The sequence below is a fragment of the Balaenoptera ricei genome, chromosome 3 (genome assembly GCF_028023285.1).
Source record: "Balaenoptera ricei isolate mBalRic1 chromosome 3, mBalRic1.hap2, whole genome shotgun sequence".
Lineage (NCBI taxonomy): Eukaryota > Metazoa > Chordata > Mammalia > Artiodactyla > Balaenopteridae > Balaenoptera > Balaenoptera ricei.
The window spans coordinates 82,245,598-82,389,776 of NC_082641.1; the positions used below are offsets into that span (position 1 = coordinate 82,245,598).

At 36.0% G+C, this 144,179-nt stretch overlaps 1 protein-coding gene across 1 annotated transcript; it reads right to left on the reverse strand.

The window, feature by feature from the left end:
- Nucleotides 1-13,759: 13,759 nt before the first annotated feature.
- Nucleotides 13,760-114,684, reverse strand: ST8SIA4 (ST8 alpha-N-acetyl-neuraminide alpha-2,8-sialyltransferase 4). Its single transcript, XM_059919401.1, has 5 exons — nucleotides 114,290-114,684; nucleotides 107,895-108,026; nucleotides 99,011-99,268; nucleotides 76,028-76,321; nucleotides 13,760-15,302 (listed from the first exon to the last, which is right to left on the reverse strand). Exons 1-5 carry the CDS (start codon nucleotides 114,400-114,402, stop codon nucleotides 15,020-15,022), a joined length of 1,080 nt encoding a protein of 359 aa, XP_059775384.1. The 5' UTR covers nucleotides 114,403-114,684; the 3' UTR covers nucleotides 13,760-15,019.
- Nucleotides 114,685-144,179: the final 29,495 nt, after the last annotated feature.

The window sequence follows — 144,179 nt, forward strand, 5'->3', positions numbered from 1 at the left end:
CAGTGAGATGGGAAGATTGGTACTTTCACTCTAAGATTTCCACTACTTGGATATATACATTTTATTTTAGCTTCAAGATTCTTTTGGAACCTGAGTTCAAAACAAGGCTAATCCCCATGACTTCAGCTTGTCCCCTGATTTAGGAAGGAGGGTCTTACTGTATTTTTCACATAATTGTCCATATTGTCAAAACCTATAGGAGTATGAACATTTGATGCCGGGCACTGGGATTAATGCAATGTATTTTAGGTCTAAATTGGAACCAGATGACCTAGATGTATTTCTCATACTTCGGATCATCCTGCAAATCCCAAGACAGGCTAGGCTCCTTGGTGCAGGAGGCGCATCACAAGGGTGGGGTAGAGATGAGGGCAGGAGCTAATGTCCATGTGTCCAGGCCTTCTTCCCAGAGCTGGAATCAAGGTTGAACACCTGGTATCTGACTTTTCAGGAAAGTCTGGAGTCCAAGGGGAGGGAGCACTAGCTTAGCTGTGAAGGTGCAGAGCAAGGAGACCAGCATCCTCTCCCACCGAGCCCTGGAGGGCCGGGTTTTAGAATGAGACACTGCCAGGGACCCCTGTGTCCTGGTGCAGCTGCAGAGTCAATATGCACAAGCAGCTTCTGCCTTAAAAGGAGTCCACAACCCATTCCCTTCAGATGAAATGATATGCCTTCTGGGTCATCTGCAGGTTGTTTCTAGTGTTTTTCTTACTCAAAATTGCAAATAAAAGAATTTAGATTTAAATATATGGTGAAACATTTTTGGTCCAGACAGAAAGGACAGAGTGTTTATGGCCTGAGTGTTGTGGCCAATGCTAGATTACTCAGTATGAAAACAACCAGCCTCATGCGAACACAATTTTGTTTAAAGGATTTGATGATTGATTAAAAAAATGTTAACTCATCTTGGAGACTTATTTTGCTTTCTTACAATTTTTTACTACATAGTAGTGTTTCTATTTTTTATTGTATATGTAAGGACACTATACATTTTTAGGGGTAAGTTCTCTAAAGAATGTACTTCTTGCCTGGCTAGAGCTAACTTATGTTCCTCTCTCAAGCTACAAAGATTTTCTTTGTGGATAACCTGGTGATATTAACATATAACACCAGCAAAAAAATTTGAGATCTTGAGTTGATCCAATTTTGAGTTGCAGCAATTGGTGGTATGAGAACAAGCTAATGCTGCATGAAAGAAACAGTTAAGCAACTTCTCTTGAGAATCCCAAGATAACAGAAAGGATCTGGTCAGTACTAATTGATGGTTAATAATTAACTCATTTTCACATTATTAGTGTACTTACTATTTATTATTCATCAAACACTACAGTGAGAAAATAATTTCAAACTTCAAGCATTTCCATCATTAATTGCCATCTTTTTGTAGAATCAAATACATCCTCAATTGTAAAACTGTAATTTTAGGTGAAAGTAAAACAAAATAAACAAATCTTACAATTCATCTCTAAACACTACCAGTGCTAAAAAACACCCTGACTTTAGAGATTTAGAATATTAAAATGTGGGTGCCTTGGAATCAAGGAAACACAGTAATTAAATAATTCATCCAAGTAAAAGTATCACAGACCTACTATGTGCCAGGTACTGTGAGAGGCACTCTAGTCATAACACACAGAACTGATACAGAACTGATACAAAACAATCTCTGTCCCCAAGCTGTCAACAGTTTTGACAGCTTTCAATAAGTAATAATAATAAAGTTTGGACAGTGCTTTGATATGGGAAATATAGTTTGATGTTTGAGCTGAGGCCCAAATGAAAAACAGATGCTAGTCAGAGAATATGTAGTGGGTGCGGGGAAGGGGGTTCTAGATAAAAGTAATAGATGAGTGGAAATAGAAAAAAAGGATGGTGCTGAAAAAATGTAGTATGGCTAGAACATACTGTTTGGCCCATGAAGTTTAAGTGTCAAGAATGCAATTAAAAAGAGAAAAAGATACAAACTCCTGAAGGGTTGATAAGGAAAAAGTGATGGAAAACCACATGTCGATCTATAGTAGCTATCATTTCATGCATTCAGGCTCCTAGTCACTCTGAGGGCATCTCTTCCTTGAGATACCCCTTTTCCTTGGAGTGAATGGAATTAAATGTTTGTGGTAAGAGGAATGTTTACATGGAGGATCAACCTGCAGTTAAAAGAACTTTTTGACTTGAGACTTACAGATGGGCATGTGGAGTACATCTTTACACAGGCAGAGAAATTTCGGCTTTGCATCTAAAGCTGGAGGGAGGATGTCATCTGAAAATTATTCTTTCATTGGAGTATTCTAACAGATAGGATTTTTTAAATTTACATTCATACAATAGAACACTAAATAGTAGTGAAAATAACTCATAATAGTGCCTACATGCATCAACATAAATATAGCCCATACCTATCATGCTTAGAGAAAAATCCATTGGTAAATTGATAAAGTATGATTCTACTTTTACTCAGATTAAAACCATGCATAATAAACCATATATGATTTAGTGATATAAACATGCAGTAAAATTATCATGGGAAATCATGGGGTCTATATTCTATTTTGTTATGAACATACGTTAATATATATGTTAAGGTTTCTATTAATAAATAAGGTTATTTGTTATGAGAAACTAGTTCCTTGGCAACATTTCTAATATCCAGTGCCCTCAGTACACATTACATCACAAATTCTTCTCTCCAGTAAAATTATTTTCTATTAATTATCACATCTTAGCATATCTAGGTGTCTGACTATACGAGGGTCTGATTATTCTCTCTGGTTAACAGATAGTTTGAAAAGCAGAGATTTCACAGCAAGTGCAAGAGCCAGGCCAGGCCACGCCAGGCCTTTTGTCTATAGCCTTGGGATCTTTCCTGAATAGGCACAACCCGATTATTGACTGTGAAAGTCCCCCACAATTTATCAAAGAAGGACTGTTTGGAGCTGTGCTCTCCAAGTCAATAGTCATTAGCCCTGTGTTGCTATTGAACACTTTAAAAGTGGTTCAGGAAAATCTATGAGTTCAATATTTTGGGAGGCGTCAACCTATGTGTCCCTGATGTTTTTCCCAACCAGGGCCCTGATTTTGATAAAAACAAGCTTCCTTGGTTGAGAGTTTTACCTTCTTTGCAGCTGGGATAGTCAGATGATTAAGTTTTGGACCAGGTCCTCAGCTTTCTCTGACTTCAAAAGAAGAAGGCATCTGTGTGATCTCCCAGGGAGTCCCTTTCTTTATCTTTCGTATTACTTTTCAGTTGCCTGTCAATTAGCAATAGCTTTTTATTATGTTTTTCTAGGGCATCAGTTATGGTGCTTAACAATAGCCATTCAATCTCATTGTCCTTAAAAATGACCATTTCCCCTTTACCTGTTACTGGAGGTAGTATACCATCTGAATTCACTGGGTGGCCCAGAATTCCATATCAACTACTTTATTTTTATTTATTTATTTTTTGGCCTTGCCACTCGGTATATGGGATCTTAGTTCCCCAACCAGGGATGGAACTCAAGCCCCCTAAAGTGGGAGAGCAGAGTCTTAACCACTGGACCACCAGGGAAGTCCCATATCAACTACTTCTAATGAACTGTTGTTTATCCCTCAGCTCACATCTATGGCCTCTTAGGGAGTTCCCTATGACCAAGTGACAGGGGGGGAAAATTCTGGTCTGGTTCTCAGATGGGTCAGCTTAATAGCTTGATGTGAGCTGAAAATGTGCACCTGCTGTACTTCAGCCAGTCTAGTATGGTCCTACAGGACAGTGGTGAGAGAAAATCCTTCCAGTGAACAGAGTTGGGAGTAGTATCCTTGGTCATTCACTTTGTTGAATTGGGACCTAGACAAACAAAGATTGGAAGACAGAAAAAAGGAAGTCTGGAGTATTTTATGCAGATGGATTTGAGGAAGGCACAAAGTCTGTGGATTATTGTGCATCTCATATTAATGTCTGACAGAGACATAAAGTCTCTATCACAGAAGAGATGTTCAACTGCTAGGTGGAAAAGAGGGCCCATCCTGCTGATGTCAGTAAGCTCGTTTCTCAGCCAGCACAATGTTTGTGCAACGGGCCGACGAACAGATTGTCCATGGTGGCTGAGATGGAACTGTGCGTGGACCCAACAATGTGGGTTCCCTCTCCCTATGGCTGATTAGCTATTGCCACTGCTGGATGGATAACCTGTCAATGGCAGCAACTAGTGCAGGCCCTCAAGTTGAACAATTTGGAAGCATGTTGAAATTAGACCCTTTCAACCTTGGAGGAGGCAGCGATTTAATCCCACCAGAATTGACACAATTTTGGATATGAATTTGCTTTCCCACATACAGTACTTCTGCCAACCCTACCATCCAGGCTCTTACAAAATACCTAATTCATTGGGATGGGATCCTGCAAATTTCCTCAGATGAACAAGACGATTTTATGGCAAAAAAAGGTGAGGCAACGGGTGACTTACCATGGAATCTACTTGTCTCATTACATACCTTATCACCACAAAGTGCCAAACTAGTGTGATAATGGAACTACCTCTTAACTGTTCAGTAAAATGACAGCTCAGAGCCAGAGCAGGTTTGGTATGCTGTTCTTTAAGATGTGCAATATCCATTAAGCTAATGTCCAATATTTGGTGCTGTGTCCCTAATATCTAGAATATCAGTTTCATAACCAACTAATAAAGGTACCATTGGCTCCTCTTCCCATTACCCTTGTCAATCCATTTTGAAAATTGTGTTTCATGTTCTCACAGTTTAGACTCTTTTAGCTTATAAGCCTTGATTTCTACTGTGGGAATGTTTTTTCCAGGGGACACAGTAAAGATCTCAATGAACTGGAAGCTAGAATTACTGCCTTATCAAATTGGGCTGCTCATGCCAATGAACCAATAGGAAGGGAAGAGGTTCTGATGCTGGCAGGGTATTGACACTGATCATGACAAAGAGTTAGAGTGGGTGCTATTTGATGGGGAAGGGGGAGGGCATATCTGGGACCAGGAAGATTCACTGGGTGTGTCTTGGTGCTTCGGGGCCCAGAAATAAACCTGGGTGGATGATTGCAGCAATCAGGGTCTGCCACAGACAAGTCAACTAAGTGCTCAGACTCCTTGAAGATTTGGGTCACACCTTGGGCAAGAGACCCACACTAGCTGTAGTGAGGGAGCTCTGGGAAAGAAGATGATGAATACCAATTATGACATGGAATGATTTACAGATGATGGGACTATAGCTGCCAAACTAATCCTCACGTATAAATTCTTCTGTAAAGTTTACAGCCAACTAACAATTTGGAGAGTTGGTTATGGATTGGAATGAATGGAGGGCCCAAGCCCATGCAAATGGTGCCCTGGAAGGACTATAGTAAACACCTTGTGTAGTATCTCATTTCTTCTCTGCCTCACTTCTCATTTCAGTCACTAATTCAGCAAACAATATTGTGCAGACATGTCAAGTGTGCATTGTCCACCTTGCATGCTCCTTGGGTGCTTTTCTAGCATATACTTTGGGACACCTGTGGGAGCTAGCTTAGAATTCACATGTGCAACTCAGAAGTTCAGGGAATTTGTGACTCATAAAGAAACTCTCAATGGGAGGTAGGATCTGATGGGTAATTGGTTCCTCTTTACATCCCTTGAATCCTGAGATCTTTATCATAAATTTCCTCAGATAGTCCAAGTGGGATTGCACACTCAGTATTCACAGAAGCAGACAATCTGAAAACATATCTTTATATAGGCTTTCTCTCATTTACTGTTACGCTTTCCCCATGTCATAGCCCACTCAATATGCTATAACAAAATATAATAGACTAGGTGGCTTATAAACAACAGACATTTATTTCTCACAGTTCTGGAGACTGGAAAGTCCAAGTTTAAACCACCGGCAGATTGGTGTGTGGTTTGAGGGTCTGCTTCCTGGTTCAAAAACAGCCATCTTCTTGCTGTGTCCTCACATGATGTAGGAGGTGAGGGAGCTCTCTTGGGTCTCTTTTATTAGGACACTAATCTCATTCATGAGGACTCCACCCCCAGGACCTCATCACCTCCCAGAGGCCCTCCACATACCATGACATTGGGGATTGGGTTTCAACATAGGAATTTTGGAGGGACACATATATTCAGTCTATGGTACCCTGGTTGCACACTTCTGCTTCCTGGAAGCATTTGCCCAATAGCCTATTTACATTAAAACCCCTTTGAGTTGTGTTTTAAAAGGAACCTATACTGTGAATATGACATACATATGCACATTTTTCTATGAATAGATTCCTTAATTTTATTATCTCCACATGTCTATACATCTGCCACTTTACAAAGCATTGGAATTGATAAGATCTCTAGAGGTGTGGTGATAAAAGAAGATAAGAAAAATCTTACTGAAACACGTTTTAGGTAAGGACATAAAAAAAGGAGCCCACAGAGAAGAGAGAAGGCATGGTGGTTGAATGAGAAGTAGTATTAGAAGGCTCCCATTCCACATCTTGGAAAGTTTGGGCATATGGCTTTTCAAATTCTGGAATCATCACAAAATCAAACTTAAAAGTCATGGTGGACTTCCCTGGTGGCGCAGTGGTTGAGAGTCTGCCTGCCAATGCAGGGGACACGGGTTCGAGCCCTGGTCCGGGAAGATCCCACATGCCGCGGAGCAAATGGGCCCGTGAGCCACAACTGCTGAGCCTGCGCGTCTGGAGCTTGTGCTCCGCAACAAGAGAGGCCGCGATAGTGAGAGGCCCGCGCACCGCGATGAAGAGTGGCCCCCGCTTGCCGCAACTAGAGAAAGCCCTCGCACAGCAATGAAGACCCAACACAGCCAAAAATAAATAAATAATAATAAAAATAAAGGAATTCCTTTAAAAAAAAAAAAAAAAAAAGTAAATTTGTCTGACCGGGGAGAAAAAAGTGTATGCTTTAAAAAAAAAAAGTCATGGTAATTTGGAAACACGTATTGAAGTGACAGAAATAAATCACTTTAAAAAGTCATTACTTGGAAGCAAGCACAAGATGCTTTCTTTTATGTGCATTCCTTCAAGTTGGAAATACAAAGTAAATATTAAGACAAAGACATTTGGAAGTGGAGGGTTTTGTATAGTGGATAATTTCAATAGGTCTGCGGTTACTTGGTCTTGGTAGTAAGTGCTTGGTTTAGGGTGAATTTCGGCTTTATTAAAACTTGTAATTCAACAATGATTCTGGGGAAGTATGGTCAGGAGCGGGGTGGAAATTGTGTAAATTCCATAAGCAGGGATTGTTGAATATTTCAGTTTTTTAGGATAATAGTTTCTCAAACCCTACTCATTAGATTATAAAAACAAAAAAAGAAACAACAACAAAAAAACCCCACTGGGTCTTCTGTGTTAATGGAATATTGTTTGTCTTGATTTTACCACCTGACTACAAATCACCTTCAAAGTAGCCTGTGTTCTCTGCCTGGCCCCTTCTGTACTGACCTAACTCTCTGGGCACTCTAGGAATAGAACACTTGCCACCAAAGGATATGATTATTTATTTTCATGTTTGTCTCTTTCATCTAAAATTTGATAACCATTAGAAAAGGTATTGCTCATGTTTCATAGAATGCCTAATAGGTAGTATTACTTTGCAAATGTTGACTAAATGTAACCATTTTATAAGATAAATTATTTTTAGATTTTACATGCCATCAAGATTTGCACATACATATTAAAAGAGTTGATAAACTCACATAAGAAAACATGCCATCAGTGCCTATAGAATTAAATAAAATTACCCCATAAATGAATGCCCAGTATATTGATAAAGAGTAGGACTGTGAACCGTGAATACAGCTGATTATTCTAACAACTCACAAGAACACTAACAATTACAATGTCCGTAGAAAAGCAGAAAGTATTCGTACTTTTCTTTTACTAAGCCTATGTTTTACCTTTGAGAGCTCAGCACATACAGTCTTAAAATAAAAGCCCGTATTTTAAAGAAGAAAAACCTTGACTTATTAGGAGAGCCTTCAGAAACATTTCTTCATATATGTACATGGTAAATATTACACATTGGAGCCTGCATCTACCCTGCTATTGTTCTCTACCTGAGAGACAAACGATCTGTTTGAACACAATGACCGTCTGCCCAAATCACGGAGATAGACGAACGTAGAATCCAAAGCAGCACAGGTCTGGTGGTAGTGATCTTTCCTGGAAAACATCTGCTACCAGCTGGTAGTGATCTTTCCTGGAAAACATCTGCTACCAGCTGAGTGTGTTTACATTTTGGCAGCACTGGCAGATGTGCTCATAGACAGCCCATCTGTGTGGTGATGGAGGCTGGAGCGAAGGAAGCTGGGTTGGACAGACAGCAGAGACACAGCTTACTATAATACACTGAGTTGTTCCAGAAAATGCAAATTAGCACCTCATAGCATGTTTTTTCCTTCCTGTGCTATTAATGTTTTAAAGCTAACTAATTTGTGTATTGCCCAGTATAAGCAATAAAGTTTAGGTTTGGGACTGCTCTTAGGAATGTAGTCATGGTATGATTACTATTTTAGAAAAGGGAGTAATTGTTACTGTAAAAATTAATGTAAAAAGTTTAGAGAATAAATATATGTTTAAAATATTTTCCTCTTTGAAAATGTTATTCAAAAAATATTTTGGCCTGTGGGAAAAGAAAACAGTGAATAAAGTAAGCATCGACCTTTCTAAGTGAAGCTTCTTATCTGTTCTCTTCTTTTGTGTTGTTTGCTGTATTCAGAAGTGTTATCCAAAATCTGTTCTGAAGAACATAATTTCATACTTAATGGAAGTTATATACAAAATTATCCATCATGACTTTTTAAACAATAGAAATTTCTCTCTTTATCTCAAGATTTCTCTGATCTTTTTCTATGTTAATGTATTTTCTGAATCTCCAAGGAAGAGACATACAGACTTGTCATCCACTGAGCACATTTTTGTGGAGCATGTCCTGGACCAGTGTTCTCTTGTGTTCACTTGAGAAATTCCACTTTGGCGACTGAGTCAGAAATCAGCAATCTGGAAGCAAAAATATTTTAAAAAGAGATATTTATGTTAGCATTAGATTCTTTCACATAATTTGTTGATTGAGATTCCAGAAATTAAGTACCTAAGTGACGGAAAGCTATCTTTTAAGAATGGATTGAATAATACTTATAGTCTTCTATCTGAGATTATTTATCTATTTATTTGTTTTGCTTTCATGAACTCATGCATGATGAAGCCAGTATATAGGGGAAATCATTAAACTGCTCCTTAATTTGGAGATTAGGTTACTTCCATTCTCAGGAAAAGAAGGAAACTAGTAAAAAAAATCAATATAAAATGGATGAACTTAGTCATCTGCAGAATTTCAACCTTAAGATATTTCTGTAAATATCATCTAATGCTAAATTGCTAATGGAGATGAAACACCCAGATTCAATTAAAATGTTTGTATAGAAATCTCATAATTAGACTCTAAAATAACTGCAGTATGATCAATTTTGTGATACATAAAGTCACATTCTAACATAACAGTAATCCAGCTTGCATGAAAAAAATACAGGAAGAGTTTGGAGCAAGAATTATCAGTGTTTATGCAGCACCATCCAGGAGACACTGCCCTGGAAGGCACAGTTCTTCTTGTTATTAGAGATAATCATTTGTTTTTCACTTATTAGACTGCCCCAAAGTCTATATTATATACCCTGCCTATAGACTTACCTCAACTTTTAATCTGTGCTCCATAAATAGTGACTTATTTGCAAACTAAGTTTCCCAGGAAACTTCTTGCCAGTTAAAAAGTATTGGCATCAAAATCTGATCATTAAGAAGGTGGACGCTGAAGTCAGACAGACCACTTGGATTCAAATCCTTGTTTTCTCACTTCTGAGCTTCGTGACCTTCAGCAAATCACATAATCTCACATCTATAAAAATGGGATATTACAGCTCTCATCTCACAGGCTCATGATGAGGTCTGATTTTATCCCAAGAATACATAGGGATTCCCCACTGTATATGGATTTTTGAAAGTAAAAGTTAATTATGCAAATACAAATAAGATTGATATTCATCAACCATTGTTAATGGTTCATTGTTGGTCTCTAGCAAATGTTTCAAAATTACAAAAGGTTAAAAGTGACCTCATGAAAACAAAGTTAATTTCTGGAGAAAATAGTGCAGTCTGAAAACATAGACTAGTCAGTTCTAGAAAGCCACGGAAGATTTTTTTTTTAATTAATTAATTTATTTATTTTCGGCTGCATTGGGTCTTTGTTGCTGTGCGTGGGCTTTCTCTAGTTGCGGCGAGCGGGGGCTACTCTTCGTTGAAGTGCATGGGCTTCTCATTGCCGTGGCTTCTCTTGTTGCGGAGCACGGGCTCTAGAGCACAGGCTCAGTAGTTGTGGCGTGCAGGCTCAGCTGCTCCACGGCATGTGGGATCTTTCCGGACCAGGGCTCGAACCCGTGTCCCCTGCACTGGCAGACAGATTCTTAACCACTGCGCCACCAGGGAAGCCCCCACGGAAGATTTAAATATGCGGTTTTCAGAATCATCCCCTGGAAGGTGAACTGCAAAGAGCAGCAAGTGAGTGTAACAGCGGTCAACATCACAAGTCACAGGGCAGCCATAAGAACGTGCAGCGTGCAAGGAGCCACTGGCTTCTTCAGCCACGAAGCTGGAGTGACCCACTGACAAGTCAGTGGGAATACAAATTGGACATAAATGACTGTAACTTGTGTAACACTCCATTCCCTCAGCCACAAACAGAAGGCACTACACAGAAAACTGTCAAGGATCTCCTGATGTGCATGGGCTTTTGATATTGTTCATATTGCCAGGTATGCACTTTAAATAAATGACTTGCCAAATTGCCAGTGGGTGGGGCTGAGGGGGAGGGAAAACAGAAGCGCTAGCTAAAGCTTGTTAAAGCTTTACACTACCTTATGTTGACATGTAAAGTGGAACAGAGGTGTTAGATATAAGAGATAAGAGAAGAATTGAAAAACAAATGGGGGTTTAATTTATTTTACAGTTTCACAAATGATAAAACAGTAACACCCAATTGCTATACATAAACAAAAGGGAAACAGTGTTGAACAGAATGAACTTGACAGAATAACCCTCATCTTTCAATTCCACAAATGATGTAAGAAATACTCAGTAGCAATTATCCTGTGCAGCAATACTATCTCTGTAAACTCTTTTTTTTTCCCCCTGCTATATACATTTGAAACACTTGTGCTTTTGCCTACACAAAGAAACAGTATTTACTAAAAAGTGCTACTTAAATGGGGAGACACAGAGTCTGGAACCACAATCTGAAAACTGCAATTCGAATACATTGCCAGCTTGAAGACTTTTTTTTTAATTTTTAATTTTTTTTTTTTTTTTAAGATTTGGATACACTTATTGTAACTCTAGGTATGAACAGTGTAGAATTCAGTTATAAATAGATCCCTTTAAAGCAGGTTAGCAACTGAAGTTTCAAAAGAACTTCTTTATTCTAAAGTGGTCTTATCTCCAGAGTGCTTCACAGTGCAGGCCCCGAAGACATTAGCATAACACAAACCTAGCGTGTGTATATTACAGACTAAGTGTGTATACACACAGACACACATATATAACATTGTATATATGCATCACACATGTCTATTTGTACTATGTAGATATATCTATAACACATATATAATAAAATATCTATTTCTAGGTGGGCTTTATTTGGATTTTCTTCCATCAAATAGGAACAATAACCGTCTCTCGCTCAATCTGTCAAACGTTGGTATATTGATGTCTGATGGGGAAACTCTCAAATTTGCAGAGGTAACAACTAACTATACATAACTCTTCCTATACCCCTTCCACAATTATAGATACTCCAACAATAACCACATGAAAACAATTCTTTTATGGACCAAATACCACACTGTGTGCATTATGACTAACTGGCTCAATTAGAAATAAATTACTTTGTTCACCCTTTTCCTGTGTAGTAGCTTAATAACTAGTTGGTATGTACACTACCTATAGCATTATTTAAATAAATTGTTTCTGTAAGCATATATGTAGAAATTCCCATTAGCAACTGATATATATTTCATATGATATACAATACATAAAGACATTTGAATGCCCAGCACCTTCTTTCAGACAGAAAAACTTCCACAGTCATTTCATCAGTCTTGTGGGCTGAATCATTAGATTTGCCCAGAAAAGTCTGTTACTGATTTATTATTTTTATTCCAGCAACTTAATGTTAAGTATAGAACAGGCTGGGTAATAATGATGAAAATGTTTCCATGGCCTCTTCATGTCAACAGCACAGTAACAACCATGTTCTCTAAAGGACAGGAATATTTCACAATCAGCTGCCTGAGCATTGCCAGGTACAGGTGTAAATCGTGAAAAGGAAATAAAATATTAAAGAAGTGAACGTATGATAGTCTCAAAAGGAAAAAAAAACCCCAGATATTTCAAGTATGTATTTATAATTTGATTTCATCATTATCCCTTTTGCCCCCTGATCGGTTAAATCTCAATTCTTTTTCTTATTCTTGCTCTTAGCCTTCAGTGATTTCCTTGCCCTATCCCCATAAGAAGGCCACAGTGGATCGTGAAGGGGAAGGGGAGATGGAAAGGTATACAACAGGGAATGAATTGGTCTTGTACAGTTTGTCTTCTTTGAACACTAAATGCCTTTAATTGAATTCATTCTTGAGTATTGAAAGTTCCCTGAGATGAACAAAAGTAGTCTCAGTCGATACTGAAGCCCTTTTTATATGCTGAGCATTTTCAGAACTGGGCAATGTATTTAGAGAACACAAAGCATAGGGTAACAAAGCAATGTGAAGCTAAAAAGGCACTACTCAATGCATCTATGAGATAAACAATGCACAGAACAGTGAATGTCTGGGATGCTTTTGCTGTGGCCTTAAAATTGTTTAAACACATTTGTTGAAAATGCAGTAAAAATGGCAAGGTACCTTGCTGCTGCTTTTTAAGACATACTTTTAATGAGTTCTGACATGTATTTTATCTGCAAGAATTTACTTGTGACTTCAAAATTTTTATTGAATTCAAATTAAAGGCTACTCAAACAACTTGTCTGCAAATAGTCCAAATTAAGTAATTACCTACTTTTGATTCATTGGGTAAATCACTTTTCAACTTTACATTCAAAATATGTATCTAGTACTTTAAAAACTTCCAAGAGGTAAGAGGTTCAATGATAAAAGTACATCATATTCTATCCATTTTTAGCTATGTGTCTTTATGGATTCTATTTTATGGATTCTATCTTGTTTTCTTAGAGACACATAAATTCTCAGGAAATATAATCTTCTGTATCTCAAGGTTCTATCATATTTTTAAAAAGAATACCACATATTATTAATATATTGAGAACTGTAGTACTGTGAATATTCTTTTTCTTGATAACATATATATATATATATATATATTCTTTATGCTATTAATTCTTTTTCAGACCGTCTTCCCTAAGAAACAAAACATACATATTCCTCATGCTATTTCTTCTTTTCTCAGACTGCCTTCCCTAAGAAACAAGAAGTAATCTATGTTGTTTCAGGTCAAGAGGAGAAATGGGAACGCAGTATTTCTGCTTTTTAAAGAAACAATTTACCATCATAATTACCTATCAGCATAGTAATTACCAGAAATTGGCCTATTGGTCAATTCTGTTATGTGTTAAAATGTTTAAAAATCTCTTTATAAATAATTTCATGTGTTTCTCTGAAAACACATTAATGTGATAATGTGAATAAATTTAACTATAGAAAACATATTGGTCAATTTAATTAATCTGAAGTGCAAAATACTGATGTACAGTTTCATTGTTAAACCTCTTAAAATTAATCATCTCCGTGACGAAAACAATACTCCATTAATCATATTATTTCGGCACTAAGAAAATTTAACAATAATCTAGAGAGCATGCCAATCTTTCCATTTGAATAACAAGGGGGATATCAAAGAAAAGTCACATTTTAGCCCTATCAAACATTTATTCTAATGGGCAAAATGTTTCCACAAAATCATTATGAAGTGTAAAAGCTGTGGAACCTTCCTTCAAATAAAAATAAAGTTTGAATTTGGAAAATTTAAAATACCTAGAGACAACTTTCACTTTAGTAGCATAATAATATATTAATATGTTATTTTCATGAAAGGAAAATGGTTTGTTGTGTAGACACATCAGTATAATCTTTGGTACCAAAAGAACATTTTTTTTCCTGCTAATTTTACCATCTCAAATGACAGAGTTTATCTTTCCTTTAGAATGGCTCAAAATTACTGAGTGATACAGTTTATCTGGTACCTTCTACACGGTTGGGAAAAAATCTGGAGGTTTAGAGTTGTGCAAAATAAAACTTTTTTTACAAAGTCATTGTGTGATAACACTTTAAAAATAAAAGAACTTTAAAAATGATCACTTGAAGGTTATTTATCTCTTTCATTTTTATCTCAGAAGGATTTTCGAAGCACCCCAATACCCAAACCAAAAGAGATTCCAGAAGGCAAACAAGAACAGAAACAAAAACATAAAGTTCATGATCAGACTCAGAATCCTGACTGAAGGCATTTACTTGAGTTGTTTAATCTTATGGATTTCACTGCTCAAACTGTTTCCATCTTGATTTCTGCTGACAGGACGGTTCAGTTTCCCCAAGGGCTGAGTTGTGTTCCTGGGTTCCTCTTCTCATGTGCTTGGCGTTGCAGTGGCAGCCCAACAGTGATGAACATTTTTGATTCATTAACTAATGACGAGTGCATTGTTGGATCTTGTAAACACTACTGATTATACATTCAAACTGTGTTCTTAGTGGAAGTGGCACTTACTAGGACCCTTGAAGTCAAAATACTTAATTTTCAGAGCACTTTGCAGGTATTTCATCAGTTGGTAGTGCATTTCTCATGAACGTCCTTTATCACCTTTCAGATAAGTGGTGGATGCTGAAACCCAGTCTTGTTTTGGATCCTGTTTTCAAATCTTAGGAAGCATCTTCAGAAAAGAAGTGCATATTCAGTCTCTTTGTATGTTTCAGATGTGCTTTATTGCTTTATGCACTTTCCTGTTGTCAGTTTCAGAGCTCCTCTATTATGTAGCACATTTAATGTTTTGAATTCTAATGGCATTCTATGAGGGCTTGCATTGGAAAAGTACCTGTATTTTAAGTCATCATAGTAATGATATTTGACAGCTTTTCCATTCAAATCCTTAGGGAATGGCCAGAATCCATACAGGTGAATTTCATCACAGAATCTTGTGGCTAGGGTATACATGAGCAGACCTGTGCTGGGTCTTTTGATGGGAACTTTGTTTGTCAGCCAGTAACTGGGGAAAAAAACATACACACAAGAGAAGAATTTAGAGAAACGTTCAACATACCCTATAGCAAGTACACTATGTATAATTAAAGTAAATGAAATTTGAAAAGTAACTGTATGAATAACATTCAAAAGATTGCTGAAGAAATAATATATTTCTTAAGAATTTAGAAAGTTGAATACATTTATTTTATCTTTCTTATCCTTTATTTTCTTGCTTATTTTGTGGTCATATGAATAGCCAAGGGACCCGGAATGTGAGTAAATATTACTGTGGAATCTTGTATTCAAAAAGAACTAGAACAAAACATTTATATAACCTACAGAGTAGAATCTTCTCAGAAAGGGTTAAATATGACTGCAAAAGGCACAGTAATTGGGCAGTGATTAAGTAATTTTCCTAGAAAGAGAGGATTTGAAACTATGCCTATAGGTTTTCAAAATCTTTAATATTTCAATTAAAGATCCAAACAAATAAATGCTTTGCCTGTATTATACTAACTGATTTATTCAACCCCAATTTCTGTCACATTTTACTAAAGCTAATGAAGAATATTGCCTCAACCCACAGAACAACATAACACAAATAACAAATATTTGTAAATAGTTCACCACTTATGCCATTTAAAATTTTGTTAGATAGGCAAACATATTTCAATGCTGATAAGTATTTTATACTATTCATTAAAAAAGGCAATAAAATACTCCAAAATGTTTGATCCACCACTGTTGCCAAACTTTCTTCACCTGAAAAACATGCACACTCATAAGTTAATCATTTCCTCTGGCAGGGAAGGAGGTCGCCAATACTTCTTGGCACATTCATTATCTTATGTGGAATCAGCTAAAAGTTAAGGAAGAACGTGGATTTTCTCTGACATTCAAAGTTGTACAGTTATAAATAAAGTTAATAAATTGTTTGGGTTTTTTATTTTTGTTTTTATTATCTCCTATTCAGGGAAATATATACCTGGTCATCCAAATATGAGGGGAAGATTGTTCAATTCTGGTCGTTGCTGTGCTTAAACACTTGTCTCAGATTTTACATAATATTATTTTCTTTTTCTTTAAAAAAATTAATTTATGAAGCTTTCCAGGATGGATCAAATACATGTAGACTCCTGAATATGAAAAAAACCTAATTTTGTTTTATTTCATTTGGTTAAAGAAATATTGGTTAAAGAAATATTCAAACCTCACTACAAACATCCAAAAAAGGGAAAATATACTTAACCATTATTATCCCTGGTTTTTTTTCCCTTCTTTTTCACCCTTCCTTTGAACCAGGTTTGACCTTTCACATTTTTAATTTTTCTTGTTGGGTGAAGGCCATGTGCTGAATGTTGTGAGCAATGTGAAATGCATTATGAGCCTTTTGTTATCACAAGTGTTTTGAGAAAGCGTATTCTCAGTAAGGAGGATTCATAAGGAATTGTTAGAGAAGAACATCTAAGAATTTTCTCATAACCCAAAGGTATGAGCAAAAGCCATAGCACGTATATTGTTAACATCTTGAAGAAATCACAGACATAGATTTCATGCAAGAATAGTAAAACCACAGTCTGAAGGCTTTGAAGAAACTTTGATACAGCCTGAAGCTCTCTCAGCTCTGAGAAAGCAGGTGTTCTTAACATGAAATGGTTATTATAGGAAAGTTTTGTGAGCATGATTTGTGTGTGGTTACAAATGCCAGCTGAGGCAGTTGGTTAGTTTAAAAAAGTGCATTTATTTATATACTTTTAAAGTGAGTGAAGCAAATTCATAGTCAAAAAAATGATTATTTCCATCAGGGAATGTCAATTATTGGAAATAGTTTGGTAGTATGAAGGTCATGCTGAATTATCTTATTTCTAAAGTGGGGAAAAAATAGCTAGGAGAATATAACGTAATGCTATATCATTTGTATGGTACTCCAAGGTCACATTATATGTAATTACAAGATCACATTATAAATAAGCTTTGTGATATCTGGCTTATAACAGTTTGAAAAATTTTAAAGAAAAATGAACTACCCATTTGTCAGGATGTTTTTGGAGAAACAGTGCAAAATAAATGGCTCTTATTGATTTCTAAAAATAAATCAGAGGAAAATAGGCCTTAATAAATGGCATCAATATTTAACAGAAAAATTGAAATAAAACCTTAAAGCAGGTCAAGAACTACCGTCATAAGTAGTAACATTCTGTGAAATTAAAAAAACATAGGGAGAGAGGAGCTTCAAGATGGTGGAAGAGTAAGACGTGGAGATCACCTTCCTCTCCACAAATACATCAGAAATACATCTACATGTGGAGCAACTCCTACAGAACACCTACTGAACGCTGGCAGAAGACCTCAGACTTCCCAAAAGGCAAGAAACTCCCCACGTACCTGGGTAGGGCAAAAGAAAAAAGAAAAAACAGAGGCAAAAGAATAGGGACAGGACATGCACCAGTGGGAGGGAGCTGTGAAGGAGGAAAGGTTTCCACACACTAGGAAGCCCCTTCGCGGGGGGAGACTGTGGGTGGCGGAGGGGGGAAGCTTCGGAGCCACGGAGGAGAGCACAGCCACAGGGGTGCAGAGGGCAAAGCGGAGAGATTCCCGCACAGAGGCTCGGCGCCGAGCAGCACTCACCAGCCCGAGAGGCTTGTCTGCTCACCCGCCGTGGCGGGTGGGGGCTGGGAGCTGAGGCTCGGGCTGTGGTCAGATCACAGGGAGAGGACTGGGGTTGGCAGCGTGAACACAGCTTGAAGGGGCTAGTGCGCCACAGCTAGCCGGGAGGGAGTCCGGGAAAAAGTCTGGAATTGCCAAAGAGGCAAGAGACTTTTTCTTGCCTCTTTCTTTCCTGGTGCACGAGGAGAGGGGATTAAGAGCGCCACTTAAAGGAGCCCCAGAGATGGGCGCGAGCCGCGGCTATCAGTGCGGGCCCCAGAGACAGGCATGAGACGCTCAGGCTGCTGCTGCCGCCACCAAAAAGCCTGTGTGCAAGCACAGGTCACTATCCACACTGCCCCTCCCGGGAGCCTGTGCAGCCCACCACTGCCAGGGTCCCGTGATCCAGGCACAACTTCCCCGGGAAAACGTACGGCGTGCCTCATGCTGGTGCAACGTCATGCTGGCCTCTGCCGCCGCAGGCTCGCCCCACATCCATACCCCTCCCTCCCCCCGCCTGAGTGAACCAGAGCCCCCGAAGCAGCTGCTCCTTTAACCCCATCCTGTCTGAGCGAAAAACAGAAGCCCTCAGGCGACCAACACGCAGAGGCGGGTCCAAATCCAAAGCTGAACCCCAGGAGCTGTGCGAACAAAGAAGAGAAAGGGAAATTTCTCCCAGCAGCCTCAGAAGCAGCGGATTAAAGCTCCACAAACAACTTGATGTACCTGCATCTGTGGAATACCTGAATAGACAACAAATCATCCCAAATTGAGGAGGTAGACTTTGGGAGCAAAGAAATATATATATTTTTCCCTTTTTCTCTTTTTGTGAGTATGTGTATGCTTCTGTGTGTGATTTTGTCTTTATAGCTTTACTTTTACCATTTGTCCTAGGGTTCTGTCTGTCCGTTTATTGGGGGTTTTTTTAACTTAAAAAATTTTTTTCTTAATAATTATCTTTTATTTTAATGACTTTATTTTATTTTATTTTACTTTATTTTATTTTACCTTCTTTCTTTCTTTCTTTGTATTTTTTCTCCCTTTTAATCTGAGCCGTGTGGATGAAAGGCTCTTGGTGCTCCAGCCAGGCATCAGGGCTGTGCCTCTGAGGTGGGAGAGCTAAGTTCAGGACACTGGTCCACAAGAGACCTTCCAGCTCCATGTAATATCAAATGGTGAAAAATCTCCCAGAGATCTCCATCTCAAGGCCAAGACCCAGCTTCACTCAACGACCAGCAAGCTACAGTGCTGGACACCCTATGTCAAACAACTAGCAAGACAGGAACACAACCCCATCCATTAGCAGAGAGGCTGCCTAAAATCATAATAAGGCCACAGACACCCCAAAACACACCACCAGACATGGACCTGCCCACTAGAAAGACAAGATCCAGCCTCATCCACCGGAACACAGGCACTAGTCCCCTCCACCAGGAAGCCTACACAACCCACTGAACCAACCTTACCCACAGGGGACAGACACCAAAAACAATGGGAACTACGAATCTGCAGCCTGTGAAAAGGAGACCCCAAACACAGTAAGTTAAGTAAAATGAGAAGACAGAAAAACACACAGCAGATGAAGGAGCAAGGCAAAACCCCACCAGACCTAACAAATGAACAGGAAGTAGGCAGCCTACCTGAAAAAGAATTCAAAATAATTATAGTAAAGATGATCCGAAATCTTGGAAATAGAATAGAGAAAATACAAGAAACCTTTAACAAGGCCTAGAGGAACTAAAGAACAAACAAACAGTGATGAAAAACACAATAAATGAAATTAAAAATTCTCTGGAAGGAATCAATAGCAGAATAACTGAGGCAGAAGAAAGGATAAGTGACCTGGAAGATAAAATAGTGGAAATAATCACTGCAGAGCAGAATAAAGAAAAAAGAATGAAAAGAATTGAGGACAGTCTCAGAGACCACTGGGACAATATTAAATGCACCAACATTCGAATTATAGGGGTCCCAGAAGAAGAAGAGAAAAAGAAAGGGACTGAGAAAATATGTGAAGTGCTTATAGTTGAAAATTTCCCTAATATGGGAAAGGAAATAGTTAATCAGGTCCAGGAAGCACAGAGAGTAACATACAGGATAAATCCAAGGAGAAACACGCCAAGACACATACTAATCAAACTATCAAAAATTAAATGCAAAGAAAAAATATTAAAAGCAGCAAGGGAGGGCTTCCCTGGTGGCGCAGTGGTTGGGAATCTGCCTGCCAATGCAGGGGACACGGGTTCGAGACCTGGTCTGGGAAGATCCCACATGCCGCGGAGCAACTGGGCCCGTGAGCCACAATTGCTGAGCCTGCGCGTCTGGAGCCTGTGCTCCGCAACAAGAGAGGCCGCGCACCACAATGAAGAGTGGTCCCCACTTGCCGCAACTAGAGAAAGCCCTCGCACAGAAACGAAGACTCAACACAGTCATAAATAAATAAATAAATAAATAAAAGAACGTGAATTTCTTTAAAAAAAAAAAAAAGCAAACTGGGCTATTCATTTCAGTAACACTTAAGTGGTCTTAGTTTGCATTCAATAAAAAAAAAAAAAGCAAACTGGGCTATTCATTTCAATAACAGTCAAGTGGTCTTAGTTTGCATTCAATTAAAAAAAAAAAAAGCAGCAAGGGAAAAACAACAAGTAACACACAAGGGAATCCCCATAAGGTTAACAGCTGATCTTTCAGCAGAAACTCTGCAAGCCAGAAGGGAGTGGCAGGACATATTTAAAGTGATGAAGCAGAAAAACCTACAACCAAGATTACTCTACCCAGCAAGGATCTCATTCAGATGTGATGGAGAAATTAAAACCTTTACAGACAAGCAAAAGCTAAGAAAATTCAGCACCACCAAACCAGCTTTACAACAAATGCTAAAGGAACTTCTCTAGGCAGGAAACACAAGAGGAGGAAAAAACCTACAATAACAAACCCAAAACAATTAAGAAAATGGGCATAGGAACATACATATCGATAATTACCTTAAATGTAAATGGATTAAATGCTCCAACCAAAAGATGTAGACTGGCCGAATGGATACAAAAACAAGACCCGTATATATGCTGTCTACAAGAAACCCACTTCAGACCTAGGGACACATACAGACTGAAAGTGAGGGAATGGAAAAAGATATTCCATGCAAATGGAAATCAAAAGAAAGCTGGAGTAGCAATTCTTGTATCAGACAAAATAGACTTTAAAATAAAGACGATTACAGAGAAAAGAAGGACACTACATAATGATCAAGGGATCAATCGGAGAAGAAGATAAAACAATTGTAAATATTTATGCACCCAATATAGGAGCACCTCAATACATAAGGCAAATACTAACAGCCATAAAAGGGGAAATCGACAGTAACACAATCATAGTAGGGGACTTTAACACCCCACTTGCACCAATGGACAGATCATCCAAAATGAAAATAAATAAGGAAACACAAGCTTTAAATGATACATTAGACAAGATGGACTTAATTGATATTTATAGGACATTCCATCCAAAAACAACAGAATACACGTTCTTCTCAAGTGCTCATGGAACATTCTCCAGGATAGATCATATCTTGGGGCACAAATCAAGCCTTGGTAAATTTAAGAAAATTGAAATCGTAGCAAGTATCTTTTCTGAACACAATGCTATGAGACTAGATATCAATTACAGGGAAAAATCTGTAAAAAATACAAACACATGGAAGCTACACAATACACTACTTAATAACCAAGAGATCACTAAAGAAATCAAAGAGAAAATCAAAAACTACCTAGAAACAAATGACAATGAAAACATGATGACCCAAAACCTTTGGGATGCAGCAAAAGCAGTTCTAAGAGGGAAGTCTATAGTAATACAATCCTACCTTAAGAAACAAGAAACATCTCAAATCAACAACCTAACCTTATACCTAAAGCAATTAGAGAAAGAAGAACAAAAAAACCCCAAAGTCAGCAGAAGGAAAGAAATCATAAAGATCAGATCAGAAATAAATGAAAAAGAAATGAAGGGAACGATAGCAAAGATCAATAAAAGTAAAAGCTTGTTCTTTGAGAAGATAAACAAAATTGATAAACCATTAGCCAGACTCATCAAGAAAAAAAGGGAGAAGACTCACATCAATATAATTAGAAATGAAAAAGGAGAAGTAACAACTGACACTGCAGAAATACAATGGATCATGAGAGATTACTACAGGCAACTCTATGCCAATAAAATGGACAACCTGGAAGAAATGGACAAATACTTAGAAATGCACAACCTTCCAAGACTGAACCAGGAAGAAATAGAAAATATGAGCAATCCAATCACAAGCACTGAAATTGAAACTGTGATTAAAAATCTTCCAACAAACAAAAGCCCAGGACCAGATGGATTCACAGGCGAATTCTATCAAACATTCAGAGAAGACCTAACAGCTATCCTTCTCAAACTCTTCCAAAATATAGCAGAGGGAGGAACACTGCCAAACTCATTCTACGAGGCCACGATCACCCTGATACCAAAACCAGACAAAGATGTCACAAAGAAAGAAAACTACAGGCCAATATCGCTGATGAACATGGATGCAAAAACCCTGAACAAAATACTAGCAAACAGAATCCAACAACACATTAAAAGGATCATACACCATGATCAAGTGGGGTTTATCCCAGGAATGCAAGGATTCTTCTATATACGCAAATCAATCAATGTGATACACCATATTAACAAATTGAAGGAGAAAAACCATATGATCATCTCAATAGATGCAGAAAAGCTTTCGACAAAATTCAACACCCATTTGTGATAAAAACCCTCCAGAAAGTAGGCATAGAGGGAACTTTCCTCAACATAATAAAGGCCATATATGACAAATCCACAGCCAACATCGTCCTCAATAGTGAAAAACTGAAACCATTTCCACTAAGATCAGGAACAAGACAATGTTGCCCACTCTCACCACTATTATTCAACATAGTTTTGAAAGTTTTATCCATAGTAATCAGAGAAGAAAAAGAAATAAAAGGAATTCAAATCGGAAAAGAAGAAGTAAAGCTGTCACTGTTTGAAGATGACATGATACTATACATAGAGAATCCTAAAGATGCTACCAGAAAACTACTAGAGCTAATCAATGAATTTGGTAAAGTAGCAGGATACAAAATTAATGCACAGAAATCTCTAGCATTCCTATACACTAATGATGAAAAATCTGAAAGTGAAATTAAGAAAACACTCCCATTTACCACTGCAACGAAAAGAATAAAATATCTAGGAATAAACCTACCTAAGGAGACAAAAGACCTGTATGAAGAAAATTATAAGACACTGATGAAAGAAATTAAAGATGATACAAATAGATGGAGAGATATGCCATGTTCTTGGATTGGAAGAATCAACACTGTGAAAATGACAATACTACCCAAAGCAATCTACAGATTCAATGCAATCCCTATCAAACTACCACTGGCATTTTTCACAGAAGTAGAACAAAAAATTTCACAATTTGTATGGAAACACAAAAGACCCCGAATAGCCAAAGCAATCTTGAGAAAGAAAAATGGAGCTGGAGGAATCAGGCTCCCTGACTTCAGACTATACTACAAAGCTACAGTAATCAAGACAGTATGGTACTGGCACAAAAACACACATAGATCAATGGAACAGGATAGAAAGCCCAGAGATAAACCCACTCACATATGGTCACCTTATCTTTGATAAAGGAGGCAAGAATATACAGTGGAGAAAAGACAGCCTCTTCAATAAGTGGTGCTGGGAAAACTGGACAGGTACATGTAAAAGCATGAAATTAGAACACTCCCTAACACCATACACAAAAATAAACTCAAAATGGATTAAAGACCTAAATGTAAGGCCAGACACTATCAAACTCTTAGAGGAAAACATAGGCAGAACACTCTATGACATAAATAACAGCAAGATCCTTTTTGACCCACCTCCTAGAGCAATGGAAATAAAACCAAAAATAAACAAATGGGACCTAATGAAACTTAAAAGTTTTTGCACAGCAAAGGAAATCATAAACAAGACGAAAAGACAACCTTCAGAATGGGAGAGAATCTTTGCAAATGAAGCAACTGACAAAGGATTAATCTCCAAAATTTACAAGCAGCTCATGCAGCTCGATATCAAAAAAATAAAAAACCCAATCCAAAAATGGGCAGAAGAGCTAAATAGACATTTCTCCAAAGAAGATATACAGATTGCCAACAAACACATGAAAGGATGCTGAACATCATTAATCACTGGAGAAATGCAAATCAAAACTACAATGAGATATCATCTCACACCGGTCAGAATGGCCATCATCAAAAAATCTACAAACAATAAATGCTGGAGAGGGTGTGGAGAAAAGGGAACTCTCTTGCACTGTTGGTGGGAATGTAAATTGATATAGCCACTATGGAGAACAGTATGGAGGTTCCTTAAAAAACTAAAAATAGAACTACCATATGACCCAGCCATCCCACTACTGGGCATATACCCTGAGAAAACCATAATTCAAAAAGAGTCATGTACCAAAATGTTCATTGCAGCTGTATTTACAATAGCCAGGATATGGAAGCAACCTAAGTGTCCATCAACAGATGAATGGATAAAGAAGATGTGGCACATATATACAATGGAATATTACTCAGCCATAAAAAGAAACGAAATTGAGTTATTTGTAGTGAGGTGGATGGACCTAGAGTCTGTCACACAGAGTGAAGTAAGTCAGAAAGAGAAAAACAAATACCGTATGCTAACACATATATATGGAATCTAAGAAAAAAATAAGTTCATGAAGAATGTAGGGGTAAGATGGGAATAAAGACACAGACCTACTAGAGAATGGGCTTGAGGATATGGGGAGGGGGAAGGGTAAGCTGTGACAAAGTGAGAGAGTGGCATGGACATATATACACTACCAAACGTAAAATAGCTAGTGGGAAGCAGCCGCATAGCACAGGGAGATCAGCTCAGTGCTTTGTTACCACCTAGAGGGGTGTGATAGGGAGGGTGTGAGGGAGGGAGATGCAAGAGGGAAGACATATGGGAACATATGTATATGTATAACTGATTCACTTTGTTATAAAGCAGAAACTAACACACCACTATAAAGAAATTATACTCCAATAAAGATGTTAAAAAAAAAAACCAAAAAAAAATCCAAAACAAAACCAAAAAAAAACCCATAAGGAGCTAATCCAAATGCCATCAGCAAGACTTTACTATGTGCTTATATAACTTTAATGTCATGCTTGAAATTGTTTAGGGCAACCTAAACTATCAAGATACAGTATTTCCCTAGGAACACAGTACAATTTTAAAGTATCTGAGAGTGTCCACTTATATACAAGCTGACATTTAAATACTATAAAGTTCTTGTGAAGAGTTCATCAAAAATAGACTATTAAATTTTTAACCCTGATTAGGAAAAAAAGATGGAAAACAATGCATTGATAAAATAATGAACTATTCATACTCTAATTCAGTACAAGCTGTTCTAATTTTTATTTCAAGTTCATATCTGTTACAGTTTAAAATTTAGCAATGTTTTCAATTTAGCAAATAATATAGTTTCCATTGTATGTATTTCTTTTTATAGAAATCGATGTTTTAAAATTATAAAATCCATGCAGGCTCCCTGTAGAAGATTTGAAGCAAAGGAAATGAATGAGGAAGAAAACCTTACCTAAAATGCAACCACATAGAGATAATTACTGCCACAATGTGCTGCATCCTTTTGTTTTCCTAGCTGTTTTGGATCTTAATATATATTACAATCATTCATAGACATACATAGAATATTTTTCTTCAGCTAGGCTCAGTTTTACTTCAGTTATTATTAATTCCTTCTCTTCCTCCCTTCCTTTCTGCTTTAATACTCTAATAGTCTGTCTTGTTGTATGAAGCAAACTCACCCTGGATTTGCTATATAAGTTTTTGAACATTTCTAACTTCTTATAGATGCAATACTCTCCCTAGGTCTGTCTCACTGCTTCCCAACAAGATGTCTTATCTACTCTTCCTCCAGCACATCAGTCCCATTTCTTATTTCAAACAAACTCAACTTGGAATGCCTTTACTCACCAAATTGGTGAGCTATAGAAGGCCATATAGATGGTCACAAGATGTGGGTGTGAATCTGTAATATAATGCTCATGAGTCATTGGGAAAACTACTTCACTTCCTTGGAACTTGGTTAATAATATTTAACATACAAGATTGTTATGATAAAGTAAAAGAGACTGTAAGTATGTAAGAACATAGCATAAAGCTTGACACATAGTAACAGTAGTTGAACTTCAACATACCCCACACAACCCATTCTTCAATCCCACTCACACATCCTACTTTTCTCCTGGCACCGTCTATAACTACATATTGGTTGGACAATTGTGGTCATGTCATTTCACCTCAGTGGTCTGCTTCCTTAGGTGAGAAACAGAACCATCTGACTGTATGGCTTTGGGGCTTCCTCCATCTATAAGATTCTATTGCTGTTTCAAATCTTCTCTCCACGAAACTGCACGCTCCCTGAAGCTGTGTGAAACTCTCTTGCTACTGCTCTGTTTCCTCCTCCCCATTCTGTTCCCTTTACCTTCTTTTAGTTTTTAATATACTGCAAAGCAAAGGTACTTGGTGACAAATTGATATTATAATGGGTAATCACAGGCAGGCATACAAAATGGAGTTAGGAGGCCATTGAGGATATGGTCTCAGACACATCTCTGCACCACTGAAAACCTGAACTGTCTTTGAACTGTACCAGGCCCAAGCACACCACCAGCCGTATTCAGAACAACACCTGCCAGCTGCAGCCTTACGGTCTCAAGGTCTCTCCCTGTAACTATGCAACCATTTCGGATTCTAACCAATCTCTTTACTTAACAAACAGCCTTATTTCTTCCCAGCTCCAATTATAATTACTGATAAACAACTCATGTAAGTAATTGCAACCTTGCGTTTTTTGCCTTTATAAGCCTCCCCTATTGTATAGTCCTGTGGAACACAATTCAAGTGCTTCTTGAATATATGTCTCCTGGGCCACAATCCTAACAAACCCCAAATAAACACCTTTTTATTTCAAACAGGTCTCCATTTCTAAAATTTTGCTTAACATACTTAATAGATGCTTTTTAATTTTAAAGCCTGCAATATGTTCAATTTTATCTCATAATAAATTAAATAATCACCTTATGAGCCAAAATAAATGATTATTTCAAGAAACCCATGTTTTAGAAATAAAAGCAAAAAATGTTATATTCAAAAGTAGTAATTAATACACTGATGACAGCTCACACTCAACACATTGGCACACAAGGAATATTAATTTGTATTTATATTGAAACAGAAGAGCCAAAACGTTTAGAAGTAATATAATATTTTTTCCTCTTAAAACATTATTATTCTTCTTAAAATCAACCATGAAAATGTCTAGAAGAATTTGAATACAGAGTATGAAATCCCACTGTGCCAAGAGTTTTAATTTAGTATTTATACTATATGCAAAGTTTCCATTCATGAGTCCAGAAATTCTTTTCTCTGGGATGGGAGATGGAGCACACAGCATGTCGTGCCTGTGCATTCTTACTTCCGAAGGAGTCTTCTCTATTTTTCCTCCCATATTTATCTTCCCACAACCGAGCTTTGTGCTTGGCTCCAGAGGAAGAGTCTGTTAAAGGTAAATAACATGGCTTCTGTTTGTAAAATAGCTACAGAAATTTGAGATATTATAAAAGAATTAGCTTTCTATAATACATCTTTGCAGAAGATGTTTGCATCTTCCCAATTCTACACTCCACCCCCCAAAACTAATTCTTTTATAATATCTGAATATTATATATGAGTATTATATTCTGGGATTCTGTCTTCCACATTTGTCAATATGTTGGTTCACTGTTAGGAAGAGAATGTGTGTACAGGGTATAAAATATAAAACTTAAAAGCAATCATCCCTGGCATATTGAAATGGAATATCTCTGCTGTTTTATTTTCAACTGTTCAAATCGTCCTTTCATTGTATTCCCAGTCTGCGGTATACTACATAACATGAATTCATTTTTAAAAGTGCATAAAACTTACTTTTTAAAAAAAACTGTTGTGGTAACATTCATGATACCTTTTAAGATTATGAGATGGCTTATCTTGTCATAAAACTAGGGTTGGTGATAATTTCTTTTTTTTTTTTTTTTTAAAGAAGGCAGCACTTCATATATATTTTTTTTTTTTTTAGAAGGAGGGAGCTAGTATTTTTTTTTTTAATAAAGTCTCTTTATTCTTTTTTTTAAAATTAATTAATTAATTAATTTATGGTTGTGTTGGGTCTTCGTTTCTGTGCGAGGGCTTCCTCTAGTTGTGGCAAGTGGGGTCCACTCTTCATCGCGGTGCGCGGGCCTCTCACTATCACGGCCTCTCTTGTTGGGGAGCACAGGCTCCAGACGCGCAGGCTCAGCAATTGTGGCTCACGGGCCTAGTCGCTCCACGGCATGTGGGATCTTCCCAGACCAGGGCTCGAACCCGTATCCCCTGCATTGGCAGGCAGATTCTCAACCACTGCGCCACCAGGGAAGCCCCATAATTTCTTTTAAAAAAAAAAAAAAAGAACTTCCAGCACTGTATTCACTGAGAATAATTTAGTCCACCATGAGTTATTCTTCTGTTATTCCAGAGAAGCAAAAAGTGATAGATCTTACATCCAATTCTTGTGTGAGGAAACAAAAGGACAGACTAGCATATTTAATGTGATTTGGCAAGCTAGGAGTAAACCCAGGAGTAAAAACATAAGCAATTTATTAAATGGTAGTATTAAGAACTCTACGTATGTAGTTTTTTCCATTTAATCCTCACCACAAACCTCTGAATAGATGTTATTTCACAGATGAGGACACCAAGGCCTGGGGAGGTTAAATAAACAGATTAAGGTCATGGAATTTGTAGATGATGCGACCAGGATTTAAGCCCACATCTATCTGGTTATGATGATTTCAGTTTTAACTAAAAAAGAGTTGGATTCCTTAGCTTCTACAGAGCATTCAGCTTGGAAGAGCAAGTCCTCAGGACTATTTGCAACACAGAGTTCACATGGGGAAAAATAAACATCTGTATGGTGTTTGGTGACTAACAGTCTAGTGTCAATAATGATGTGTTTTATGCATAGAGCTTTCTCGGTTTTCTTTGTTTTTTTCAAAGGTAAATAAGAGCTGACCAGTATAAAGGACCCACTTTTCCCATGAACACTCTCAAAAGTGTTTGAAGTCAGAAGATGATTTTGTAGTTTCAACATGTAACTTACTTAACCACATTGCAAATGCCAAAGGCAGTGACACTGAATCAAAGGGTAGGGATTTCCATGCAGATTTGAATAAGGCTTCTTAAAGTATTTTGAAGTGTCATTAAAATGAAAGCAGGAATTTGTAACCTCAAAAGGTCAAATCTATCAATATTTTTTTCTGTGTGTCCTTTATATGCAGAGCTCTGTATGAAGTAGGTGACAAAAAGAAGACAGAAAATTCTTTCTGCTGAAGCCCTTCGTAGTCTACATACAGAAAATGTTTTATCCACCTTCATAAGTCTAATTTATCAGAGGCATAGAGGACTCACGGCATGGGAAAAGGAATAGAGATACTACTTTAGGCCTAAAAATCTCTACATTCTATTTGGTACCTATTAATGTTACTTGATGTCTACTATAGGAATCAGCCTTTGACCTTAACTCTGAATTCATCCTTCTTTTTATGTGACCAGGTACATGGTCAGGTTGAGGGTAGATTTAGTGTTAAGAAACTCTAGATCTACTTACATTATATTGGTTTTGCCAAGTCTCATATTTTATTAGTGAACATATAACTCTCATTGTTGTGATATTAGTAATTCCACTTCATACAGTTTCAAAGTACTGTCACATGATCCTCATAAAATCCTGTGATATATGCTATAGTATATATTACCATCCCCACTTCACAGAAGGTGCAGTTAATAGCTCAAGAAGTAAAATAACTTGTCCAATTTTGCTCAGCCAATGCTGGTGTTGTACACTGGCATGTTGGTAAATGTTTTAAAGCAGACGCTGGTTCGGGGAGAGAGAGTATTTTTGTAGCATTTGCCAATTTCTGTGGTGTAAATATTCCCATCAGGGCTGATTTCAAGTGACTAACCTGAAATCAGTGAGCACTGAGCTGGGGAGGGATAGCAAAATCAGCTCTTGCAAGCCAATACAAGCCAGCTTCAGTACACTACTGGCTGTAGAAAAGAGACAGAAAATATTCCTCTTGACCGATAGTTGTAATCAGTTTGCACAATAAAATTCAACACTAAAGACCTTGCCTTAGAAAGATTCCCAGGTAGTTGTTTATTTATACCCTATTTGCAAAGAGAGAAGATGGGGTATAACTTGCATCTTTGTAAACATAACTTCACTGCATTAAGAGAAAAGTTTAACATTATTATAGAATGAAAATAGAGAAGAGTACTCTCTTTCTATTTTTATTTCATAATATTTGACTCAGTGCTGGAGACACAGTAAGTACTTAATAAGTGCTTACTTAATTTATTCTTGCTGGCATCTTAGAGATTTTCAGTGTTAATAAGGTGGAGCATACTCATGGCTTGGCCATCTCTTAGTGACAATAGTCAACAGTGGGAAAGCACTGGAAAAACTGGAGTCTTGGGGCTTTGCTTTACCTTTAGCGAACTATGTGGTTTTGGGCAAACCACTTAAACTTATTCGGCCTCAGTTTACTCACCGAAAAAATGAGATTCTAAATATGGTTTCTACTACTCTCATTTATAAAAGGTCACAGATAACCTGAATTCTGATTGAGGAACATGAGTGTTTATCCCATTGTAGCAGCAGTCCAATCTTTATGTTTTGCTTGTAGCTATTAACTACTCCTAACTTTTATAATGTGTCATCTGATAGAACATGCAGCCTTTCCCTTCAACAACGTTATAGAGCTGTTTGATAAAACTCATCCCTGCTGAAAAACTTAACATCATGTCTAGTTTCCTGTAATAGTTGTAACTAGAGATGGTAAGATTTTATTTACTTTCAAAATCATAGCAAACTGATATTTGATTATCTAAAAATTATAAAATTATCCATCACAATTTCAAAGGCAAAGCTAATGGAAAAGAATATATAATATTATAATGATATAATAGGAAAAATGAAATCTTGCTGAGAAGTGAGAACAATTAAACAGAAATAAACAGAGGGAATCCTCTTGACTTTATCTACCATGTCAGAAACTTGAATGGAATTTAAATAGATCACTCCGAAACTATATCATATGCTGGTTAGATTTTGGTGAAAGAGAATTAATAAAATAATTATATAGGTGTTGTCTACCTGGATTTAATAAAATATCTTTGGGGACTTCTTGAAGATAATGCTTAAAAACTTGAACTGGCACATGAAGGCTATAGCAAAAAAATAAAGTAGACATAATGCCGCAGGCTTTAATGAGTTTCTCTTTTAACCCAATTGAATTCTGAAAGACAACTGAAATGTATAATGTAAACTGCCAGAATGAGGAACTGGTGATGTCCAAATATTGGCAACATAGAAGGGGGATGGGTCTTTTGAAGCATGATGAAGGAATTAAATGAGGTTAATGTTAAAGAGCTTTGTGAACGATCCTTTTTATGAGATCGGGTTACTTTTTGAAAATAAAAAATTATGGGAACCTTACATTTTTCCTATTAAAATTAAAAGGAAGCAGTGAAATCATTTATCATAAGACATGGAGTCTTACAAGAAAAGAAAGAGGAATTAAGAGCAAGTAGAGTAGGTAATCCTAATGCTTATCAAGAATGGCTTAGATATTGGCAGATGAAAATATTAGCAGTATTTTATCTATGTAATTTTTCCCTTTACATAAACATTTATTCTAAGGAGGCACTTAGAGATTATACTTCCACACTCCCCAGCCAACATAAGGGCAGTTTCTCAATAGAAGTCAATTTTACTATAATAACAAAATGTAAATGACCTTTCTAATGGCCTGATGATCTTATTTTAGCTTTATCTGACTATTTACAAATGGATATGCCCAGTTTATATCAATAAGTCAGGTTACATTAACCTTCCAGATAGTTGTGCTAAAATCTATTTCAAGAGGAGTAAGGACCAGCAAATGTGATCTATAATCCATTCACTAATAATGTGATCTATAATCCACTCAATAATGAAAAATGCTTGCTAGCAAAGTGTACAAACTAAACATCAGCCAAAGATCAGAGTTCTCCTCAAAGCCCAGTGAAGAAACAGAATCAAGACAATCATAAACAAGTTCAAAGTAGTTATTTTAAGCTTTCTCAGCACTTATCAAAACAATAACATTTGGGGAGGTTAGTCAAATATAGATTATTCTCTTTTTTTATTCTTGTCATAAAGTGTGTGATGCTGAAGAGACTGCCCATTTAGAAAACAGTCTTGTCCTTGCCATGAATTTATCACTCAGTAAAGGGCTTTCTATGAGCATATAAGTCAAGAAAGGGGCTTCCAGCTGAGAGAAAAGCCCCATTAAGGAATATTGCCGAGACAATGCCATGGATGCAGGCATTGGGATCTGTATCATATATTAAAGCTACCTGTCACTAGAAATATTATTGCTGTAATTCTGTTCCACAAGGTTAATTAGGGGATAATTTAAAATTTTTATCTTTAAAACTTTGAAGGCCAATGGGTGGTAAATAATATTTTTCATTATGTCAAATATTAATAAATATTTGGGCTTTTTTTCCCTCCAGTCGTCAATGTGCAGTTGATGAAAATCCAATCTAATGGAATCAATGCTAATTTTCCTCCCTTTTCTTTTTTTCAGTCTCACTTAATGCTGATCCCTTCAACATGTTTGTAGGCAGAATCAATTTATAAATCACAATTATTAAATAGTTGCTGAATGGAAGACCATTAGTAGATATTTTAAAAAATAACGTTCTTCTGAGGAAATAAAACAATCAGAAACCCAGCTGTAAAGACAATTACATTATGTAAATACTATTTTTTGCAATGGAAAAGTATGAAAGTGAAAATAGTACTACAAAATCAGGCTATTGTGTAACAAAATTGTATTTTGCCTAAGACTTGCCCCTATTATGATGGTTGTCATAATATTCAGCTAAAATGCAATGTTGAAAAAGTGAAGTTGGACCCCTCCATCATACCACACACAAAAGCAGAAAAAAACAACTCAAAATGGATCATATACCTAAATCTCTAAAACTCTTAGAAGAAATACAGGAGTAAAATGCCATGACCTTAGGCAAGGCCTTGTTAGGTATGATACAAAAAGCTCAAGCAAAGCTCAAGCGACAAAAGAAAAAATAAGTTGGACTTCAAAATTTAATTTTTAATCAAAATTAAAAATTTTTGTGCTTCAAATGAAGCCATGAAAGTTAAAAAAAAAAACCCCACAGAATGGAGGAAAATATTTGCAAGTCATATGTCTGATGAGAGACTTGCATCTAAAATACATAAATAACTTCTACAACTCAATCGTAAAAAGACAAAAAACTCAGTGTAAAACATGGGCAAAGGGATAGACATTTTTCCAAGGAAGACAAACAAATGGCCAACTGCACCTGAAAAGACAGTAAACATCACTATCCATTATGGAAATGTGAGATAATTTTTGCAGCAACTAGAATGGTTATAATAAAAAAGACAAATGATGATAATTGTTGGTGAAGATGTGAACAACTGGAACCCTCATACATTGCTGGTGCCTGTGTGTGAGAGTAAAATGGGGTAGCCCCTTTGGAAAACAGTCTGCAAGTTCCTCAAAAGGTTAAACATAGAGTTATCCTATGACCCAGCAACTGCACTCCTAGGTAAATGATTCTCTCCTCAACCAAACTTTAGTTAGATTCCTCAGAGCCCTTCTCTCAACTAGGCCTCTACTTTTTGGCCTTCTGTGTCCATCCTTTCTGAGTCCAGTTTTAGCAAAAATCCTGCCAAGTTAGTTTAATGAGAATCCCTCTACCCTTCATATTTGACCACCATTGATATCTGATCAAATTTCTCATACCCCAACTTTGATGTCCAAGTTCTTGGCCTATATTTAGCAGAATCTTGTTAAGCCTGTTCAGTAAGAATCACCTCCCCCACCCCCACGTCTTCTCTTAGAATTTTCCATCCCTTACTCTGCTCGTTGGCTGTAGATCTCTACTTGTTTTTTGCTGTATTCAGAATTGAACTCAGTTCTACACTGAAGTCTCTTTTCCCTTGCTGCAATAGTTTCCGATTAAAATCTGTCATTACCACTTTTGGCCAGTGCCTGGCTCTGTTTCTCTTTCATAATTATCAAGAGAACTGAAAACATACAATCATACAAAAACTTGTACACAGATATTTATAGCAGCATTATTCATTATAGACAAAAAGTGAAAACAACCCACATTTTCATCAACTGATTAATGGATAAGTAAAATGTGGATATATCTATACAATGGAATATTACATGATAATTAAAATGAAATACTAATACATGCTACAAGGATGAACTTGAATACATTATGGTAAGTGAAAGGAGCCAGTTACATAAGAGCAAACATTACATGATTCCATTTATAGGAAATATCTGGAACAGACTAATCCATAGGGACAGGAAGTAGATGAGTGGTTGCCAAGAATTGGAGTTGAAGGTTTGGGGGGGAATAAGGATTGGCTGCTAATGCTGGGGTTTCTTTTCGGGTGAAGAAAATGTCCCAATGTTGATTGTGATAATAGTTGCCCAGCTCTGTCAACGTACTGATTTAATTGTATACTTTAGAGAGTGCACTATATGGTATGTGAATTACATAGCAGTAAAGCTGTTATATTAAAGAAAATGTAATACCAAACATTTATACCTAACATTGGTACGGAAATAAACTCCTAAGTCAAACATGTTATTTTCCTTTAATTTTATAAATTATTCACAACTCTCAAAAATTAAAGAATAGAGAATTATAACGCTACAGGACCTAAACAACAAGTAATTTAAAATTAGGCTATCTATCATCTATTTATCTATCTATCTATGTCATCTATTATATACATCAGTTGTATGAACCATTTCTTCAATATTATAGCATTTATCAAAACAAGAAATGGAAAAAAAATGCAGAAGCAAGTATGAAACTGGCCTTATTATGTTGTACAACTGAGCAGCTTTGGTACAATGGAAAATCCTAGGACTCAGAATGGAGTCAGCTATCAGAGTGAGCTCTGCTCAAATTAGAATTCCCTTTGTGAGACTTGGTTGCTCCTTGTCATTTCTGTTTCTGTTTCCTGTTCTAAATTTGGGCTAAAACATCTTATCTTCTGGGAATACTGTAGGAATTGAATATGATACAAATAAGACTTCACTGTGAACTATTAAGTTACATACAAATAAATCTTAATATATTATGTTGATGCAATTTCATTAGGTAAGATTAGTCACATTACCTATGCACACACTTATGTCACACTCAACTAGTGAATCTGAGTTCAGTTTAGTTTAGTTCTTTCTTTGTTTAAAGAACTTGTTGAATTATTGCCTGTGTTATGCAACTAGGGCTTAAAAATCATCTAGCAAAACAAAATAAAACAAACGAACACACAAACAAAAAACCCAATAGTTACTTCTTTTAAACCTGATAAATTTTAAGAGGCAGGGAGCAATGAGCATTAGGTTTCCATCTAGAATATGAACTATACAATTCGACTGAATATAGCAATCATGAAATTCACATAAATTTAGAGGCACTGCCTAAGACAAACATTTATTTCATACGATTTGTTTTCTTTTAGCCATACTGATATAATAGAAATTCAGGAATGAGAGTCACAAAACTTTCTTTCCAGACTCTTTGAAGAAGAATATAAGTTGATGGAGATAATTAGCTCAGACTTCATAACAATAAACTTATCAAGAGGGTGAAACATAACTCTCTTTAAAATGAAAATGTAATTGAAATGGCTTTTTGTTGTTGTTGTTGTTCAAGAGGAATATTTCCATAATAAAGCATCTTAAATCACTTGTCTGATGATTGATTCTACTTGGGAAGAAAAATCTGAAGATAAGCAATCTGTGGGAGTTGGCTTACAAAGCATGTGTACAGTATTCTTGACCATCTGCTTTTCTTTGTGTTAGAACATTCACGTAATATTGTTTTGTATGCTGACTTGAATTTCATTTATAAACTTCTATAATGCATGAAACACACATAGAGTGCAGAAAGCAAGAGATGAATCCAGGGAATATACAGGTTTGGAAAAGGAGTATGCACTACTTGAGAATAAATTACATTTAAATTTTGGAATAAGAGTGATCACGCTTAAAATATTGAGAAATCTCACACTGAATCTCTAATGGTCTTGCTTAACAAATAAAACATCTCTGAAATATCTCAGTTGCTATCTTACTATTCATCCTTTCAAATACAGAGGATAAATGAAATGAAATACCAAAAAGGCTGCAAATCATTAAAATTCGTGGGCACTCCGTAAGAGCTGTCCAGAAGGTCCTTCATTTTGTACAGGCATAAAAACAAGCCTTTTCATCTTTGGTCTAACAATTGTGTATGAAAGCAAACTCAGGAACTCAGGGACAGAGCAATATATCTGAGGAACATTAAATTATAGACTCTAAGTGAAAAAAAGGAGCCAATGTAGGCCATTCTGGAGAGTTCCCCAATTAAGTAAGAAAACATACCTAATGAGTTCTTTAAAACGGCTGCCTACATGAGACACTCGGTAAATAAGATCTTTACCCAGCTTATTAGAACCAGTGATTATTCACTGAAGAAGGGGAAACAGGTAGATTTCTGGAGTGAAGTGGAAATAGAAGAAGATTAATAAATACTATAGTTTTTTTGATTGGGTTTAAGTCATAGTATTTAATTTACTTTGAAATTGAAAATATAATTAAAGGGCATGAAAGTTTGTGGTTTTCAAAGGTGACAAAGTTTAAAAATGTTTTGAGGATGGTCTGTGAATTCTACCTAAAATATTTTATAATATTAACATTAAACTTTCTATGTCAGGGATGTTGAAATGTAGTAATAAGCACAGACACAAAAAGTGCATTGATGACTGTCTTTAATAGTTCACATTTTGGTTATTAAATTCTGTCTGTAGCATGTGAAGCTCCCAAATTCTTAAGTGTTTAAATATTTTCAATTCTCTAATCTAGACCAATTTCTGATTAATTTAGTCTCACAGACTTTAAAGGAAGCTAAAAATACTCATTATGATTGTTCTTTTGGAAAGAGCTATCAGGTCAGAGACAGGATCCGGAAGTACAAGTCAGTGACTGAATTCTAGACATTAAAAGGGCTTTTTAGGCCTGGCAACTGATTATTATATTGTTTGCAAGTAGATTATCAATATATAGATAAATGTGCATTTTAGAGCTATCGAATTAAGAGCTACCTGTCTTAGGAAGATTTTTAAAATCATTTTTTAAAACAAAAGTGTATTTAACTAATTTATAGCCTGTAGATAGCTTTCCCTGAAACTGAATTGCCAGTAAGGCTCAATTTAAGTTGACTGTATGAAGGTCAAAAATATAATTTTAATTTGTAGAGTTTACTTAAAATATAATTTGGCAGAATAAACAAATCCTTGCCAGGAGAATAATTCATTTCCTTTTCTGTTAACATTTCATCAGCACTTTCTGCATTTCTAGAACTCTAGTTTTTTGAAGAGTATTTTGATGAGAGAGAAAAACAGGCAATTTTTACACTAGTTAAAAACACTCTTTTCAAAATGCAATGGAAGTTTGGTTGGTTTGGAATGACTTAAACCTATTTTTTTATATGTGGTTCTACAGATTAAAGAAATTGGAACTCCACTGCAATGCTAAGTGATGTTCTTCCAGTTTTCAGTCACACACTGGCCAGTTTCCCTGTTGACTGTCTCTTGTCCGTATTTAAGAGCTGACTACATATTCCAATGTGGGAAAACACTGTTCCTTTTCAAACTAAAGTTTTACGTTAAGTTTCAATTTCCAGCTGATTCATCAAAACGAAGCTGGTTCAGAAAGGGGAAAACTTATAAACTGCTTACATCTGTTTAACCTAAAACGTTATTCATAATCTGCCAGTGATGATGGCTAAGCCCTCTGGGGAATATGACAGGTATTTGGGGGGAAAAAAATCCGTCACAGTGCAGTGAAGAAATGACATGTATGAAAGTCTCAAGGTTACCTCATAGTTCAGTGATGGCTTTCAGCCCTGAATTTATATACACACAAACTACAAACATTTATCTGCTAAACAATTTTACATAGTAAGCATGGACATACTTGTTAAATAAAATAACGAGTTATGGGAAGCAAGAGCTTCTGAAATAAACAAGTGAAACAAATTACTATAGGTTATGATTGGGAAATAGGACATTTCATTCTAATTAATAAAGCAAATCTTTAAGTATAATATTAAGTATGGCTATATAATATATATAGCTATATGCTGCACATTACATTTACATATATAATTATATATAATACATTAATATGTAGAAATACACATGTAAATAAACATATATACATATATACATAAATATATGTAATTATCACTAGTTTGGTATGCAAATATGTATACACACAAGTATCTCACAGGTATATTAAATTCAGAATACACAGTTGACAATATTGCCTTAAAATCAAAAATAGTTTGGAATAACAAGTTTTTTGAACTGTAGTGTTAGTTGAATCAAATGTTTCTCTCCTTTCCTTTTTGCTATTATAATGAAGTTAGTTGGCTGACAATACAGATCTGTATAATTCCAGATAAAACTTTGGCATTTTTGTTATGAGACTTGTTTCAGCCAGTTTTATCAAGAATTCATAGTTGAATTTGGTACCTGACTTTATTTCCTACTTTTCAGAAGCTTTAAAAATGAAATAAAGAAAAGAAATTTGCTCTAACGTTGATTTACTGCTACCTATTTGGACACACCTGAGGGACCATGTATGTTAATTTCCTATTAAGAAAATGCTTATATAATCACAAATCTTACTCTCTGAACTTCTGTTGACATTAACGGTACAAGTTAGAAGTTTTCAAACCCCATTATACATTTTGGTTTTAGTGCTATAAATTGATAAAAATGTTGACTAGAATAAGTTCAGTATCAAGGAACAAATATGAAATAATTCTTTTAAATCTGGGTTACGGAACCATCTCTCCTTCAAACATTTCTTTAAAACACCTTGGGGGATCCATAGCAATTTTATCTTCATTGAGGAAAGAGAAGGACAACAATGCATATTTTAAATCTGTCTGGCTTCCAAATACTCCCTACCCCCCTCAAATATAGACCAAGAGAAATACTGAACAAGTTTGCCTCCAGAAAATGCTCAGCAATCAAAGATGAGAAGAGGTACTGGGGTCACTTCCACTCATCTGCATATTTAGTGTAGACCATCCTGTTGGAAAAAATCACATTCAAATGTGACTGAGCTGTGCATTTGTATTCATTCCACCATGGAAACAGTTTGAATGCTTTTCTCTGGAGACTTATGTATCTCAGTGACAGCTGCATTGCCACAATATGCTGAAGTGGCTCATCTTGACAGGTCATATCCTGGATTTCACATTCTGAATGGCAGCTGGGATACCAGAGAGTTTTCTCACAATGGGTAGGCCCTGTATTTAATCAGGCCCTCCCTGGCTTCAGCGACAAGCTGCACGTGTGGCTACAGGCCATTCTGATAAGTTCAAGATGTACCTTTGTCACTCCCTAAATAGCAGTGACATTCACGGCAGCAATTTCTGCAGCTCTGTAAGAACGATGCTAAGTGCCTTTTAAGATCACAGATTTCCCGCGTCCCCTTGTAGCACTTTTCCCTGATGCCACATGCAGCATCAGCCCCATGCCCACTGTTGGTAAACACTGGTTAAGTGGTTCAACTTTCAAGCTGAAATCTATATCTACATCCATTTATCTGTGTCTATACAGATGTATAAACTGAAATAAAAAATCTTAACTTAATTCTGGGATATCTTGCCAACCAGAGCAAATCTGTGATTGTAACAACAAAACATGAGTCCACTCCCATTCACTGAAAGGTGAATTACCTGTCCTAGGTGAGTCCTTGCTTCCTTCTGGGGGTGAGTGTTCACTCCTTGAGTTCATTACCAACTGGGGCCTGCATAAACCAATCACGGTGCAAAATCCTAATGAGCTGATACATTTAATATGTGCTGAAGTAAGGGGTATCTCCCTCAGCTTTTCAGTCCCCCCCGTTGTGCCAGACAGGCAGCTTTTCAGGGCATTCTCCCAGAGCACATGAGAGAGCAAATCTCTGCTACTCCTTTTGCACACTTGGAGCTCCACTTTTCACTCCCTGAGACCTCAAAAAGCAGCACCTCTTTGAAAACCTTTCTGAAAGCAGCTTATAATGGAGTCAAACATTTTTCTGTTAGATGGGAACATAGGTTGAATTTCAGATTTCTAAGCACATCTTTGCAAAAAGACTCCTTTCAGGCCAAAAGCCTAGACTGTGCCCTAGATTTTCTCACTGGCGGGACTCCAGAGACATCTAGGGCCATGTTTCATGATTAAACCTGCAGTTCGCCTGTGGAAAATCTAGGTAAAAGTTTCCAGCATTCTAATAGAGGAGGATCAGCAATTTGCATGGGGTGTGGAAGATCCTTAGTCTGCAGGTGTCAATTCAAGTTAACAGAGGTTAAGGCCTTCGGTTAATAGCACTCCCTAACTGAGCAAGGGATGAGAGCTTGTGAACCAAGGGCTCTGGCCCAGCACTGTCTCTCTCTCCCCTTCAAAGCAATCACCTTTAGGCTCGATGCCCTCCCCTGTCTTTTTTCTTCTCCTGGATTAGAAATTAAACCTTAATCTTTTTTCAAACATAGGTACGTATGTCCTGTTTGATCCATTTTTCTTTACTCCTCCCAGCTACTGCCTAAATGCTTTGATAAATCTTTTCATTTACTTGAAGTTTTTCTTTGTCTTAATTGTACTTTAGAGTAATAAAGAAACGGTTGAAAAACAAAGGCTACTGACAGTGATAGATCTACAATAGGGAAAGTCATATAAGTTAAACAGAAAATGGACATAACGAATTACCTGTGTTCTTAACCTCTAAGATGCTTGAACCTATCTTTTAGAATTACAACAAAGTTTCCACCTAGCAGCATAGTCTCTGCTAAGCAAAACTGATTTTTCTAAAGTACAATTCAATAGGATAAAGAGAAACAAAATCTTATCTGTTTATTATTTATGCTGTACTATTGAGTGCAATAGTGATATTTTTGCAATCTTTGGCCATGACTGTGAAACATTAAAGATAAGGGGCACGTGTAGCTCAGTCTAAGAGTTTAGCTCTTTATAAAAATTTTTAAAATGTTGGATAAGACTTGTTCCAAGGGACAAACAAGTGAAAGGCGGCAGAGGTTGGCAAGATGTATCACTGTGCAGTAGTTACAGGCACACTGGAGCCAGGTTGATGGGGTTCAATGCCCATTGCTAGAACTTACTCTATGAGCTTGTACAAGATGGTTAACTTTGTTGTGTCTTACTCCATCATCATCACTCCATCATCAGTGATATTTACCTTATAGGCTTGTTAGAGAGACTAAATAAGTTAAAGTTTGTAAAGTAGCACAAACAATGCCTGGCACATAGTACTATACTATTTATTGTTGAAAATAATAAAAACAAGAAAGCAACTTTTTAAAGCTCAATCCATTTTTAAGTTAGAAACTGGGAATATGCAGCAGATATCTATATAAAACAAAGACTTTATTCTTCTGAATCCAAGAAACCCCTTCAAAATCTCAAGAGACCTGTTTTATGTCTTGTAATATCTCTGGGTGGTAATATATTGTAATAATGTTTGTGAGTTTAGGCAAGCAGTCAAGGACACTTCATCAAGAGTGATATGGAGAATCACTGTTGCGTTATTTAGACAAAGATAAACTCTAGAATGATTGCGTTATATTTGTCTACGTGTGTGTACGTGTGTGTGCGTATGTGTATAGACATGCAAAAAGTATATGTGTGCAAATATAACTAAAATTGATTTTTAAAAGAGATACAGACAGGGGCTTCCCTGGTGGCGCAGTGGTTGAGAATCTGCCTGCCGATGCAGGGGACACGGGTTCGAGCCCCGGTCTCGGAAGATCCCACATGCCGCGGAGCAACTGAGCCCGTGCGCCACAACTACTGAGCCTGCGCGTCTGGAGCCTGTGCTCCCCCAACAAGAGAGGTCGTGACAGTGAGAGGCCCGCGCACCACGATGAAGAGTGGCCCCCGCTTGCCGCAACTAGAGAGAGCCCTCGCACAGAAACGAAGACCCAACATAGCCAAAAATAAATAAATAAATAAATTAATTAAAAAAAAAAAAAAAACCTAAAAGAGACACAGACAAATGATTTCTACAGAGGATTAAGTACATAGTCATATGTATTTACATAACCATACTTGCATATGACTTCAAATCTATGTATTATTTTTTATTACATTTGCTTAGGTTGTAACTATAAGTGGTGTTTCAAGAACAAATTGCTTAAAAGACAGTATGACCAGCACATCAGTTCTTAAAATTTAGACCCATAGTTTCTCAAAATAAATCCTACTGTAAATACATATAGGACTGACTTTGAGTGTCCACTGACCACTCCCTTTAATGATATAAGTTGAAACTGAAGTTCCTGGTATTACCAGTGGATCATTAGTTACATTATATAAATATATTTATATGTTATAAATTACTTTTAGAAATATTTCTCTTTTTTGCATTTATGCTCCAGTCCTTCAGCAACCACTTAACTTTGAAGGTCTACTATCCGCCAGGTACTCTGCTGGGGAGCAAGTGCAGAGCAGGACGTGCTCTTATCTTAAAAAAAAAAGACTTATAAAATCCACCTATTAGGAGGATTAAATGAAAGAATAAATGTTCAGTAAATGGAGTTATTTTTATTGCTATTGTCCTTCCTCCTGTGCAGAGACACACAACTCTTCTCCAGCGTATTTTCCAATCTGCATCCTGCTTCATCATATTCTTTTGTCCTTCATTCTCCACTACTTCTGCTCTACTACTTAACCTTCCACTGGAGCTGGAGTCCAGTTATTAGCTAGGCAGAGTGCTCCTAGATGGGTCAGATGTGATTATTTCTGAGGGGACCACCCCCAAAAATTATTTTAGTGTTAAAATTCTCATCTGACTCGATCTAACTTTTCTACATTTTTTTTTGCAGGGGGGATAGATGGGTGACATAGGAGTTGAGACATAATAGGCATCTGTATATGCAAGTGAAAAATATTGGAGTATACTCTCAGGATCTAGTACCATAATTTGGTCTAAAACACTGATTCTTGAAAACACTTAGCATTTATCTCTGAGTTCTAAACAGAAACTAGTTTTGTTTAAATACAACACTATTCCTATTGGTCTAAATAGATACCAATTATCAATAACAGAGACTTCATATCTAGATAAGTTAAATAAGTTGTGTTCATTCATACTTGAAGTAAGAGCTCAGATACAAATCAGTCCATGCTTTAGGTTTTATCATTTTTATTTTAAACTTAACTCCACATGGACTAGTTTTTCCTTTCGAGGTTCTGTAGGCATACCACAGTTTTTTCAATTAGACCTAAAATGTGCTACTGTATATCTGGGACATATGTCTGAGGGAAGCCTTCCCAATTCTTAAAAAATATTGAGGATATTTCTGTACCACAGGTGTTTCATTACTAAAGACATTTCAGTATCACAGATGTTTCATTTTCAAATATGTTTTGGACCACAGCAACTATAATAATAAGAAGAAAGATTTGCTATTCCCTTCAGTGAAGTGAAGGAAATTGTTCTTATTGTCAGAGTGTGACTTGCCCTTTTCAGTTAATGTAGGTTAGTGCACTAAAACGTATCACAGTGTTCTAAAATATAATATACCCTTAGCTAACTTCCACATCTTTCTGTTTCCTTCTCTTCTTGTTTTTATTGGCCTGCTTTAGACCATCAGTAATTGGCACACAGTTTAACAAATTAGCCTTTAAAATAATCTTATAGGCCCTCATTACCCAATCCAAGACTAATTTTATGAAAATACAGCTCTGATCTTATCACTTATTGCTCACAAACCTCTCCTGATTCTCTACTTTCAAAAGAATAAAGTTCCTTGTTACACGGTTCAAAGCTTTCTAGAATCTTACACTAGTCAAACTCTTTAGTAAACTGTCTCACTCTCTTACTCAATTATTCTCTCACTGTTCTTACTCAGTTATTTCTACTCTAATGATTTTGTTCATCTCCTCTCTGTGTCAAGCAAGTTTCTTTTACCCTGCTAATCTACCATCTCCGATTAGGGAAATCCAATCCACATTTCAGTGCCCCAAACGCCCCCTTTTAATGAAATAGCTCATGATTTACATTGATGAAAGTAATTATTCCCTTTACAATACATTGTTACATTCATGCATTCATTCTGTATTTAATCAGGTGCTAGACACTGTGTGATGAATTCAAAGGTGAATAAGGCAAATTCTCTGCCCTCATATTACACAGGTGTTTATTTGGTTGTATTTGTTGTAAGTTTTATATACTGTTTTTGGTTAATATCTCACCTTACCCAGCAAAATTGAGAACCCCTGGAGGGCAGAGATCAAACGAATTGATCTTTATATCCCTGGGTCCTAACAGGGAACTTGCATTTGGAGGAAGGCAGTAGATCTTTCTTGAAGTGAAGTGAATTCCTAGTCTGTTATGGACTTCTGATTCATGATAAATGACACACGGGCTTCTTGGTGATTCATATTACTATAGCCCTGGTGAGTGGTCTCTAAAATAATCTTACTGGTTTTATTAGACTCCAAAGTGAATACCTAGCATACTAAATAAAATTTTTATTTTAATGCATTTCTAGTGTAAAAAGGCACTAGAGAGTACAGATTATGAAATCAAGCTGCATGGCTTGGATTCTGGCTCTGCCTTTTACTAGTTGTGTAAACTTGGGCAAGTTACTTACTTCCTCAGTTTCCTTATGTGGAAAATGAAAGAAACAGCAGAACTAGCTTAGTGGGTTGTTTACAAAGTGTGAAAATCACTTGTAATAGTGACTGGTACATAGTGTTACATGAGTGTTACAATATCATACAATGAAATGACTGCAAAAAGGCATCTGTCTTTACACATGTCATTTTCTCTGCCTGAAGCACTTTCCCCCCATTCCTTACATTAACTAAAACACCCATTTCTCCAGCAGGTCTTTTTCTTTTAACAGAGCTCCCATTCTCATTTCTTTCAGAAGTGATCCTCCCACAGGATCTTTACCTCCCCCTATCGTAGCATTTGTTATACTGTCCTGTAATTTCCTGCTACTAATATAATCATCCAAGTGAAGGTGAGAAACATGTCTTTAGTCCAAGTTGGAACCCCAGACCTGCAAAGTACCTGGCACATAGCATATGTTCAATAAAAGTTGAATGAATGGGTGAAATTAGTAAAGAAAACTGAAGTTTAGGAAATCATCTAAGTCAAGTGAGTACTAATATAATAATAAGGGATATTAGTATAAAATGCAATCTAAATATATAAACATATACAAAATGTATATGTGAATATAATATTGAGGTCTATTTTTAAAAGAATTAGAGAAGTCGAAAAAGGAAAGAATAATAAGTAGAAATAAAACATGAAATCCTACAGTGACAAAAGGAACAACTGTTAATTTGTGGGGATTAGAAAGAGTAGAATAGGTTAGGATTTAGCATTTCTTAAAACTTCACTTGGATATTAAACACAGTAACCTCATGGTTGTCTATCTCACATAAAAAAGAAATGTCCTTACTTTTGACAACGCCTGTAATTTGGTATCTAATGGGGACATTAAAACATATTTACTGGAAGGAATTATTGTGACTTACTTTAATTTGATGGTTTTGAATTTCTGAATGCTTACAAATTTTTTTTCTCCTTCTCAAGTTGTCACGCTTGATGAAATTGACCTATCTTTCTTGAATTAATTTTTTCAAAGCCATAAAACAAAGAAAAATGGGAAGAAGTCTTTCAATTTATATTCTTACACTTATAGCTATAGCACTTTTGTATCCCAAAAGGGATACTAAAAGATACTACCTTGGTCTTTTCAATTTGTACACAAAGTTCTCATCACAAATTCTAAGAGACCCATAGGTTTAGATCTATTAGCAAGTGGTCATTTCATTAACTACACAAAGTGACATTTCTCTCTTAGATTATGTGTTACAATAAGAACTATATTTGGTCTTTGTCCCCCAGTTCCTGGCACAGAGCTCCTAAACCTTGGAATTTCCTGAGTGATAGGAGTGTCTTTTGTTCTAAATAAAGGTTACTAACCTTAGTACTAAGTTTGTACTAAGGAGGTGACTTAAGGTGAGGCCCCTAGATACCTCATGACTAGTGCTGGTGATTAGAAAGGCCAATTCATTAGAGGGTGAAAAATTTCCACCCACCCCTGACCTCTAGAAAGGGGAGTGGGGCTGCACTGGGGTATAAAAGGTCCTGAACAAGGCTATTCAGAGAGCTCCCTGGCTGGTATACAGTCCAAAGTGCTGAAAGCCCCCAGGCATCCCAGTTTTCCCACTCCCCACTCCATACCTTGCCATATGTATATCTTCTATTTGGCAGTTCCTGAGTTACATCCCTTATAGTAAACCAGTACTAGTAAGCAAAGTGCTTTCCTGAGTTATATAAGTTGTCCTAGCAAATTATCAAGCCCAAGGAAGGGGTTGTGGGAACCCTTGATTTACAGCCAGTCTGTCAGAAATACACATGGCCAGAGACTTGTAATTGGTGTCTGTAGTGGGGAGGCGTGTGGAACTGGGTCGTTCAACTTGAGGGATCTGATGCTAACTCTGGGTAGATTTTGTCAAAATTGAATTGAATTGTTGGACACACAGTTGGCGTCCAGAGAATTAGAGAGTTGGTCCTTGGTATCAGAAAACGCTCCAGAGATTATTGTGTGGGGAGATAGTCAATTGTTTATGGAAAAGTTAGATATTCTGACAGCCAATGTTAGATATTCTATTTATTTTGAAAGATGTTGCCATTTCCCCCAAACATAACCAGATTATGTGGCTGAAGAAATAGGAAAATACATGGGAAAAGCATTAATTAAAAAAAAAATATGTCTTTCAGTCACAATAAATGTGGCCAGCTGAAATCGGAACATGTATGTTACAGAAGGTAAACACTCGACAATTTGCTTCATGCAGTATTGAAATTACTGGTAGTTGAAATATATTTCATATTTATTCTGACCAAATTTTGCACCAGAAGTTTTACTTGTCACTCATGTGAAACGTTTAAGATAAAGTTTAAAATGGAAAAAGACATTATGGATGCTGTGGTTGCCAAATAGTATTTCAGAAATAACGTAGTAAAAGACAATAGAGATTTACCAACAACTAATGCAGAGCTGTTTCACCTGCCAAGTTTAGAATAGACATATTTCCCCTTTTAGTATGCAGTGGACATATTTATACATTATTAATATTCACCAGAATGGAAAGATAAACATCAGTTAACTTCAAACCAAATTGATGGAGATAATAGAAGTGAAGAGGAAGATAAACTCAGATATCTGGAGTACAGTACATTCTGACATCAGGGTAAGGCGTAAGATGTAATTACTGGTCACCTATTGGTTTTTTTTTAGCCAAAGGTTTTATTTATGTCAATATATTTTATTAGAAGCACGTGCTCTTAATTTAAATAAACCAACAGAAAGAAGGGGAGGTTGCCAGGAGAGAGGGGGAATATCTGAAGAGAGAAATAAGCTTTTCTGCGCAGCAAAGGAAACCATAAACAAAGCAAAAAGACAACCTATAGAATGGGAGAAAACATTTGCGAATGATGCAACCAACAAGGCCTTAATTTCCAAAATACGTATACAAACAGCTCATACAACTCAACCACACACACACACACACACACACACACACACACACACACAAACCAACCCAATCGAAAACTGGACAGAAGACCTAAATAGACATCTCTCCAAAGAAGAAATACAGATAGCCAATAGGCACATGAAAAGATACTCAACATCACTAATTATTAGAGAAATGTAAATCAAAAGTATAATGAGGTACCACCTCACACTGGTCAGAGTGGCCATCATTAAAAACTCTACAAATAACAAATGCTGGAAAGGATGTGGAGAAAAAGGAACCCTCTTACGCTGTTGGTGGGAATGTAAATTGGTACAGCAAATGTGGAAAACAGTATGGAGATTCCTCAGAAAACTAAAAATAGAACTACCATATGATCCAGCAATCCCACTCCTGGGCATGTATCCAGACAAAACTCTAATCCAAAAAGATACATGCACCCCTATCTTCACAGCAGTACTATCTACAGTAGCTAAGACATGGAAACAACCTAAATGTCCATCGACAGATGAATGGATAAAGAAGATGTGGTAAATATATACAATGGAATACTACTCAGCCACAAACAAGAATGAAATAATGCCATTTGCAGCAACATGGATGCAACTAGAGATTATTATACTAAGTGAAGTAAGTCAGAATGAGAAAGACAAATACCATATGTATCCCTTATATGTGGAGTCTAAAATATGACACAAATGAACCTATCTACAATACAGAAACAGACTCATGGAAATAGAGAACAGACTTGTGGTTGCCAAGTGGGAGGGGGCTGGGAGAGGGATGGAGGGGGAGGTTGGGGTCAGCAGATATAAGCTATTATATATGGAATGGATAAACAACAAGGTCCTACTGTATAGTACAGAGAACTATATCCAGTATCCTATGATAAACCATAGGATATTCTTTTCCATGATGGAAAAGAAAGTAGAAAAAGAATGTATATATACGTATAACTGAATCACTTTGCTGTACAGCAGAAATTAACACAATATTGTAAATCAACTATACTTCAATAAAAAAAGAAATAAGCTTTTCTTAATTACCCAAAGGGTAATTTACTGAACTTGTTTTTCAGTGATGCATTAATTAGAGCCAAGCCTTGTTGAGTACTTATAATGTGTCAGGCACTAATCTCTATGCTTTACATATAACTCAAATGATCCTCTCAGCAAGCCTATGAAGTAGATATTCTTAATAAGCCCATTTTACAGATCAGAAACCTAAAGCATGATGAGCATGAAGAACTGGCCCAGAGTAAGAGCTGGTAAGCTGTGGAACTGGGAAATAATAAATGATCTCCCTCCAGAGTCTGTGCCCTAAGAATTATGTTGAGCTTAATCTTAGTAATGCTATTAATTTGGCCATGCCATTTTTAGTTGGACGTTTTTAGTTACATGAATTCAATTTGAAATTTAAAAAATAAATTACTAAAAAGTAAAATGTGACTGAGGGTCCAATACTCAATGTTGTAATTTTCGTGGGCATTATTCTGAGATTAGTTATTAGGCATGTTGCATTAACTAATAAATATTGCAGAGAAGTAGAAACACTTCTAAAATCTAAAGTAGAAAAAAAAGGTTAACATGCTTTTCTCAGTTAAATCAATGGTACTCCTTATTAAGTATAACCTGGAATTAAACAACTTTCACTTTTGTATGGCAAATGTTAAATCCCAAGTTGACTTCTTAACTTGTCAAAGTTATCATTCTCTATCTCTGAAGGGGACAAATAATTTTAGGAATAAAAAATAGTTTAAACAATCAACTTGAATTGTGCATGATTAGAAAAAACATTTCTAGAAAGTATTTTATCATCTCTGGATTCTGTTTCTACTTAGATTTGGCAGAAATAACACTGATACTTGGGAAAGAATAAAATCCATCAGAGAAAATTGCTACTGTTCTGTGCTGACATTAAAATGGAATACTTTGGAGACCAACTTTCCAATTCCCAGGTAAAAACACTCCTATGTCAGTTATGATCACTATTGACTTTACTCACAGGAGCTCTAATGGAAGTTTAGGGAATTTTCTCGTTAGTGCTAAAACACACACACACACACACACACACACACGCATATTCACTATACCTGAGGGAAATAAGAGGCCATTCTGATTATTAGCTCTACTTTCACTTGTAAAATCTGAGTCATTGTAAGTGTCAGAGGTACTTCGGGAGTCAATGCTGAATTGGTTTACAAAGAAAGAAAGAAAAAAGATAGGACAGATATATGATAGATAGGTAGATACATAGATACATGATAGACAGGTAGGTAGGTAGTAGATAGATTCCTGCAGCTTTATTTTCCATATTTTCTTCAAATTTGGGGAGAACACATAAAACAAAATCATAAGCCAATTTATATCTTAGTCTTATGCACGCATTTCTATACCCAAATTCTGTCTTGAGGATAATTCTAAAATATTAAAACATAGGAAATTTTACTTTTATGTTCTTTTTTTTTTTCACTGCTCAACCCAAACTCAAAGTCCTAACCTTCTCCAAACCACTGGGAAAAAGAGATGATTTCCTTTATGTGATAGGTGAAAAGCTATAAATAACAGAAGATAGAGTTCAACAGCTGTGCCAAGTGATTCTCCCAGCACAACACACACACATACATACACACACGTGTGTGCAAACACATGTTCTTCCATTTTGCCAGTGTTCTCACAGACGAAATAAAATAAATGGTGTTCACAGGTCCTGTAAGCAGCAGGAACCTTTCACTAGGATTTAATTGTTCAAATCCAAAACTTATTTTTCTTGCTTTTCCTAAATCAAATACTATATTTGCTGTTTCTTATTGCTTCTCTCAATCAGGTAAGACAATTAATGGAAACGAACGGCACAGATTTGCTGTCTATAACACTTACTGGTTCTGTGGCAGTGGACAAGCCATCTCCCAGCACCAGCAGTGAAATATTGTAGATGCAATGGTTACAATGGAACGACATTCAACCATGGAATTAATTTAAGAGATGTTAGATGCAACGTCCACTATACTATTTTGCCTTTACAGCTCTATAAAATCAGTTTTCTTGACAAAAATCATCCTCCTCAATTATAAGATTAAAACTGCTATAAAACAGAGTAATGATGAATTCTGTATGATCTCAAGTATTGCTGTAAAAGGTTTGGTTCTATTTCTCTTTGCTGAGATGCTTTTTTCTGGAATAAGGAGGAAACAATATTTCAGTTTCTTAACCTAAAACATCTCGGAAATAAATAACTAGGAGTTATAGTAAAATGTAGAGTAAATGAAATATTTTTCCTATAAATCTGAACTGCTACTTTGCACACATACGTTTTTTCTATTTAGAAATGAATCTTAATCTGTAATAACAATTAATTCAATTAGTTCAATAGAAAACTCCATTAGAGTTCTGGAATATCTAGTACCTAATATAGAATTGGATGCACATTAACACACACATATATACAAACATGTAAATATATAAATTTGTTATAGTGTTTTAATCGTGTGTTATCAAGTATTAAAACTTATTTCTGTTTTCTTTATAACATTTTTACCAAAAATTATTTTTTCTTCCTATATTTTTAGTTATGACTAAAGGAAATGACAATAAAATTTTAATTTCTCAGATAGGTTATTGTCATTTTTACATATTATTTTTGTTTTTAGGTTATGTCATTAAGAAATCAAAATTTTCCAATTATGTAAGTAAACATATTTCTTACCTGTGAGAATCAATGTCAAAGCTACCAAGTTTCTAGGATAAAATGGAAAATTTTAACTCTTGTCAAAATGCTTTCAAGCTTTTATAATAGAGAAATTAGAACATAAGAATTTTGCCATATCATAACTATCATTAATAAGATTAGGAGTTCTTACATTTTAGAAAAAAGAACAATATGTAGGTAAATAATAAGTTTAGAGTACATATTCATTTCTGAGAAACATCATAAAATTGAATGCCATTCAAAGCATTTAGCCAGGCCAAACTCAATAGCAGGGAAAAGAATTTGAGTACTTTTTCTTTAGTCAATAACATTCAGAGACTCCACTTTAGAAATTACCATATAAGTGATCCATTATGCATGCTTATATTTGATTGGAATAACAAACCAAAGAGATGAATTATATAAAAGTGATTGATTTTTCTTTTATATATATCAGTGCTGTCAGTGCATTTGCATTAGCTGATCTAAACAATGATGACAGATACAATAAAAAGAAAATATTCTAGTAAGTGAGATGGACATTCCTGACAGAGTTACCAGTGTGATAGAAAGGATTTTGTTTAATAAGCATGTATTGTTAGTGGCCTGAATTTCTCTGTAATATACACAAGATTCTCCTTGAATCATACATGTATTCTGGTTTGCTGGAGGTGGCTCTTAATGATTCACAAGAGCCATTGTTAAATTTTCTTGAATTTTATGAGCTGGTTGATGTCTCATAAGTAGCCTGAAATTCAACATGGTGGGAGTGTTTACACTATGGAAATCAGCAAATGCTATAATCCAGGTTTGTCTGTTTTCCTAGAGAGCTGATTATTAAACATTTATTAGCACACACTGCCTGAAAAGAACCTCTATTGGTGAAATGCTGAGTAATTTTCTGCAACTATTCCACAACCAGTTTCTTAAGACAGTGAAAAGAACATGACATTTGGTATCAAAAGATGGATGTTTGAGACTAAGCTACTGTATGTACAGTCTCAGTAAGTCACTTCACCTGCCCAAATATGCATTAATGTCATTATTTTTAGTGAGACCTTTGATTAGATGATACGCAAAGTTTTCTCCAGTTCTAAGACTGTCTGAATCAATTGCCATATATGTGTATACCTCATTCTCCTCCCCAAGAGTAGAACAATGAAACTAATGGTTAAGAGCTGGATAAAGCAGAGAACCAAGATAAGTTAATCAGGGTAATGGTCAGGATGGAAGAAACAAAGGGGTGTGTGTCTGGTGAAGACTGGATAACACAGCCTAGACACAGAAGACAGGACAACTCAGCTCTGGCTCACAGTTATCTTGAAGAAATGAAGGTCCAGTATTGCCAGATCTTCTGATATTTAAAGAATCAACAGAAATTGAAATTTTTATTTGAAAGCTCATGGCTCTTAAATATTAGCAAAAAAAAAATCATTTTAAAATATCTGTGTTGTTAAACAAGTCAGTGGACTGGTCAGTCATCAGTTTGATATCCTTATTCCATAATCAGGAAGAGGAACAGAAACAGCAATAGCGTGTTTCTACAAGAGAAATGAAAGGAATCAGGTATTTTAATGAAAACCAACATTATATTACTTATACCACTAACAAAGAGATGAGTGCCAAATAGATGCTGAAAAAAATATATTTAAAAGAATCTGTCTTGACCAGAAATAATATCTAAATTATACTTTTCTCATTCCAGTCCAAACATTAGTACCTGATTATGTTGGGAATACTACAGGGAGCACTAGAGAAAAAAACCTGTTAAATTAAATACTAAAATAAAACAGTATAACAAGTTGTTTGCTTATTTACCTATAAGAATGCAATTAGTTTAATCTGAATTTAAAATAAACACTTAAAATAAAGACTTGAGTCCAGAGATTCAAGTCTAAGTCATCAACATTGTAGCTAGTTAGAATATATTTTCTGGCACTTTCCTCAGGTATATCTTCATGAACATTTGCTTTGTATGGACTAATAAATGCGTACAATAGAAAACATAATTGCCACTAGGTAATTTCAGCAAATTGTGAAACAAGTCATCCACATTAAGCTTCCCAGGAAAACTGTTTAAACTACGTTGACAAAGCTAGTTCCTAAAACAGATTTTTTTTATTCCTATAGCCTTTCACCAACTTAGAATGTGTAAGAATTGATATTTAGTTATAATACAAATTTCACTGGTTCTCTGGACAAATAATTTTAAAGTTCCTTATTGTATTTCAAATTTCACTTAAAATAAAATATTTCAAATTTAGATGGTTTGAGTTTTACAAATAATATGGCACACCATCAATCAATTTTCTAGAAGAGATCTTGATTTTGCTCTGCAGATGTCAGCTGAAAGCCTGAGTAGATAAATGAACTTAAATTTAATGAAATGCTTCAGAACCCTCCTATAAGATTGATTTGTGTTATCTCTTTTGGAGTTGGAAAAAAATTGGAATTCTATTTTAGAATTACTTAAAAACTTGTGCCTGAAGTTTGGGGTATAAATCCTTAGCTAGACACACAGTTTATTTGGTTGTTTCCTCTTGTCTATGAAAAATAATTTTCTTTTATCTCTGGCCAGGAAACACAGGCCAGAAACAGCTCAAGATCTGTGATAACATATAAACAGGAATGAATTCACTTTCTGAATATCATTTTGGTAAAGAGTACAAAGCTACATAAATTAATAGGTTTTATTATATTGAAAAATCATACATCCAAAAGGAATGATAAAGTGGCACAAATATTATCATACTAATATAAAGCTACACTTTTCTATAGAGATATGGGTGGAAAGTGAGCTACTGGCATCAGCAGTTCTGGCTCTGCCACTATCTGCATGTCTAGTCTTGGATCAGACTGGCTCTCAATAACCTGCTTTGTAAAATAAGGGTTTTAGCTTGATTATGTCAAAGGATCACTACAGTCTCTTCAAGATATATTAATTAGCTATGCATAACATATTTATATATTTTAAAAATTATATCCTTTAAATATTTTCACTACACCTCAAATCTTTTTTTAACTATTCCTGATCCCGAACTTTATATTATATATGGTTTTATCAGTGAGACACAGCAAAATTTTCTGGTGTGTGAAATGACAATCTTCAATGCTTTTCAAATGGGTTAAAATTTTCTAAGCAGTTATGAACTTCCTTGCACCTTTTTTAACATTTTCAAATATTTTCTACTTATTTTAGGGAGGAACATAGTGCTATTTTTAAAGAAATCCAAAGCAAAGGATATAGTTGCTTGATGAACATACTTAAATACATGGCGATTTTAGAGGTTCCTTTAGGGTTAAAGATGGGGGATTTTCAAAGAAACTACAAAACTTGTTTTCAATGTATTACTACAATGAAATGAAGAACAAGCTATGAAAATGTTCCCTAATATCATCAACCATCAGCTTGTTTAGAAAGTCCCCAATCAAACCTAAGTGTTAAAAGGTCCAGAACACTGAGTGACGATGCCAAATTCCCCAAGCAGTTCATGTCATCGTGAGTCACAAGGCTTGAGCAATGCAGTCATTTCCTAGCACACTAACTGCTGGAGAGGAAACTGCATGTCTCCTTCATCTCCTGGCCAGTCAGGGCAGCACCACATTTGAATAGTCTGGTCTGCCTTTCAGTCTCCTTCCCAGAAAGCCTATGCTTGCTCTTGTGACTTTCCTGTCCCCAGGTTTCTTAAGGATATAAGAAAGCCAGTCTCCAAAGTTTTCCTATTACATAGATCCAAAAGAATAAAGTGAATGAAAATAGTGGTGTGTCACCTTTTTTTTCTTTTTTTTTTGTTATTGTTTCTTCCTCTTCTATTCTCCAGTAAATCCCTGCCATCCACCTAATCTATCTGCAGTCCCAGTATGCCTCCTCCTCATCATATTCAGTGTCTCACATGCTGTGAAAAATCCAAGGACTTAGTTCCTGTGCACACCAAGTAAAATGAGAAAACCAGAACAAGGGAAATGTCAAACCCACCAAATATCATGGTGGACAAAGAAGAGAGATTCATAAATCCATCTGAATAAAATTTTGTTCTGTTACCTTGAATTATTTCTAAACAGGTTACTCATTTTAATAGTTGTATACCTGTTTCATCACCTTCCATCCCTTTCTAGAATAAATTTTAGCATGTGGAATAATTGTTCAGATCTTGAAGCTTTTTGTAAATTGGGATTCTGATGAATAGTCTTTTATTAAAAATCAAGCCATAAGGTATCGAAGTCATTCTGTTTAGTTCTTTCAGAAGAGGACTATTATGCAGTATTTAGCTATGATACAATTAGAGAACAGGCACTGCTGTGAGTTCTTGGTCTATACTACTAGCTAACCTTTAATCCAGCTTGGAAACTGTTTTGTGCATCTCTGCTCAGTGATCCCGCTCAGCTCATATAACCCACTGGAGATATTCCAGGCATTTGCCAAATCCCTTGGGCTAGCATTTCCAAATTACCTTGTCTCTTCTTTATATGAATCTCTGGATCATGAAGGAAGGGATTCCATCACTTGAGGAAGCCCATGCTCTTGTTACTTTCTCTGCAGCTTCAGACCTAGCCCAGCTCCTGGCATAGGATGCATCTATAAGTGTTGAAGGGGTGAACATGCAGAAACACATCTATTCATATTTTCCAATTGTGGAATTATGTAATTTAAAGTATTTTGCCACTTCAGTATAAACTTTTTAATGACAAACTTTGTATTTCATTTTTTTTGTGCACTCTGATAGGAATGCCATGCTTTCTGCATTACTAAAATATTTGTATGAAACATATTCTGTGTTAATTATTTCCCATAAAATAATTAGCTTACTAATTTGGAGACTGACAGCAATACTGTTGTAGGCATCTGTTCTAGGGAAAAAAGAGAGACAGTATTTGCCAGCTGAATAAACTACAAAATGTGCTTAGCAGCACTGATTCTGCCTAAAAATGACTTTTATTAATGGAGACCTGCTGACGGATTATATGACTACAACACTATGAATTCACAAAGTATCAATTTATTTTTTGTTAATGGTGACTACCAAGAAGCAAAAACAAACGTGAGAGTTTTGGGAAAGTGCCCATATTCCACCCCAACATTGTTCCTTTAATTTTTATTATTTTAAAATAGATGCTGTCAAATATTTATGACTGTGCAATTTTCCCAAGCACTACAGAGAAACAGATATTTTAATGCAAGATCAGGTTGTCATATTGCAAAAATTTTATATATGGCTATAAAATAATTTCTGCAGAAAGTTTGCAGAATTCTCTTGAGAAGAGTAAGATGATCAATGGAATAAAATGCAAAATTATAACTTTAGCTGTAAGTAATAATTTTACTTTAAGTAAGATCCGTTGGAGCAAAGGGAAAAAAATGAAGTTAAATTCTATTAGACTAAATCATCAAAAAATATTAGTAGTGTAATACAGAATCCCTTGCATTTTAGATCATGTAAGAATATCCAGATGTCATATGATTGTTTTAGCTATTTAATTTCATCCAAGTTTGAGACTGGCACAAATATCATTGGATATCTGAAACAAGGAAGCTCTAAATCTGAACTCAGTTGCTTGGTGCTACAGCTTTATTAATTCTGGCCAATTTCTCTGATTTTATTGCAAAGGCCAAGGAAACTCAGTCCATATAATTCATTCAGTGGAATCTATACAAGCTAAGTATCCAAGAATTCCTAATTACTTTATTGCACTATTACTTTATTACATTTTATTTTTTAAAGAAGAAGAAATGAATTCTCCCACTGATATTGCTATCTCTAGAGTGACATCAAAGGGCAATATTTTCTTCAAAAGCATGCTTTCAATGAGTAATTAAAGACTAGGACAAGCAATATGACCCATACTTTCATTATGAAAACAATTTGGTGTTGACAATGAAAATGTATACTGCCTGAAATAAAACCTGTTTCTTTTTGGTAAGGAATTAATGATAAGATAGCAACTGCCAGCCCAATCTCTCTGCAACACATTTCATTTGACTGCCAACATGGCCACTGGATGATGGTTTGGAAGATAAAAGTTAAAGCAGGGTAGGATTGAGTGATTGTAACTGAGTTCTTAATACACTAGCATTCGACTGATATTCTCTCCAGGAACCTTTAATCAGGGAATATAGCTAAATAATACCACTGCTGTGGCAATGAGATCTTGTTCTGAAAACTCATGTAAAAGCAAGAATACAGCAGGCATTTATCCAATACAGAGCAGTGACTTGTCACCTACAGTTTTTTGGTACTGACCTTATCTGAGAGACCTAACTTCATGATCCAGCTGGATAAAGACGCACAGACAGCATAAGAACAACATCAGCACAGAAACCAGCAGTACTGCTGCTCCTAATGTATATTCATTGGGCCTTTACGATTGCTTTCTTTTAATCCCAACAACCTATTTGCCATTAAGTAAAAATTACTTAACAGTTATGTGTACCTTACTGCTTATCGAAGCTGCTCTCTCTCCTGAATATGTGAAGTTTAGGTGGCTATTTCTCATTGAGACAAAAATCTGTTCATATTGTGCAGAAGTAAAGTCTTTTGAGGAATCAGGAACCTTTCATGGCATATACAAAAATTCTACCATATAGACGGAAACTTAATTTATGGACAAGGCGTAACAATGGTGTATTAGAAGGTTAAAGTTCTTAAGATATGATAAAAACTATCCATTCTTAAGAACGGAGAAAATACTTTAGGATTTTACCTTCACTTAGGCCCATGAAGTGGGAGTCCCAGTATAATACCATTTGGAGGAAAGGATTGTGACAATGAACACTGATCTGAAAAAATAAGTGTAAGAATTTGCAACTTATATAATATGATTTGATTGGTTTTCAAAATAAACTACTGAACAATATTTCCCACATCTATCAACAAATATACATTGTGTTTAAATACAGTCTTCAGAAAACCATATTGAACCACGAATGTCCTATCTTCAAGGGAGAGCACACTCACTTATTAATACATAAAAAGGAATACCATTCAGCATATTAGTGGGGAACAAAGAATAGCCCTGGCTTTTGGGGATATGCATTGATGAGGACAAGCTGGCAGAGGTATCAGACTCAGATCACTGCCATGTGGTTTCCCTTCCTACCACTGAATATGGGTTGTTACTAGGGTTCTATGGTTTTGAGTTTTCTCTTGTCTCTCTGAGCACTCTTCTTCACTTATTTCATCCATGAGGTATGAAAATGTAAATGTCATTTCTAAGAAGTCAATCCCAGGTATCTGGCTCCAACTGGAATCCGTAGGAAACAGAGCTTCCTGTCTGCCCCTGGCCTATGTGCTTTCCAATTCTTGGTTTGTATATAAACACAAAACCAGAAAGAATTGTTAAAGGGACTTTAAAAATATAGTCAAAAGTCCTTATTCTTGTACAACATCCTTACTTATTCACCCAAATTTTTACATGATTTGGGGGTAAGGCTGAGAAGAGAGAAAAAGAAGAGATGGCCTTTTCCTTGATCTCTTGCCAACAGGAATCATCGTGTGCTGGTGCACGGGCCTTTGAAATATGCAAAAGGCTCTCTCAATAAATTGTTTCCCACATGATAATTCTAGTGGTCAAGCCCCAAGTCTTTTGCCTTATTCTCTTTGTATACATTACTGTTACCTGGTGTCATTTCAAATATCTATAGCCATAATTTGGAAGTTGTAGCTTAAGGCTGTGATCATGTGATCAATCATATGAGGAGCTAGAGTTAGCTGACTATGATCAAACAAATGGAAACACTTAAACTATTTCCTTCAAGTTAAACCACATCTAAATTATTCTGAGGAGCTAAGAAACTGTAAATTTTAAAAGATTTTTGGGATACCTGATTCAATAAAAATTCCTCAGCAAACTTAGACTGTATCTAGTCATACGCACTGTTTAAAAGTTTATTATTATATATTTGCCTTTTATTTTAAATTCACAACTAATTATTTTAATGTATATAAGAAATCTCTGAATGTGGTCATTGCCAGATCACTTGGATTTAAATTACAATAGTTTTATGCAGATTAATTCAAGACATTCATATTGAATTCAATTCAAGACATTTTGCATACTGATCAGTGTTACTCTTTTTCCCTTAAAGGTCAGAGAAACAAGGGAATTTCTAAAGTTATTTATGTACTTTCTACCACTCATTACAAGATTGGGTCTTGAGAGTAGAAAGGCAATAAAAGAACAAAAAGCATGTAATGAATACAATCCATGAAGTAAATTCATGAATTTTTCCTGTAGCTCTTAAATATGGCAGTATAAACCTTTGAATATGAAATACTGAATACTAAATGTCAGTATATGAATTTAAAAAAATGATGAAAATAAATTTCTTTCCTCGGCTAACGTGTTTGAAATAACCATTTTCTTCTAGAAAGCATCATAATAAATAAATAAATAATAATAAATAAATGTATATATAGAGAGAGAGCTTTTGAAAGATAATAATTGAATAACATTAAGTTATTAAATTATGGAACAAAGGCAATTTTCTCAGGTGGCCAGGATGAGTTTGTAGATGTTCAGTCTGGATGTTCCCAAGTGTCACACTTCATTATTATGATCCATTTACTTTTTAATTAGAACTTATATTTTCATTCTAACAACGTAGGTAGGTAAAATTTAGTAAGCATTGCTTTCACAGTGTTGTGAATACTGGGCACAAGTTGGTTCTTGATGTATACCAGTTGATTAATTAATAAATTGCTGTAAAGACAAGTTATTCACATTCTATCCTCATTATTTGAGATTCAAGCCTTCTTACTGGCATGGTTTCCTTCTGTTTCAACATAAGCTGAATGGTTAATGTGATTTGCAGTGGTACCCAGATTTATATTAAAAAACCCTTTCCTCCCTTCTGCTTGCTGCCTTGCTTCTTTGATTGCTCTCAATAACTAACCCTAAACCAAACTTCAAAGTCTTTTTTCAGCACAATTTTGCCCTTTTTTCATGACTCCATTCTCTACCCCCTTGCACCTGGGCCCCAGGCCCCACCATAACAAACACAGGGCTTTCATACTTTTTCTTAGGTATATAAAGGGATGAATAAATCAACCTTTTCTCTCATGAAATATACAATATAAAAAGACAGAGAAAAATATAAAAAAATAATCATACATTTTGATGACTGTTTTGTTTGAAACATACATCCCTTGTGAAGAGAATACAGAGAAAGGATACCCAGGTTAATTTCAGAGAAAGGGACAAGAGTGAGGACCTGTGCCCAACTGGAACTAACCTTTAAACTGAAGAAGTAGAAATGATCTAGGTAGAGAAGAGAAAAAAACACATACCAAGGAGAAACCCCAGGATATGTCAATATCACTGAGTGCCATGAAGGCTTCCCCACTCCTTAGAAAACACTCTAAATACTTTGCAAAAGCTTTTCATCTCAATGAGAGAGAACCAAGAATTGGGAAACATGTTGGCTAAGGGCAGCCTGGCAGCTCTGTTTCCCACAGGGTCCTGTTTGGGCCATACACCTATGAATGACTTCTCAGATACAAGCCATTTACATTTTCATATTCCACAATGAAATATGAATGATGGGAGCTGCTAGAAAATAATACCATGACTCAAGGTAACTAGATTAAGATATCAAGAAACATTGCAGTGCAGAAGGGTGGATATCAGAGTCCCCAGTGAGGGAAGAAATATTCCATCATGGAAATATCATGAGGTTTAAAATACCTATTAAGCAGTTTCTAGCTACTCAAAAGCATTAATGAAGGACACATGTTTTATAAAGAAGTATTACAGCTGTGTTGCTCATTAGTCAAAATGGAAACCATATGGAAATGTTTTTGGCATAAGACTAAATTTAAAACAAGTAAGCCATTTTCAGAAAGCATTTGGAGTGAATCTCTCCATTTTCAAAGTTGTTTTTTAAAATTGCTTTTCCTTATGCAACTTTGAGTTGATTCAATACTCTAAAATAATCCACTTGAACAACAGAGGTAATTTACTCAAATTTCCTGAAGTCTACTAATGGTCTGTTTCAGCTTATATTTTTACCAGGGATTCTACTGGAAGCCTGGTCTGATTCAACTTCTTCTGCAAGTACATGCCATTCATATGAATTTAGCCTGCAGAGGATCAACCTAATTTTATACAGCCTTTTATCTCTATACTCATTTAAAAGTGGCAGATTTTCACATCTGAAATATAAGTTCAGAAACTAAAGTCTGAGATACGGTATTTTTGTGTTAGTCTTAAAACTGGAATAAAAGTTGATGCTGGAAGATGTATGAAAATACAACCTGTTTATTTGTAAGAACCATAGAGAAAATCATGCGCTGTAACAAAGAAACTAATGTGTGCTTCTTTTCTTTTAATAGAAAAGTATACTTTACCAATAAAATATTTTACAACAGACTGACAGCTACACAGATAGGAGGTTAGCTAGAGACGTCACTTGATATAATTTCTGTAAGGCTTGTTATTCCTTCCTACATTGAAATCTACAAGCTAGGAATTATGACCTTGATCATTACATTGAGAATCAAATACTCAGCTAGTTTACAGGCTGAATGATAAAAGAAAACATCAGTGATTCAGTAAAACCCTGGGAAACTTAGGAGGTTACATTAAGTGATATCCCATTGCTCAACATAATTTTATTTAATAACAAAAATGAAGAAATGAGTATACTGGACATGAAATATGCAGATTAATTAGAATATTATCTTATATTCTGAATAAGAGGGAAAAATTCAAGTTATTTAGACACAGTAATATTATAAAAGAATACTTAGTCTCCCAATACAAGATGCAATTACTAGAAATAATAAATTCAAGATAGCCAACAACATAAATATACAGTGGGAGACTTTTGCTCTATATTAAGCATGGCAAATCAATTTTTGAAAATCCAAGCGAGGACATGCTGAATATAAATCAACAATGTATCATCATTATAAAAAAAGAATGTATTATTGAATATTGTTTGATACACTCAAGGTCTAGCAGAGCAACTTGTATGGAATAAGTTGTTATATATATATATCACTGTATTATATAACAGTGTATTATATACTGTATTATATAACAGTGTATTATACATTATATAGTTTGTAAATATATGTAAGATCCTAATAGTATATTAAATATTGTATTTTGTGAGTAATATATAGCCTATGTGTACGCTTTTACTTTTCATATGTGCAACAAATAAACACTTCTCCAGAAATAATTTTCCATAATTTACATTTATAGAAAGATCTATGCTTTTTAAAAATTTAATAATTGTAGAAATCCAAAGAAAGAATAACTTCAATAGAATAAATAGCCCCATAACAAAGATATATATTTATCTCTTCTATACCTACTTATATACATATATATACACATGCACATATACATATTTGTGTGTGTATATGTGTCTGTGTTTGCCTGTGTGTATCTTTTACTGTCAACAGGAAACATTTAGATGAGGGTGGATTAGCTTAATTATGGTCTTGAAGAATGCGAAGAATATTTAAATTCCTAGACAATATTTAAATTCCAGACTTTAAAGCAGGAATATTTTAGTAAGCTACCTCAGTTAGTGACGATCAAAAGTTAAGTGAACCTTCTTTAGGTTACAGAGAAGATATTCCTGAGGATGTTTATGAAAATTAAGTACAACTGTTTGTGGCATTTTGAATATTCATGTGAGTAAGAACAACTAAAGTATAGAACCAGTGAAAAGCAAAGCCCAAGGGATCTAAATGATTATTTATGTCAATACCCACAATTCAAAGGCTACAAATCTGAGACTCAAGATTGTAAATAGTCTTGTCTACGGTCAGAATAAGAAGGGTTTGTTTTGACCTTCTTTGATCAAACTCCTAAGTAATTCTTAAAAATTCTGTAAGCCAGTGTTCTCAGCTTGGATCAATGTAAAAACACGTTTTAAAGGGAGTAAGAATATTTTTTCTCAGAACCAGCAAAATACATCTGTCAACTCCAATTTGAGAGACATTGTTGTAGGTCATGAGGGTTATATCAAGCATTTCAAATGAAATTCTTAATTCCAAGCAAATTTAAAGCAGTCATATAGTCAACTTATCTCACACTTGCACATTTCTTTTGTAGTTGTAAAATTATCCCTCTAATAAAAAACATTTGGAAGATTTGTCAAATACAAGGTTAGCATACGTATTCTAAACTAAAAGATAAAGAAGAAAGTCAGAAGTAGAACTCATATAGAAATTTTTAAAATCTATATGAATTGAATTTATCTTTTCCTTAAAAATCATTTTGGTGAAGATGTTTGTTTACAAAATTGTTGGATAACTCTAGAATTATTAACTATGAAGGAGGTGACATCGCTGAACACTATGTATTTTTATCAATCTCAATGATCACCAGTGAATTCTCAATCCAAGTATTTATCCTGATTAATACAAAGTTATTAGCTTGTCATTTTAATGAGTATAGTTCCTATTATAGGAATATTTATATTAAAACAAATTAATAATTAGAATGTGGTGACAAAATAGGGCAAAGACATCATTTTTGTTACAGTAGAATTAAAATAATAAAACTAATGGACCATAAAAATTTAAAAAATAATTAAGGGAGATATTTTATTTTTGGTTTAAATACTTTAATGATAGTTCATAATATTTGCCAAGGGGCAAAGATTTCAAATAGAATTGCTTGAATATTTTTTCCAGAACTAATTATAAAGAAATCTAAAGTTTAAATCAATTAAGCTCTAGTATAGATATCTGAGTAGAGATAAGAGCATTATAATATAAGGGAATAGAGGTGAGAACTACAAGAGCAAACTCCCCAAAGTACAAACTTCAAAAAAAATGCAGAAAAGTATACATGATTCTAATCTAGAACAGTTTACATATAATATATTTATGCATATAAAATATAATTTTAAAAAATGCTTATTTATTTGTCTATTTCCTGGAAGAATTCTTAAGAAATTATCTATGGTAGTTGGTAGTGGAACTGATGATCTACTTTGTGCACTGTTTAATTTTTCTTACACCATGTTAAAAAAATGAGAAAATAAAATATAACCATCCCATTATAAAAAACAGCACTTGACTATTATGAATCAAATTATAGTAACTATAATTTTTTTGCCTAACATTATATACTTTGTAAAAATATATTTTAATACATCTTATAAAACAATTTAATTGCATATTAAATTATATCATTGGGTTAAATGTTTTTTTCAGACTTTAGGTAATACATTGATAATTTTGTCATCAATGTATAAAGAAAAAACCTTGATTTTTATATCTTGTAGCCACACATTTTTAAAGTTTCAACAAATAATTTTAATGTTTCAAAATCCCCTCTTCACTCTTAAAGTCTTATGAAAATTGTTCCATTCTTCACAAGAAAATTACAAAATAATAATAATAATATTGGACATGTGGGGTTTCTGAATAAATACGAATGAAAAGCTTGCAATCCTAAACCAGTGTAATACATTGATGTGTTCACTTTAATTTGTAACTATAGTTTTTAAAATTTGTCCCCATTAGACTACTCTTTCATTATTTGATAAGACTGTTTTAAAATTAGAATCTTGCAATATCTTCCCTTCCTGTTTCACTTAACATGGCTTGGGAAGAATGACCATACATTAAAAAACATCATTGAGTTTTGTGATTGATGGTTATATTTTCAGAGCTTGAAAAAATCTACAATTAAATGGATGCTTAAAGTTGGTAAGCCATCAAAATTTTCAGAGAGGAAAAAGTTTAAATGATGAGGCTTGACGATATGAAAACTAAAGGATTCTCATAGTGTTCAAGGACTATTTTGCTTTCCAAATCACTTAAACTTTCTACTTGTAACTGCAGTATTTGGAAGGACCTTTGCATTTTAACATTGTGATTACGTGCATGGTAAAACGCATGGACTGCATGAAGACCTGTCACGAGAGACAACAAACTCTGGTAATCAACAGAGGATATGAAACTCTCTAAACTATTTTCCTGAATTGTATTAACCACAGGGTTTCAGAGACATTTAAAAAAGATACTTAAAGAACAGATCTTTGGGGATTTTGCTCTTGCTTTCATATCATGTGAGTCTTCTTTGTTTCACCAGTGTTCCCACTTCCTTATTTTCTTTCTGAGTTGTAGTAGCTTTGTGGAGTACAAACATTATGTTGAAATGCTACATTTGCATGCATTAATGTGTTAATTTCACTAGTTCCATAAATGAAATTACCTTTCACATACATCATGTGTACAAATTTCCAACGTATTTGAAAGGTGAAAGGCAAATTTAGAGCTACTTTTTATACCCTGGGCCACAGTTTAGAACTCAATCACTTGACCCTGAGGGGAAAGATGTAGATGTGTAAGCAGGAAAGTCGGAAGTTAAGTTCTTTCCGGAGAATTCAAAATAAGTCTTCTCAAAAATACCTAAAATATAGGAATCAAAAGGAAGCATACCATTAACTTCACCAGTAGTCAGAAGTTTGGCCCTGTTGTTCTTTGGAATAAACTGTTCAGGAAATAGTGAAATAGTTTATATTTATAATATTTATGGAAGAAAAGTAAATAAGACAAAACATAAAAGGAGAGTATTGATGAACTAATTAGTAAAAGGTTCTGCACTTTCTATGTTTAAAATAAATGTAAAAGGGCGATATGAATTCACTGTTGGTAATCATATATAATCCTATCTAGATTCTAATTTACTGAAAATGCTCTATTTCAACCATGCTTCTTATTAAGTGTTTTGCTGTTGGTAGTAAATGGAGAAATATAAACCAGAATCTAAGGAACAAAAGTACTAATTTCAACATTTATGCAGAGATGAAAAGACCCAGAATGCTCAACACAATATTGATGGAGGAACAAAATCAGAGGACTGACACTACCCAACTTCAAGACTTACTATAAAGCTACAGTAAGCAGGACAATATGGTGCTGGCAAAGAATAGACAAATAGATCACATGACACATGAAGAGCCCAGAAATAGACCCCCATAAATATAGTCAATTGATGTTTGAGAAAGAAGCCAAGGTAATACAATGAAGAAAAGGCAGTCTTTTCAACAAATGGTGCTGGAACTATTGTCCATTCCCATTTAAAAAATGAATCTTGACAAAGAACTTTACACCTTTCACAAAAATTAACTCAAAATGGATCACAGATCTAAATGTAGAATGCAAAACTATAAAACACTTAGAAGATAATATATAAGACAATCTAGATATCTCTGGGTTTGGTGATGACTTTTTAGATACAATACCAAAGGTGCAATCAATGAAAGAAATAATTGATAAGCTGGACTTCATTAAGACAATGTGAACAGAATGAAAAGACAAGCAATGGTCTGGGAGAAAATATTTGCAAAAGGCATATCTGATAAAGGACAGTTATCTAAAATATACAAGAAACTCTCCAGTAAGAAAACCAAAAACTTGACTAAAAAAATGGGCCAAAGACTTCAACATATATCTCACTAAAGAAGAGATATAGAAGGCAAATAAGCATATTAAAAGATGTTCCACATCATATGTCATAAAAGAAATGCAAATTAAAACAATTAAATATCACTATATACCTATTAGAATGACCAAAATCACCAAAATGACAGTGAAAACACCAAGTGCCAGTGAGGATGTAGAGCAACAGGAACTCTCAATCATTACTAGTGTGAGTGTAAAATGGTACAGCCACTTTGGAAGACAGTTTATCAATTTCTTACAACACTAAACATACTCATCATAAGGTCCAGCAATCTAATGAGTTGAAAACTATGTCCACCCAAAAAACCTGCACACAGATGTTTTCACCAGCTTTATTCATAATTGCCAAAACTTGGAAGAAATAGGTGAACGGATAAACAAACTGATACATCCAAACAATCGAATATTATTAAACTCTAAAAAGGAATGAGCTATCAAGCTATGAAAAGACATGGAAGAAACTTAAACATATATTACTAAGTGAAATAAACCAATGTGAAAAGGCTATATACTGTATGATTCCAACAATACGACATTTGGGAAAAGGCAAAACTATGGAGACAGTAAAAGGATCAATGCTTGCTATGGGTTAATGCGGAGAGAGGGATGAAGAGTCTGAGCACAGAGGATTTTTAGAGCAATGAAACTACTTTATAAGATACTATAATGGTGGATACATGTCATTTAACATCTGTCAAAACACATGGAATGTACAACTAAGAGTGAACTGTAGTGTAAATTATGGACTTTGGGTGATAATAATGTATCAGTGTAGGTTCATTAATTGTAACAAGTGTAGGTCTCTGGTGGAAGATGTTGACAATGTGGGAGACTATGCATGTATGGGGGCAGGGAGTATATGGAAAATCTCTGCACCATCTTCTCAATTTTTTCTGTTAACATAAAACTGTTCTAAAAATAGTCTATTAAAAAAACTACTAATCCACAGTAATCTTAAATTTTCTTATTAGTTTCCTATAGTCAAGGAGTACTTCAAAATATTTTTTTAAACTTAATATCAATGGAGTGTGTGTGTATGTGTGTGTATATATTTGTATGTGTGTGTTAGAGTGAGTGTGTGTGTGTGTAAGATAGGACAGAGTGACTTCTTTATTTTTCTATGAATCAATGATACTCAACTTTTAACATATCAAAAAAGGAGATGTGTGGAAAAATAAAGATCTCACTAAAGGTAAATTCATGGGCAATTATAAAAGCTAGTATTACTGTAACAAGAATTCATAACTATTTTTCGTTTGTTTCTACATAATTTAAGAGACTAATACATTAAAAAAATTGTTAGTGTAAAATCTAGTATTACTGTAACTTTGGTTTATAACTCCAAATATTGTTTTCTACATAATTTAGGACACTAATGCATTAAAAAATTATTAGTTTATGTTTTGGGACACACTATATATACAAACATAGTTTTGTGATGTCAACAATGGAAAGGGGTGGGGAAAGAACATTTTGTATGTTATTGAAGTTAAGCTGGTGTAAATTCAAATAAGAGTGTTATAACTTTAGGATTTTAAATGAAATCCCCATGGTAACCACAAAGAAAACAGCTCTACAATACACACAAAGGAAATGAGAAAGAAATTCAAATGTTTCGAGATTGGTTCAAGATGGCGGAGTAGAAGGACATGCTCTCACTCCCTCTTTCGAGAGCACTGGAATCACAACTGGCTGCTGAACAATCATCGACAGGAAGACACTGGAACTCACCAAAAAAGATACCCCACAAGACAAAGGATATACCCCACATGCAAAGACAAAGCAGACAGGCAAGCATCCAGAAAAAGAATTCAGAATAATGATAGTGAAGATGATCCAGGACCTCGGAAAAAGAATGGAGGCAAAGATCGAGAAGATGCAAGAAATGTTTAACAAAGACCTAGAAGAATTAAAGAACAAACAAACAGAGATGAACAATACAATAACTGAAATGAAAATTACACTAGAAGGAAACAACAGCAGAATAACTGAGGCAGAAGAACGGATAAGTGACCTGAAACACAGAATGGTGGAATTCACTGCTGAGGAACAGAAAAAAGAAAAAAGAATGAAAAGAAATGAAGACACCTTAAAAGACCTCTGGGACAACAATAAATGCAACAACTTTTGCATTATAGGGGTCCCAGAAGGAGAAGAGAAAGAGAAAGGACCTGAGAAAATATTTGAATAGATTATGGTCGAAAACTTCACTAACATGGGAAAGGAAATAGCCACCCAAATCCAGGAAGTGCAGAGACTACCATACAGGATAAATCCGAGGAGAAACACGCCAAGACACATAGTAATCAAACTGGCAAAAATTAAAGACAAAGAAAAATTAGTGAAAGCAACAAGGGAAAAATGACAAATAACATACAAGGGAACTCCCATAAGGTTAACAGCTGATTTCTCAGCAGAAACTCTACAAGCCAGAAGGGAGTGGCATGATATACTTAAAGTGATGAAAGGGAAGAACCTACCACAAAGATTATTCTAGCCAGCAAGGATCTCATTCAGGTTCATTGGAGAAATTAAAAGCTTTACAGACAAGCAAAAGCTAAGAGAATTCAGCACCACCAAACCAGCTCTACAACAAATGCTAAAGGAACTTCTCTAAGTGGGAAACACAAGGGAAGAAAAGGACCTACAAAAACAAACCCAAAACAATTAAGAAAATGGTCATAGGAACATACATATTGATAATTACCTTAAACGTGAATGGATTAAATGCTCCAACCATAAGACACAGGCTTGCTGAATGGATACAAAAACAAGATCCATATATATGCTGTCTACAAGAGACCCACTTCAGACCTAGGGACACATACAGACTGAAAGTGAGGGGATAGAAAAAGATATTCCATGCAAATGGAAATGAAAAGAAACCTGGAGTAGCAGTACTCATATCAGATAAAATAGACTTTAAAATAAAGAATGTTACAAAAGACAAGGAAGGACACTATGTAATGATCAAGGGATCAATCCAAGAAGAAGATATAACAATTATAAATATATATGCACCCAACATAGGAGCACCTCAATACATAAGGCAACTGCTAACAGCTATAAAAGAGGAAATTGACAGTAACACAATAATACTGCGGGACGTTAACACCTCACTTACACCAATGGACAGATCATCCAAACAGAAAATTAACAAGGAAACACAAGCTTTAAATGACACAATAGACCAGATAGATTTAATTGATATTTATAGGACGTTCCATCCAAAAACAGCAGATTACACTTTCTTCTCAAGTGCACATGGAACATTCTCCAGGATAGATCAGATCTTGGGTCACAAATCAAGCCTCAGTAAACTTAAGAAAATTGAAATCATATCAAGCATCTTTTCTGACCACAACGCTATGAGATTAGAAATCAATTACAGGGAAAAAACCGTAAAAAACACAAACATATGGAGGCTAAACAATACGTTACTAAATAACCAAGAGATCACTGAAAAAATCAAAGAGGAAATCAAAAATACCTAGAGACAAATGACAATGAAAACACGATGATCCAAAACCTATGGGATGCAGCAAAAGCAGTTCTAAGAGGGAAGTTTATAGCTATACAAGCCTACCTCAAGAAACAAAAAAAATCTCAAATAAGCAATCTAACGTTACACCTAAAGGAACTAGAGAAAGAAGAACAAACAAAACCCAAAGTTAGCAGAAGGAAAGAAATCATAAAGATCAGAGCAGAAATAAATGAAATAGAAACAAAGAAAACAATAGCAAAGATCAATAAAACTAAAAGCTGTTTCTTTGAGAAGATAAACAAAATTGATAAACCATTAGCCAGACTCATCAAGAAAAAGAGGGAGAGGACTCAAATCAACAAAATTAGAAATGAAAAAGGAGAAGTTACAACAGACACTGCAGAAGTAGAAAGCATCCTGAGAGAATACTACTACAAGCAACTCTATGCCAATAAAATGGACAACCTGGAAGAAATGGACAAATTCTTAGAAAGGTATAACCTTCCAAGACTGAACCAGGAAGAAATAGAAAATATGAACAGACCAATCACAAGTAATGAAATTGAAACTGTGATTAAAAATTTTCAAACAAACAAAAGTCCAGGACCAGATGGCTTCACAGTTGAATTCTATGAAACATCTGGAGAAGAGCTAACACCCATCCTTCTCAAACTCTTCCAAAAAATTGCAGAGGAAGGAAAACTCCCAAACTCATTCTATGATGCCACCATCATCCTGATACCAAAACCAGACAAGGATACTACAAAAAAAGAAAATTAAAGATCAATATCAATGATGAATATAGATGCAAAAATCCTCAACAGAATACTAGCAAACAGAATCCAACAACACATTAAAAGGATCATACACCATGATCAAGTGGAATTTATCCCAGGGATGCAAGGATTCTTCAATATATGCAAATCAATCAATGTGATACACCATATTAACAAATTGAAGAATAAAAACCATATGATCATCTCAATAGATGCAGAAAAAGCTTTTAACAAAATTCAACACCCATTTATGATAAAAACTCTCCAGAAAGTGGGCATAGAGGGAACCTACTTCAACATGATAAAGGCCATATATGACAAACCCACAGCAAACATCATTCTCAACGGTGAAAAACTGAAAGCATTTCCTCCAAGATCAGGAACAAGACAAGAATGTCCACTCTCACCACTATTATTCAACATAGTTTTGGAAGTCCTGGCCATGGCAATGAGAGAAGAAAAAGAAATAAAAGGAATACAAATTGGAGAAGAAGAAGTAAAACTGTCACTATTTGCAGATGACATGATACTATACATAGAGAATCCTAAAGATGCTACCAGAAAACTACTAGAGCTAATCAATGAATTTGGTAAAGTTACAGGATACAAAATTAATGCACAGAAATCTCTTGCATTCCTATACACTAATGATGAAAAATCTGAAAGAGAAATGAAGGAAACACTCCCATTTACCGTTGCAACAAAAAGAATAAAATACCTAGGAATAAACCTACCTAGGGAGACAAAAGACCTGTATGCAGAAAACTGTAAGACACTGATGAAAGAAATTAAAGATGATACCAACAGATGGAGAGATATACCATGTTCTTGGATTGGAAAAATCAATATTGTGGAAATGACTATGCTACCCAAAGCAATCTACACATTCAATGCAATCCCTATCAAATTACCAATGGCATTTTTTACAGAACTAGAACAAAAAGTTTTAAAATTTGTATGGAGACACAAAAGACCCTGAATAACCAAAGCAGTCTTGAGGGAAAAAAACAGAGCTGGAGGAATCAGACTCCCTGACTTCAGACTATACTACAAAGCTACAGTAATCAAGACAATATTGTACTGGCACAAAAACAGAAACATAGATCAATGGAACAAGATAGAAATCCCAGAGAAAAACCCATGCACCTATGGTCAACTAATCTATGACAAAGGAGGCAAGGATACACAATGGAGAAAAGACAGTCTCTTCAATAAGTGGTGCTGGGAAAACTGGACAGCTACATGTAAAAGAATGAAATTAGAACACTCCCTAACACCATACACAAAAATAAACTCAAAATGGATTTCAGACCTAAATGTATGACCGGACACTATAAAACTCTTTGAGGAAAACATAGGAAGAACACTCTTTGACATAAATCACAGCAAGATCTTTTTTGATCCACCTCTTATAGTAATGGAAATAAAAACAAAAATAAACAAATGGGACCTAATGAAACTTAAAAGCTTTTGTACAGCAAAGGAAACCATAAACAAGATGAAAAGACAACCCTTAGAATGCGAGAAAATATTTGCAAATGAATCAACGGACAAAGGATTACTCTCCAAAATATATAAACAGCTCATGCTGCTCAATATTAAAAAAACATCCCAATCCAAAAATGGGCAGAAGACCTAAATAGACATTTCTCCAAAGAAGACATACAGCTGGCCAAGAAGCACATGAAAAGCTGCTCAACATCACTAATTATTAGAGAAATGCAAATCAAAACTACAATTAGGTATCAACTCACACCAGTTAGAATGGGCATCATAAGAAAATCTACAAACAACAAATGCTGGAGAGGGTGTGGAGAAAAGGGAACTCTCTTGAACTGTTGGTGAGAATGTAAATTGATACAGCCACTATGGAGAACAGTATGGAGGTTCCTTAAAGAACTAAAATTAGAATTACCATATGACACAGCAATCCCACTACTGGGCATATACCCAGAGAAAACCATAATTCAAAAAGACACATGCACCCCAATGTTCATTGCAGGACTATTTACAATAGCCAGGTCATGGAAGCAACCTAAATGCCCATCGACAGATGAATGGATAAAGAAGATATGGTACATATATACAATGGAATATGACTCAGCCATAAAAAGGAACGAAACTGGGTCATTTGTAGAGACGTGGATGGATCTAGAGAGTGTCACACAAAGTGAAGTAAGTCAGAAAGAGAAAAACAAATATCGTATATTAATGCATATATATGGAACCTAGAAAAATGGTACAGATGAACCGGTATGCAGGACAGAAATTAAGACACAGATGTAGAGAACAAACGTATGGACACCAAGGGGGGAAAGCGGCAGGCGTGGTGGTGGTGGTGGTGTGATGAATTGGGAGATTGGGATTGACATGTATACACTGATGTGTATAAAATGGATGATTAATAAGAAAAAGAAAAAAGAAAAAAGAAACATTAAAAAAAAAAAACACTTCACTATGCCAGATATGTTATTTTTTAGGTTCACCATAATAATAATCCAATTTGTTAGACAATAAATATCTCAAAAAGTATATATTTTTTTTAAAAAAAGAAAGAAATTCAAATGTTTCACCATACACATACACATACACAAATCCCCCCCCAAAAAAATGATGGTAATACAAGAACAGGAGTGGCTATACTAATGTCAAACAAAACAAAATTTAAATTAAAAATAAATCACAAGAAACAATGTACATTATGCTAAGTGAAATAAGCCAGTCATAAAAAGACAAATACCGTATGATTCCACTTATATAAGGTACTTAGAGTAGTCAAAATCATAACGACAGATAGTAGAATCGTGATTTCCAACGACTAGGGGGAGAAGGGAATGGGAAGTAATTGTCTAACAGGTAGTATAGAGTTTCGGTTTTGCAAAAGGAAAAGAGTTCTGGATATCGATGTTAGTGATAGTTGAACAACAATATGAATGTACTTAAAAGCACTAAATTGTACACTTAAAAATGGTTGAGATGGTAAATTATATGTTATGTGTAAACTTTACCACAATTTTTAAAAGAAGAAAAAATATAGACAAATTAGATTTTTTAAAAATTAAACTCTTGTTCATCAAAAGACAGCATTACGAGAGTGAAAAGGCACACCAGACTGGGAAAAATATCTGCAGTACATGTAATCAATAAAAACTTTAAAAAATTAAAAAGATGTGTTCTTAGAACAACACGTTATGAAGCTGCTCTCTATCAAGAACGCACCTTTTTTTTTTCAGCCGCAAATTGTAATTTCAGGACTCTGTTGCTTAAAAAAATTGCTTATCTTCCAAATGCATTACTTTATGTTACTTTGTTGAAAATTTATGCCAAATGTCAAGAGAATGAATGTTGAATAACCAGGATCTAATTATAAGAATGCAATTTAGTTGCGTGCAGAATAACAATTCAAAAAACTGTCTCAAGGTTTAAACAAGGAAATGGTAAATCCTTGAGGAAAATATCTCAATAACAAAACAAAACAAAATGAAAACACCTTAGTCCAGTCCCAGTGACAGTATATAAAGCAAACTACTTTTAACTCTGGGTTTTGAAAGCTTTTTCTTTTAGGACTTCTAGCCATTGTATTTACTTGGTCCCCTGAACTTGCCTATCCTTTTTATGTCCACTGATTTTGCCCTATGTCTTTATCATCTTATGAGTAAATTAATCAAAAGCCTAAATGGCCTTCATATCTCTAGCACCTCTGCTTGTCAACAGAGTCTGTAGTTACAAGATTTACTCTCCTAAATTCACACATCTAATTGTGCTTCATGATTATCTTCCCAACCAGATCACAAGGTATTTTTCCAACTTTGTATTCCAATGCACCACAATGGACTCCATTATTCCACAAGTCTACAGTGTAAATAATTATTTTCTTGCCTCAGTTTGCTCTAATGATGCAATACATTTCCTTCTGGTTTCTTCTCTCTCTCCCTCTCTTTTTCCCCCTGAGAATCGCTTTAAAGTTCTTTAAAATCATTTTCTGCTTTAAAAGTTTAGTTCAAATGTTAGATTTTTTAGGACTTCTTTGCTAACCTGAGGAACAAATTCTACACTTCGGACAATATACCCCCTTACCATTTGTTTATACCTTACCTAGCTATACATGCCTCTGTTTCTACCATAAAGCCTATGCATTCCTTTAAAGCAGTGATCAGCTCTTCCATTGCGAATCTACAGCATTTGACATTAAGGAGATATCTAATAAATATACAGTATTGCTTATCTTTTTGTTACATATCTCACACACTTATACGTATGCATGACTGAATTTAGCCTTTTGGCCATTTACAACTTTTAAACAAGAGTCTACTTCTTAGGTCTTTCTTTTGAGCTTGTATTAATAAAAGGGAAATGTTGACTTAATTCATAAAAATGTCATCTATGACTTCTGGGGGGAAGCATTAAGGCATATTATCTCAGCCAGCCTTCTCTACCACTAGTTGGCCTCTTAACTACAGATGGGACTTAATTGCTCCTTAAATACATCTAACGTTTAAGCTTCCACAATATTGCCCACTAGCCATTTAGCACTTCTGTTGGTAGTTTTTACCCCAAATTCATGAATTATACTATGAATTCTTATTACTCTTTAACACAGCAAAATATAAAAATCAGTAGTTTCTTCATGAGCAGATATAAATAAGTGCCAAGTTCAAATATTTGCTTTTTCAAGAAAGGGAATGAGCTAAAATAATACAGCACGTAAATGAAATTCAAGTTGGTAAACAGAGCAGCCAGTATAAAACAATGGAAACATATATCCATTGGGAAGTTACTGAGGCTCCTTCCTGTCCAGGGAAAATGTGTAGTTATGTGTACCATGTGCCAAGGACAGACTGGTCCTTTCCAGACACTTACCCTCTGACAGCATGAATAAGTCTCAGTGACGGATAGGCAGTTCGCACTTTCAGTTTATTCTTAAGGATTAACGCATTAACCCACTCCACGTGCTTCTCTCCTCCTTTGACCATGAAAGCAGGGATCCATAGGACACTGTCATTCAGCATGGAAAGTCTATGCACAAATTTTTCTCTGTCACTCTCATTCCGAAAGCCTCCAAATGCTCTTTGTACAACTGATGGATTCATGGTAATAAAATCTGATTTAGTTCCCACATCTGCAGCAAACTCCACCACAGGGGCTAGATTACACCTGAAGAGGAAAAAATTAATGGACAAATGAAAAGTAAATATGAAACAGTCACTCCTAAAATGGTGTGCATGAAAAGAAGAATGGGGAGTGAGCATTTTTTTTTTTTTCACCAGGTGGAAATAAAAAAAAATAATCTGCCTGGTAAAATTACATTTTCAGTAAGTCACCACACATTCAGGAATGCTGTCTTCAATAAAGATGTGCACTCCTAGTAATGGGGCTCAAATTTTCATTTATATTAATTCACTCTGCTGTCGAAGAATACTCATTGCTGTTATCTTCATAAAACCACATGATATGAATTCCTAATAGGTGAATTTATGATGGTAAATTCACAAGAGCTCTGCCATGTAGTAGGCAGTCTAAACCACATGCTGTTCCGTAAGTAAGTAAAACACACTTGACCTGATACTCCAATCTGCACCACTTGTCAAGCTTAAGTCATTTCGACAAGCTTATGAACATAAGTAAATGGAGATGGCTTTTCTGTACCCTGAGGTTAAGGGAAAAATATAACTCCTTATGACGTTTTCCACATACATATTTGTAATTGCCTTCTATAGGCCTAAATGTGAAGGAAAAGGGAGAAAAATGGAGTTATCACATTTAATATGCCTTTTTGAGATGTTAACTAACGCAGAAAAGCCTCTACTATAGGATCAAATATCTTTCTGTTCCTCAAAATGCCTGTTTTCCCTACTAAGAGGCCATGTGCCCTTTGTGGAGGAGGGACAGAATTTGTTGCCCTGTTCTCACTACCAAAGCTCCAGGGCCTCAGAAAGTACCTGGGTCAGATTTTATTCTCGTAACCTGATTTCATTCTTGTATTACAAGGAAGCTTTGGAAAGCACCTTGAATTTTGCCTTTAACCAATTTGTGATGCTTCTTTGATTCTGTCACATAGACCTGTGGATTTGATGTAACTTAAAAAATAGCTTTTTAATTTTACAATATTTTAACTTGCTAAAAAGGGCACATTTTAATTAGTTGATAAGTGAAAAATTAGATTTTTAACAAACAAGAGTTTACTAATTTGGAAAAAAAATCAGTTGAATCTATACATTCATGAAAACACTCACACACACACAGATTTTTTTCTTTTCTTTTTCGTTGTTTATATCAGCCTTTCAAGGGAAGGGAAGAGAAACTAATTTCCTCATTCTGCATTTTTGCAGGTTTGACTGCATTATGAAAGTTTCTCACATTTCTCTTCCTTGTGCATTTTGCCACACTAATTAAATTCTCAAACAAGTTAAATTTAATTAGAAAGTAAAGTGTGTGCTCTGCTATTAAAATTACTGGTTTATATATCCTTCCTTATCTCTCTTAATTAATATATCTTATTACTTCCTAGATCTCTGACAACATTTATATAACGCAACAAGTATCTTTCATCTCACACAGTTAAGCAAAGTCTGTGTTATCTAGGATAACCTACTGAGAGAAAACAAATAAAAGTTAACACATATTATTTAGAAATAATCTTTTCAAGTTATATAACTTTAATTATACCCACTATATTATATGATAGAGTATTTATTTGTCTCTATCCATGATCCATGCACTACTGGAGATTAGTTATTATTCACTCCCCTCACAGTAAGAACATTAGGAATGGGACTGCCCTGGGAAAGAACAGCTACATGTGAACAGAAGCAAACTGAACATTTTACAGTGGAACTCATGGAAGACTGAGGACATGATAATTTTTAAAGTCCTAAAATGTGCTCCACACCAACTTTAAAAATAGTCTAAAATTCTAAGCAAGCTGATTAGAAGATGAATTTGGATACTGTGAGGAAATGCTTTCTGAACAACATTGGTACAAACACTTCTCCTTCCTCAGGTAAAAAATAAAGAACACTTGTTAACATGACAGTTAACATGTTCCTGTCATGGGAGATGACTTCAGACAGATCTTCTTGCTGTAATAATTCCTCAGCGATTCTTTTCAGAGGATTTCTACCATAGGAAAAAATATCTATACTTCATTTTCTCTATAATTGTAAAAATAATCAGAGCCAACCCTGTTAAAGAAAGCCAAAATAGCATCCCACTGAATTATCTTTTCAGGAAAAAGAAAATCACTTCATTACTTCATGCTTTTCATTACTTTTTCTTATGACATATTTAAAAGCCCCTCCACACCCATGTTTGCTAACACCCACTCTTTTAGGACTGATTCAGCATGTTTCTGAAACAGGATTGTCTGGCCATGTGCCATTTAAGAGCTAATAAGATAGTCATCAATAAAATTGGGTGCTGAAAGACGGACTTTCCACCTTGGAAGCAAAAGGAAACGAACAGAATAACAATATTTCTGAAGAATAGGGTTGGATCTAGGAGAGGAACCAATATATTTGGTGTAGTCAAAGAATGCTAAATGGCTGTGATGTAAACTGAAAGAGCACCAGGAGATCAAAGAGTAATCAATCCACCTGAGCTTTACCGTAAAGTTTTTATGACCTAAGCACAGCCCAACCAGACTTTGTGAGGGATGGAAACAGAGGTACTGGAAATAGCATGACAGAAGGACACACTGTAAAATATGAACTATGCTGGCTCCACAGACTGCTTGTTCATTTTCCTTGGAGTGACGATGTCTAATTTTTCACTGGAAGGAAAGATTAACATCATGTCCACATGTGGCCAGCAAATTAACTTCTCTGTGGTTGAGTTAGATATCTAGTCATATAATTAGCTGAATGTCACATAATCAGGGCAAGCATTAAGGAAGCCAAAATAACCAACCAGCTGTGTTACACTCCAGCAATTCAGTAGACTTGTTGTGAACTTCACAGCGTTACTAGTAGCAATACTGCTGATTGAGCAAGATTATAAATAGATTTGCAATCACACGTTCTTCACTTTCCTTTTTAAAAAATCTTCTCAGGGATTACAATCATCAAAAGTATCCAGAATGTGTAGCAAGCATTTATGAAGCATTATTTCACATGTTATTCTTAATCTCATAAAAGTGAAGTGCCCAATTTTTAAATGATGGGTATCTGTGAGTCAAAACTACCGAGTGCACGAGAATATTTAATACACTCAAGTTCTGTTTCTTTAGCCAAATTAAATTTTTGTACTGACCAACTATTTTGACATATCAAAAACATGAACACATATACACAGAATTAGGTCTGTTGGCCAAACTCCCTGTTTACTCTAAGCTGCCCGATTTTCAATTTGTTTGTTTTTATTTTCCATCACTGATTAAAAATCCTTGGGAAGGCAGCTAGCTCCACTTGTACTCTAGACCAGTGGTTCCCAACCTTTTTGGCACCAGGGATTGGTTTCGTAGAAGATAAATTTTCCACAGATGGGGTGAGGGGGAGGATGGTTCAGGCGGTAATGAGAGTGATGGGGAGCGATAGGGAGAGATAGGGAGCTGCAGGTGAAGCTTTGCTTGCTCGACTGCCACTCACCTCCTGCTGTGTGGCCTGGTTCCTAACAGGCCGCGGACCAGTAGCGGTCTATGGCCCAGGGGTTGCGGACCCCTGCTCTAGACCTCTGAAATTTCTTCTGTGATCTCAAACTAGATGTGCCTCTCAGCATTCCTTTTATGCAGAACTGAAGGCACTTTCATCTATTTCACAGCCATATAAAATGTTTTTAATAAATTTTAATTCACTTAATTATTTAAGGAAAGATGTGTTTATTTCATGTATGTGTGTTTATTTCATGTGCTCAAGACCACTCAGTTCTCTAGCAAGACATATCTCTTAGATTTGTTAGTATTCTCTGCATGTCCCTTAAGTCATGGCTCGACAGTGTAAGCAACTAGGAGGTCCCTCTTTCAATAGCTCAACAGATATGCTTTGAGAGTTCATTGCGCAAATACTTCACAGTACTCAGAACTCTTTTTCCAGCTATCTTACTATTTGTGCTAGTTTACAATGATAGAACCTGGCCAAAATATGATCTTGACAATTATTATTAGTAATAGCAATAAGATAATACTCATTCAATTAGCCACATGCTTATGTATCCCACAGTGCGTGTTAAACATTTGTGCTACCTACAGAACTAGTCATCTGAGATACTGAGGTACGACAGCATGTACTGTGATATAGGAGATGGTTAATTACTTCTTTACACATACAACATAGATTAAATGAGAAGGGAACAATACTGAGTGCACTACAGCCTTATCTCTATTCTTTCTCACCATTAGTTAATGTTCAGACAAGTTCCCATCACACAATTTTCCAAACACATCCTTTTTTTTGTTGGCCAATCTCATTGTGTGTTTCTCTTTACTAACACTGAAATCCCTCAGCCCAAACCATCGTTGCCAATGGAACCACATTTGTCAACTGACTATGAAATGAGAGATAACCTCTTCTCTTTTCTGCCCTCAGAGGAAGCATATGGTTCCTATCTGCTCCTATCCTGTTTTTGAGCTTGAAGAGCCAAGAAAGAGAACAAAGAATCTCTAATACCTGGTTTTGTTTTAGGCTTTGTGGTTACCCTCTCAAAACTTCTAGGGGAAGCTGAAACATGCAACCTATGAGCCTCTTTGACTTTCTTGAGGTGAGGATACTAGACCCGAAACCAATAATTTTGCAATACTTTGAGGTAAGGAGTAGTATTATCTCCCCTTAGAGGTAAGGAACTAGGTCAAGGTGATTAGGAAACATGTCCATGGACGTAGCACATATAAAATAAAAGCATAACTATTTAAAAATGACTCCAGGACAAGAGTTTTAATTGACACTACTTATACATTGATTTCTTTCAGAATCAGCGAAAAATGTCTGTATGTTCATGTTTCACCCCAACCTTCCTGTAAGAGAAAGAATGCCTTACCATTTGGTCTTAAGCATATTATACAAGTCCATTCAGCCATGACATTCCCCAAATCCTGAGCAGTTATTAAACAAAGGGCTTTTAGGTATCTAACACATAAAAATAATACTTATATTTCAGATCTCTTGAGGGAAAGGATTTTCAAAAAATGCTGGTAAAAGGATTGAATATCTAATTGATGTGACTTTTTGAAATATGAAGCCTAGGGTTAACAGATGACTTATATGTTGTATACCATTATGTAGTAAACAAAGTAAACAAATCCTCAAGTTGATAGAAATAAATACAAAAATGACACATATCATGAAAATAACTAAGTGATTAAACAGAAGAGAGACGTTTTTCACAAACCCAGATTTGTTTACGTATTTGGCAAGGGTGAGAAGAACAGTGTCATATTATTTCTACGGAAATCACAGAATGAAAAAAAAATTAAACTCATTCTAGAAAACGAAGATCCAAATACCAGAGAAATATGTTAGACTATGTCATTCCCACACTTCAGTCAAAATCAAAATAGAGTTATTGGGCAAATTTGCTACAACTGCACAGATATTATTCAATAACTTAGTTTTTTTGGGGGGAGAGGGAAAGGTATGCCAAGGAATGGATATATTGTGATTAAATCAAATAAACTTGCATGCATGTGATTGTTTTCTTTTTCACAAAAGTGAATATATATAGTAGCAAGACTAATATTTATTTGAATTATTATAAATGTCAAGTTTCTGGAAAATGCAAATAAAGGAATATTAAGGAAACCCTCTAAATCCTTCCTTTGTAATTAAAAATGAAGGATCATTTCTACTTTTCTGAAGGGGGTATGAAGAGGAAATTCTGGCAGCTGTTGAGAAATTCCCTGTTCATTGTCTCGGGTAAAAATTCATTATTGGGATATTTCAGACAAGGGGGTGGGAAACGAAGCAAGATCTTAGAATGTATTTTCAAGTACTCTTGTCCTAGTCAGGGAACTGGACTACTCCATTGATCAGTGGTTGCTGAGCAGTTACTACTGTTTTACAGAGGGAAGAGAACTGATTCAGCATGGAATTTACGTTCTTAAAAATTATGTTGTACATTAAAAGGAAAGAAACAGCATTCATGAAATATTATGGCTGATACTTTAATTACCCATGCCAGAAAACCCAGGCAGAAGAACTATAACATTTTCTCTTTGCAATTCTTGGTGTTAATAAACTAAGTACAATGCGGTCATCACAGTGGCTGTGGGAAACATACCTGAGTTTTCTAACTTTTAGTGATTACACCAGCAAACCTGTCACAGTAACAGTGCGTTGACATTTAACTTTCTTGTTTAAGAAAACAAAAATATTTTTGATTTGTCGCTCTAAACTATAAATATATTTTTTCTTTTCATTTTTTTGAAAGTATAATCCAAGACTGAAAAATGATTTCTAATTTAGTATATATAATTTACTTGACACTTGGTCCTGGAAAGACAGTTGGTATAATATTCAGAAGAGTTAGGTATTCTGATACCATCAAGCATTCAGAAAAGTATCATATCATGAGTGGATAAAAATGAATGTTTCATTGTCTAATATCACAAGGTAGGCCAAGGCAACTTCACATTCATTACATCATATTTATTCTAAGTGGATCTTTCTCATACTTTGTTTAGTAGAAAATAACATTTTGACTGGTGGAAAGGCTTTGATCTCCATAATTCTTTTATCTTCCATATCTGGTTCATCACAAAGCCCTAAAAATTCATCTCAGAAAATTCCTCCTGAATATATTCTCTCTTCTCTATTTCTATTGATATTTTCTCAGCTTAGGTACCACCATGTTTTTTTGAACTATCATTGGAATAATTTCCTAATTAATTATTTTTCAAACTGTTAGCTGGAACAATTGGTGGATCATGAATTGATCTGCAATTTTTAAAGAATGAAAAAGAACAAAACGGTCTATAATAGAAAATGACAGTGTTCCATGCACATAATTTTATGGAAATTTATTTCAGATTTACATGTGTGTGTAGTAATAGTAGCTGAGGAAGCAATAGCAAGAGTATATCATGATGTAAGTTGTATTTCTTGCTATGCATTTTTATTTAAACAGTACTGAAAAACATTGCTCTAACCAGTTCTGTAACACAAGGACTCCAGCTTGATCATTCTCTGTTTCAAGGATGGTATCATCTTATTAATATGCACATTTGACCACAACACTATCCTAACCAAAAACCTTCAGTGATATCAGTCCAAGGGCTTTCATAATTTGCCCCTACACTTACTTTCCAGAATTTTCTCTCTATACGTTTGCCTGTCTTAGATCCCAATGGCATCAGACTACTCCACGTACTTTTCTGTCTGTGTCCCTTTATTTATGATGATACCTCTGCCTGAAATGACTACCTCTCTAAGACACTCTAGCTTCCAACCTCAAAAAGTCCTATTTTTTCTTAAAACTCAAAGGTTAATATCCATTGCAATGTTTCACATGATTTCTTTGGCAGAACTAATTGCTTCTGCTGCACTGTTCTAAAATATTTACTTATATCTTTATTCTACCACGTATGAAACCTGATTACATTTAGTTGCTTGTATAGGGTTGATATCTTTAATGCAATTAGTCAAGCTAACCATAATAATAATGACGGTTACTCTGTGTAGGTGAATTGAGAACCTGTTTACAATGGTATTTGATCTCTCAGTCTTCTAGGAGTGCTGCTGAGTGTTTAAATCAAGTCCTGAAAATTCACAGGCCCCTGGGCCACAGGTTAACATAACTCTGAAAAATGGGCAATTTTGCTGGGCTATTTCCCCATTTAAAGGAGACAGGCTCTCATGGGCTTGTGATGATAAATGCCAAAGAAAACATATCTGCCACCTGGTTTGGGCCCTGAGGCTGTCAGTTTGTGAGCTCTGCACTAAATCTTCTGATTCCCTGTACAAACACTTCAATTTTTATTTTTAACATGTATGTTCTGTTAAACATGTTAAACATGTTTCATTAGAAAGTTGATACAGTGTGTGTTTTGGGAGGTGAATTAAGGAACACAAAAGGTACTAATAAATATGTGTTAAGCTGAAAACTGCATTTTAACTGTAGTTGTTAAAATATTTAACTCTCAGAAGGTGTGCTAACTAAAATACACAAAAATTGAAAAAAGTCATCCTTTTAAGTTGGAATTATTTAAATTACAACAAGAAATACAATCTGTTTCACTAATGTGAATGTATGTACATGTTTAAAAGGTAAGTAGGATTATTGTTAATGATCTCAGTCATCGAAGCTTAAAAAGCATGAAAGGCACATTCACACAATGCTTCGGTAAAATGATGTATGCCAAGAATAAGGGCAAGAATATCCATACAAATACAACATTCCTGGAAAGGGAATTATTTTCCTGTCCCAAACTGAACTGCCTTAAAACTTAGTTTCACTCATTTTTATAATTAGTTCCTTCTGTCTCCCTGGCAGCAATGCTTTGTTCTTCGTTCTCTTATTACTGTCACTGTACTATTTTGTTATTCCTCTCTCCATGTCTGTCTCCTCCATCAGACTGCAAACTCCAAACAGAACAGACCATGTAATTTATCTTTATATCCTTAATACCCAGTGGAGCCCCTCAGAACTTGTCATCTAGTGGCTGCTTGATAATTGTTTGTTGAATGAAGAAATACTTGTTGAATTAATGTGACTACAAATTAATGGAACCACTGCTTCCATTTTTAAACTTCAAATAAATGTTTTTTATTTTTTAAAATCGTCATATTTAGGAGCCATACATTTATGCCAAAGGATACCAGTACTGAAGAAATAATTATGGGACCCTAATTTTGAACTGCTTTTCTAAACAATTCTTAATCACAATAGAAAAATCCCTCTCAATTCTTTATAGGATCACATGTTTTTGACTCAAGACCATGTTGTTCAGTCTGATCATTTATATAATTCACTAAACATAAGAAGAGCTATCAGTTACTACCTTATGCAAGATACTATACATATCTAAGTTATTCAAACTTTAAAGAACATCCATATAATTAAGTATAAGTAATCATATTCTACAAATGAGGAAAAAAAATTCAGTTTACAAATCCTCAGAGATGGGATTTAAATCCAACTTTGTATCTAAAACACGATGAGTCCAAAATTTACTGCACGATACCGCAGGTTCAAATGATTTTCACTGTCCAAAATACATATTCATTTTCTCCCTCTCGCCCCGCCCACGCACACATACACTACACTTGACACTAATGACAGAATACTCAGAACTAGACTACAAAACTATAAGTTGCATTTTTATGTGTTTGTTTAAACAAAAAACATATTTCCTGCTTAATATCGCTCAGGTAGTGCTAGAGCTGTAACATGACCCCAAATCTCCTAACTCCCATAGATATCACTCTTCTTATCTATACTCCAGAACTTTAACATAATTTTCAAAATTAAAATTGTTTTCATTTCCAATTTAAAAACAGCATTTGTGTTCACATACAAACACTAACAAAAAGAGAAGTTAAAATACTTTTCAAATATAGAACACTTGTAAGTCTCCCTCTAAAATATAATCACTATTAACAGTTGGTACCATACTGACTTCAAATATTTTAAATAAAAGTTTCCAGTAATGGCATAAGTCAAGCTGTGGTTCTAAGAATTTTGGTGGATGCCAGTGAAATAGATATGGGAAGTAGGAGATCTTATCTCCCAGAAAAATGTCCAGGTCCTTTCCCCAAAACTATGCTAAATGAAGTTGCTATAAAACAATTTCTCTCCCTTTTGATAATGCTTGTATTCACTGGTTCTTCTTTATATATTTTGTACATATGGTGAATTCCCAAGGCTCTGACCTCATCATACTTACAATAATTCGTATGAATCATTAAAACGTAGTCTTGTTCCATAGAAAACAAGCTTATGGTTACCAAAGGGGAAAGGGGGGGGGGGAGGGATAAATTAGGAGTTTGGGATTAACATATACACACTGCTATATATAAAATAGATAATCAACAAGAACCTACTATATAGCACAGGGAACTATACTCAATATCTTGTAATAACCTAGAGTGGAAGAGAACGTAAAAAAAGAATATATATATATATATATATATATATATATATATATATATATATACACACACACACATATATATATATATATATGTATATATATATCTGAATCACTTTGCTGTACACCTGAAACTAACACGACATTGTAAATCAACTATATTTCAACCCAAATTAAAAATAAACAAACAGACAAAAACTTAGTCTTGTTTTTCTTTGGCTAAGAAGTGATACCCTTCCCCTGATTTTAAGTCTTAACATTGGCTTGCATACATCAGGAGGAAAGGCAACACTCCTGGACCAAAGGAAACAAAAAGCCAGATTAGAGGATACAGTATTAAGTAGAGAATGCTATTTCCACAAGCTGACTGATGAAAAGGAAATTTATTCATAGAACATGGCAACCAGAAAGAAAAAAAAAATCACACAACAATGCAAGTTGACAGGCTCTATTCCAAAGTTGTCTACTGAATCATAAGAAAATAGAGTCATAGAGTTTCAGAGCCAGAAAGGAATTTAGGAGCCCAACTAGTTCAATGGCTAGATTTGGCATATCAGGAAAACTGAAGCTCAAAATGGTTTATATTACTTGTTCAAAGTCACACAGCTATATTTAGTGGCAATATGAGCAAGAGGATCCAAGTTTCTGAACTCTCTCATGAGTATTATTTCAACTACACTCTTTGGGAGAATATATACTGCTTAGCAACAATGACCATTTTAGTGCAAATATTTACATCTTCTGTGTACCTGGGTCACAGATACAATTTTACTACCATGAATATACAATACCACCAATATGTTAATCCTAAACCATCAAAAGGAAGAAAAATTTACATTTATTGAATAACTGATTTGTACTTGGATTTATTCTAGACAATTTCACACACATTATCTCATTTACTTCTATACTCACAAAAAAGGGAAGATAGAGATTATTTTCCTCATATTATACATAAAGAAACTGGGGCTTAGAGAAGTAAATAAATCACTTAAGACTGAATATAAATTAGATGGAAAAGATGGAACTTGAAACTAGATTTACCTGATTTAAAGGTTTATCACATTTGATTAAGATGTTAGCTCCCATGAGAGAAAAGGTCATGAGTCTCCTGGTTGATGATCTGTCTCTAGAATATTTTGACATATATTTTTGGAACATAGTAAGTGCTTAATAAAAGAAAGGAATTCTCACAGGATGGTCCACAGACCACGACTGGAGAAAATGCTAAACGTTATAAAGTCAGCTTGGTGTTTATTTAATCTTTTACTGTTTTTCCCCTAGCTTTATTGAGATATAATTGACATATAACATTATGTATGTTTAAGGTATACAACATGATTATTTTATATATGTACATATTGTGAAATCATTGCCACACATAGTTACCATTCACACAGTTACCAGTTTTTGTGTGTGTGTGATTTTATTTGTTGTTCAATTTGTTTTGTTAGCCTAGACTTTGAAGAATGGCTGGTAGTTTGTGGAAATGTCAGACATTAAAATGGCCTTCCCTCTTCTGGCTTTCATGCTAAGTCACGAAAATTTGAAATGTACACTAATTAAGACCATTTCTCACTGGTCTTCACATTTCAGAATAAACATACAACTAAAAACTTCACACTCTAGTGCAGCACTGACTGCTATTTCTAATTTAAAAGATAAGTGTTTTCAATCTTCATTTGAAAATAAAGTATTGGACTTTGAGTATGAGAGAAAAAAGTTCTGTTGTTGCTTCCTTCTTCAACTTACCATATACACTCAGGAAAGTCACTTAGACTCTCTGTTCTATGGAAAAATGTGGTTTGTTAACCTAAGCCTAACTTCTTCAGAGGAACCAAAGGGAACCAATTTGGATTATTCAAGACTCATTTTCCATCATCCAAAAAATGTTACACTTTAAAACGTGCCATATTTATATTCACTATCATTTACCCTTTCCATGTATTATATACTTCATAAAGTTCTTGATTTTCTTAAATTGCCTTCCACCGTCTATGCCCACTGTCTCTATCTTACTTTCCCCCACATTATCTCCATCTTTAGACTATTTTCAGTATTCCCATCTTTGTCTCCCTTGTAATTGATCACCTAAAAATCTTCCTGAAATTTAAATGTGATCATGACATTCCTCTCCTGAGTGGCTCCACAGACTACTTGATAAATTAGATCCAATCTCCTTAGCAAGATACAATGGACTCTGCATAACCTGTCAGCTTCCCTCTCCAGCCTTACCTGCTTCTTTTGACCCACACAACCTTCTATTCCATCATACTGAAACTACTCACAGGCCCAGAAAAGCCACTCATTCCTACATCCAGGTTCCTTGGTGCATCATAGATCCAGTTTGGACTAGGTCTCACTCTCTTTTCTCTCCTTTCCTTACTTCTTCAGTTTTCACCGTAATTTAATTCGTGTTGTTTCTCTCAGGAAATCATCCTTGACCATCCAGCTTATGTATCCTCTCTGCCTCATTGTTAGTGCCTAGTTCTGTGAGTACCTCTAATAAAGCAATTTGTGCATTATCAGTTCATTACTTTATTTTCTTTACAGGACTACAATCATCTCAGATGTAAAGAATTGATCTCCATTTTTGTATCTTCCTGATAAATAGGTGAATAAAAGAGTGAAGGAATTAATGAAAAAATTATAAGAAAGATCAAAGCTATGCTATGTATCACCTGAAAACAACAGGTACTGAAAAGTTCAATTGTGTTTGGCTTTGGAGTACATATTTTGGGCTGATGTCCACTTACAGATGAGTTTAATAGTAGACAAATAACAAATGCTTTAAACCCAAAACTGAAGGTATATTTTGAAAATCTATGGAATGACCAACTGCCCATTTGCTAATGCTCCTTTGATGTCAGGAAAGGATGATCTCTACCATATTTTACATTAGTATGAAGTTTATCATCTTACTCTGTCCTATGATTTGGATTTCATCACATTTGCCTCCTCTAGTATCTTCCTTATTGAGTGTTCTTTCTCTTTCTTATCTTTGATTTATGTATTATCATGGTCCTTCCATCTGCAAATATGCTCATGCTTCTATACCTATACATTCCTCTTATGCTTATAATAAGAACAACAACAAAACCCCAACAAGAACAAACAAATAAAACAACAAACTGTAAGGACCTCTCTTGGACTACAGGATACCATGTAAATCCTTAACATGGTGAAACGATCCTTCATTATTTAAGGCCAACATACCCTGCCATTTCCCCTTCCACATTGTCCTTCAATATGAACCTAATAGTAGAATAGTCCCAAACACTGCCTTATCATAAGACCATTGAAAGCATTTGTCTTTGTGCTTACTGGTTCTTTTGCCTGAGATTCCTCTTTTCCATGTGTTGAATGACTAATCATCCAGATGTACAATGATTTACTCATCCTTTCTTGCTGTGTGTTATAAAATGCATTTATACTTCTACAACTGTTCACATTTGGGTAGATTCCTAGAACTGGAAATAGTAAATAAAGGAATCTACTATTTTTAAGGGTTGGGGGACATTATAAACCTGATTTTTGGAAAAGTTGTATCAATCTATATTTTTAAAAGCATTTCAAAGGAGTGCCAACATCAGTATAACTTTATGCTGAATACTAAGAATTTTAAATATCCTTGTTAGATTGATAGATGAGAAACTGTAGTTGTTTATAATACTGCATTTTTAGAAAACAGTAACCCAAGTCTGGGAAGTGCAGAGAGTTCCAGGCAGGAAGCCTAAGGAGGAACATGCCAAGAGACATAGTAATCAAACTGACAAAAATTAAAAACAAAGAAAAAATACTAAAAGCAACAAGGGAAAAATGACAAATAACATACAAGGGAACTCCCATAAGATTATCAGCTGATTTCTCAGCAGAAACTCTGCAAGCCAGAAGGGAGCGGCATGATATACTTAAAGTGATGAAAGGGAAGAATCTACAACCAAGAATACTCTACCCAGCAAGGCTCTCATTCAGATTTGATGGAGAAATCAAAAGCTTTACAGACAAGCAAACGCTAAGAGAATTCAGCACCACCAGACCAGCTTTGAAATAAATGCTAAAGGAACTCCTCTAGGCGGGAAAGAGACTAGCAACTTAAAACAACCTGGTACATACATAGACTGCTATATCAAAACCTCACGGGAACAGCAAACCCAAAAACTACAATAGATACACACACAAAAAAGAAAAAGCAACCCAAACACAACACTAAAGGTGGTCATCAAACCACAGGAGAAGAGAATAAAAGAGGAAGGGAAGAAAAAAGATGTACAAAAACAAACCCAAGACAATTAAGAAAATGGCAATTGGAATACATATACTGATAATTACCTTAAATGTAAATGGATTAAATGCTCCAACCAAAAGACATAGACTGGATGAATGAATACAAAAACAAGACCTGTATATATGCTGTCTACAAGAGACCCACCTCAGACCTAGGGACACATACAGACTGAAAGTGAGGGGACGGATGAAGGTATTCCATGCAAATGGAAATCAAAGGAAAGCTGGAGTACCAATACTCATATCAGACAAAATAGATTTTAAAAATAAAGACTACTATAAGACACAAAGAAGGTCACTACATAATGATCAAGGGATCAGTCAAAGAAGAAGATATAACAATTGTAAATATATATGCACTCAACACAGGAGCATCTCAATATATGAGGCAAATACTAACAGCCATAAAAGGGGAAATCGACAGTAACACAATATTAGTGGGGGACTTTAACACCCCACTTTCATCAATGGACAGACCATCCAGATGGAAAATCAGTAAGGAAACACAGGCCTTAAATGACACATTAGATCAGATGGACTTAATTGAGATTTAAAGAGCATTCCATCCAAAAGCAGCAGAATACACATTCTTCTCAAGTGCACATGGAACATTCTCCAGGATTGACCACATGCTGGGAAACAAAGCAAGCCTCCGTAAATTTAAGAAAATTGAAATCACATCAAGCATCTTTTCCGACCACAACGTTATGAGATTAGAAATAAACTACAAGAAAAAACTAAAAAAAACCACAAACATGTGGAGACTAAACAATATGCTACAAAACAACCAACGGATCACTGAAGAAATCAAAAAGGAAATCAAAAATTACCTAGAGACAAATGAAAGTGAAACCACAACAATCCAAAACCTATGGGATGCAGCAACAGCAGTTCTGAGAGGGAAGTTAATAACAATGCAATCTTACCTCAGGAAACAAGAAATATCTCAAATAAACAACCTAATCTTACACCTAAAACAACTAGAGAAAGAAGAACAAACAAAACCTAAAGTTAGTAGAAGGAAAGAAATCATAAAAATCAGTGCAGAAATAAATAGAGACAAAGAAAACAATAGCGAAGATCAATGAAACTAAAAGCTGGTTCTTTGAAAAGATAAACAAAGTTGATAAACTTTTAGCCAGACTCATCAAGAAAAAAGGGAAGAGGACTCAAATCAATAAACAACTAGAGAAAGAAGAACAAACAAAACCTAAAGTTAGTAGAAGGAAAGAAATCATAAAAATCAGTGCAGAAATAAATAGAGACAAAGAAAACAATAGCGAAGATCAATGAAACTAAAAGCTGGTTCTTTGAAAAGATAAACAAAGTTGATAAACTTTTAGCCAGACTCATCAAGAAAAAAGGGAAGAGGACTCAAATCAATAAAATTAGAAAATGGGATAGTCATTTTAAAACAACGTTTTAAAATTTAAAATAGTTTGTCAAGTCATTGTCATTTCCATTTAAAAAAAAAGTATCTCTTGTAGATAAAATCTTTTTATCCAAGGAGTGACATGATTGGAAGAAAAAGTTAGAGCCTTACCTCACATCACAATCCATAACAAATTCCATATTTAGTTTTCAGTAAAATTTTAAAAACCATAAATAACTAGAATAAAATAGAAATTCTGATTTCTACCCAGAATATGAAATTTATGGTTAAAATCAATAGAAATGACAAAGATAATTAGTTTTTTTAAAACTATAAAACTTCAGATTAAAAATATGAATAAACCATTAAGTAAAAATAAGGTAGAAAATATACATAGCAAATATCACATAAGCAATGTTGGTATTTCTAAAATATAAAGTGGTTATTTTAATTAATAAGAATTTTAAAATATCTTTCTAATGCCTGCACCAGTCTCCCTACCAGAAACTTAGTTGTTTGCAGTTAAAACATTTTATTTAAGGACAAACATTCTCAGTGAGATTGCAAGGGAAAAAAATAAGGCCATTTTTGTGAACACGTAGAAAAGTAGGCATATTTTTTCTCTCCCAGAGAAGAGTCTATTTTGCTATAAAAGAGTTAGCATTCATAGAAGGTCAAAAAAGATGATTTAAAGTTTGCCATAAATTATCCACCAGTGGAGAATCGAACATTGAGTTATAAAAATGTATTGTATCAGTCAAGGTAAGTAAATTCTTCCATCCTTTTCTTTTGTGAAACATCTCATCCCTTCTCTTAGGAAGCTAGATCATCATAAAGTAAAACATTTTTATCTTATTACTTTGGTTTCCTGAAGAAATATATCTCTTCACTACAATTCTTTCTAATTTTATATACTCAGATTTTATAGACACTCCTATCTGAGTAGTGTTCCTGTGTCTTCACATTTCATATTATCTAATATGTTATTCAGTGTCAACTGTATACACGTTTGATATATTTGATAAATTTGAGGAAGGTTTGACTTCTTGTTTATATAAGACAAAGAGAATTTGCATTTCTAGCCAATGGTCATGGCTATTAGAAAAAGTGGTAATAAATTTAACTTTCAACTACAACATTTGACTCAAGCAAGGTGTGCTTTAATATCAGTTGACATTAGTTTAGATTTACAGTTTATGCATTTCTTTACTATTTATATTTCCCATCTGATACTTAGAAAATCACTTTGAAATGATAGGCCTATTATTATTATTATTATTATTAATATCATTGGACATTGGAAATAATCATGTTTAGAACCTAAGGTATTTGTCCAATACTACATTTCCTGCTTAATTTTTTTTCATTTTATTTTTTATTGAAGTATAGTTGATTTACAATGTTATATTAGTTTCAGGTGTACAACATAGTGATTCTAGTAATTGTCAGGAACCCAGCTTTTCTGATTCCCAATATCTAGGACATTTCACTATACTACTCATCATATTTCTGTATTTTCTTTTTAATTTTAAGGGTTTAAATGACCATAAATGACCTTATATATGACTCCTCTTACATATTAATTTTGGAATTCAATGTTGTATTCAGTGTCTAAGGCAACAATACATGAACACAAACCAAAATTTTCTCAATTCCTACATTAATTCTTTCATTCAATAAATAAATAGCACATACCTTAATGTATCAAATTTGGTACTAGGTCCTAAAGATACAGGCTAACTAAATCAGACATGTTGGCGAGTCCCAGCTTCCCTAGAGCATACTGTTTAGGCATATTGAGAATTCCAGAACATTGCAAACCTTAATGCACATAAGAATCACCTGGGCACTGTGATCAAATGCACATTCTGACTCAGCAGGTCTGGTGCAAGTTCTGACATTCTGTATTTCTAACAAGCTTCCAAGTGATGTTAATGCTGGTAGTTCAGAACCACAATCTGAATAGCAAGGATTTACTTACATAAATATGTATATATTTAAATGGATATTTTAAGTGATCTTTCATTGCTGTTCCTATATTTTAAGAAAAAAAGAATGAACCAAGAGGAAATTAGAAGGGAATTGGTCAAGCACTGCAGGAACTGAGGATGTTGATTAACAAAGGAAAAACGAGCAAAGTTGCCTAGGCTAGAAGAAGATGGGGACAAGACAGAATGCAGAAAAGGAAGGTAGAAAGAGAGAAATAAACAAACAAAATTAAATTGGGAATTCCAACCAGCCAGAACAACAGCAACAAAAAGTGTTTTGCAGCTCTTAGTTAACCATTTCTGAATCATTCAAGTCATACTCATTATTTCTAGTATCTCTGTTTAAGCACAGGGAGGAGTGGCATTTGATGGTCAAAAAATATCAGTTGCCAATTGCAACTGTTAATTAACCCCTCCCCCAGTGTTCTCTATATAACATCAAAGCTAGTACACTGTGGGACCAGGTTTACTTTAGATGAGGCTGGACAAGATCCCTCTTCTATGGAAAACCAGTACTGACAGGCTGCCTGACATTTCCTACTACCCACAGACAGCCCAGAGAATGAAAGAACGCCCCATCATTCTTACCTGGGGGGAAGAGAAGACCAGGGAAGGCGGAATGAGGATTTGTTCTCCACCACCTTTCAGCATTAAAATTAGGAAATATCTGATTTTTTTCGTTCTCATTAGAAGACCACAATTGTTAAGTTCTGATTTTTTTGGTTCTCATTAGAAAACCACAATTGTTAAGTTTATGAAATTCTTGAGTATAGACAATACAGATATTAGAATGTACATTTTTGTAAATATACATGGGACTAAAATATCCAAAAAATGTGAAAAATAAAGGCAGGAAAATTGAAAAGCACTTTATATATCATTTTGCAAAATCTAAAACAATTTTCACCACTAAATAGTTGTATTCTTTAATGTAAGATATGCACTGTTACAATAATTTTACACCTAACACAAAGTAAAAAAAAAAAAAAAAAAAAGACCCAAGAAAGGATTCAAAGATACTTTTAAACAGATTGCATGAAGGGAGCTTTTTAACCCTGTTTTCCTTTACCTACAGTGATATATAAAGGACGTATTATGTCTTCAAAACTCTAGATTCTTGAAATATTATAGCAAACCTTTAGATAAGTAATTATACATGAGGTAAACTTAGGGCTGAGACTTCGTAGAGACAATTCTGTGGTTTCTGTGAGTAGGTAAGTTGTAACACTCTAAGGAAGAAAGGAATAGTTCATACAATAATCTCAGTTTCTAACTTAGAAAACTAAAGTATAGCAAGGCGTACAACTTCATCCAATATCACCTACAATGAACTCTCCTCAGACCCCTGGAATCTATATTGGGTGATGGTTTTCCTCTGCAGCATTGACTCCATCTCTTTCCAATATTTAGCATATGTCACGCCATCCAAATATAAAATATAGAATTTAATATCAATAGGACAGTGTCTCTAATGCTTACCAGGTGAGAGAAGGTTTATAACTGACACAGCAATGCCAGATTAAACTACATTTTTGTTTATCCGGAGCTGTATGACAAGATCTTTAACATCACAAGAACTTTATTATCCTTTATGAATTTTCCCTATCAGACAGGATTGCAAGTCAAGAAAAGCATGATATTTTCAACCTGAGTGAGTGACTGACCACCCATGTTTCTCTATCCTGGCCTCTTCCTTACAACATGGCACTCGCTAATTGAGGAACTATAGACTAAGTGTCTTGAGGGTTGCACATATAGAAAACACTGATCAAGTGGACATAACACTATTATTTGAATTATGATTTTAGGCATTTTTATTAAGAAATAAAATTATTTCTCTTATGTCCAGTTTTCTGTTATTTAGGTAATATGAAACCTAGATTTTACAAATTAGTTCAATATTTAATCAGTAATTAGAGAATCGAAGTAAGGCTTTAATTGATTTTCTTATCCTCATTTTTTCCCTTCAAGCTCCTATTTTGTATGATATCCCACAAAACCCAGCATTTAATTTAATTGATTAACTTATGATACAAACAGCCACTGAGGGAATATTTCTTCTAGGAGAGGAAATGCATGACACTGTGTGTGTGTCTGCATTTGTGTATAGTTACCATTACATGGGCAAAGATACAACATGAGCACTTTTCACTGGCTTATTTAAAAATATTGTGGGATATTAAAAATAACTTTCTCCAGAACTACACTTCACAGGACAATAATGCCATGTACCTGCACCTTGTCCTCCTCCTCAATAGCACAACTGTTTGGAGTAAGAGATTCCTGTTTGCATGTGATAATGCATTCTGTACATCATTAAACAAAGAAGATAGCATTTTATTTCTTTAAAGTACTTTCAGGAAAAATAAAGTTTAAAATCTAACTAATGCTGAATGAAGATATTATCTGAAAATAATGCTTTGCTTTATAAAGTTAGAGGTCAACTTGAACATAATACCTGGGTCAGTCTGATCCTTGAGGGGGTCACTGAACTAGCAGTGCCCTCTGCAAGCTGATCAGGTGTAAGTTATCTCTCTCATAACAAACTTACTATCTAACAAGAAAAATGGGAAACAAACAAACAAACTGGGAACAACAGGTTACACATGCAACCAACCAACCAAAACTATCTATACCTATGCTGATATGCATACACACAATACAGCTCTGGGAAGGTGGGAAATTTGAAAGAGTTTTAAAGATTGTTACTGCAATTTGTAACAATATTAACCAGTTTGACATGGATGGCAAACTATTTCAAGGAATAGGGCTTTGATTGAGGTTTAAAGCACAAGTCCTCTTTGATGTTCTAGAGTAGAATAGACACATGTACAGTAACAAAAGGTCATATACTCTTGGGGAAGGAAATGATATTTGGCACACAGATGATGAGTCAGATGCCATGAGAAAGATTAGAATTTTAGGAAGGATGGAGGTCTGGTAGTGATATGTCATTGAAGTCCCTTGTGTCCATGAGACTCAAAGGGATGAATTTCCAAACTAGGTATTATTACAAAAGAAAAAGGGTTTTCTCCAGGGATTATTTGTTTCTAATGCAAAATGTATTCCTGCCAAAGTTTACCTGGAAAATCAGAATCCCAATCCTGGGCTACACTTCCCTAGTACATGCTTTAATCTAGAACGTTCCAACTTCTAATTTTGGAAATCAGTAAAAATAGGAGGAAAAGAAAAAAAAACAATTACGGCAATAATTTTCATGCCTTCATTAAGATGCTTATCCTCATTTTTTTATACTTCTTGGTAAGAGCATAACAATTATAGACTCAGGATTGGTCACTATTGTGCTCTTGTTAAATAAGTTTTTAAAATAATCATAGCTTAGAAAAGTATAAAGAACCTCTTGAAGTTCGATTATGCTCAAACACCAGTGAGTGACTTACAACAAACAGATAACTTCTGGAGATCTAATGCACTGCCTAATGATTATAGCCAACAATAGTGTATTATCAACTTTAAAGTTGCTAGAATACTAGATCTTAACTGCTCTCACCACAAAAAAAGAGAGGAGATAATTATGTGATCTGACTGCGGTGTTAGCTGACACTGCAATCTTAATTTCAGAGTTAAAGGTGAGGCTGAATCTAGTGGGTTATGTAGATCCCAATGCTAAAGCTTAAAGGGGTGCAGGAACAAGGAGTCAGTCACATTCGGATCCTGTAGCCCTCCAGGATTAATCAACCTTACAAATTCTCTTCTTCACCTTGCAACAATTTCTACTGTGCTCTAAAATCTTTTCCTCTTCATTGAATCTGCCCCCTGATTGTAATCTCTTCAGAAATTCTAGAAGCCTTACTCTTCCTTCACAGCCATACTTCACACAGACTTCAAAGTTTGAAGCTCATTACTTCCACTTCCACTGTCATTCCCTCATCAAATATTTTTGTCTCCTCTTTGGACACAATTTTCTTTATATATCTACATATTGACAAGGTTTTTTGTTCAGTTCAATCAATTTAAAAGTTCAGGTTTTTAAAGGCTCAACTGATGTCAAATCAATCTCTGACCCTGCATCCAACTGAGAAAAGATAGTATGGCAAAATATTTGCAGTTATATTCATTGTTATGAATTGTATTCCCTGAGAGTATTCTCTTATGATTTTTCATGGTTATTATTCTTTTATAAAAAACTGTTGCCTATTTATGATTAATACTTATATATAATTGTATTTATTTATTTTTTTAATTGTATTTATTTTTAATAGTATAGTTCAAAAAGATATTTTTCAAGATCTATACTTTCAAAGGCTGGATTCCAGCATAGCTTCAAGACTTCAAGTTATTTGTCAACATGGCAAATCAGCATACTTTCCTATCTATCTTTATATTGCAGTATTTCATATTTCAAAATACGTTTCATTTATTCAGCAAATATTTCTGAAGAACTAAAACAAGCTAAAAAATCTATTTAGATATACTGAGAATTAAAAAGTGCTAATTAATATCTGTTGTCATTACAACCTTAAGTCTACTGTTGTCTTTTTTTCAGTTAATCACAAGCTAACTAAACACATGACTCATCAAATATCTGCTGACCATCAATGAAAAACAAATAGCTATGTTTAATTTTGTGAGAAAACTAAAAAACTAAAATATACTACCATACACAAGTACCATGTATAAAGAGTGATGAAAGCAATTTGGTCCAAGCTATCAAATATAACCTTGTTAAATTATGTTCTTAGACTACGCTAAATAGTTGTCATTAAAAAAGTAAAATTAACATATCTGTTACATCATTGCATAGTAATGTTCATAATTTTATGAATAAATAAAATAATATAATTTATTGAATATAAATAGGATTATGAATGTAATTAATTAAGTGAATTAATTCATTCACTAATAGAAATAAATAATTATTTCTATTAGTGAATAAAATAGTTTTTCTGTGTATTATATTTAATAAAATTGTCATTTGGCCAAAAAGGAAAGCTGGTGTGAATCTTATTGCTATGAGATCATCTTTTCTTTCAATGATATAATAATTTTAATTTTACATTCCAGGGTAAGTGTAAATTTGGATACTACACAGATAAATATTTGTTTGAAATTTCAATAATTCATAATATTAATATTAGATTTAAACATTTCTGCCAGTGTTCTAGTCCTAAGTAAAGGGTCTTTGAAGAAATTACAATCTTTAGGAACAAAAGAAAGCTCACCTTATTACAAAATTGTGACTGTCAATCTCTTTTCCACATTCACTATCTAGTAGAATGCCAGAATTTCCAACAACTGCACAGGTCTTAAATCTTCGATTTTTCATTGGTGAAACTTCAGGTAAGAGGCTATGCAGATCCTGAGAAATATTTAGTGTCCGGCGTCTGTCCAGCACATAGTGTATGACATCACCAGGCTTAAAACTGCTCTTGACCACTGAGACATCTCGTTCTGCATCTAGGAAACGAAGAATGTTCTTCCTATATTTGAGATACAAGCAAAGTTTTCCATTAAGGACAACATGTCCAAGGACTGGTAATATCATTTACAAAGTAACATATGATAAGATATAAATTGGTAAATCACTAACCTTTAATATTCAGGTGGTAACTAAACCAACCAATTAAGTAGATTCTAAAGGAAATAAAATATATTTTTGAAACATCATTTGCACATAGTTTTTCAATGATTTTGTAAATAGATGTATAGTATACACACCTATCTGTGGAGTGAAAAAGGCCTCCTATCAAAATTTATAGAAAAGTTTATTAAATGAAATACTATTGCCATGACTTGACTTTCCTTAGCTAGACAGTATTCTGCCAGCCTTAATTATCTAGAAAAACTTGAAATTGTTTAGAACCATAATTTAGTTAACTCTATTAAAAGGATTGAATTTTCCAATAAAATTATTAACATTTATTGAAATCATGTGTATATTATAATTATTTGAAGTAAAGTTAAACTACAGCACTATATATATATGTGTATATATATGTATATGTGTATATATATATATATATATATATATATATATATATACACATATATATATATATATATGAAAGTTTTCTTCCAAGCTCAAGAATCCAGGAAATAAGATGGCCATATTAGAGGAAAAGATGGACAGATAGAACATTGGACCTTGCAGGGCAGAGATAGCTAACTGTTCCTCAGTGTTCTTTCTTCCCTTCTTTCTTTTCCTATTTGAATCTTCTAGGTTTTACTTGGCCACATTGATGCTCAGCTAGAACATTTCCAAATTTCCAAACCCAAGTGCAGCTGGGTGTGGTCACATGAACTAGTTTTCTTAAACAGGATATGAGTGGATCAAGGGCATCACTATAGGAGAAAGAAATAAACTTCTGACTTGTTTGATTCACTGTATTTTAAAGTCTCCTTTTTTATGGAAGCTTAGCCTATCCCATAACTAATAAAGAAACTGATAAAAGATATGAGATACTACATACACATATACGCATATGCTAAGTTAGATGACGGAAAATAAGAAAATAGATATGGCTGGCTGGAAAGCTGGTGGCTCTTGGCATGATACAGAATAGCACCTGATAAAACTGTGGTCCATAAAAACTTGGGAGTCATATCCTATATGTAATAAGCTTGTTGCTCTTGGATAATTGGTTAAAAGGTGCTAGCATGTTGTTTTATGTTGGTTACCCCTTTTAGCAAGGAACTAAGAGGCGAAGTCAGACATGAAATAGCCAAGTTGCAAGTTGACTGGAGGAGAATATCTCTGACAACGGCCTATAATCTAAGCTGTGTGAGAGTCCAGTAATTGGGACCTCCTAAATGACTCCAATAATCCAATTAGCAAGAGGTACAACTATAAATCAGAGCCATGCCAGCAGCAAGAAGGATATTGTCTTCTCCCCTAAGTCTATAGATTCAAACGTCTTAAGAGTAGCTGCCAATAAACTGAAGAAAAGGAGGGTTAGGTCAGAAAAATTAGGGGAGAATCCGAAGGCTAAAGAACTGTGTTCAGAAGCAATCTTTAGGTGGGGTTATTCATACCAGGAACAAACTCCAAAGAAATAGCTCAGGAGCCTAGTAAGTTTTTGAGGGAACTATATTGACAAAGAAATCTATGAATCTGGCTTACAAAAGTTTGGGATTGCTTGATCCTCAAGCTACCAAACATATACCACCCAGAAGCAATCTGAGAAAGCAGTCTTCTGGGTTGGAAGTTGGATATTACTTACTGAAGTGCTCTTAACTGCAAGCTTGAATTTTCAGAATGCTCAAAACAATGTCATTATTATAACATTCATGATAGGACAGACATATTTTCCTCTAATGCTATTATTGTTTAAGCTCCATCACTATTTATAAATTTTATTATTAAGCACAAAATATGATCTCTTCCTATCACTCCATCAAAAGGGCAATTCCCCAAATCATACTCCTAAGCCAGAAGCATGACTAGCAAGGAGGGATGTAAAATAACTAACTCATCTTTCCTTTTGTTTTCTTTATTTTGGTTTGCTTTAAATAGGTCCCACTTTAATGTGTGATCTAATTAGGAAACCAGATGACTGAATACTTTATTTGGCCAGATTTTATACACAAGGAATACACCCATCAACTCTCTGAAAGAGACCATTTAAAAAATTTTTTTCTCAAATATTTGGAATATCAGGTTTGAAAGGAGTAAAATTTGTACAGGAAAATCTATATAAATGCCCTACAAATGAAATTTTAAAATAGAAATTATCAGGCATTATAATAATCATCTTAACAAAGTACAGACTGCATAAGAAGAGAATTGCTGGTGAAATCAGCAGCCATAGAGCATATGAATTGCAGAAAATTGAGAACTCTTTCATTATGTTAAGCACATGTGATTCTTCACAAAAGTTAACAGCTAGCACCAAGAGCAGCAATCAAACTTTGTACAAATTAACTACCACTTACTTGTTTGGTGAAAAAATTAAATAATGCCTGACACCTGTATTTCAACAAAAAATTTTTTTTCATTTCCTGTGAAAATGACAAGCTTGACTCTAAAATGAAGACTGCACGGATGTGGTCAGATCGCCAAACTAGATGGTGTTATCATTTTCCTTTGAACATAATTTAAAGGGGTTGCTGTAAGTATTTGAAGATGCAACTCACAAGTAGTGGCATGTTTGCAAGCATGAAGTGAATAGAGGTCCAGATTTCAAAGAAGACTCTTTAGCTTGGAAATCCAAAAGAGGAAAATCCCCTTTCTCATAAAGTTAACACTTAAACGCTTGTCAACTGATAGCAAGAGGGACTTTGCAATCACAGAACCTTTGCTGTGTTATAGAAAGTTAGCAGCAAAAATATTTTCAAACATATGTCCTCTAAATCTGAGTATAAGAGAACACCTTTAATTTATTCATTCTTAGGGAAAATTGATATTTAAAAAGTGGACTGTAAGAGTTCAGGAAGAAAATAATGCTTAATGTGATAAATAATTATTAAGTACAGATGATACTATTACATGTATTACTCCAATGCTGTCTTACAGGCTCAACAGTAGTTTATTTTTTAAATGGAAGCAGTAAAAAATAGTAAAAGTATTTTCCAAGACAGAATACAAAATACCAATTCACACAGACTAATCAAAATATAAAAATGTAAGTTTCTTAGAGAAAACTCAGAACAATTGTTAGTGTTGAATTTGCTTTTTTAAACTGAAAAGGGAGGGGGGGGACCTTGAATGTCTCTAGTTTGTTCTTTTTCCTGCATTGAACCAAACTTTCGTTTCCATTTTAGGGCTTAGATCTATACATGGAAAATTATCTGAGCTAAGATTCCTGGTGTAGGATGCAAGAAAGACTGAAAATAATTACTATGAGTGAATATATTGATAAAATGCTTAATATTTTCTGGTAACAGTAAAGTTAGTTTTTTTCTTCTCCCTAGTAGGCTGTAGGTATTTTTAGATTATAGATTTAATGGACTGTAAAAGTTCTATGGATTTGCTAAGTCTAACTGTTGTTCAGACTGTAAATCTATTTAAAAAAAAAACAGAAAGAAGAAAACTAGTGCTTAAATGTAATTAACTAAATGTCACTGGAAGCCTGAAAAACTCTTGTACTTATGCTGAACTGAAAAAACACGTTAAGTACTACCAAGGAGAACATATATGCTTCGCTCAAAAGGTACTTGATATGAATGAAAACAGCAAGTTAAACAAAATTACTTCAGAATGAGAGAGATAGAAAGAAAACTCTAACTTCTGGGCTCTAAGGAAGCATGAATCAACAAAAGCTGATGTTTAATATGCAGGCTGTACCAGTATAAGTTTTTGTAATAGGTGGTCGAGTTACTACCAGATTTTTAAAGCAGAGGATTGTGTTTTCTGTGTGTGACTTAAAAGAACAGTAACAACAAAAGATTCCTTACAGGTCTCTGTCATTCTGTTAAGCATAATATAACTTTTGAAACCCTATTCGAAAAGCAAACACCTAAGTTCAGCAACTGTTTTAACGATAAAGATAACTGACAGAAATCAGGAAATATGCTTCACTTTTGGTAAGACTAAAAAATTAGTCATAAAGATTATTTTTTGTTAGGCAATGCTGGCTTAAACTGAAAGACTGGTTTAGACTGTGAAACTGACAGGAATAGATTCTATACAGAAACTTTTCAGCTGAAATTTCAAGTAGAACTTCCCTTTCAACATCACCCACCACTTGAAATAGCAGCTGCAGAGTCCTGGGGAATTAATTTTCTAAACATTGTTTTCACTTGTGAAATGTTACATATAGCTAACCTATCACCAGGTGCCACTCTTTCTTCTCTGTAGGTTTCCTGTCAACAACAAGCACATGTGCTGTGGCAACTAAAATTTAATCTAAATGACATTGTTGACTCCATCAGCAAGTATTGTGAGGCAAATCTTACAGCTGGAATGCATCACAAGTTGAGAAACAAATTAGGTAGTGATACATATATTAGGAATCAGTTTTTGCAAACTTTTGACTCCAGACAAAAATCAGTGAATCAATTCAGTTGTTACTGACATAGTTTACTAAAAAGAAAAAAAAAAAAAGTTTAAGAAATGCCAAGTGTTTCATTATGCCTACAAAAAGCAGACAGAACACAATTTTTTGTCTCAAAAGATTATTTCTGCAAGGCAATATGCCTCGAAGCTCTGAAAAAAACATAACCTATAGCTTGTTAGGGCTTCTGAGCTAAGGGTCTTAGCTGTTATAGGAAAAATATTCTAGTTAGTATTAAAAGAAAAACCCTGAACACAACCAAATGAAAAGGCAAAATTGTCTCAAAAAAGCTTGAAGAAAAGCACTTTTTAGTTTAATTTACACCTCAGATAGACATTTGATATTTGGCCCAGCATTTGGTAATATTGGATGAATACTATCTTATATTTTATTATTTTAGAGCAAAAAACTCAACTTCTCTGTACTTCATAAAGATGCATTTTAATAGTATGCATTTTTAGTATTAAACAATAGTCTTTCAAAAGATTTATCTCATAATAAGAGCTCTGGCTCCACAGTCAGGCCTGGCTTTGAAGCTTGACTCTGGGACTAACAAGCTGTGTGACCCACGACGTGCGCTATTGAATTGTATGTGGACCTTTTTCTAAAGTAAATCAATGCATGCAACAGCAAATTCTTTTTGACAGGTGAAGCACATATAAATTTGCAATTATGTTTAGGCAACCTGCAAACCTTATCTGGTTAAGAACTTCGATATATGATGACACTAAGAGTTGAAAATATTTTTGCTGACTAATTATGATGTGCTTATTCTGGTCCTGATGAGTAGCTGAGCTCATACATTTCTATACATCCATATCTGGTACTGTACGTAATTCTTTAGGTTTCTATCCAACATATGAAAAATGAAGGGGAAAGAAAGAAACAACACGAAGATAAAAAGAAGTCAAGTCACAAGTGTTGAACATGACTAGATAATTTCTCAGCACAATGTTCACAGATATACTCACAATATCTGATACATCTTAAATGTATCATTTCTTAGCTTACAATAATAAAGAACTACTACCAATAAAATCAAGCCTTTAACCAAGCTAATTAGTTTAATTGTGAAGTTAGCTGTGGAATGCATGAACTTCCCTAAATCTTGATGAATTTTCAAAGTACAATGAACTAATACATGAAACCGTCTCTCTCAGACAACTCCCCAGAGGTACAGTTGTTTGATGAATATATATGAATCAATTCTTGATGTGCTTATGAAAGTGGCAGAGTGCATATAGGGCTGGAAGAATCAGTAATAAGAAAGAAAATCATGTCTACAAATGTAGGGAAAAACAATTTATCTTCAGTGACTGTTTCACATTTTAATGCAAATAGATAAATAATTTATTAGGAATATCACAAGTGCATTATTAAGTTTAATGAGATTTTTAAAATGAGAAAGATTTGTAAGCATAGTTCAATCATGTAAGATCAAAAATGATTAGTTGTAACGTCTTAATCAAAAGCTTCAAAGTAGAATTTTGAAAACACTTGTAAAATATGCCCACACCCACTGATAGACACAAAATAATGTGGTTCTTCATAAATGCTATAGATGTGGGGAAAAAACAAAGGAAAATAACCAAAATACTTTAAGATTAGTTTCAAGTATGACTTAAAAAGAAAGCTAAGCCAATAATCAGGTATTTTTATATTCTAAATGTTTTATTATAGGTGTCAAATTGATTGATACTTACTAGTCACTATAGCTATAGGCAATTATAATTTTTATGAACTGTTTGTACATTGTATAGTAATGGTTTTACAAATTATTATTTCCTTGTAAGGAAGTGACAACTTTGTATGTCTTATTCAATATTTGCTCACTGTTTTATTGTTTACTTCTTTATCTGTTAAGGAGAACCATATGAAGAGTACTAACATTTCATTCATATAATTAGCTGTTATAATTGAAAATAAATCACCCTCAAAGATATGAATGCAACCCTCATTAATTTGTAAAGTTGCAATAATAAATTGCTTGGGTCAATTTATGTTAAATACCCTTAGCTTGAATATCTTAAAAATAGCAATAGATATAGCCTCATGCACATCTATAGTATCCATTTTTTCATAGAGACTAGGAAGACATGGCCAGATATATTGATTAAACTATTGTTAATTATGTATTTAATTTATTTATTAGACTTTATCTGATATATCATTTAGCATGGCTAGATATATTAAACTGTTACAATTTCTTATTTTACTTTACTTTCTTCCATTACTTTCCTTTACCTGATCTACAGAGCCTTACATAATTGACACCTTTCTTGCCAAATCATTCAAACTTGAAAGTTCTCTTTCTAGGCATCCTCAGAGATCAAATATTTTCTTTTTTAATCCCCCATATTTCTCTCTTTCCAATCTACTTCTAAGAAACATAAATCCTTACTCTGTGCTAAACTCAACCACACTGTATTTATGGCCCCATCTAGCTCCATATCCTGTAGCCTTTTCCTCATAATTATCTCATCTCTTACAGGGTTTCTAAATTCAAATGTGGGTATAGGAGTATGAGTTAGTGAGGAAGACACCAGGTAGGTATCATGAGAAAAGGGAGCTCCAGGTGTAAAACTGTCAAACTGGAGAGCTCGTGGTTAGTGTTGGCTTCAGCCAAAGAGTTCTCAGGAGGAACACAGGTCCAGAGTTGTCACATTTTAAAATTTCTTAAGGGTATATGAAAATCTGTACTTTTATAAGGAATCTGCTAATTTTTTAGTACTGCTTTAAGTTTCTTTTTACCCAGTTGAAATAAATATTGCTTGCTGAACATATTCTACACAGAAGACACCAATTTATAAACTCTGTCAGAGCTGCACTACATCACATGCTACTCATCTCACTGTTCTTGCACTCTGCCTACAAATACACAAAGTTCACCCTAAACTAAAAATAGCCAGACATACACCACTTGACATTGCCATGGTTTGATTCCTGTCTCCATTCCGGTCACTTTGAAAGCTTTAAAACAAAGTAGTCTCACCATTCCTGCATTTCCATGGCACCCATTTCTTTTTAATTTCCAAACCTTCTTTCAACTATATTTCAACATGTAGTGAGTGCCTTTGCTGCAACAACGCATTCTGTGAATTGCGATGCATACTCTAAAGATGAAGGTAGTAGACTCTTCCTTAAAGGGGCTTATAATCTACATTACATGTACATGTGATCCAAGAAGTGAGGAGGTAGAAACCCCAGCAGATCAGCAGCTTACCCTCTTAACCACTAACCTACTCTTACAAAATCTGTGTGTTCATATCCAATCATGGAGTAATTAGCATTTTGCCAATACTAGAAAAATACAATGATTTTTTTATGTAAAGGACGGCTGTTCTCTTGAACTTTTTTAAAGAGTTCTGATTTACTGAAATGCTGATTTAAACATACCAACCAATACAGCAACTTAACGGTAGAGAAAATGATCTGCTTGCTTCCTCCATAATTAGGAAGGTCTGGCCCTAACTTTCTTATTAGAGAATTATAATTGAAGAAAACAAGATGTAATGGATATATGTAGGCACTGAGTTTGATTTCAAGAGCTTATCTAAGTGAAAATACCAGAATCTTACAGAGAATAAACCTGTACTCTAGAAGCCTTATTTGCTAATTGTTACCTATTTAGGGTGTAATTATTGAGACTTTTATTACAGGAGCACACATAGAAATACCCCTTCATAGAATAAGTCAAATTTATTTATAATTGTTGGCTAAATGGCAGTTGAATAGGTTCTGCTTATATCCAGTGTGAGAAAACACAAGATCAGTATAAAGACTTTAGAGAAGTTAAAGATAATTCTCAAAATATACGTCCATCCTGAGTAATAAAGAAAAGTGTGTTAAACATTAGGATTCTGTCGAACATTTTATTTCATTAGTATAAAGACAGTATATTAAAAACTCACATATTCATCCTTATATTTCTGGCTGTATAATGATTTCTGTTTTATAGTTTCACATCCTTCAGTGAGAAACATTAAGAGCCTGTTCACTCTTACTGAAGTATTCATACTTAAACTATAAATCAAGCATTCAATATAAGTTTGCCAAACCCAATGTATTCTAGAACATGATATGAAATTTATTATGCCTTATTAAAGAAACTCACCTTATCTCTAGGACCAAAGAGGAATTGATTTTCCAACCTTCTACAGAATGCTGGAAGACTGAAGAGCCAGCCTTTCGAATGATTTTATCTGAACTATTGACAAGTGATCGACTCAAACACAGCTCACCATCTCTGAAACAAATCACAATGCCAGCTTTGTGAAAGTAAGAAGCATTTTGTATAAACAGCATAATACATAATTTGATTTAGATTACTGGTGACAACTTGTAGATACAACTTTTTCTACCTGTTGGAAGAAGAGGTATAAGCATGATGAAAGGTATTATAAAGATTAGGTGAATATGACTTTATCAGGAGAATCATTTACACTTATTATTTTACTTATTATTTTTGAAATAAAACTTTTTATATAAAGAAAAGACCTTTGCAGTGTTTAAGGAAAAAAATTCTCATCAAAGTTCTGTTCCCCTTTAGCCCCTCCCTCCCCTGCTGTGTTTAACAATAGAGACAGGATGTTTGGCCAATTCTCCTACATCTGTGTAACTGTGACTCCTAAGATTGTCACAGAAGACATACAGACATAATGGAAAGAGCTTTTGTTTTGGAGTAAGAAGACTTTGAATATCAGGTGATCTGGGCATGTTTGTGATTCTATCACTTGCTAGCCCGTATGTCCTTTGACAATATTCTCTTTCACGGTGGTAAAGCCACCGTGACTTTACCTTACCTTGAAAATTGCAAAAACATTATCTAATATGCTTTGACTTTGTGAGAAGTGGAGCTCTGCACGTGAAAGTAATTTATAAAACACAATTGAAGTGCTAATTCTAAAATTACATCGGTCTCAAAACATCTCAACAATGAGATGCTTCCCTGATAGTTGGTGGTGGGGAGATAGAGATTGCCATGGGGGGAAAACTCATTCAGTAGCCATTATTACTGGTATTTTCTGTTTTATCAAATAATTAACTATGCTATCCCCACCAGTTAATAGCAACAGGCAAGTATATCATGCTGCATGCTACTAGCAGGGGTGTTGGCGGTAGGTGACAGACACCTATGATCGCATTTATACCATTAGGACCTTTATAGACGAACCTCTTCATTGTTCAGTAGACTACTCCTTGGTACTTTATACATGTAAACCCGGATTCAGAGAATAAAAAAGCCACCTCTCTATGGCATAGCCCTTTCAATATCTGTATTTCATTACATGTCACCTCAATTTTTTAGAATCTCAAAAACATAGTTAAAAAGTAACATGACTACTTGCTCAGTCACAAAGTCTAAATCTGTGTTTATTATGTAGGCAATCCTCCCCTACTATCAATGGAAACATTGCCTGTGCAACAGCTGCTAGATGAATTCTGTAATTGGAGGCTGATAGTTTGGTATTTTGGTTTGCATTCTTTTTTAAACATGAAGTTCCAATTTGAAGCAACTCAAAGCATCAAATGCAACTACTCCCTGTGAAATTTAGAACTCTATAAAAATTAATATTTTAAACTGTCCTACTGATGAAAATGATACACTTGCATGCCTATGCATGGCTAATAATAGTCATTTTATAGAGGTCATTTAGGATGCAAGGAAACATAGGGTGCAATTACTACTCAGTAGCCCCGAGTCAATTTTTATATTACACGTCTAATGATAATAACTATTACATATGAATGAAAATGTGGATATACACAGAGTTAATCTTCACACTTTTGGGGATACGCCTTCAAGAGTAGGGACACAAACTCGCACCATTTCTAGGGGTAGGGACCTTCCCCATCTTCATCTTGTTAATAACTAACTGTCCTGTCAATATCATCTTTTTCTAACCACAGATTGCTACAATTAAAATAATTATTTTCACCACCAATAAACTTTTATAGAAGTAAGCTGGCATTTTAAATATCTGTGGGAGATTGCTTTACTGACGGGTAGATAAAGATACATTTTTATAAGGCAGAATGATTGCTATGATATTGTATGGCGCCTTTTCAGAACCTCTAAGATTTAAAAAAAGTGCTTTAAAAGTGTAAATCAGTTTTATATTAATGAAATGCTACCACATTACTCTGCTCTTTGAATTGTTTTCATTGAACTGGTGATAAGTCAAATTTCAGACTTTTACCACTGGAAAGAATTTTGAATGAAAATAGCTACAACTAGTCACACTTCTTGAAGTCAATGGAATTCATGTGTGAGAAGGCCAGGCTGCCAGCAACCTGAGGCTCTGGAGCAAATTTCTTTGTATAAGGCTAAATGAGTCCCAAGGGGTTTTTCTGCCTGTGACCTTGGTAGTACTCCGTCTGGAATAGGCTTTTCCTTCCTGTGAATGCAAGGCATGAAGGATGTTGCCACCCCCTACTAGTTTCTCATCCCAGATCAGACACGAGTGCTAAACAGCTGCACTGAAAACATTTCTCGGATGGGGCTGTATACAGGAAGATTCAATACGTACTTCTAAAGGGATAATTACACAACATATAAAAGAAATAAAGCAATATATATTATAAAGTATCCCTGCTTATATCGAGCTAAGAAAAACCCAGTTAGATGGTCATCTATGCGATACCAGTGACAGAAGCTAATCAGCAGTTATATTACTAGTCTTTACAAAGATTTTTCTTTGAAATATGAGTTGCCAGGCATCACTACAATTTATTCTATTAATTCTGCAGTACATAACACACATGATTAATTTTGGTTCATGAAATTAGGTCCCCAAAAGCCCTGCAATGAGTCCCACTGGAAGCTCTTCTTGACTTGGCTTTGGAATGAATGTGTTCCCTTAGGTTAAATTTTCTCTTTAATATAAAAATTTAAGTCATTTAAATGAAAAGAACTTGCATCAAATTAAGCCTGAACACAAACAGCAGGCAATTTTGTGTTTTCATTCCCTAAGTGCCAAACAACTAAAAATAAAGATGAGATGTACTACCTTAACTTACAGCCTATGGCTTTTAGTAGAATTCCAAATATAACATATGAAGTAACATGCGGATTCTGGTTTCCTGAGTTACAAGAGTGTGTTCCACCCTAGAACAAACTGGAACTAACATTGCTAACAGTGATAATACTCTAAGTATGAATGCTTATCTCCACTGTCACTTCTATCATAAGTTTCAGAACTAATACTGCTGATCATCTAGTGAGACAACCTAAAGTACACAGTCAAATTAAAAAGGAAATCTGTAGATAGTAAGAAAAGTAAGTTAAAGTGTCATTTAAAGTCACCCAGGAAAAGAGTATGTAGCAAGTTTTAAGGAATAATAATCAAAGCAAATGTCTATTTGGTATTAAAGTTTGTTACACTTTCAAATACATTATTTCATTAAATGAGTATACCCACATATTTTTATCTGTAGGGCCCTTAAGTTAACATATTTCTAATTACACCAAAGAGCACACAGAGCCAGTAAAATTACAGGCCAGTTGTGAGGCAAGTGCCATTTTTCCCATTAAGAAAAAAACATCAATTAAGAATAGACCACTTCATACCCCTCATGCCCTTTCAGTTAAACTTTACTAGTCAACAGACCAGGCAATTGATATGTTAGCTTCGAAGGAAACAGTTTTAAATGTCCAATTATTACTTGACCTGTTCTCCAATAATTCCTTATTACAAACATGCTGCTAGTACTCCTCTGGAGATGCGAGAAGGTGGATGGTTGGTAGGAAAGCTGGGCTGCTGTTCTTTTTCCTCCTCTGTGGAATGACTGCTCTACATTGCGTACAAAAACCATGTTAACACTGACTCTAGATGGGACCTTCAGTGTTAAAACGGAGGCAGGTCGAATAGATAAACTGCTGCTATTGCAAAATGGTAGCAGGGAAGCTAAACATGAATCTAGGAGGATGTTACAAGATACAAGGACTGTGGAACTGTCCTTAATTGAATCCGCTGCCCACTCGCAAGGCACGCAGTGTCCCCCAAAAGGTCAGGGGCTGCCGTTTACCTCACTGCTGATTACTGGCCTGGGTTCAGGGGCCAAACCGCCACTCTAGTTTACTCATCTCAAAACGAGTGCCTCCACGTGGCTTGGGTAGAAAGAGTCAAGGAGAAGAAGGCCGTTTGATGAGTCAACTCCCCCACCAGAAGCACTATTCTGGAGTTGAAACGCAATTATAAATTGGTATCACAAGCGTTTCCTCTGAACGTTTCATGTGAGGGAAAAGCGAAACAGCGCTCAGGGGGAACTAGCTGTCCTCACGTTGCCCCCGGCAGCCCCAACCCCAAGGGCTCAGGGAAGAGCTGCCGGCGGCAGCCCCGACGCTGCGGGGCACCGGGAGACGCGCGCCGCCTCGCCCTGCACGGCCGTGATTGCGGGATTTAATTAGGAAGGAGGAGCCCGGTTGCCGACTGAGCAGCAGTTATTATTATCATTTTTTTTTTTTTATTTTTAAAGGGGGCCTGATTCCTGCAGTAAAGGCTTCCGCGTCTCCTCACTCATTCTTCCACCCTCGCGGCCAGCTCTCGGGGAGCCGCAGTTGCTCCGCCGCGCACTTCTGCTTCTGTTTGATGAACCCGCGCCCGCCCCGCGCAATCTCGGAAGGAGCAGGGAAAGCAGGCTCAGCCCGAGAAAGGTGCAAGAGAATCCCCTCACCCCCAGCTGGCCCGACCGCCGCGCCCCTGCCTGCGCCCGCCTCCTACTCCTCCTCGGCGCCCTGGGCAGCGCCCACCGGCCGGCGGCGTCCGGGAAAGGCCACGGGAGGAACGTCGCCCGGGAAATGAGGAGCATCCCAGGTCGGTTATTTGACCCGGAGGACTCGGGATGCGCTCCTCCTTCCTGCCGGCGGCTAAGGGAGGCCCGGAGAGGGCGCCGGGGTGGCGTGTGGCGCCTCCTCTCGCCTCACTCGTCCCTCCCACTCTCGCTCTCCAGCGTTGCCAGCCAAGAGCCCGAACCTCAGAGTCCTGGCGAGGCTCGGCCGCTTTGTCTGGGCTCAGGCATATCTTCGGAGCCCACCAGCCGGGAAGGGAACAAAGAGCCTCGACCCCCACGCCCCAGCCTCCGCCTCTCCCCCACGCGCCGGTTCCCCACCTTCCTGAAGACCCCTTTGTCTGCCTGGGAAGCACAGGTCTACCGGGGGTGCCCACACCCCCGCCCTTTCTGACAATCGAGCTAGGCTGAATTTTCAACCCACCCACTCCCTGTGTTAACGACCTCATACAGTTCGGCGTTTTTCCCCCCCAACATAGACCATTTAGAGATTTGTTGATGCATAACAATCAGCCAGCCCATCCCTTATTAGCTTTTTCATTCTCTTCCAGTCCCTTTCGACTGTACTTCTATGTTAATTTTCTATAAAATAACAATTTCTTCTGTAAAGATAAGCCGGCGTCTTGCTCACTTAAATTCTCATTACTTAGGGAGGAGTAGGAATATTAAGTAACGGAGTGCATTAAGTTTGTGTGTGTGTGCATGCGCGCACACGTTTTAGCAGTCCCGTCCACCGCCCACCCCCGACCCCGCCCGCCCCAACGGCAAGGGTTCTATCTTGGTTTTCATAAATCTTAGGGAAAATAAAAACCAGGCTGGCATCTCTGCCAGTGTGGAGTTTCCGATAGCGATAGCAGACGCCTCCGGATGAGGCAGGATTTCCGAAACAGGACTTTGAACAGAGTTGACAACCAGGTTCACATCCTCAGAAAACGCTTCCAAGCTATGTAAGCAACACAAAGTTGCCACCACCCCCTGGGTAAACTTCAAAGACACGGAGGCCAGGGGGGAGGGAGGAAGGAAGTGTGATATTTAGAGAACTTACTGCGGTGGAGGAAGATTCTGAACTCATCTAGACAAACTAAAGAGCAGAAATATATAGTCTGTGTGAAGCTACAGCACCCAGTTTCCAAAACCGTAACCATGACGCCCATGGGTTTTACCCACAGACAGCAAATAAGGAAGTATCGTTGGCTGACCTGGAGTTTCTACTCAAATTATGATACACAGAATCTACCCGACGCCAAAGAATTGTAAAGAAACAGAGGAGACACATTTCCTGCTTTCTGAGCTTTAACTTCAGCCTTTCAGGAAGCCAGCTTTCTCTAGTACCTCCCTAGAGTGATAGGGCAGAGAAAGAAGGAAGGGCAACCAGATGGTGAATAAAGATATCTAGATTGAGTTCTGCCCTGGGACTAAAAGGACAAGGGCACCCATTCTTTGTTGACACTTCTGCAGTGACTTCTTTGGCGTGCGAGCCCCAGCACCAACACAACTGTCACTATCACCGCACAGGGCAAGTTGAACTCGTACTGAGAACCCGCTGTAGAGAATCACAGACACCTCAGCAACAGCCTTTGTTATTTAATTCACGAGACTAAACACTCACAAGCTGACACCAACACAAATACTACCCCAACCCTCACCCTGTCGTCTATATTCACATTTCATTTATGGCTTGACTTTTTATCATATCCTAAAATGAAGCTTTGCATTTACCCGATGAGTTGCGTCTCCTGGTGCTCCTCAGTTCTTGCTATTTCTTTTGTTTTATAAAAGATCAGGAGCAGACTTATCGTGCAGATCGTCCACCTCTTCCTAATGGAGCGCATCTTGGGTGCCCGGGAAAGTCGTGGTTGCCCCAGCTCCCTCACCTTCTCTTCATATAAAGGCTCCGTTTTGGGGAGATGTAGTCGCGGGGAGTGGGGGGGTGGATCTGTAAAATGGGAGGAGAGCGTGGAGCTGGGATCTCAGAAGCAGGTCTCGAGGGTCCTCTGCGGCCAAGCTCCCACTGGTCCTCGAGCGCTGCCCAGCGCACTCTCTCGCGGTTCCCGCCAGCCCTAACCCGGTCGCTCCTCGCCGCCTCCCTGGGGCTCAGGTTTTTTTCCGAAGAGACACCTTGTACATTGGAGGTGGCGGCCGCTTCTGCAGCCGGGTTCGGGGGCGTCACTGGCCCTTCCCTTTTCCTAGCATGGAAATGATGAACAAAACCAGCCAATCACGGGACTCAGGGGCGGAGGCTGCTGTTGCCTTTCGTCGCTGGCGGCTGCTTGGAGAGTAACGTCGCCGGCCTTGCCTGAACTGTGCAGAGAGAGGAAGCTCACAAGCTCACAGTCGTGTACACACACACGCACGCACCAGTGCTCGCACACCGTGGGAAGAGAGCAGCGCACTAGGACGTCAGGTCGCCCTCGCGGGACACCAAAGCGTTAGCTCTGTGGACAAGGAAGCACCGAGATAGTCCGCATCAGCGTGGAGAGGACACCTCAGCTGGGGACAGATCGGAGACGCCTGCTCTGTCGGATAGAGCTGGTGGTGGGTAGCAAGAGGGGTACCTTCTCCCAAGCGTCTTTGCTAAATATACACACACACGCGCGCGCGCGCACACAAACGCACGCCCTCTTAAGTGGAGTGAATGGGGGAGGGAGGGGGAAGGAGTTGGAGGACCTTTTATATTCCGTGCACCGCTCAATCCGGAAAGTACAAATACACACGCGAGCAGATCAGCCGATCGCCCACTCAGCGTGGGTGGTGGATGACGACCCCGACTCAGGATTCTGCAGGAAACAAGTGATGACAGAGGTGTCATTAGGAACTTCATGGATATTTATGTGACTCGTTCATTGCCATTTGGAAACTCCTCACGCAGGAGTCAAGGAAACTCCAATCCCACTTGAACTTCCCTGCTGAGAGACAGGATTCTGAGAAAAGTAGGACCTCCTCTTCAAACGCAAGTACACCTATACACACACACACACACACACACACACACACACACGAAGGAAGGAAGGAGAAAAGAAATGAAGGAAGAGAGGGAGGAAGGAAGAAAAGAAGGAAAAAAAAAGGAAGAGCAAGCTTTTCTCTGAAAGTCTTAGTAATGTGCATTTAGCCTGATTTTCACCCTCTCCTCCCCTCTACTCTTTGTTTTCTGTTTTGTTTTTTAGTTCTATTGTATTGTGTGGCAGGGGCACTTTTCCCGTCCTAGGTTCTAGTCTTCAGAGTCCTTCTCCAAGTCTTGGATCTCTGCCCTCACCCAGAGAGAAGCTTGCAACTCAGGTTGTACCATGCCTTGGCTTGGCTTTTACTGAGGGGTGGTGGAGGTGGGTCGGGAGCCACTCCTCGGGTGACATAGTGCCTGGAAGCCAGGATTTCCCCCATCTATTTGAGCGGGTCCCAAGCCCTCCGCCTCCACCCCTTCCCCCAGAGCCTCTCAATTCAATTTCTTGTTCTTTCAGGTTGAGGGGTGTCTCCAGCTGTCATCCACTCTTGGCCCCTGGGGTTTACACCTTCCTAAACCCAGAAACGGTGAAGTTCACCACCAGTCCTCTGCTGGAGGGGCGCAAGAGTGGCTATTCCGATTTCCAGTCCCTTGACAGCTTAAAATAACAAGGATAACAGCCAACACCTTTGCTTGAAAACCCGAGAGCCCTGGCAATGTTTGCCATTCTTCCCCTAAGATGTAGAAAGTTAAGAACCTCTCAGGTCTCTGCTCACAGCAGAGCGAATAGGAGGTTGGGTCTAAAATACTCAAAGGAGCAAGTAATTATGAACCTTTATTGACACTACAAGTGGCCTACCGGGAGCGTTTCGAGTTTAGTGATGTCTAGGCAAATCCCACTTGCATTAATGCAGCTCGATCACACTGCCTTCTCAATTAGCAGAAACTGCAAGAATAAAACAGCTTCTTATTTAAGTGAAAAGGGTACTGGGGTGCAGAGAGGGTGGGCAATGCATGGTTAGGATGCTAACTTCTCTAGGTTAACTTTTGATTTTTAAGCAGTAAACAAATATATTCTGGATTTCAAATAAAACATTACCTGCTGCTGCTGATGGAGTAATATGTATCACTTAATTAAATTCATCCAACATTTCTTAAGCAATTACTATGGGCCAGACAATACATGAGGGCATGGGAACATAGAGATGAATAAAATACAGCATCTAACCAGACAGAAAGATCACTCACTCAGAGGGGGACAGATTGTGAAAAATAAATAAATAAAAATAAGTTGCAATATGGCACCATGAACTAAACAGCATTTGAAGTACCTATCGTGTATCTGGGTAAGCTACTGGATGGAAGCAGATAGAGTGTTTAAGTCTTTGGGAGCAAGGAAGGTGAGTTTCCTAGGAAAGGGCACACATAAACTGGGGTTTGCAAAACTAAGGGGTAAGCCAGGCAGAGGGAGGGTAGAACACTGCATGCACAGGAAAGAGGATGTATGCACAGAGAGGAATACAATGCAGGAGTTTTGGGGTAGATCAGTACTGTTGGAACAGGAAATGGGAAAGGAAAGTAGTGGACATAAGTCTTCAGTGTGATCATAATAATCTAAAGCTCCACAATGTCAAATTGTCTTCTCTAATGGGAAAGTTGCAACATGAAAATCTTCAAGAGCAAGGTGGGTTTAATTCATGTATTAAGCTTTAAGTTTGGCGAAACGGTTCACATGGGCCAAACAAAACAAAACAAATCCACCAACAGCAAAACTAAAGCAAACCAAGAACTAGTTATAGGAATACATGACAGATTTAAATGCCTAGGGAAAAAAAAAAAAGAACTCTCCAGTTGTATAATGCTGCTGCTTCTGAATTTGTTAAGCATAGCACATTTTATTGATACACAGAGGTGAACACTTCTGAATGATAATGGTTCAGTGGAACTCAAGAGATTCCCCTTCCCATATTTGAACAATTAAGGGTTTTATTAAACATCTTTATTGGAATATAATTGTTTTACAATGGTGTGTTAGTTTCTGCTTTATAACAAAGTGAATCAGCTATACATATACATTTATCCCCACCTCTCCTCCCTCTTGCGTCTCGCTCCCACCCTCCCTATCCCACCCCTCTAGGTGGACACAAAGTACCGAGCTGATCTCCCTGTGCCATGCAGCTGCTTCCCACTAGCTATCTATTTTACATTTGGTAGTGTATATATGTCCATGCCACTCTCTCTTCGTTCCAGCTTACCCTTCCCCCTCCCCATGTCCTTAAGTCCATTCTCTACGTCTGTGTATTCCTGTCCTGCCCCTATGTTCTTCAGAACCTTTTTTTTTTTTAAGATTCCATATATATGTGTTAGCATACGGTATTTGTTTTTCTCTTTCTGACTTACTTCACTCTGTATGACAGTCTCGAGGTCCATCCACCTCACTGCAAATGACTCAGTTTCGTTTCTTTTTATGGCTGAGTAATATTCCATTGTATATATGTGCCACATCTTCTTTATCCATTCATCTGTCAATGGACATTTAGGTTGCTTCCATGTCCCGGCTATTGTAAACAGAGTTGCAATGAACATTGTGGTACATGCTTCTTTTTGAATTATGGTTTTCTCAGGGTATATGCCCAGTAGTGGGATTGCTGGGTCATATGGTAGTTCTATTTTTAGTTTTCTAAGGAACCTCCATACTGTTCTCCATAGTGGCTGTATCAATTTACATCCCCACCAACAGTGCAAGAGGGTTCCTTTTCTCCACACCCTCTCCAGCATTTATTGTTTGTAGATTTTTTGATGATGGCCATTCTGGCAGGTGTGAGGTGACACCTCATTGTAGTTTTGATTTGCATTTCTCTAATGATTAATGATGTTGAACATTCTTTCATGTGTCTGTTGGCAATCTGTACGTCTTCTTTGGAGAAATGTCTATTTAGGTCTTCTGCCCATTTTTGGATTGGGTTGTTTGATTTTTTAATATTGAGCTGCATGAGCTGCTTGTATATTTTGGAGATTAGTCCTTTGTCAGTTGCTTCATTTGCAAATATTTTCTCCCATTCTGAGGGTTGTCTTTTCGTCTTGTTTATAGTTTCCTTTGCTGTGCAAAAGCTTTTAAGTTTCATTAGGTCCCACCCATTTGTTTATTTTTGTTTTTATTTCCATTTCTCTAGAATGTGGGTCAAAAAGGATCTTGCTGTGATTTATGTCATAGAGTTGAACAATTAAGTTTTGAGAGTGTAATTTAATGTCATTTATTTGATATTATTAGATTCATAAAATATGCATCCATATCAATTTGCCAAGTTTAAAAATACATATAGACCAACACTATGGCCAAACTGAGGACAGTCTGGTTCAATATGCTATTAGGTACAAGAACCATAAATATATATGTTGGGTAAAAAGTCTTATCCACAGAAGTGTCTTTGGACTTACCTCCCTCCATTAGAATGCCTGTTTTGATGACCTGAAAAATTAAAGTTGTTCCTAAATTTCCATTCTATCTTTGGACTGTAAGTTCTTCAATAAAGAGAACACATTTGTCTTTATTCAGCACAAATCTTCAATTACACAGTAGTACCCTTTGAATAAATAATGCAAGTAATGGCAGATGGTTTTAAAATGCTACTTTATCCTTTAACGTAATGTAAATCATGTTTTAATTGCTGACTGTGCCCTCAACTTCAACTGGGAAGAAATGAATAGACACTTGCAATCTCAAAGTGGGGTTTTTAATAGCCCATGACATTTTTTAATAGGCTATTTTTTAGAGCAGTTTTAGGTTTACAGTGATATTGAGTAGCAAGTTACACACTTAACCAGTTGGGAGGTGGAGATATGGAATAATATCCTCGGAACTGAAAAGGAACTTTGAGATCAAAAAACAAAGCAGGCAACTCCATAAAGTGCAACTATGAAGTTTATTGTGGGTAACTTACATACAGGCAGGAACGATCCCACACACAGATGATCCAGAGACACTTGTAGCCGCGTTCAGCACCACCAAAAGGGGTACAGGGGGATTTAACGGGGCCAAAGCTAAAAATAGAATCTGACTACCAAGTGAGAAGCACATTCACACGAACTGGAACTGTAACCAGGGGTTTTTCCTTCCCCTCGAGGTCTCATGACCACGAACCAACTGCATTAGCAAAAGGCATTCTTCCAGTTTTCATGTCTGGTGAAGGCAAGGGTGAAAGTTGACAGGGAACTCATCTGGCTTGGGTGCATTCCTTGTGAGTATACAAAAGTTTAGCCCTGAGGAAAGGGGGATGTGTAGGACTGTGGGCCTAACATGGAGCTGACGTTTGTCAAAGTCAGTGAAAGTACAGTGAAAGTGGCATCATTGTCACCCACAGTCCGTAGTTTACAATAGGGTTCACTCTTGGAATTGTATATTCTATGGGCTTTGACAAATGTACAATGATATCCACCAATATAATGATGGTATAATATCCACCATTATAATATCATACAGAGCAATTTCACTGCCCTAAAAATCCACTGTGCTCTGGCTATTCATGCCCCCCTCCCCAGCCAGTTCCAGGCAACCACTGATCTTTTTACTGTATCTATAGGTTTGCCTTTTCTAGAAGACATATAGTTGGAATGATAAAGTATGTAGCCCTTTCATATTGGCTTCTTTTACTTAGTAATATGCTTTAAAGATTCCTCCATATTTTTTCATGGCTTGAAAACTCATTTCTTTTTAACACTGAATATTCCATTATCTGCATGTACCACAGTTTATTTATCCAAATGCCTACTGAAGGACATCTTGGCTGCTTCCAAGTTTTGGCAATCATAAAGCTGCTATAAACGTGCAGTCTTTTGTGTTTGTGTGTGGGCATGTTTTCAACATTTGGGTAAATGTAAATACCAAGGAGCGCTGTTGCTGGTAAGATTGATTGTAAGACTATGGTTAGCTTTGAAAGAAACCTGAAGTGATTTCCAGGTGGCTATATTATTTTCATTTCATCAGCAAAGAATGAGAGTTCATGTTGCTATACATCTTTACCAGCATTTAGTGTTTTTGGTGTTTTGAATTTTGTCCATCTAATAAGCATTTAGTGGTATCTCACTGTTGTTTTAATTTGCATTTCTCCGATGACATACAATATGTTTATTTGCCATCTGTATATCTTCTTTGGTGAGATGTCCAGATCGTTTGTTCATTTTTAAATTAGGTTGTTCATTTTTTAATTGCTGGGTTTAAGAGTTCCTTGTATATTTTAGATAACAATCCTTTATCACATATGTCTTTTGCAATATTGTCTTCCAGTTCATTCTCTTGACTTTCACAGAGCAGAAGTTTTTAATTTTGTTTAAGTCCAGCTTATCAACTATTTCTTACACTGATCATGCCTTTGATGCTATATCTAAAAAATCATCATCAAATCTAAGGTCATCTAGATTTTCGTGTGTCATCTTCTAGGAGTTTTGTACTTTCCCAAATTACATTTAGGTCTATTATCTATTTTGAGTTAATTTTTGTGAAGAACATACCTAAGGTATTTTGCATGTGGATGTCTAGTGTTCCAGCATCATTTGTTGAAATGACTATCTTTTCTTAATTTTGTTGCTTTACTCCTTTATCAAAGGTCAGTTGAATACACTTGTATGGGTCTGTTTCTGGGTACTTTATTTGTTCCATCGATCTATTTGTCTATTCTTTCACCAGTATCACATTGTCTTGAGTATTATAGCTTTATAGTAAGTCTTGAAGTCTGGTAGTGTCACTCCTCCAACTTTGTTCTTCTTCAATATTGTGTTGGCTATTTTGGGTTTTTTGTCTTTCCATATAAACTTTAGAATCAGTTGTCAATATCCTCAAAATAACTTGCTGTGATTTTGATTGGAATTGTGTTGATCTGTTAAAAGCTGGGAAGAATTGACATCTTGACAATACTGAGTCTTCCTATCCATAAACCTGGATCATTTCTTCATTTATTTAGTTTTTCTGTGATTCCTTTCATCAGAATTTGGTAGTTTTTCTCATATAGATCTTGTACATGTTTAGTTAGATTTATACCAAAGTATTTCATTTTTTGAATGCTAATATAAATGTTTTTTTTCCACTTCAAATTCTAAGTGTTCCTTGCTAGTACCCATGACATTTTAATAATGGGAATGTTGGTGTAGTAATCAGGAATCTCGAGAGAAAAAGAACCAATGGAATGTGTGTATATACAGATATAAAGAGATTTATTTTAAGGAATCAATCACACGATTGTGGAGGCTGGCAATTTCTAACTCTGCAGGATAAGCCAGCAGGCTGGAGACTTGGGAAGAGGGAAGAGTTGATGTTGCAGCTCACGTCCAAGGTCATCTGGGGGTAGATATCCCTCTTTCTTGGGGAACCTTTGTCTGTTTTTCCTTAAGGTCTTCAGCTTACTGGCTAAGGCCCACGTTATGGATGGTAATTTGCTTTACTCATAGTTTATTGATTTAAATGTTACTCTCATCTAAAAAACACCTCACAGCAACATCTAGACTGGTGTTTGATCAAATATCTGGGTGTCTGGCCTAATCAACTTGGCACATAAGATTGACCATCACAGATGAGCTGATTGAAGGTCTTGTTTATGACCTAGCAATATAGTGAGAATTATTCATACAAAGCCTTTTACCTATGAATCAATGATCAAGAAGAACAAGAAGCATATTAATGAGAAAATTCAGCTGTTCACCAACAGGCAACTCAATCTCTTTATTTGTTTCTGGACAAAATATCTAGTTTTTAAAAATTTATTCTAAATTAATTCATTTTGCCCGTGTAAATATTCATAAAAGCTTCACATATTTTTCTGTATGTATATTCATTGTCCTTTTGTTACTCTTTTTTTTCATCCATCGTAACCAAATATGGTAGGCTTACAGCAGAAGGGTGATTTTGACTTCAGGTACAAGATATAATCATGAATCTAGTATAATTTCTGGAACAACAGGAAAAATCCCATCATTGCCATTCTCAATTCTTCCCCATTATTTAACCCACGTCACTTACATCATCCTTTGCGTTTAATACTTAATCTCTATTTAAACATGAATGTCCTTAGAAGAGACAATTCTTACATACTGTTAGTCAAATATTTTTTAATTTTTAATATGCATTTGAAACGTTCTCTGACACCTTGTAACTACTGCTGGTTAAATATGCCGCATTTTGAAATAAGCACTTCAACTGCTCACAGCCCACATTTTAACTGTTTATAAACTCTTATCTCTTTCAGTTCTATAGTCCTCGTTCTTGGTGTTTTATTTCCTACTGCACACACCCCCGAAATGTTAAAATAAACAGGCACACTATCCCATACCTGTTTTGGCAAGTCCTAGATACCCTACCTTATCACCTAGTGATATTTTTTGTGTTCTCCTTTTGCCGTTTTTCTGTGCTTAATGGTGATGGGAGAAACTATCTTGTAGGAAGAGAATAACCATCAGGCTAAATATTACTCCAAACTGGTCAGCTATTGACTAGTGGTCACTTCATAGGCAATTGTGCGTGTCACTACCTAGGGAATTTACTGTTTGGGGTTGTAATTTCTTCAATCTTTGTGTACCTTCTAAAAGTCTCTCTTGGGCTTCCCTGGTGGCACAGTGGTTAAGAATCCGACTGCCGATGCAGGGGACACGGGTTCAAGCCCTGGTCCGGGAAGATCCCACGTGCCGTGGAGCAACTAAGCCTGTGCACCACAACTACTGAAGCTCGCATGCCTAGAGCCCGTGCTCCGCAACAAGAGAAGCCACTGCAATGAGAAGCCCACGCACCACAATGAAGAGTCGCCCCCGCTCGCCGCAACTAGAGAAAGCCCGCGCACAGCAACGAAGACCCAACACAGCCAAAAATAAATTTTAAAAAACAATTAAATAAAAAATAAAAGTCTCTCTTGTATCTGATTTAACCAATTTCTGTTCTCCTCTCTTATCTTTATTTTCTTAAATTGCCCAATCTAATCACCCACTTAATGTCTCCTTTAATGGAACTCACATTCCTTTTATATTATTTTCAATTCATCATAATAAAAGCAAAAGAGAAATAGTAGTAAAACTTGTTCATGGCTAAAAAATTATTTCTGTAAATCTATCTCTTTCTAGATATCTATATCTATGTAACTTTTTATAGTTACAATAGTTACAGTGAGTATCTCTGGAAAATATTGCTTTGATATACATATACTGTTATAACATGGAACAGTTCTATGTAAATTGAGTTTTGTGAAGCATTTTAAATGATTTTTAATGTTTGTCATTTGAAGATTTTAAAGAAAAATAATATTGAGGTCATCACTAACTGGCAAACTGGTGATCGACATAGCCTGCAGAAGACATTTTGTTTTCCTTCAAAATGGATTGAAATAAAATACACACACATGCATACACACGCATACACACACATACACACACAATTAGTTGTCAATACTTCAAATTTATTTTAAAAAATATCAGAAGACTTGTTAATACCAGATTCACCTACTCTGATGGTAACAATTAGGTGGAGTTAAGTAGCAGCTGTTTCATCTCTCTGTAATTTGTGTTTATCCCAGAATTTTAAAATTCATTTATACTTTAGCTTCTTGGCCCCTGCAGGTATTTGAGTTTGCAGCCCTCTGAGTAAGTAATTCTACTAGAAGATATACACTTCGTGATTTACCTGTCTAATGTATTGAAATTTAGATAATTTCAGCTTTTTTTGTAAAGTAACTAAATAAAGCCCCTATTAACTAAAATTTTGAATGCCAAGTCTAGAAGTGCCTAACCTGTCAGCAGGAGAAAGTTGCTCTGGGAGAATGAATCAATAGACACTCACTGGAGGGAACCTGTGGGAATAAAGGAAAAATAATGAGTCTAATTCACGTATGACCTGTGCCTCACAACATAAATAATTGATCTGTTTTCTGCATTACCACTATAGTATTTCCCTACATTCCACCAGAAAACTTTATGTAAATAGCTATGGATACCGGAGGCATTGTGGCTAACCACATGCTCACAAACAGGCAGCTTATGCAAACTGTGATAGCTTATGTTAGTTACAATTGTGATCCTATCATTAGAAAAATACAGAAATGTGTTTTAGAATTCTACTGGGAAGATCAAAAATATCTGGGGATTTTACCCCTCTTGTGCGGCCTAAATGTAAAACTATTTACCTTTTGACCACATGTCTTAGATGGAGATAGGAAGAAGGAAGTAGATTGGATTTATCCACTTAGCATCTTTTTGACAGAGGAGTAAATTTACAGAGAATTCTCAAAAGTGAGTGGATTATGACTATAACATTTATGATGTATGGAAGTCCTGTGGAGACTCACCTAGAACCTATGAAGATTTTGAATGTGTGTCCTTGGTATTAGAGACATCTGTCATAGCTCTGTTGAGGTGAGCAGAGATGTTTGGGCAGTTGATGATTCTTGTCCATGGATGCTGAGATCCCTTTGAAGATGAAGTCATGTATAGAAAGCATTAAAACTTATATAGTTCTCTGGTGACAACTGGTAGAACAAGCACAAAAAGACATGTCAAACTACCACTCCAACTGGTATTCAACTACCCACCTAATCCCATGATAGTTACTCATAACTTACAGTTAAGGGGTTAAAGAGATGAGTAGAATCTTTGGAAATCTAGTCAAAATATTTATTGAATAATTACATACTGTGATTAGTGTGTGAAGGAGTCAACAGGGCAATGTAACAGAGGGTAATAAAGGAGTTCTTTGAACAAGATGGTCAGGCAAGGGCTCTCTGAGGAGATGACATTTGAAATGAGACTTGCAGAATAAGAGGAATATAGCAATACACAGAACTGGGTTTAAGAGCATTATAGGCTAAGAGAATAGCAAGTCAAAAGGCCAGGAAGTAGAAAATGGCTAGGCAGAAATGTTAGAAAATAAAGAATACAATGGCAGTCATTATATCGTGCATAATAAATTAAGGGAAATAGAAGATACCATATAAGAAGGTATTTGAGGAAAACAAATTTCTGAAATATTTATACCAAAGTCTGTGAAAACAAACTTATTTAGGACATGTAGTATTATTTTTAGGCAATGCTACTGGTCTATTTGAGGCCTGAGCTCATGAATTTAAGCAGAGACCTGTCAGTATGGTTATATGACTATTTCCAGTAGAGTTGAGTTACACAGGTGTCAGACACAGAATGTATATACTTGAGTTCAACCAGGGTTGAGGTTTTGCCAGACAAAATGGCAGAGGGAGAGAGTTGACAGCATTTAACAAGAGTTGCAAGGGCTACCAAATCTAAGATGGGAAAAAGGGTGTCAAAACAGAAGGGCGCAGATGCATAAAGTCTACAACCCAATGGGATGAAATTTCAATAAAATGAAATAATTTTAAGGGGCTATAGGAGAAAGTTAGCTGAAAAGGTGAGAGGTAGTACTCAAAGAGTGAGATACTTGCAACTTGGATTTCAGGGGAAAATAAGTTAATGGCAGTGCAAGATACAGAATTTCTATGGGAATGGGAGACTAGATTGAAGTGAAACCAAATTTTGCTAGACATGGGAAAAAATGCAGAGAAAGACTAGGGTTTTGGATGGATAATTTACATGATTATTTGAAAATCACCAAGAATGACAACAGGAGTAAGTATAAATTGCATGAGTTGAGCAGGCCTTTAATTACTGGGAGTGAGTAGGTGGTCTGTAGATGACAGCATGAGGGTTGGTAGAAGAGGATACCATTGATGGCATAAGTGTCAAAGGAGATGGAGAGATGTTTTGTATATGTAATGGGGAACCAAAAAGGATATCTTTCCTATTACTGGCCATGATTTATATAACATGTCAAAGAAGAACAGCCTTCACTTGTGAGGACTTGTTGGAGAAAGAGAGACCCCTTCTCAAATGCTCTGAAGTGATCATTAAGTGATGAGAAGACAAGTTACTTAATCTTAAATTATTATAACCAAAAGACAAAGAAAGCATTTTTTTTAGTAACTCTGGATGGTAGATGCTGTCATACTTAAGATTTTTTTCTTTTTTGTGTTAATTTTAATATTTTTGCTTAAACAGTATATTCTTCACTCTTATGTGATACATCATCTAAAAAGGATTCAAATTTGCTGTTACAGTATATCATTTTGATAATCCTAATCCAGCATATGAATTTTGTTAGTTAGCTTTATTAATAACAAATGACTCCCCCAAATCACAGTGACTTACAGCAACACATATTTATTTCTTGCTCATGATAGATGTCAGTGGCCTGGGTCAGGTTCTGTGGTTCTGCTCCACATGTCTTCTCATTCCAGATTCCAGCCTCAGGGAGCTGGGACATTCAGAAAGACAGTTGGCAGGAATTCCTGATGCCTCCTAAAGTTCCTTCTCAGATATTTCTGTATGTTATGTTCTCTCACGTTCCTTTAGCTACAGCTTGTACTGTAGCCAAGACCCAAATCAATAAGTCAGTACTGTAGGGCCCTGCATGCCATGTGTCCATAATAAGGCAGGGTAAATCCCTTACTAGGAAGAGAGTGAAAATTTAGCAGAAAAATAAGATCTACCACTGGGAGATCTAATACCTCACACAAGATAAAAAGATATAATAATAAATCATTAAGAGATGAATACTCAGGAGATAAATCCACATTGGGCAGATAGAGTTGTGTCTGTCATGGATAGAAATCCAAGCTGACAAAGTCTGCAGGGTCCAAAGGGATAGGAGATTTAAAGACAGAATAAATGTCAACAATATTTTTTTCTGTAAAAAATCACAGAAAATAAAAGCAGGTGAAGTAATGGGAATAATACTGTTAGAAAAGAAAGGTTAGCTAGTCCATATCCTAAAACCCTCACAAAGTGGCAACTCTTCCATGGTAAATTTTTCATGATCCAACATCTAGCCACCAAATTTACTGACCCTGATATATGAATTTTGTCATCACTACACAAATGCTCTGTGTGTCAAAGAACAGACACACATTATTAAAGTCTAGAAGCTAACATGCCAGTGGGCTAAATGTGTTTGAAGGCTGATGGCCAAAGCCCTCTTTCCATAGGACTATGCTTGGACTGCCAAAACTTTTATCTTCAATTTTCTTTTCTGTAGTATTTCTGGTTTAATCTTGACCCTTTCTGATTGGCACATTTATTATTTAGCATTCTTATCCCATATAGTCAGGCTACATTTATGTATTCACAGCTATGTAGCTATCCTGTAATTCCAGAGAACCAACATGATATACACATATTCCTGAATTTTAAACTTGGAGAAAATTTTCCCTTGACTATATTGCCTTAGTAAATTAATAATATTTATAGAGTAATATAAACATATTAACATAAATTAATATGTTTATATCTTTTGAAGATAGGCTTCAAAACTCTTGAATATCAAACCAACAAACCTAAATAATTATCTGATCAAGGCAGAAAGACTTAATTAAACAAAGAAGCAATTAGCTATGAGAATTGAGGTGTTCATAGAGGCATAAAAATGAGTTAGCTATTCTCTCTCAGGGTCCACTGTGGACTTTAGCAAGCATCATTTTTATTTCATTATCAGTATATCATAATAACTGATATTCGGTGAAATGTACTATTATAAGGGGTAAAATTTGATGAGTTTGGTAAAGTCTATAAGCAATAACCAACACTCTGATCAGAGCATAGAACATTTCCATCATCCTGGAAATGCACTTTGTTCCTCTCTCCAGTCAATCTCCATCTACCAAATGCAATGATTCTTTATTATTTATCTCACCATACATTAGTTTACCTTGTTCTTGAGCTCCATAGGGATGGATTTACACAGTACATAATCTTTCCTGACTTGGTTTTGAGAGTTTTCAGTGTTGTGTTACAGCAAACTGTATTCTGTTTGGCTTCTAATTTCCTGCATTTTAATTCAGAAAGTGGCATGCATTCAGAAAGTAGTGTGAACATGAGGCTCACCTTAAGCATTTCCCTTCTCTTAGGGATCACATATGTGTTAGTTCATTTCCTCTGAGAAGCAGACGCCAGGACAGGATTAGACATGCAAAAGATGTACTGGAGGAAGGGACTATGCGGAATCCCAGGAGGCAGCCAGAGGAGGCAGGGGGATCCATCAGACTGTTATGCAAGTCTTATCTCTGTGAAGGAAGAGGGAAGGAAGGCGGGCTGTGTAGGAAAATAAATGTCAGCCTTTAGAAAAACTCTATGAGAGTTTCAGTCAAGGATATGAAGAATCCTTAAGACAAAGTTGCCCACTGGAAGACAACTGTATTTCTGCCATAATCACTCATTAGCTGGGAGCAGCCCATAGGAAGTGGGGTCCTGGCAGGAATGTGGCAGTGAATTCAGAGTGTAGCACCTGGGGTCTTCTACCATTTATGCTTTCTGTAGCAGGATATATGAGGGGGACATTTTCTTTTTCTTCTTTTTTTGGAGTATAGCTGATTTACAATGTTGTGTTAGTTTCAGGTGTACAGCAAAGTGAATCAGTTATACATATACGTATATCTACTCTTTTTTTATTTTTATCTCATTTAATTTTTTTATTGGAGTATAGTTGCTTTACAGTGTTGTGTATCCACTCTTTTTTAGATGTGAAGGGACATTTTCATGGCCACTCACCTCTACCCATCCCTACCTAGCCCCCCACCCCCACCCCGGCCCAAGATTTACCTCTCCATACATGTTCAAGAAGCAGTCCTTCTATGATTATCATGGGCCTCTCTTTCTGAGGGGACCCTTAGAAGACAGTGGTTGGTAGAACAAATATAGTCCGTCACTGCTATTGGTCACAGGGCCATATCCTGTACTCATGGTCTCCCTCCTCTCACCCTCAGCAGGCACCTTTGAAGGTCTTGATGGCTTAACTAGTGGTTTGACTCAAACCTCCATTCATGAGGGCTCCAACCCCTTGGTGATCATGATCTTCCTAGAACAGGGTTGCTGCATGTGTCTCTTCCCAATTACGTTAGAGGAAAGGAGCAACAGAAGTGTCCAAGTGGGTCACATGAATTCCACATTTATTCCTCCCTGCCCCCAATAGGTGTATCATCACACCTGCAAACGTATTCTCTTCTGCAAGGCCATTTTTGCAGATCACCACTGGTGTGATTATCAGGGGTTGGGCCACACCTTGCACCAATGTCCCACCTTCCATTCCGGATTGTATTTTCTTTACTTGCTGGGTTCCAAATCTTGGTCTTATCACATGTTTTCTGGGGGCTAATACCAGTACTATTTGCATTATTTCACATTGTCTGAAAGGTAACTCTCAGGCAGCGCCTGTGGCAGCCACACCAGTTTTGCTACTCAGTATGGCAGCCCGCTTTGCTTCTGATGGTTAGATGCTACCTTTGACCTCTAGGTTTTCAAGATTCCATCATCATTCTTACCTTCAGCAAACACAGTTCTGTAACAGCACTTATTTCCACGAGCCCTACCAACAGACCACAGCTGCCCTTGAGCTTCTCAAGGATGATGGTGTTTGTTTCACCAGTGTATTACTATTGCTTTTGTAATTGAGGTGTATTCCAAGCTCTCCCTCAGAACATGGTTAACTGGTGGGTTTTCTGGACTTAAATAATATACCCAGTAGCTTGGCAACTTTTGTGAATTTTTAAAATTCCTTTTTTCCATGTCTTCCATGGCAGTTTTGGCTTTTCTACTGTACTTATTACGGGCTATCACTTTCTCTAAGTTTCCAAGAACCATCTTAATAGTGTATCAGCACTATTTTCTGAGGTCTTGTCAAGCTGCCAAACGCTTTATCACGAGATAGTTCTCCCTTATCAATAAACTAAGGAATCCTTACCCCATCTCATGTTCTACTATTTTTGATACAGGATCAACAGGACGCAGTCTCAATAAGATTGTCCCAACTCCAACCAGTGTATACTGACTAGCTCCTGCAGACCCACTAGAAGTCTACTGGGAGGTGCCCACAGGGATCACAGTTCCTTATCTCCTTTAGCCTGCCCAGCACTTCCCCAGCTTGGAATCGAAAAGGGGAGCTACAGCCAGGTGCTGAGGGGTGTTCATGTTGTCTTGTGCAGCAGTGATCACTCAATCATTTTCAAGCAACGGAGGCATGCAGGCCCTTATTAGGAAGGAGGAGGCCTCTTCTTCAAGTCCAAAGGATTCAAGGGATCTGGAGTTAATATAATGAGTTCATCAACCCAAATGTCCCCAACTCAAGCCTCAGGATCTCACTCTTTCCAAACAGGAATCCATCACTGGCACAGTCTTTGCTGGAAAGACTGACAATTCAACCATCTCTGGAAGGCTCTAGGCTATTATTGTAATTAATTCCTGGGCCGAATACTCAGTTTTTTTCCTGTCTCCAGCTGCAGGAGATAAGAGTCCCTTTGCAAGCTGCAAAGGAGGCCCTCTAAATTTTACACTTCACCGTCAATTGGTGATTAATCACCCACAGCCTTTTATTGGCCTTCTCTGATGCATCAAAGTCATTCAGTAAGAGACACCTGATGTGATTTCCTTCTAATACTTCCCTCAGCCATGCAAAAGCCTGAGATACTGCACCTGTGAGTGCACTCATTTGCACCAGCATACCAAACCAATTCACCACAGGTGACAGTCTTAACAAATGCACTGCTATAATTGTAGGGCTGCACCTACTACCAGTGATGGAGTCCTCCTTGCCAGCTTGCTGGCAGGGCATCTGGCTTCAGTATCTCATATTAAGAACTATTTACTTAGACCACTGCTGACACTAATTGTCTTAAGTCAGAACTTTGGAAAACAGACTCTGAGATTTGCAGGTCGAAAGTGTTTGGGGCAGCACCCTCAATACCAATATTTAGATATAAAGGCACTAGAACTAGGCAAAGAGGGAAGCTGAACTTCAGTGAGTTACAAAGGATGAACTCATATAGTTTCACGGGAAGCACTGGAGTTGGGTTGGTCCTTTAGAGTGGCCTTGGCTTGAGACCACTTTGGGATGGGACCTGACTTGAGTTTAGATGCTCACTTGAGCTAAAGGAAATTTCTGGAGAGGGACACAGCTGTTGTCATTCCCAAAAGGTGGAGGAATGAGTGTCTCAGTCTTGCAGGGGGAGTCTGGGTGGCCTATCGTATTATCTACTATAGAAAGTGATTGAGAATGACATTGTGTTTGTTGGTCACTCCTTGATTTTTCATTCCTAAGAATTTTAGGACCTTTATTCTTTCCTATTTTTACTGTAGTTTCTGGGAGTATTGATTCAGGTTTCATTAGGTTTATTCTGTACTGTCATTAATGTTGATTCATGTGACAGCTATTTTAAGTGACACATGTCGGAGTTTTGTTACTTAATATTTCTCTGAGAATGACAATATATTCCTTTCAAGAAACCCTGGATTTTATAGTAAAAAGGCAGATTATGTCTGACACTTCTTACAAAGGCTGAGTTCAGCAAGCCCAGTATCTCTGTAAGCTTTAGAAAAACTGGCTATTTAATTAATTCTTGGAGGCTTAAAGGAAAATAAAAAGAAGTGAAGAAAAAAACAAATACCACCTACAGTTTTAAGTGGATTCTGTTCATCTTGCTGTGTGAAGCAGCCCATTGTTAATTTCAGAAATGCTTTACAATATTTAACTTGCAGATCACCCTTAATGACACTGAGACTTACTGTCTAAGTGAAACAATCAAAATAAGAGACAGTCATGTAAGTGACAAGCACCTCTGCTCTACTTTCTCTTTGCAGTGGGATAATAAAGCTCAGGTCCGCTGATCCAGGCAGTGGTGTATAGGAGCATCCCATGGCTCATAGCACAAAATCCCAAAGATGATATGTGCAGAATTACACTCTAATATATTAAAAGCCCCATGGTAAAGTAATATGTAACATTATGGTTTGAAGAAAGAGGATTTTTTGTGCGAGATTGCACATTCAAACGTATTGAATGCTCAATGTGGCATTTATTTGGATGGGCAATGAAAGATTCATATAAATGTTCATGAATTACCACATGGTTACACATAATGTTCAGCTACACTTACCTAAATGTTTTCATATTGTGTGAGATAGATTCATCTATAAAGCCTGAAAGTGCACATTTGAATGGATGATTAATGAAAACAGATCTAATTGATATTATTCTAGCATCATCTACTCACTCTAATGTTTACATATGTCTTTGTATTGTTTCCAAACATCAAAATAAAATGTTGTATGAGAGCTATAAGAATAGTTTACAGGTTATTCTGAAAAATGAAGAAATAAAATGACAGATGAATTAAGAGCCATCTTATGATATTTTCATAGATTAAAGAGAGAGTGTTATTCTGTTTAGAACCTTGTGATAATGGAGGTGGCTCAATTACCCTTGAGTACTCGGGAGAGTGCTGTGTTTGACACGAAAGGCACAAGATTCTGTTCTTTATTCCCCATTTCACCCAGTGTGACTGCAGAGTTGAACTAAAATATTCCTAATCACTGGATAGACCACTTATCTTTGAGGGTGGAGGATAAGGAATGCTCAAGGGAGCATAGGAATTTTACACATTCTAAGTATCCTGGGAGAAGAAGAAAGAAAGTAAGGTAGCCAGGGAAAATTCCTCACAGATCAATCAGGAACACATTCATTTTTTGGCTCTTGCTTTAGGATTGATAAGAGAGGTTCAAAAAAGCCAAAAAAAAAAAAAAAAAAAAAAAAATCGATCCGATTGCTATGGATTGGGAGGCAGAAAAGGAACTCTTCCAACACAGTTTAATTATTTAACTATTGCTGTGTATAATATTACTTTCTCTTTAGGAATGTTTACACCAAAGGCTAAGGTTAAAAAATCTCTTAGCCCTTCTGTGATTAAAACTGTTAATTAATTGTCACATAAATTAATTGTAGGGTTTTCACATGACTCTTTGAAGTATCTGCTGTCATTAGCTCTCACAAGTCTTCACAGCTCTCCTTCTATGCCACTGGCATGTAAGGCTTTGGGACATTAGGTATTTGATAGACATTCAATAATAGAATACAACAAATATACCACATTTTCCTTTATTGCAACCTCTTGAGTATTTCCCATTCTAATGCATTTTCTTTAATCCACAACTTCACCTTCTCACAACACCTCTTCTCCATTTCATCCTATAAAATGAGCATGTCTTTGTTAGTTTATCAAACATTTTCATTGTAAGTTGTCTATCTTGTTAGTATTTTAATAGGCCTAAGGATTAATATAAATGTTACTGTGATGGCTACTTTTATATGTCAACTTGGAAGGTGTTGTGGATGAAATTAACATTTAAATTAGTAAACTTTGGGTAAATCAGATGGCCCTCTATAACCTGGGTGGGCCTCATCAAATTAGTTGAAGACCTGAATAGAGTAAAAAGATCAGCCTCCCTGAGCGGGGGTGGGGGGCAATATTTAGCAGACTACCTTTGGACTTCATTTGCACCACTGGCTCACCCATGCCTTGAGGCTGCTGGTCCACACTGCAGATTTTGGACTCACCAGCCTCCATAACTGTGTGAGCCAATTCCTTATAGTGAATCAACCTCTCTCTCTCTCTCTCTCTCTGAACATATATATCTTATTGGTTTTGTTTTTCTGGAAAACCTTGACTAATAGAGCTATCATATGAAACTTGGATATTCGAATTTAGGTAAAAGTATATTTCAGAAATTTAATTGTGATTACATTGTTAGTTTCTCTCTATGGTTACATCTAGGTCCTTAAATATTGTCTGCTTGGATAGCAGAGCTTGCTTAATGGAGATATTACATCGCTAATTGCATTGCCAGGGCAGGTTTATGCTGCACAACAGCTATCTCTCTCAAGAAAGTGACAATAAAAGCAGTTTATTGAATATTGGAAATCTCAAAAACAGCAACAGCAAACGGAAAAGGAAGAAAGAGGGAATTACATAGAGAAAGAGCTCTGGAGATCTACAGAAGGATCTCTTGGAGTCTTAGGCTGAATACCAATCTGCAGGTGTACAATGAAACTCCATGAGAGCAGACAAAGAAAAAATCCAGAGGAAAGAATAATTGCCAGGTACTCATAAGCCAAACAATTGCTATACCTTAAAGAGGTCCATGGATCCTTCCAAAACCCAGAAACCAAAGTGAAGAAACCTTATTAAATACATGAGCCATTTAGTAGAGATACAAGAAAGGCCATGCTTTAGTAATTGGGCTGAACTACGCCTACAGAATAGATTATTCTAGACCAAGGTTCAGCAAACAAAGAACCAAATCTGACCCACTGCCTGGTTTATTAAATAAAGTTTTATTGGAACACAGATATTCTCATTCATTTATATTTTATCTATGAAGGGTTTTGTGTTACAATACAGATTTGTTTAGCTGAGGTAGAGAACATAGGCCTTGCAAAGCTTAAAATAGATGCTGTCTCATCCTTTACAGAAAGTTTGCTGATTCCTCCTCTAGAATTACCCTGATCAAAAGAACTTTCATGAAAAAATGCTCATCTTTGCTAATTACTAGAGAAATGCAAATCAAAACTACAACGAGGTACCACCTCACTCCAGTCAGAATGGCCATTATTAAAAAAGTCTACAAATAATAAGTGCTGGAGAGCGTGTGGAGAAAAGGGAACCCTTTTACACTGTTAGTGGGAATGTAAATTGGTACAGCCACTATGGAAAACAGTGTGGAGGTTCCTCAAAAAACTAAAAATAGAGTTGCCATATGATCCAGCAATCACATTCCTGGGCATATACCCAGACAAAACTATAATTCGAAAAGACACATGCATCCCTATGTTGATAGCAGCACTATTTACAGTAGCCAAGACATGGAAACAACCTAAATGTCCATCGACAGATGAATGGATAAAGAAGTTGTCATACACACACACACACACACACACACACACACACACACACTTCGGAATATTACTCAGCCATTAAAGAGAATGAAATAATGCCATTTGCAGCAACATGGATGGACATAGAGATTATCATATTATGCGAAGTAAGTCAGAAAGAGAAACACAAATACCATATGCTATCACTTATATATGGAATCTAAAATATGACACAAATGAACTTATCTATGAAACAGAAACAGACTCACAGACATAGAGAACAGACTTGTGGTTGCCATGGGGGAGGGGGGTTGGGGGAAGGATGGATTGGGAGTTTGGGATTAACAGATGCAAACTATTATATATAGAATGGGTAAACAAGTCCTACTATATAGCACAGGGAATTATATTCAATAGCCTATGATAAACCATAATGCAAAAGAATATGAAAAAAGAATATATCTATGTATAACTGAGTCACTTTGCTGTACAGCAGAAATTAAACACAATATTGTAAGTCAACTATAATAAAATTTTTAAAAAAGAATTTTCATGATTTCCATGCAACTCAACAGCCTGTCAGAACAAAGTCCAACATTATTAAAAGTCAGACAACAAAATTCAGCAACCAACAATTTAAAATTTACAATGCCTGTCATCCAATCAAAACAATTTTCAGGTTTTGATCAAGATGGCAACATAGGAAGCTCTCAAACTCCCTCTTCCCATGGATGAATGAAAAAATAACTTCAAAATGGGTAGGAAAGACTGAGGTCTTCCAGCACAGCCCCATACAACTGGGAAGGAACTCCCAACTCCCACCTTCTCTGAGCTTTGTGTCCATGAAACCTACAAGGCTATAGCAAACAAGGGAGCAGTTGTTAATGAAGGCAAAGGCACTCCCATTTCAGTGCTTTCCCTGCTCCACCCAGGGCTCAGTGTAGAGGGAACAGATAAAATCACCCACCTCCCAGTCTTTTCCTGAGAGGGGTCCATCTGCATACTTTGAAGGCACTATACAAGAGTTGGGTTTCTAATTTAGCATACATCTCTATCTCTATCTCTATCTATCAATCTTTTGTTTCTTATTTCTATCTTTAGATGTCAGGGCTTGTGATTTTTATTCTCATTTATATATAAGTTCCATAGTGATTTTTAAATGGAATTTGGAAGATAGAGAATGAAATACTCTTAGTAATCTGCCTCATAATTGAGAGATTTACTATATGTATTTTTGATAGTTGTCTTATTGGCATCATCGTCTTAAATTTAATGGTTACACTGCTATATTCATCCTACTAAGAACTGTTCTCAAGTTAATAAGGTCCAGTCTGCTAAATAGACCATTCCTTTTAGGTTTCTTCCCATTTTCCCACAGCATGTTGGAAAGGTAATCTGTATGCTCTGGCTGCATATTATTATTACAATTTTACTTTTAGATAGTTTAATACACTTACATGATTAGTTGTATTATGTTACATTTTAATATGACATTCTCATTTTCAGTAGATTACATGAGTCAGGTACTCTTTCCTAAAAGATTTAGCTACTTATATATAAACTTTTGCCATAATTTTACCAACACTGTGCTGTCTGTGAAAATTTCATGGCACCTAACTGGTAAGTGATACATTAAATGACCTCAGACCCTGGTATGGAAGACATATTTTGAATCAAGTTCTAGCATTTTGTTTGAGCTATAACAATGCAAATTATAACACTGTACTACAGTTCTGAGATGTACTAAATAAATAAGAGGCATAGCACTAATTGTGCCAGGTGGTGTATTTCATTTGCAATGACAAAGCTTATTACTATACAAAATGAGTTTACTGTAAAGGAATGTTAAAAATTTCTATCTAGTGCATCACCAATTTCTTTAATTACCTACCATTAATGTACCTTCAATAGCAATACATGGTGCAGACAAGCTACCAGAATTAAATATTTAAATGAAATTGTGCATTTTTTATTAAAGGAAGTATTTAAATAAAGCAAAAGTAACTTTATATCTAATAAGCCTCACTTATATGAATGAAGATTAAAGCAGTTCATATTCTCTCTTAGGGAACTTGATAGCAATTGCTGAGTTTCTTTAATAATGAAAAATTGGATTCAACAAAATTTAAACAATACAAATAATCATATATTTTAGTGTTTCAACATTTTAGTGTGTTAATTACCTTCAAAGATACATTCTGCCTCAAAGCCTCCTTACATGCTGAGGAACATATTGAAGAATTATAAAGGTGTCGTGTAAAATATGTTGTCACATATTCTGCAGTAAGTGGTTTCAGAAAAACCTGCCCAAGGCTTAAGGAAAAAATAAAAGAGTTTAAAGTGTTATCTGTCTACATCAAAAGAGAAGAGAAGTATTCTCTTCTCTTTTGCAAGAGAAGTATTCATTAATGATTGTAAAAAAAGTGTTATTATTTAATACATACTATACTAATAATTGCTTATTCCAACAGATAAAATAGACACAATAGACACAAATATTAACCAATTAGTAATAAGATATTATTATATCTTAAAATTATTATAACTCCTAGATTCATCTGCTCCATTTTATACTCATTTTTCTATAAACCTCCAAGAAAGGAATCCTGTTCTTTCTTGCACCTCTAGTTTCTTTTATCTTGTCTTTTCTTGTTACTCCCATAAATGCATATGAAGTTTGTTGTAGATGTTGGGTGTGCCCCAGGAGACTCATTCCATTAGAAACAGGGAGTGTTGCATGAGCTGAGCACTTCCCTCAGAAATGCCTTTGTTCGAAGAGAGTTGAGCCACCCGAGATTTGACGATCCCTCCCGTGGAGTGGCCAGAGTCCAACAATGGCTAATGTGGGGCTACAGGTGGCCAGCCCCCGTGCCTTGATTCAGAACTTCTCTCAAGGGCCATCCCCATCTCATGTCCCCTGTTGGGTTGTTGGAAGCTTCTGTTCCTTCTACATTCAATTGCTCCCTCTTCTCTTCCCAACTCTGCCTCATGTATTGCCTCACAAATACTGTCCCTCAGAACACGGCCCAATACAGTTACCGCTCACACATCTCTGTTTCTGGGTCTATTTTGCAGAGAACATGTCAAACTGATGATACAGAATTGCTTCCAGGGAATAATTTATTGGGAAATGTAAGGCCCTATATAAGAAGAGGAGCCCATTTTCAGTTCAAATCCCTCATGACAGAAGTCTCTTTCTCTTGCCCTCACACTTAACATAGGAAGGGAATTTCAGAATAGACAGAGCTGCAGCCAAAGCTGCCAGACAGACACGATTCCTGTGGAAAACAAGTCAGGCTGTTAGTCGGCATATTGCAGAGCATCTCAGGGGGAAGCAAAGTCTCTGTGGAAATCAACTGATGTAAATTCTGCTTAAAGTAAACTGTGGTCTTTTATGATTTCAAAGGCTAATTTTTAGTGGTAATGGCTCATAAAATCATTGTTAGAAGGAAAAGGATCAGCAAGTTGGGATAATTTAATTGAATTCAATTAAAGCAATACTTAGTAAATTCTTACTGTATTTTTCTAGCACTGTTCTGATGCTGGGAACAGAGAGGCAATGCACATAGTGTAAAATAAACATCTTCTTCATTACTAATGATAAACATTAAGGAGAAAAACAAAGCCAGGAAAAGAAATAGGTAGTTCTGGGTGGAGTTTGGGATTTCAACAGGATGAAGAAGGAAGGAGTAGGTGATACTTGAGTTAACACCTGAATGAGTTGACAGAGTGAAGCATCTAGTTATCTGGGGAAAGAAAACGAAAAATGAGTTTTAGGAAAGATTATAATAGAGATTTTATGGTGAGTAACATGGGTTAACATCTCTTTACTTCCATAGTGAGGTGAAATGCAGAGCTCCTTACCTGTCCATTCCTCACCTACTTCTCATTGTTCAATCCCTTCGCTTGCTTACCTTGCATTCTATCTAGCACTCAGCCAGTCCTGTCTTACATCCCCACAATTCTTGAAGCCTGATAGCTACATTTAAATATTATTCACCCTTAAAAAAGGAAGGAAAACCTGCCAGTTCCGACAACGTGGACGAACTTGGAGGACATTATGCTAAGTGAAATAAACCAAACACAAATATTACATGATATCACTTATATGTGGAATCTGAGAAAATTGAACTTAGAGAAACAGAGAGAAGAATGTTGGTTTCCAGGGGCTGGGGGTTTTGGAGGAGATAGGGAGATGTTTGTCATAAGGTACAAACTTTTACTTTTAAGAGGAATAAGTTCTAGAGATCTAAGGTACAGTATGGTAACTACAGTTAATAATCTATTGGGCTTCCCTGGTGGTGCAGTGGTTGAGAATCTGCCTGCTAATGCAGGGGACACGGGTTCGAGCCCTGGTCTGGGAAGATCCCACATGCCGCGGAGCAACTGGGCCCGTGAGCCACAACTACTGAGCCTGCGCGTCTGGAGCCTGTGCCCCGCAACAAGAGAGGCCGCGATAGTGAAAGGCCCGCGCCCCGCGATGAAGAGTGGCCCCCGCTTGCCACAGCTAGAGAAAGCCCTCGCATGAAACGAAGACCCAACACAGCCAAAAATAAAAAAATAAAAAATCCTTCCCTCTACTTTAAAAAAAAAAAATTTATTGCATATATGAAATTTGCAGAGAGTAGATCTTAAGTGTTCTCAACACATATGCACTCACAAATGGGAATTCTGAGGGTGCTATTGTTGCCAGGTCAGAAATCTTCCTTTCCTTTTAACGGCATGATGCCCACTCATCTTCAGGTCCCAGCATTAACGTCAGTTGCCTTGAGAGACATTTCCTTGACCTAAGAATAAGGTAGTCCCCATTGAGGAAATGTGTCCTTAGCATCCTAGGTCTTCTATAATCTTATTTAATTATTCTATTAGTCAGTGGTTCAGTTGGGGTTAAGTCAGGAGAAGCATCTACATGACACAATTTATGGAGGTTTAGAAGAGCTGAGAAGACAAAAAGAGGATAATAAAGCTAACAAGATATTAGTAGCAATTGGAATCTTGAGGAACAAAAGGAAAACGTGGTGCTATGAGAGCTCAAAATCCAGGATGACCAGTTGAGAGCCGAACACATGCAGAGGAAGCTCTCATGAGTCCATGGTCTCATCTGGGACCATGCTCAGCGTGGCCCTTGGAAGAAGTGGGAACCACTGAAGAGGTAGAGTAACAGCAACAGAGGTAGAGTACGAGGGCAAAGGATATCCTAGCTTCTGTCTCCCTCCTACTTCTCACCAGTGCTTCTCTGTGGCGGGACCCAGACTGGAGCCCGGTGACCTGGGAGCCAGGGAGATGCTGTCTGCAAGCATCAGCCCCACTGTGGTACAGAGAGTGAGGGGAAGGAAGGGGATACATATGATGAACACTGTATGTTCTGGGAGCAGAAACACTGTGTCTTCCTTGTTTACTAATTGATTTTCAGAATATGGCCTTGTGCTTAGTTCACAGCAGATGCTCATAAATATTTATTTGAAAGATTAATGATACTGGTGTCCCCATATATGTGTATGTATTTTACCACACACATAATTGATTTCTAGGATTTCAGATATTCTCAATAAACCTTTTTTCTTCATAGCACACTGTTTAAGAAATTCCTCTAGACAAAGTTTGAGAGTTTCCTGTTCTATATCTGAAACATATTTGTCTATGAACATTCAAAATTCAGGTATCTGAAATGGGTAAAACCAGATAAGCACTACTCCTTTATATATGCCATCTTAGTTCAGGTTGTTTCTGCCTGAGCTTCTTATGTCTACACAATTTACTTCACTTCCTAATGTATCCTTCACTATCTCATTCCCTCTTTCATCTATTTCTTTGGGTGATTTTTGCATCCTTAGTGAATGCCATCCTTGATACTTTCTTTCATAAGACTCGCGTTGGCTTGTGGCCCAGGATACAGCAAGTTATACTGGGTTTTTTAATGTATTTCAAAAGCTCTGAATTGCATCTTGACATCCAAGAGCTACAGAATGATAGAATGACAGCCCTAGATTGTACTTTGAGAAATCATCTAGTTTAATCCCTCTCCTAAAAGGTTAATAACTGCAGTCCAGGTAAGTCTATTGTATACATTTTTATCTTTTCCTTTTACTCAAGCCGACATGGATGGCATTCCACCATCTCACAAGTTAACCTATTCCAATATTTAAATACTGACAAAGAACTACTTCTTTTTCTTCTCCTCCTTCTTTTAGGCATACTTGCTGAGTATTTTCTCTTGTCCAAACATTCTGAAAACATGAGGCACAACTTGTCAGTACTGCTGTCATATAATGGTACTAACTTTATAAGTTATGTGGTCAATATAAGATGACCATTATTGTATTGAGATGTCTTCACTGGTAGAACAGGTGCAAAGTTCGTAGTCTGCAAAGACAAATTGCCAAAGTAAAACTTTGTTTTTCATAAATGTCCTTAGGTATTGCATCCTAATTTCTGCTTTTATTAAAAAATTAGTGCCCACTTAAGGTAAAAGCAGTTCTCTCTGTCTCTCTCTAAGTCTTCCCCCTCCCTCCCCCTCCCTCTCTTCTAGAGGTTAGACAATCAGTCGATTCAGTATTTTCCATTCTCCTTCATTATTTTTTCTCCTCTCTTCCAAGTTTGGAAGGTGAGTGAGGTGGGCAGGGACTTACATGCCAGCCATTGAACTGTCCTCACATTTGTTCTCCAGTCACCATGTCAGTGTGGCTACCTTTACCCATAGAGAGGCCTCTTCATGCCTGCTTTTCTGCTCTCACCCAGGTTCTGTGGATGCAGAATACTTGGAGATGTTCTGCCATGTTATTTCAGATTCAAAAGGAAATGGTGGTGGTGATAGGTAAGAGTGAATTTTTAAAATGTCTTTGTTTTGCTTTATTTGCTTTTTAATTTTGTTTCCTCAATTTTCACATGGTATACACTTTTCTTTACCCCAGAATCCTTAAAAAATTATATGGATTTATCTCCTGAAACCTACTTCCCTAAGAAGCCCAAAGGATAGGGGGAGATGCAAGTTTGCTTTCGGTATGAACATCCACTTTGATCCTCAATCTCTTGCCACATGTCAAGCTATTTTCTCTTTTGGGCTTGGCAAAATGACCTCACATTACCATAAATTCTCCTTCAGGCTATGGTCTACAGCAAAAAAAAGATGTTTTGTGCTGAATCATCCAGATCTGAGAGCGATATGAGTACTGGCTAATGTTCTGCTCCCATGGACTCCACAGGGGTCTGCAGTCTCTGGTCCTGGGAGCTCCAAACCATCATGAATGTTGGCTGTATGGCCATGGGTTCTCCTCCCACGGTCTTGCTGTTTCCTCAAAGTACTGTCTCTTCCAATTTGCCCAAAGTCACCAAATTTAAAATCTGAAATCGTCTTTTTAGGATTAGTATTTCTTTTCTATTAAGACATTCTGTTCCGTTAGCTCTTCAGACTTTCAGATAGAGACTATACATCACCAAGACTCAAGATAACTTATCTCTATGCATACATTTTTTGTTTTGTTTAACTTTGTTGTGTTTTGTGGTGAAGTTATGCTTTGCATAACAATTCTTTTGAAAGCTACTGAGTTCCCTTTAGACGTCACAGTTTATATCTCATAATGAATTACAGTGGCACAAACTCAGGGGTACAAAAATGTTACAGTCATTTATATATAACTGAAATAATGGTTGTATAACTTTTAAGCCTTTATTTTCCCTAGAAAGAAGGAACTTAATCTATTAATTCTGAACAAACATTGGGCAAATTGAAAGAGTTTGAGGAAATAGGAAGACATTTGAAAACTTGTTTCTTTTTTTTTTTTAAAGTTTTCTCTTTATTATACAGAAAACTTTTTATTATTTTCTAGCTTTGAATACATTTATTTTAACATGAATGAAATACTTAGTGTATCCTGTATTACGTATATGCTATGTAATGTATACTATGTTTCTTTATCTCTGTCTCAGTCTCTCTGCCCTGAGCATGTCTGACTCAGATGGAAAAGCTGCAATCACTTTGGTTCAGTCTCCAGTGGTGCTGGTGTCAGTAGAATGCAGTCCTGTAGTCCAGAGACATTTCAAAAAGCTTACATGCTTAATTTTTTTTAAACTTCTCAAACAGGCTAGAGGAGAAACACTGTTCATTTTATTCATCCTCTTTCGCTCTTACTCCAAAGCTGTTCTCCTTCCTCTTGTTTTACTCTTTCCTCTCTCCCCAAAGAAAGACACGCCAGCACCCACAACCCCAGCCTTCAGGGCTCAACCTGAGGCACTCTGTGCTCTTAGTATAATATTATACTGTTTTTGTACACACTTCTAGCTATATTTATAACATTAGCTTTATGAGGAAAGTACAATCAGTGACATGCATTTTCTCTTCTGACAAAGTGAGAAAAGGACTGCAGGTCTAATTTTCAAAGTAAAACTTTGAATTTGAAACAAAATAGCATATTTTTTGTAAGCAGATTACTGAATAATGACCATGGCTGATCATCTGACCATGGCTCAGATTTTTTTATTCCAAAGCAATTCTGAAATTTTAAAAATTATTGTCCTATATGTGAGTTGCAGACATGATTTACGGTGACAAACTATTTCACCAATGCCTCTTCAAAAAACTTCAAAAATGTTTTGAATTTTAGTAAGAAAAGCTTGCATACCACTTTTTTCCCCCTACAGATAAAGAATTGAAAGAGAGGGAAATGTGTTATAAAAATTTTGCCATAGCAAATGAAAGATAATTTATCTTAGCTCATTTTAGTCATTCTTTTCAGTTAGATTGGTGTCAGTAGCTTGCCTGTGATGCAGCAAGACCCTGCAAAGATTTTCTCTGATTTTTGCAGATGGATTTTCTTGTGAACACTGCCAAAAAAAGCTGTGTGTGTGTGTGTGTGTGTGTGTGTGTGTGTCTCCCCTCCATTGGTACTGACAGCCACTGGCATTTTCCTTATCCACTAGCATATCATTTATAGAACTATTCT

Coding starts and splice junctions, on each gene's coding strand:
- ST8SIA4 (XM_059919401.1), bottom strand. CDS start 114,402: ATGCGCTCCATTAGGAAGAGGTGGACGATCTGCACGATAAGTCTGCTC. Junction 76,322..99,010: donor AGTCACAATTTTGTAATAAG/GTGAGCTTTCTT, acceptor TTTCCTCTTCAG/GTGTAATCTAGCCCCTGTGG. Junction 15,303..76,027: donor CTTATTCATGCTGTCAGAGG/GTAAGTGTCTGG, acceptor TTTTTTCCCCAG/TTACTGGCTGACAAACAAAG.